A 144,179-nucleotide genomic window follows, 5' to 3' on the forward strand; every position below is an offset into this window, starting at 1 on the left:
GAATGTTAATTTTTACTTGGTGAAAAACAGTTTGGATTGATTTTTCTCCTTGGATATATTGTATTGAATCTACTGACTTGGCAGCATTATCCTGTGGTGAGCTAAATACACTACAAATCCTGAAGCTACAGTTCTGCACTTCTGTCTTTTAACAATTTAACCTAATTCTTTTAAAAGCAAGAAAATTTGACTAAGTAAAAATGCCAAGGAGTAGCACCAGCTTTTATGTCCTGGAGCACATTAAACAACACAATTTTATCTGAAACATACCTGATTTCCTAGTGACCAGTGTGCTGCTCAAAATCTTATAACCCTTGCAAGAACAAATGGCGCAACTGGCACAGATAATAGTTGTAAATGAAAAGGTTTAATCATATCTTTTAAGTTGGCAGGTTATAGAAATTGAAACCCATGGTTTTCTTAGCATCAGCTGGGATATTGAATTCATTCATAGTAAGTGGAGACATAACAATAGCAGCCACCTCATTCCTCTTCTGAAGCCTATACTGTTGCACTGTGTTATAGCTGGAAGTGATTCTCATGGCCTCTCAGCACTTACAGCTTGTTGAAGCTCAGAGTGTGTTATGGTTTCCTTTTCCAGAGCCACTCTTACATCACAAAAATGTTCTTTCATTTACATTCTCTGCTAATGCACTCCTGGGGTCATTCCAAAGAATTTAACACTGAATACAACACAACCTAAGTACCTTATGCTAAATTTATATTCCACCACATCAGCTGAATTCGAAGTATTTGAAGGTTGTCCTTCATCATGAGGATTCTGGGACAGAAATGTTGTTGTGATTAGTATGTTTTGATTCTTGGGATTTGGACAAGGAACTTTGGCCATTTTTCATCTTCAGACACTGTGTTATCTACTGAATTTGAAATCCAAGTGGCTTATCAGCCTGTGGCAAAGTGTACCCTTGAAGAGAAAAAGCTCCCATGGAAGAATCCAAAATCATACCTGGCACCAAGCATTCGGGGTCTTGGTCTCTGTGACATGATATTGTAGTGTAAGACATTACAAATTGATTACATGTTACTGAATCTACCTGATATAGCATTTGCAGGTAGTTACAGAAAGCATCTTCAGCATCAAACAAAATTTACATCAATATTTCCTGCAAGTGGAATTAAAATAGAGCAATTGTAGTTTTGAAAGTAACTTTAATTATTGAAGAGAAGATTAAAATAGCAAAAGTTAGCAAATATGTATCATACCTGACAATTGTTTATTATTAATGTATGAATGACCAGCTAGGAAAGTAAGTATTTTATAAAATGTTTAGCATTTTATAAAATGTTATATTCTGAGAAGTTAATTCAAATGCTGTTGAATTTAATCAAAAGAATGGAGTAATATGAGACTGTGTTAAAAACTATTAAGAAATTGAGAGTAACATGTGATCCTGAAGGCCTGAGGGACAAATTGACAATTGAAAACTGAAAAACAGTAATTAGGGTTTTATTATGGCAAACACTTTACATGACAGATTTTCAAGTCACCATCTGCTACTCCATGGCAAGGATAGATGTTTGAACATGATCATAACCAGGTGAGGGTTTGTTAAGAAAAGTAGGTAGGAATATTAAAGCATTTTTCTATCAGCTTTCCTTTCTGCCCTAAGTAAACAATTTGACTACGTGGTGGTTATACTGCACATCTTATTATTTCTTATAGCTCCAGCAGTGTCCTTGTGTGGCTTTTAACCCTGCTCCACTGTACTGTTAAGCCTTTTCATTTGTACAGAATGGAAGACGTGGAATCTTTTCATTTGTGCTCTTTTAGAAATGTTTCAAAGGCATTAAGTCTACACATCATGTAATTGATTTTAAAAATTGCACTGTGTGAAGAATACACTGTTGTATAGAACCTAAAGGAGAAAAATTAAGCCTATATATTGTAGGCTATCTCTGTTATTTTGTGGAAGTTTAGTTCCAAAGAAGTTTCCACTTCCATTTATTATTCAGATATGCCACATTGCCATGTAAAAATGTCTTGACTTTATCAATGTATGAGGAATGAAGTTGTAATAATACTTATCTTTATGAATTTTATATTTTTCTTGCATTTATTTATTTTCACAATATTGCTGCTCTGTCATTGTCATGTCATTTTGCAACATCAAAACACTTCAAAACAGTTCCTATTAACATAACATCATTCCTTACTGCACAGATCTAGAATCAGGAACTCTGCTGTATGACAGACAAACTCTGAAAAGCGGATTAATTTAAATTTTATTAAGTGATTACCCTCAAATATAGCAATTAAAAAAAAAAAGTTCATAATGTATAAAATTTCTTTTCATCTCAGGTGTAGGATGTAAGTATTACTAGGTGATTTTCCTAGGACATCACAATATCTTCAGTCCAGGGCAAACAGTTTACTTTCAGTATGCTCTATGTAAATAAGTTGCAGTCCGTTGAAGAGAGTCATCTGTTTGCTAGTGATTCAGCATCCTGTTTTTCAGCATAATTACATAGCATTATGGATCTAGGAATCTTTTATACCTGGAGAAATTACATGTCAGCCAAACTAGTTAATCTAAGCAGTAGGATTTTGTGCCTATGAGTATCTTACAAATATTCTTGAAAGATTGGAAGAATTGATGCTATTATTGACAGAAGTAAAAAAAATAAAAGAGATTTCCCTCACTATGCATTGCTCTTCTACACAATTAGCAAGACATATTCTACAGGAATGAGATGGCTGACTTCCCTGGCACTTCAGCTTTTAGGCTGCGTGGGGTGGATCTGAAATTATATGTATGGGATTATTAACTTTTCTCTATTTTTCTTAGGAGTCCAGTAAAACTTTTTAAACAAATGTTCTAAAGGAAGATGTCTTAAATTAGTCTGAAATATTTTTTGTCTTTGTGCTTTGTAGAACTAGTTTGTCATTTCTGGTGTTTCAGCTAATATTCATAATCAGCTTGATTAAATATCTAACAATATGTGTTGCCAGGAGTATGATTCTAATTTGAATTCTAAATAGAATTTTTTGACAAAGTCAGTTCTAACCAGGAAAAAAAGTGAATCAGGTTCACATGAACAGTCTCAATGGTTACAGTAAAACTACTCATCTGCTTGCAATTCAATATCTGCACAACTGTGGGTTAATTCTTTCTCAAGTGTAAAATTCCAGTAATAAATCATACACCTTTATAATGAAAATATAATGTGAAATTGCAGCGTGGGTATGGGATGACTGTAAAGGAGAGCAGACTTGGTCAGTCCATAGGAAGTGTTTCTAAAGGAGATGCTGAAAGAATCTCTAGCAGATTCTTTGTGGAACACAGATTCCCATCTGGTAGAAAAACAGTAGCCTGATACTGATGTTTTTGCTTTGTCGCTGGACATATTGGCAGAGGACATAGATTCCTAAAGCAGATGTATTTGAAAGCATTCAGTGATGGTTCTACTGAGGTAATAGAGGCAGAGCTGTTGTACCACATCAAGGATGTGTGTGTTCGTCTGCTTGGTCCATATAAATTGCATTCTAAATGTATGCTGTAAATAAAGTAATGCACTGGTGTGGATTTATTTTCATTGATGTAATAATGTACTTTGTCCAAAATATTCTTTTTATTTTATCAGGAATTTCCTATGAGAGCTTCATGGGAGGCCAAAAGCTAAAAATAGCAGCAAAGATGCCATACTGAGGCTTATTATTCTCCCCTCCAATATTTCTCAAAGAAAAATGTTCCTGACAATCTAGGAAAGTATATTGCAAAGAAATGTGTTTAAGAGATTGTGGCCAACCACAAAGGTTAATGTCCAAGTTAAATAGTTACAGAAAACAGAGAAGTAGAGCAGCTTATTGGATTGGAACTTGGTTGAAGGGGAAAAACAATTGAGTAATCTTAAATGCAGCCTTGGAGAGAATTTGGTATTATGTGTTTGGTGAAAGCTCTGTTTCAGTAAAGTATGTATGTGGCTGGAAAATTCAGTTTAGAATGTGTGAAGGTGTGCAAAAGATACTGGAAAATATTTCTGTGTTCAGGTGTATATTTTTATTCAAAGCAAAACCCCAGGTAAATATATTCAGAAGGGAGTTTTTCAGAGAAACCTCTTCGTGATTGCAAGTCTGGGTACTGGTGTGGTTCGTGCAATTCTTAGGGGAGGTGCGTAGACACATGCAGTTTCATAACATTTAAGCATGGAATTGATAAAGAAAAACCCTATTAATGTGCAAAGTCAGAGTAATCCTATTAATTATATAAGCACTAATCCAATTAGTTTGAAAGTCCTCCAGACATTCCACCATTTTCACCAACTTCCATAGCATTGCCATTAGAGACCACTGATGCTCCATTTTAGCTTCCCAAGAGTGAGACAATTAGTACAGTCATGATAGTCTTCTAAATCTTATACTCCATGAAACCTAAAATGCTTGTTTTAGTTTGCTGTCCATTACTATTAGTGTATTACCTATCCTGATGTGTTCCATTTCGTTAGTCTACATGCTACAGTGACAATAGGTTGACCATCTCTGTTTCTGCTTATATGTGCTGTAACAGCTGATACTGTTATTTATCTTACTTTCTCAGACGCTGCCCCCTGGGGGTGACTCTTCTATGAGTGACCTGTGATTGTGTCTGAGAATTATGTCATTTTTTGACAAGTTGAACATGTCCAGTGAAAGCAACCATTCCTGCCCATGCAAGTGGCTTCACTCTCCTGTTTCCACTACTTCGCATTGCACTCTCTGTGAGGTTATTATTTATGCTTTTAATAGTCATTGGTACCCCTGAGCCATGAGAGAAATGTTTTACCTTTTGTACCTTTAATCTCACTTGCTTTGATACTGATATCTTCTTGAGTGTCAGTGATTTAGAGGAGTTTGTAGCTGCCCAGTGTCAATTTTACAGGCTCCTTTCCCTTGTCTCTTTCTCCTTGGATGGGGGCATAATGTAAAGACAACTCATGGGGTAACAATTTTAGTTCTTGCCTTGATATATCAGTATAAAAGTGAAGTTGAGCAGATGTTTACATTAACATTTAATTGAATTTATGACAGGCTACCACATGTTACATACATTAGTAATAAGCATTAACCAAAATAAAAAATACCATTATGAATGTGTCCTAAGTAGCAGTAGGACATGAAGAAAAGATCTCTCAGCAGTTGAAATTGTAACTATCAGTGGGATAAGAGGTGCAAACCACCTGTAGCTCTTCAAGCTTTTTTTCTTACCATTCCAAATGGGAGAGGGATTTGGCCTGTTAATTTTGACTTAAAGGCTTGCTTGGGCTTCCTTGGACAGGAAATCTGAAGCTTTGGCAAAATGAAGAATAATCACAATGAATTTCGGTGTATTTTGGAATTCTCAATTCAGAATAAACCTTTCTACAGATAGGGCTAGATCTGAAGCTTGCTGAAGTTAACCTGAAATTTTCTACTGACATCATTAGGTTATGGATGGGGCCTCATTAGAGAAATATTTTCTGTCATTCAAGAGACACACAGACTACTATGGATGAGGAAGAGATCACAGTGGATTCCGTGCTGCTAACAGCCATGGGGAGAACTGATTTTAGTGTCCTCTTTTAGGCTACTGGGGATGGTTTCCAGGCCATGATTTTCCTTTTATCTGTGATTCCAATATGTCCCATCTGAGTTCCTGCCAGTATGAAGCAATTCCTCATCTACTGACTCTTTTTTATTTAGTACTATACTCATAAATTGCCAGCAGGTCTCTAAGAGGTGGAGTTAAGCTTTTCTTGCTTCCTCTGTCTATGTTGGAATGCTGTGTGTATACTCACTGGCTCTATTTTATTTTATTTTTTTGGCTTACCTCAGCTTTAGGCTTAGTATTTCACAGGCAAAGGCAGTTGGTATATCCAACATCCCAAGGTTTGCTCAAGATCAATTCAAATTGCACATCCCACATTTTCCATTTCTGTCTTGTAGATTATCCTGCTCTTTCTTGAAAATAGGGCTGTTTTCAAATAAGATCCTGAATGAGTGTAACCAAATCCTAACGTCAGCCCATGAAATGTGATTATAAATGAAAATGTCAGAACCCTCCAACTCCCTGTCTATACTTATTAATATTTTGGTTGCTCAGAGTGTTCTCAGAATGGTATCTGTCTTGTAGTTTAAAGTAACAAAATGTATTGTATCAATAACAGCGATGCTCTTATTTTAGCTAATATATTAATTTCCCGTTACTACAATGTTCATTTCTGTCAGTTGTCAATATAGGCTTTCCTCTTCTTTGTGACTTTCGAGGGCTGAAAATGAATGTCAGTAATCCAGCTCATGCAAACGCAAGGAGCAGCTGGTAATAAGAAAATTATTAGAATTATTGGGCTGTCCACAACACCCGTAAGACCCATGTACTAGAATTATAGCTGTCTATGAGGAAACGCCCAGTTATACTTCACCCTATTGTCAGCTGAGTATTATCTATCTACAGGAAGGCATAAATACCTATCATGTTGGTAGCAAACCTTAAGAAGAGATTATGTTAGAAATAAGTATGTGTAGGGGGGTGCTTTATAATGGAGGTAATTCTAGGAACTGTGAATTGCCCTTTTATCTCAGTGAATTGTTAAATCTCATATTTTGATATCTCATGCTGATCACCAAAGCTGTAACTCAAGTATGCTGGAAACTAACGAAAATTCATATTTATTTATTTACGTATTCTAGTTGCTTGGTTTTCTTTCTATGTTTTGTTTGAGCGATGTCAGAGCACCCAAATTCACAAATTTACTAAAGAAATCTTTGCCCAAATTATGACTTAACAAGCTACATTAATTACAACAAAAGTAATTAATTCACTATCAGCAAATTTAAAACACACAATCTTTAACATTAGATATGCTCAACAATATCTCATGGATACTGTGATTATTGATGTATATCAGCATAACTGTTCAGTTTCACAACATCTTTTTGGCTTGGAGAAACTTAAGTACTCAATCAGTATTTTACAGTCTGCTATACATTTTTGTTATTCTGAAAAATCACATAAAGTAGACATCAAAATCAAACACTTTGTCCATGTCTGATGTTTTATGATGTTAATTTTTTAAATATCCTCTTCTGTTTATTAATTACTATACTATTCCTTGTGCAGTTGCCCAGTACAAAGAATGCGATGTCTGTAGGAGACCCTTTTGGGGTCATAAAGATCCATAAAGATGTGCAAAATGCTCACAAAGAATTAGCCAATTATAAAGGAGAATGTCAGATGATTAATAATAGTTGAGGCTACTATTCATAATACTGGGAAATTGATATGCCTACATAAGAGCTACTTATATTTGTTTGCCATCCAGTCTTCTATTTGGAAACTGGTCATCTTGTACTGTGGTCTTATTGTGACAGAGATTATGTATTTCTAGGTTTTAATGTTTTTACTTGGTGGAATAAGATGTGATTTACTGAAACGAGGGATCTAGTATTTGTTCCAAAAAATGTATGCATTGCTCTGATTTGAAGTAATTCTATGACATTAGCTGAAAGAACCAAAATTATTCCCATTCAGCTTTGAGTAATTAAGCTTTATGGAATGATGTGTGCTCAAACCCGAATATGTTGTAGTGTATGGTTTGGTGCTGGAGGTCATGAGTTAGACACCAGGATGAAGCTCTGTCAATGTTATTTTTGGTTATCTTCCGTCCTGGAAAAAAAACTTTCCATGAAGAAATGGCTGAAAATAATGTGACATAGTTAGCGCTGCCTTGGGAAAAGCAAATTATTGGCTTGAAATGTCTTTGTAGAAGTGTTAATGTTTTGTTAAAAAAAAAAAAGGGCAGAAATTAATGTCTTCATTTTAGTTTGTCTATTTTGCTATAAAACAATTGTTGTTCTTAAAAAATTGAATATAGTATTTGTTCATTTTGTATGGATTTAATAAATATAAAATTCCCTGTAACTGGAGTGAAATGCAGCAAAGTATTTCCCTGTCATTGTTTACATTGTGAGCTGTGTAGAATATATTTTGTTTCCTTGGAGCCTATGTAATGGTTTTCTTTTATTTCCTAATACTTATCCATATATAATTTTTTCTGGAGTTCTTGCATAAAACTATGTCAGTCAGATCTCTTAGAAGCCTTGAAGTGCAGAAATCTTACTTCTGTGTGTTTTCCAAGTTTTAAAAAACACCAGAGCTACTGATTTACTTGCAATCCTCTCACATATTGCACAGAAAAAAGATTAAATGAAAATCTGCAAAGTCGTCATTCAACAAAGCACAAGTTTTAAAAGTAGAAGTGAAGGGAGTATATTAGTAAGTTTGACTATAAAATTGAAAAGGCAGTGAAGATGCAGCACAGCTAAACTTTTTTATTCAATTAACAATTTGTATATGAAACATGTCCTAAAACTTAGAAAATGGACAACAATTTATGGATTTTGAATAGGGCATCTGGAGAAATTATACTGTGTAATGAGATGCTTTGGGTAATTTCCTGGTTCTTGAACTTACAGCATACAACTAGTTGCTTAATAATCATACATACATACAATGTAATCACATTACTTATCTTTTACTAGAAATGAAGTAATTCAGCTGCATTTCTGCAGCTTCTCATTATACCACTGGAATTAGGATTTAGATATGAGAGCTGATGACTGGGAAGAATACTTGCGTATTCTAGCAGCAGTAGAAAAAAAAAGTAGGAAAAATTAAAGCACATTTTTTAGTACTGCACTACTATGGTTAGGCACTGTTTCCCAAGCTTCTTATTTTTAGTTAAAAAAAGATAAATCAGCATCATTATACTCCCTGATTTGTTTTTTCAGGCAAAACTAATAAAATAGTTGCTGCTGCTACTTATATGATTAATTGAAGACTGGAAATGACAAGCAGTTTCAGAAAATGAAACAAATCAGAGAGCATCGCAGAGAATGACAGGAGACAGGAAAAAGGTCGGATGTTTGTATCAAAAAGAAGAGTTCCAGGATGTAGAAAGGGAACAAAAAAGAAAGGCAGTCCCCCTTTGAAGCAATCTTCAGTGAATTCAGGAGAGTTTAGAAAATAGACACAACTGTTGAATCACTAAAAGCAATTTGTTACTGTTCATTTAATTTATTTGATCTGAAGCTTTTTCTTTCTGCTGATATTTTGGTTTGAGGTATTTCCTTATGCTCTATCAGGAAAGACAGTTTGAGGTTCTAGGAACTTCTTCCTTGTTTTGTTGATGTAGATGCCTTGACTAACCTTGACTAACCACCAGGTACACAGCAGCTGACAGCTCTTTCTTGTGATCTTGCCAAATGTAGATCCCTGAGTGAGGAAAAGGGGAACTTTCTTCCTAGAATTCTCAGTTTTTTCTTTCTATGCTATGAAAGAAGGCAAGAAACGTTGATGGATCTGAAATAACAGGCCTGAGCTGCATGCCCATGTGAAAAAAGAGCTGAGGAGCTTCATACAGTTTAGGATCTGGCTAAGTAGCAGGGCAAATTTACCTGTACTGGACTGCTTCAAATACCACTGAGAGCGAACATACTGTCTAAGAGGTATAAGGGAGATGGCTATTTTATGCGCATGTTATATTACATAAATGAATAAGAAAGTAAAACTTCATTTTGAAACGTAATAATAGGCTGATTCTAGGACATATAGCAGAAAGAAATCTAGGAGTGCACCCAGTGAAAAGAAAAGGAGAATCATATTATTGCAATGATTTAATTCATTTTCTGGTGAATAGAAATGTCAAAAAGCCTCAAGACAAAACAAAAACAACCACCAGGCTATAAGGGAGCAAATGATAAGGTCTCTCAAGACCTAGAAATTGGCATATCAGTCACTGATGTGAAAAGGGAGAGGTTTGCTTGTAGGATTGATGCCATATTCCTATTCCATCTGAGTTACTATTGCAAAAAGCAGCTGTGTTCCTTTGCTCAGGAGACTTCCCTAAATTGGTCTTTCCCCTGAAAAAAGCTGCCAAAGTCAATCATGTCAAGGAAATGACATACTTATTTTTAACATAATTCAGAAACAACTTTGCCCTACCTAATAGGCACATAATAATTCCTCCACCCACTTAGCAAGGCTAGTTTAACTGCTAGATGAAATAAATTTGAATTTTTCAAGTCTGACTGTTGGAGTTATGTTTGTCCAGATCAATTACCTGGGTTAAAATTACTCTGAAGTACTCATTTTCTGTCCGACATACTTCTGTCTGTTTCTTTCTAGACAAATTTAAACGCTTTCTGTTTAATATAAAATGCTGATCTTCTATTTCATTACAGATTCATTAACCCACTGTGTTTAATGATTTAGCAATAGAGAGGTACTCTATTGTTTTCACTCCTGAGCCAGTGTTTTTTGAAGTCTTGAAGCTTTTACTAAACGACCATTGAGTATATGTGTTGTCCACATCTGCATATGCTGTGCAGTTCCACAGTATACTAGATACATTCCTCAGGTATGTCAGCTGTCCATTCCACACAGTATCTGCATTGTGCCTGAAGGTTGAACTAGAGACCTGTGGAACTTATCACCATGTATCGAATTAATACATTTAAATAAAAGGGTTTAAAATTTCATTCTTGATCATAGAATTCAGTGGAGAAAGGAAAAGCAGATACTGAGGAAGCTCACGTAGTGTCTGAGTGGACAGGCAGAAGGGTCGGTGTAGTCATTGTTTTAAATTGGGCATGTTTAGGGCTTATCCTATGCATAGTGACATTTAAAGCATTGGATACCGATAACAGAGAATTCCCACAGTATTACGTGCAAATGTATTTTATAGATTTTTTTTGGCAATGCACTGTTCTGTTCAGTCAGTTGCACAAGTGTTGTATCCTAGGTTAGATATGTTGTGACTATAGAAAATAGCTCTTGTGTTGTTGAAATGCCACACATTTTAATTATCAGGGAAAGTCCAATAATTTTTCCTACATTGGTGAAATGTGTCTAGATGGAGTTTTACAGTGTGAATAGCTTCAGTAATCAAGAGAAGTTTTGAGTTATGGGTGCATTTGTGTCTCAGAAATTATTAATGTTCCAACACTGCTTTATTACACTCACATATTTAAAACACCTGTGGTTTAGTTTCTGTTTGTGTTATATACATATTTCTATTTGTGTGGTTCTCAGAATGGTGTGGACTTTTTTTCTGGAGTCTGAACATACAGCTTGTGGACAAGATAGATATTTTAATATCTGTTATCATAAAATGCATACTAAAGCTACTGTATTACTCAGTAAAATTAATTTCATATGTCTTTAAAATTGCACAGTAATGTTTCATTATGCACAGCACAAGAATTTCTTGATTCTAATCCATTTCTGATAGCTGGTTATCCACAATACTTATCTTTTCTTATAATCATATATTTAGAAATTTACTTCCTGTAGTTGGAGGGAAGAATTGTTAGGCTTTACTATGCAGTAGTCCAAGATTTTTTTTTTTTAATTAAAGTATTTTCTAGATGTGCCATTTATTTTCTGACTTGACAGTTATTAACCTCTGTGCAGATATACAGATGGTCCATAATAATAATTTTTTGCTTTAACAAAATAAATCTGTTCAGCTGAACAGTAGTTTTGACAGGTTTCTTTCCCATGTGTATAAACAAAGCCAAAGAAAGCCTGGGATGACGGATTAGGTTATAGTCTCCTTATCTGCAAAGGAAGGATTCCATAAATCCCTCACAGAGTACTATTTTATGAGATCTGTTTTCCCAGGTCCACTATTGGACTTTGGGGATCCAATGACAGCAATAAAATGGCATTCTGTGCCTGCAGATTACTAAACACAAAGCCCTATACAGTCAGAGAAACCAAGCTATAGAGAGCTCAAAGAGCTGCACCCATTGCTGTACATGGTTGTGGGTCTGATTGCACAAGGTCTGATCTTGCCGTTTTTCTCCCCTGCTTTGCAGCAGTGTGACATAGCGCTTCTTTGAAAGCTTGCAATACTGACTGTGGAAGAAGAATGCAACTTGTAGTATTGTGGTACCTGAAGAGAATAATCTCAAGTGTCACTAACACTGTTGCTAGGACATTCCCACTAAACATCCTAGGGACACTGAGAAGAAGTGCTGGGATATTTCATAAAAGGCCACATGCAGAAGGTGAGGTAGCCATGCCTGTCGCCAATGGAACTTTGGGAGATACAGAAAAAGGAGCCCAACAATGATGACATACTACTTTCATTGTGCCCCTCCTGTGGACAGAAGTGTAGGCAAGTTGTGACTAAGCCGGTTAAGCTGCATTTGCCTGAAGAATGTAATGCATGTAGGAGAGTCTTGTTATACCAACTCAGCTGTAAGATTCATCTTCCCATCTAGGTCAACTAGCTTCCAGAAACCCTACTCCTCATCTGAGAACTTTCTGGAGTTCATGGCCATATCAAGTACTATGTATACTTTAAACTTGCCAGCTTCCATTTCCTTCTTCTCTTCCCTCTTTGTAACCAAAACAACATTCTGTCCTGGCATCATGATCTCCCAAAAGCTGCTGAGAGTTTCACTCCACTGTTTCCACTTGGATTTGGTCACTTGTTTCACTCCACTGTTTTCACTTGGAGTTTCACTCCACTTGCAATTGGTCTGATTTTGGCTGAACATCACAGTTCAGTTCACTGCATTTATTGAGTAGTCTGATAACTGTTTTTCAAGGGTTTGTTTTCCTTCCAAAGAGAAGAGCTGTTCTCATTTGATCATGACACTCAAGCTTGTGAAAATTGCTGGATTCACTACTGTTTGTACCAGCTGAAGCTATGACTCAGTACTTGCACTTTTTAATGCTATTGAGATATACAGTTCATTTATAGCATGACACAGAATGTCCATAAAGGATAATTATCAAAATGTAGTATTCTTTTATTCTTCAGCTATATTACCGATATGAAATGTGTGGAAAATATTATCATTTTAAATCATATTTTACATTGAGAGTTATCTGATTACCACCAAAAGCCTTTGCAGCAGTTTTTAATTTAGCCTTATGCATTTTTAACATGACAGCTGGAGCACAGCATGCATATGGCATACTAATAGAGAAGGAGGCTAATAGTCAGTTCTGTCTATCTGTTCTTGCAAAGAAAAGAAAAAGCAAATAAGCAAAAATGTTTAAATTGCATGCTGCTGGATAAAAGCAACAACCATTGCATGGCAAACTGAAGTAGTGCTCAGAGATTACTTTATTATTCAATCTCCGATTTGTTTTTCAGAGACTAGCTAGCTTTTTTTGTTTGTTTTCAACTAAACTACTGTAGTGTACATTGAGAAATCTATCATTAATCTATAAAATACAAAGTTCTGCTGGAAATGCAGCTTCATGATAAACTCTATTTTCAGTTGCTCCTCACTTTGCAAACAAGAAGTCCTCCTGAGTTGAAATTTCATTTATTTGATCATGACATTTTGGTGCTTGTCTGTTTCTGCTAAGATGGGTCTTATTCAGCCTTTTTGAAGCTAGTGTTTAAAAACAAACATGTGCTAAGTGAATAAGAACATGAAAACAAATGTTTCATTTTGTTATTCACACATACTGGGAAAAAAAAAAGAAGCAATACAGAAAGCTCACTATTTTTATAGAAAATATGCTCACAAGCTATAAAATAATATGTATTCAGTTCCCCCACTCTCTCATGATATTCTCTGTGGGATTTTTCTGGTAAGTTTCTTTTTCCAAACTAAATTTTAAAATTTATGCGATTTATAGGTGACCTGCTACATGGTATAATTTTTTGCATCTCTTCTGATGAATAGAGGGGATTCAAAATCAACTCTCAAAACTTTGATCAAAGATTATTGAACATAAAAGAAATGTTAAAGACAATTCTATAACCAGTCAAAAACTATGAGAAAAAAATATCATTGATTCTCATTATTCTTCTCTCTTTAAAAGAAAAAGAAAACTCAACAAAAAATGCAAACAAAAACTAAAGAAATCTTGGTCAACAAAGAATTTCAATTTGCGGAATGCAGGGTTAAGTTTAATAAATACTAAGTTTCAATTATGGTCTAAATTTAACATTAATTTTCCTCTTAATTTTTGTTACACCAAGTAAGGAAAAGAGTGATTTGCAGACACTAATTTTTTATTCAAAATTTTACATAGCTATAGCTCCAAGAATCACAAATATTTCCTGGTCTTGCGATTTCTCTACAAATTCACTAGTTTTCTACCATGTTGCAATTATTCATTCATTCATCATTAGTTTGGCCTACATTAGTCTGCTCTCGGGCAGCTGAGCCTATTTGACCCCATGCACCAGACCTGCATTATATTCCTGGCTTCAGTACTAGCAAACTGGCCAGCTTCTGACAAGTTTCTTTTTTCTTACTAGAAATAATGATCCTGAACTATATTTGTAAAGTGTCTTTGAAATACACAGATGAAAAATCTTACATAGCATTAGATATGATTTATTTTGATTTTGAATAGAGTTCCTTCGCAACGCTGTGGAAAATCACAGGGAAGTCAGATTAAATAGATCTGTAGTGCAACATCCTCATTTGTTAAACAAGCCAGCCTCCTGAAACATAAATACATTAAATACCACTGTCATTAAATACACATCATGGAACTGTTAAGGGCAATTAAAGAAGAGCAATAGTCTTCATCTTACTGCTACTGAATAGCTGCTAATGATCAGTGTGACCTGGACTCAAAATTTTCACTGAAGAAGGCAAGTAAAGAGAAAATTTTCCCTTTATGGGCTCAAATTACCTACATTAATGACCTCTAAATCAACACTTGATGGTTTAGCACATGAGAAATTCAGGCAGAGATGGAATACTTTAAACACCTATTGAAATTCTGAAGCAGTTTGCTTTTTGACCTTTCATGGCAGAATGAGTTCAGCCAGCAAACAAGAGAATGTCAGAATCCACTGCAGAAACTGACTGCAATTATGAGACTAGAAAAGGAAACAAATGCCTTAGGCAATATTTTTAGGTTGCAGAATGGTGGGCAGATTATGGATATGGTACTTAATAGTGAGGTCACATGGAGGTACCCTTTTAAAAGGTCATGCCTGCCTGACTAGGGAGTGGTTTGGTTTGTAACAATGGCAGAGTCTATTATCTAAAGTGGTTTCCATATGTGATGGGAGGTGTTGTCTCTGTAATGTTCCTGGAACACAGAGATTAAAAAAAAAAAAAAAAAAATCTGGAAATTGGATTGTTGTTTGGCATACTTGAGGAGGTGTTAAATATGGTTCATAAAATGATGTTAATTCCCCATTTGATTTCTTAATTGACTCTGCTTCAGCTGGTGCCAGTTATTTGTTCAGGTAAACCTATTCAACCTGAATGATCACATTTATACCTTGCAACATGTAATTTTAAATAGACCAAAGAGTTTCATCAGAAAATGCAGATTTGCTGAAAAACATTGCACAAATATCCAGAATCTCCCTTTGCCTTCTCTTCTCCATACTCTTTGGGTCTTCTCTAAGCCCTAGAGAAACCCAGAGAATTTGTATCAGGCCTTTCATTGTCCTGTTTCAAAGAGAGTGATGCAGCCACTTTTCTTGGCAATTGCTGTTCTTGGGAAATAAAAAAAAAAGTGAATGTTATTTTCTAACTTCAGTGCCCCTTTTATTTGATTTGTGTTCTGAGAGAGAAAAACAAAAAGAAAAAAGAGGCCTTATAAGAACAGTAAGAAATTTATCAGATGAATGTTACATCCTTCACAACTTTTCAAGAGATTTTATCTTGTTGGTGATAGAAAATGATGGGGCTCCGACAGCAATTCTATAGGAATGTTTGTATCAGACAATGAGAAATGTGTCCTCTTTGATTTAATGGATACTTGTGCAGTAGATTTGGATCTGCCTACCACATGTTTGGGAGCTAACTTGTTTCTCTGCCAAGTTTTGGTATTGTAGGACAGCTGGGGTTACTCCTGATTGGGAGCCGCCCTGAAGGACAGTTGCATCATGTATGCAGCTGCAGTGCCACAGAAGTTCAGTTAAGCATAATTTTTCACTAAAATAACTTGGACATGCAGAAAAGATTTTGTACAAACCAGATTCATATATACAAAATGATCCCACATCTCCTTAACTTTCATCAAGGATGCTTTACATGGGATTCCTCAAGGATGTGAAAAACAGACCATGGCACAGTGTCTTCAGTTTCCAGACATAAGTGTCAACTTAAGCAGTCATTCCACTGTAGCAGCCTCAAACTTATTCACACAGGCAGCAGACACATGCAGGCTTTTGCAGTCTTTCGAATTTTTAAACAATATTGGTTTAATGTAATCAGCTAAAACAAATCCACAGTGCTACCCTAGTGATATGAATAATATCTGAAATGCAGAAACAGACTATGTTCAGAATAGCTGAAATATTTTACTTTCTGATTGGTTTTGAATGGTATATTTATAGAATTAATTTCCTTCCCCCCACCCCCTTAATAATTTCTGTTTCAGAATAATAAGAAATCTCTGCAGGCAAGGTACTTCTAGAGGATTATTGCACTGATCAGGTGGTTGTATGTACTTGACTTTCAGTGCCATGTGACAACATACCTGAAGAATAGACTTAATCCTCTAAAAAAGCACTATTTTTTTTGTGTCTGATGCTTTGAATATCACCTGCCTCCCACCTTTTCACATCGTAAGAAATTCATATACTTGCTAGGATGAATACATATAACTCTTCTTTTGCAGAATGACAATATAGTCACTGTACCTACTGCAGTTTTTTGATTCAGCATAGGTTAGTAATTTTATGGCAGATAGAATGAAGCTAGTATAAAGTGAGGAACAAAGTTCTCGAGGTCAAAGGGAGAATCTCCTCATCTACTGCTTTATGGTGCCGTGCTCCGCATGGGTAACTTCGTGCAGATCCTTTTGACTCCTGGGCAAGAGCTTGGAGTGCCAGTTCAGCTGCAATGGGAAATCATGCAGTAATATCTGGGTTGGAAGGCAAATGGCAGTGGAAATGTTCTAACTAGGAAGTTTGCATAGTAGATTCTTATTCACAAGGTCATTTTTTCTGCCTCTATGTGACTCAAGTGCTGTATCAAGCCAGCTCAGGGGAGAGTAGATGTCAGAGTTACAGCTGAATTTCAGAGCCTGGAACACTAAGGCAGTGTATAATATTTGCTGAGGGACACTGGTGCTTTGATTATATGTCACAGGAGGGTTATGCATACTGGCAGCCTGGAGGGTTGTGCCACACATCTTCCCCAAATGGGATCTGTGTGCAAAGACTCTGTAAAAGGAAGGATGGCTCCCCAGTTGCCTGTGGACATTAGTCGATAGTTTTAAAGCGTTCCTCCATATCCGGAGTGCAGCAGTGCAGAACAATGTATCAAATCCTCTAGCGCAGAAGGATCTCTCTCTTTGGAGGGAAGCAAGTACAGGAATGTGAAACCAAGTGAGCAGCACTATGAACAGCTGAACATTCCCTGCTATTTCTTAATATCAAAGCATGCAGCTTTTTTCCCCTGCGTGTTTCTCCTAAGAGAAGAGTGATGCAGAACAAGAATATTTGTTAAAAAAAAATCAAATGCAGAACACTACAGTGAACAGCCAACTCACACAACTTGCTAATGTCTGCAACAAGCACCAAAGAACTTTTAGGGCTATTCATGCTTGTATTGCTGTCATCAATACATTGGTGTTGTAATCAGCAGGCTTGCTGTGTCCCATTAGACTCTATAAGAGTAAACCAATTTCACTGAAATATGATATATGCCAAATGATAAAAGGCTAACAAAAGGTAGTGTGGTTTTAAGTTTTAAAGGATAGGTTTTCTCATGTACTGAATGGCTGCAATGTACAGCTTAGAAGCAAAGCGAAAGAAGGTTTTTCTGTCAGTTTGTGTTTGGGATGAAAGAGGAAGAACAGAAGATAACGTTTTACAGGTTGGTCCACTCACTGCTCACTGATCTGGGGAGCCTACATCTGCTCCTTTATTGCTGACCAGCTAAGAGGCCTCGGTGGAGACAACTGCAGTCCCCAGCAAAAGACCCAGGTTCACAAAGGTGTTTAGAAGCACAACTGCCTTTGAAACCAGTTTAGCTAAAAGGAGTTAAAAGTCGAGATGCTGCTGAAGATGTTGGCTGTTGTGTTAGACGGTTCTAACACTGTGGAATTGGTCTGTGGCGGCCCACTCCCAATACTCCACTAACTTCCTCTATTTGCTGAAGCGGTTACTGAGGTGATGATGAAGAAGGAAGGGGAGGAGGAAAATCTGCACAGATGGAGATGATTAGTTTGACTCGGAGATAGTTCACATACATACCATGCGGTGGTATGTGTTAGATAGGTCTAACGCTGTGGAATTGGTCCCTGGTGGACCACCCCTATCATCTAGAATGAGTGTGTACGGCAAAGAGCCAACAAGGCCACTCCGCCCGGCGCAGACTGGCCCCCTGCGTTAGAACGAGTGTGTGCGGGAAAAAGAGCCAGCAAGGCCACTCCTCCTGACACAGGCTGGCCCCCTGCGTCAGGATGAGTCTGCACGTTTGGCATATAAAAAGCCCGGGGTTTGAGAGAGATCGAGAAGGAGGTGGATCCAGCTATCTTTTATGGTTTACTTTACCTCCGCGGGGACACCCGCTAAAGTAGTGCCTGCCACCCCATCTCTTCACGATGCACCTCGGAGCTGGCGTCTTGGTCTTTGTGTAAGTGTGTGGGTCGGTAAGAATCTATGCCTAACCTGTTCTTTGGTAGCCTTTAGTTCTCTCTCTTTCTAGCTGGTAATATCTCTGGATTTTATATCTATTCTTGATCTTGTAATAAACTTCCTAGTAGTTTGGTGTGGGTGTGTATGCGTGGCTTACAACCTTCTCCACCCGGAATCCTTTGATCCCTGGAACAGCTGTACATCTTTACACTTAAATTATTGCACCACATCTGTTTCACTGTGGTCCAGGATTCTTTTATCAGTGGCAGTCTGTTCTCACCTTAGCCCACTAGTTAAATATCCTTGCTTACCTGTTGAACAGCAGCATACTAATTAAAAGTGGAGATAGAAGTCTGTGGAGGATTAAAAAAGGGAACTTTAAACTAGAATTCTAACTTTATAAAAGATTTTCCGCACATCAGAACTTCACAGATCATGGAGTTCAGATTCCTGCCCTCTGGTGTAGGAGAATCCTACAAGATGATGCGTTTGCTGCTAGTTGCTCTAAATTTTCCCAGATCTTATCTAGCATTATTCAGTTTCTTTACAATATGTGCTAAAAATATTTTATGCAATACACGATTTTATAAGAAATATCTAAAATAATAATAAGAGAGTGGTGAAGTGTTGAAGCATTCTTACACCTAGAACTGCTACTTTATTAATGAATTTAAAAGGACCAAGATTAAATATTTATAATGTTTACACTGACTTGGTGTGCTGATATTAATCACATTGTCATGTGATAAGGGTGGACCGGAAAACACACGTATCTATATAGATACACCACTCTTTAAAATTCTATTTTACTCTACCCAATTACCTAGTAAATATAATACAATACATATGAAAAGCTGAAGTAGGAAAACATGGTGACTGGGAAATAAAAACCCAGCACTTTCTCCAGTAAAGTTGTACCAGGACATTCTGCGGATAAGCAGCAGCATTGATGAGTTGTGGTGTCCTTAACCCTGGGAGATGATGCCGGAATACTTCACTTCTGCTGTTATGAAGGCTGTGACTCACATGTATAAGTTCTTGATATCACCTTTGTGTTTTTACTAAATGAGTCATTTTACATATGCCGGATACCGCTTATTTTTTCTCTTTGTTATGCCCTAAAACCAGTTCTAGACAACTCTCAAGGTTACTTTCCTTTAGTAGTTGACTATTTGTATTTAGATGCTGGAGGCCTTTGGCTCGTATTTTCAAGGACTCTAGTATTATCTTGTGCTTATACTCTCAGGATCCCTACTTTGAGTTGTGGAAAACATGTCATCAGTCTTATTGAAATGCCAGTGGCTCTCTACAAAGATTCAATGTGCTGATTTAGATGATATGCTAGACTGATGCTCAGCTGGTATACATCAGGGCAGCTGCACCGACTCTGTCAGGACTCTACTAACTTAAACTAGCTGAATGTGTGTTCCTCTTTTTAGATAATACTCTCACCCATCAGATGGGCAATTTCATTACGTTTTTCTCTAAGGGGTGGTATAATTTTGCACACTTGTAGTCACTGAATGTAGCACACTTGTTAGAAAGAACAACTTCAATCGATTCATAATCCAGTTTCAATATACAATTGTTACTGATTATGTCTTTCTGGGGCATAATCGTATTTCTTCTGAGTTCCTTGCTGCACTGCAAGTGTTAGATTCACAGTGTTGTATCTTGCCAGTGCCTTCATGATACTTCTACAGTAATTTACATTTTCTGCAAATTACTTTATATTCTGGTTTGGGGGTTGTGCATAGTGAGAACAATGATACGACATCTGTGAAGACATGCTTTGAAGAGCACTTCCTTGTTTGACAAATAGATGATGTCAGATTGTTTTATGTAAGAGGCCACAGAATACCTAGACAAAACTGCTGTTCTCATCCAAACTAGAAAGGTATGGTGCACATTAATGATAAGTTCTTATAATTCTGACTTTGAAAATGATGTTTTATGTTTTCCTCTGGTTGGGGACATTTAATTATAGTAGAGATCCAGTTCTACTATAGTTAGTTGAAAAACCCTTATGTTGAAATGTTGACTTTCCTAAACACTCTAAAATCTGCACATTAATTCTCAAATCACCCTGTAAATTACTGTGCCAGATGGAGAAACAGAGTTAAGGTTTGAATTTGCTGGAACAAGGGGCTTCTTAAAGACATTCCCTTCAAATCAGTATTTTTCAACATTCTTTAAAATTTATTTGTACACCTCTAGAGATAAATCATCTTGTCCTTCCTACCTTCCACCAAATTAGTTTCTCTTGCTTGATTTTAGTGCCAGCTTTCCTAGGATTCTGGGCAGTTACTGTATTCAGCTGATATCCTCTGGCTGAATCCAGGCAAGCTAGAATTTTTTTGTGTCTTGTGTTAGAAGTAGTAGTTAACCTCCATTAGCTTAATCAGTGCAAATATTTGTGCTTGAGAATCAGCTCTGGTGCAGCTGTCCCTATTGCCAGTTGGTAACTGCTAAATCAAAGCTATCCCTGACTCTGAACAGTGCCTAAGGGTTCCTACAAGTGAAATGCATATAGTGGCAGGCCACTGTACCCAATAAAGTAATCCTTTCCCATGAGCATTTGAACTGTAAATTATAGCCATCATTCATTTGGAAAGCAAGGCAAGTTTTAAAGTGTGTTTTTCATCTCAGTTGCTGTGTGGTTTTAAAACTAATCTGCCTCAAACTAATGCTGTTCCATAAGTAGAGTCTTTTGAGATTTTCTCCTTGGTTTATAACCTTCCCCCTTTGGTGCGCTTGTCAGAGATTTAGTATAGTTTATTGCACTTTTATAAAGGCCCTGCTCCAGGCTTTGCCTCAAGTCTACTGGATAGCCATCAGCAGGTCACTTTTACTCCAGAAACTGGGCTTTTCCTTCTGTTAATGAGCATACCAAAGCCGACACTGTTGTAAGATCTCCTGAAGAAAACTGAAGTTTTATTTAACAATGGAATGTTCCCTAATTTGGCTAGCTACACATCTCCTCAAATCCATCTGCATTATATCTTTCCTTCTACACCTTGAATTTGTCCTACTGTATGCACGACACTGAATCTGAGAGGATTGCAAGAAGCTACAAGATCTGGAGTCCTGGCATGACATGAAGTCAATGAACTTAAGTAGCCCTCTCCAAAGGAGAGGATGACATATCAAATGTGTATTCATTATTGCCCTGAAAGCTTCTAAATGAATGGTTTATCAAACCGACTCCTTGATATCACTTAATCTCCAAAAAAGAGTCTACAGCTTGTGTAATGCCTGGTTATGCCAAAACTCTTCAGCAGGATGACACTGAGAACTCATAAGCTCAGGGCTAAGGATGTGCTCAAATGCCATGTTGGCTTACTTCCTGGGTCTTGTTAGTCTTGGAATCAAGTGAAGGTCACTAGAAAGTATTAACATTCGTCCCCGCATCTTTTGTTTATCTGTATGGTTTTGTATTTCATTACAGTAAATATTCCTCATAACTCTCCCTTCTGATGAAATAATATTTGCTTTATGATTGTCTGAGAATACCTAAATGTGTTATGTATAATCACATTTGGGAGTGATTTGAGTTTAAAGGAGTTATTTTTTCCCACAGCAGATGTGTAATTCAATTAACGTTAATGTTAAATCTAACTATCACTTTACCTCTGCTGCACCGTGCAGGTAGTTACTTTCTGGTTAACTTAAATTCCTTTGTAGTTGCGATGATGAAGTTATTCTTAATGTGTCTGGAATACTAAGTCTTGTTTGTAGGACTAGTGAATCTTATGTCTGATTCTGTACATTCCAGCATTGGACTGCTTATGAAAATGATGTGATTCCCTTTACCGTAAGTACTCTGATTAAATACAGTGTTAAAATGAATGCATTAAAACATTCAGAGTTAAGGAATTCTGACCTGAGATTGGAATCTGTGAACATTTTTGCCTGTCCCTAAATAGGACATCTGTAACTCCAAACACAAGGAATCCCGCAGCAGTTTTGGGGAGTTGCTTACACTGAAGCTAAGAACACGTGTTAAGGGTCTCCATGACCTGGTTGATGTGCATGGTAATCACCAGACATCAATTAAAATCAAACATTTGATCTTTATGGTATTAGAGATTTTGAACTGGAATACAGCTGTGTATGCTTTTATGTTATAGTACTGGGTGTTGGAGGGGATAAAAGATTTCTGTGCATCAGTGACCATAGTAAGGTACCGTGGAGTGTCTTCTGCCTGCTCTGACAGAGAGGAAAGAGGGTTTGTACATGAACTGTCATCTCTTTGTGCACTGATTTAAACAAGATCTTCTTGGACCCCTTCTTTGCCAAGGCAACTTGCTAGTTGTATCTAATTCTGCTTGTTAGTTGAATCTAACTGTTCTCAAAAGTTAGTCTTTCAGCTGCCAAGCTTTGCTGTAATGATGTATTGACAAAAAAGCCATGGACTCTGCCTGAATTGTTGTTGTTGTTATTTCTATGTTAATTTCTGTTTTTTTTCTGGTATCCTCAGAAGTGCTTTCAGAATGGAGGGCTTCTTTTAAAACATCAATTGACATGTAAAACCACAAAATATACACTTAAAGGTCCAAGCCCAGTTTATTCTCTGATAAATGGTCCTTTTGGGAAAATCAATTACAATGTCAGGATATAGAGTTTAATCACGTCTTTGGAAACGTCAAATGAAAATGAAAGGTCATACTCAAATTTATCCCTTCTCAGAGAATAAATATTTTGAGTCTAGAACTATCTTGGCCCCATACCTCTCTCTCTCTATAATATACCTATACTTACATATTTATTTATGTTTATGTATGCATACACTACAAATGCCCTGTTGAATGCATTCTCTCATGGCAAGCTGATCTTCAGCTACTCAGATTTATAATTAGTGACATATTGAAGGATATATAAATGTGTTCCTTTGTGGGCATCATAGGATGACAGATCTAGCAGGCACTGCTATTTTTACCTTAAAAACCACCTAAAATTCTCTTTGAGGAAGAGAAGCAAGAACGAGGAGGGAAAGTAACCTTGGGGTGGCTTTTTCACTGCAATTACAAATAATGCAAGACAATAAGTCCATTAACTAAGCTTAAAAGACCTTATTTGCTATAACTCTGTATCGTACTTAGCTGTGGAATTAAATTCTGATATCTGTGTCCTTTACCACATAATGGAACATAAGGTGTTCTTAATTGTTTCTCTCAGAGTGGGTTTGCAGATTTTCCTTTCAAATTTAAAGTTTATCTGCTCCTGCATGAAAAAAAACCAAACCACATGCTGAAAACTGTGGATCCTTCACATTTCTTGGTATAAAAATCTCAATATGACAGCCTTGGTCTTAGTTTTTAAGGTCTCTAGCTTCAACTTTATATTGCAGAGAATTTTCTTTAGTATAGGAATGACTAGATGAAATTAAATGATTGAAGTAGGAAGTCAAATAGTAACCATAGTAGTCCCCTGTGGCCTTGAATTTATGAGTTCCTTATAATCGACAGCACTGTGTAGTCTTAGTTGAATGTTTACCATGCTCACTGCCTGTGCAAGTTAATCCATTGACAAATTTGTGCAGAATAGAGGGGAAAGTTACGTATCTGTTGGTTTTCGGGCTTTTGTAAATCTTCAGTCAAAACCCACTTTTTATTCTTTCTCCCCCCCCCCCCCCCCCCCCCCCCATGACTTTCAATTTCTTAATTTTAGGTAGCTTCAGAGAGTTTATACGTTTCATGCTTAAAATTCTGCGTACTTTATTAATATGACCTGTCACTTGTTCACTTGCTTATTTTTAGTAGTGGATATCTCGTTCATTACAGGTCCTAATTAAATTACAGGTGCTAATTAAATTTATGCCAACTTTGCCCTCAGTGCCAGTATGACTAATGCTGGATTGAAATCTAAACTGTGTGTGTATGTGGGTTTCTTTACAGAGTTACTGCTTGTACTTGAGAAGAGCATATGCATCATTTTGAAGACAGTGTGTGCTCCACAGGTGAGACACGCTACTTGTGAATGTTGGGGTTTATGAACTCATTTCTTACTGTGTACATCTTTATAGTTATTCATCTACACTGGTTCTTAGACAGAAATGCAGAATGATTTAGATCCTGTTTTCGGGTGGTTTTCTTCCCCTCATGTATCATTGTGCACTAAGATGGACTCATAGGGGTGCTTGTCAAATTGCATCATCCTGAGAAGAAGGTATGATGCTGTGGTACATTCAAGGAGGTGAAAGAGTTTCTCTTTAGTAAAATCTCTAAGTAGAATACTAAATTTCAGTTCAAATGTTTAAAAACTGTATTGGTTTGTAACAGCTTCAGTAGTAATTCCATGAGCCCTCTTCTCAAACTTTGGAACAGGAAGGCCCTTGAGCTCTTAGAAGAATCAGCAGACCCTTTCTTTCTTCCCTGACTCTGAACATGGGTAGAGCTTCACAGGAACAAAGCCAGTGTGGTAGGAAGTAGAGCATTTGAGGTGAACAGAAAGCTAATTTCTTTTATTGCTAGATTATTTTATTTAACATAAATATTCCCTGACTAATCCGGAGATGATTAAGGCATCCCAGATCACTGAAAAATTTTATTACCATTATAATTTGTAAAATCTAAAACTAGTTATAATTTTACAAAGAAATCTTTTTTCCTTCACTTAAAAAAGAAGCAATAAAGAACTCATCAACTAATCCAGCTAACACTTCATATTTCATTCCTAGACTGCTCTAGTAATCAGTTATCATGCCATGCTTCATCCTCATGGAACCTAACCCCAGGACAAAGAGAAATAATCCATTTCAATTTTAAAATCCTTCAGAAAGTAAGCGAACTTGATCCAAAGACTAGTGAAATAATTAAAAAGACTTCCTTTAGCCTTTATGTGGGTTTTGGATTAGACCCTTTTTTGAGAAATAAAGTATTTAATCTGTTGAATAGACTATCCCCTTTTTACAGCATACAGTGTAAGATAGAACTGAAATAAATTCTTAGCAATTCCTAAAGAATATCAGAGGTCAAGGTTTTCAGAGGTTTTGCTGGTCCAGATTTCCACTAGACAATTTTCAAAGCTCTGTTATCTTTAACATGTTTGCAAATATCTGTAAGTGGGCTATGCAATGTCAGTTTTCTTTTAATTCACCCAGGTAGAGTTGCTTACTACTTTTGCTCTCTTGCAGTAGCAATCAGAAATGCAAAGCAAAAGGTAAAGGTGGATATTAAAAAGCTGGCTGGTGGTCAAGTTGAAGTAGCATAGCACTTTGGGGAAATAGAACATGTTGGACACTTTAGATGTGCATAAACCACACAAGAGGAAACAGCTAGAGATGCTAAGAGGTTAATTACTATGAGTGAAACAAAACAGAAAAGATGTTGTAAAATTTGCCTACCTATGTCTTTTGAGCAACTGAAACACTGATACAGATTGTGGAAAATAATTAAGTTTATAATTATTCATGGTAAATAATAGGCTAATTATTTTAATTATTACATTTAACCCAATGGCATTAATTAGGTACTTTTAAAAATCCAGTTTTAGCACACATTATCATATCAAAAGTCACAGTTGTGTGAATTAAAATATTAGTTAAAATTTAAGTTCCACTTCAGTACTCTGGCCAAGACAGAAGTATGGCAACATGTATCTTATTTCGTGAAAGAGGGACTCAGAAACTAAGCCAGATCTACAGACACTTTGGCAGAATCAGTAGATTTAATTTCAAAGACATGATACTGTACACTACGGCATAACGGCCTAAAGAACCTTCTCATTAGGCTTTTAACATGTCTACAGTCATGCCAAGAACTACTTCGCATTCCTTGGGGATGATTAGGCAGAAACTCAGTCAGTGCCCTGCTTTAATCCCCATGGACGTTTCCTGGTGTTGGTTCTCAGAATACACCTAGTAAAGGATCACAGACTTGACCTCCAACTCCTCATTTTTAATTTGCATCCTAAAGAACTGCTTCATTCCTTCCATATTCTGGTGTAGTGGCTAGAGGATTTGTCCAGCAAATGGGAGATTTGAATTTATTTTCCTTGCCTGTCAAAGGAAAGGCAAAGAGGATTTAAAACCACAGCTTCTTAGGACGGAACTATATTTAGTAAGGTTTGCTTGAGGTTTTGAAAGAAATATGCATGCCTCTGCCCACAGGACAGGATAGGCAGAGCTTCCAGTGCTTTCTTGTAGCGCTCTTTCCTGTCTCTTCCCCTCTGTGGAATCACTTCTGTCCAGAGCCTTTCTTTATTTGCTAGATTTCAGCAGCTTCAAACTTTTGGATTTTGGATGTTGTTTGAGGAGTTTAACTCTCCACATAAAAGATATGTGGAGAATGCCTAACAGAACTTACTGCACCTTAGTCTAAGCACCTACAACAGACATAAAGCTGTGACTAGCTCAGGTGACTTGAATCCATTACTAGATCTGGCCTGCAGCAATTATTGAAGCAGGATTTTTCCCAGCAAGGACGTCAGATTGCTATGAACGTCATGCAGATCCTTATGATTACAAGGAGCTAAGATTTCCTGTGTGTGCTAGTGCCCTGTTTCTAGCCCCAGCTTCCTCCAGTTGATTTTGCAACATGTATACTGGAAATTATAGAACAAAGCCCTGCTCTTACTCTGTATCTATCCCTTCTATAAGCCATAAGAGTTAGCTGACTATTGCATCTATGGGTGGCAGGCATTCAGCTGTCTATCTCAGATGCACAGTTTGTTTTATGTGACATGGGTAAATACATGCCAAGAGAATCTTAATCTCCGAGGATGAGACTTTGCTAACTGTTGTCTCAACAAAAGCTTGCAAGGACTAGAGATTTACAATTGGACTGATTTGCTGACTTCACTAGAAAAGATGCATGAAACTCTTACAAGCTTAAATCTGTGTGCAGTAAAACCAAGGCACTAGGAGTTTTGCTATGTGGGAGAGCTTCAGGGTATTATGATCATGGAAGTCTATTTGATTAAAAGATTCAGGGTTCCGTAGATGTTTATGAAAAAAAGCAAATCAGGAAACTCCTTTTGAGAATTAAATAGCGAAAATGGGCAGGTAACAAAAAGTTAGATATTTCTTTGCCTAAACTGTAATTTCCCTGCTTGGACTTTTATATGCAGGTCCTTAAATTCAGGCCATTCCATTCTTGCTGAGATGCAGCACATAGTATCTTCATGTTGCGTTAATGGAATTATGGACTTTTTGAAACATGGATAGTGTTTGCTGTTATCTGCCTGAAGCATACTATGCAGACAGACTTTCCTTATGGCTTGCTGTCCTCCATTATATAAAAAGCATTTTGATATGTCTATATGGTGTTTTATAATTATTTCATCACTTTGTTGACTATAACTCTGGAGCACACCCCTCAAAGTTCTGTTTCCTGTCAGACAGTGAAATCACCTAATTATCTGATAATTTGAGATACTTCATCATGTATATTTCCCCCTCATCAGGGTTTAATTCTGTTAGGCTCCATTTACACATTTCTGACTAATTGGACAGGATGTCCTGATAGTCAAACTTCTTCAGAACTGAAGGTACAATTTAGGACTGGAAAAAGGCTGCTTTATGTCAATTTGTGATTCATTAAAACACAGGAATTTTAAAGAATTGCTTAATAACCCACTTCAATCCTTGCATCAGATACCACAAAATTAATTTTTGATATTGTTAAGAAGTCGATATAGAAAGATTCTGAGACACACTCGTGCAACTGTGTACTAAGTTAGTGTGATCCATTCCAGACTCCCACAACAGAAGAGATGATGAGAGACAATAATTACACTAGTTTATGTGAATGTTTCGGTTCGGTGTAGTGAGGCCTTATGGTCAGTGGAGCTTCAGCAGTAGCTGAGTAAAGGATATTTTCTGTATTACCTCTTTGCTGTCTTCAGTTCTTGCACCTTGCACATCCATTTGTGCTGCCAAGTGCCTGTGAAAGAAAATGCAACACAACTGAAAAACATTGTTAGGTCATGTTGCAGTAGTGTGATCCCAGGTGTGGGTGGAGGCAAGAGAAAGAAACTGAAACTTACTGTCATACTTTTGCCTGAACAGTTAAAACTAGCCTCTTTACTCAAAGCAAGGTACACTGCAAAAACTGATGAAACATTCACCTCAAATGAAGCATTCCAGAATGAGATCACCATTTTTTATGGAGGAAATTACAAAAAGTTTGGAAGCCATTTAGCCCAGACTTTCAAAGGTATGTAGATAGCTACTCGCGCTAACTCCAGGGGAAGTTATGCTCAGTGCCTTTTGTGTTTTGTCAATTGCGTATTGCTGAAAGAACTATTGGGATATCAAATTCTACAAGGTAGTCTAATAAGCCAGTATACATACGAGTTAACTCATATGTTTGTGATAATGTGAAAATGGGAGCTGGCAGAGTAAAAGGACCAAATAGGAAAGGTATTTCATTTGAGGAGCTGACAAGGATATAGCATTGCTGTGTTTTACTGCTCAGCATGCAAAACATCTGTTTAATTCCTTCATGTTTTGGTTGTCCTTGTGGTTAAAGATCTGACATTCACAAAATTTTATTAGGCAAGTCCATGCTAGTAAAATGTTCCTTTTTAGTACTGTATACTTTAATTCAGTGTTTCCATTTGTTTTAGCAGCTGGCATAATAGAATAATTTCTACTCTGCTGTCCTCCAGTTGTCCTCTGCTGAAATCTGAGCTATCATGCTGAGGGGCAGAATACAAAAGGTAATTTTCAGATAGATACAGCTCAGGAAACCTTAGATGAAACTGCTTTTGGTTCAGAATATATGCTTGCCAGAATTGTAACCTCAAAACAGTTGTATTTCACAATGAATGAATCAGTTATTTCTGTTTTTGATGTATTGCTGCACTTACATATGCGAAAAGTCATTTTTAGAATATTGATCTCTTTCTAGGTAAAATGGAGACATCACTTCAACCTTCAGTATGCTGCCTTTGTGTATCTGCCGTTGTGTGTGTGTTTGTATATACATAAGCTCCTTCTTCTTCCCCTCCACCTCCCCCATATACACAATGTGATTATTTAACCTGTAAGAAAAGAAAAGCAGACCTGCCATTTTGATGCATGTATTGATTTAATTTAGCTGTAACTGTCATTTGGTGGTCTGGGGTGATTTTGGAAATGAAAATGAAAAATTCTTGACATTTTGTAAAAGAATAAGGGATTTTTTAATTACTATTTTAGGAACAGGACAACATTGTGGCTAGTATTATTACAGAACGAAGGCCAAGGCATAAAAAGGTGTTGAACAGATAGCGTTGGAGAGAGAAAGCCTTTGCTTTTTTAGAGATGAGATTATACTTCCAACATAACAGCTGTTACACATTGCTGAAAATGGTTCCATCACCAGAAATCACATGAATAAACCAAGCCAGTTTAACAGGATTCCTGGAAGCAAGAAAACATAAATCATTCATCAAAGCTACATTTCTGCTTTCTAATTGATTACACAGAGGATCTGTGTTTGGGTTTTATTTTTTACATTTTTGAAAGATCCATGTTGAAAGAGACATTGTTTTTTTCAGTGAGCAGAATCTGAGCAGAGTAGATATCTTCATGACTTTTCTTTTAGAAAATGAAATAACTTTGAAATCTCAGACCTTAAATGACATTGTGAGACTGAGAGATCACATGTTGCACCAAAAGAAAAGACAGAGTCAGGACACTGTGGTGCAAAAGAAGGGTGTGTAAAACGTATCTCAAGTACCCAGCATCAGAGCCTGGCCTCTCTTCACCAAAGTCTCAGGCAAAAGTGTAGCTTATACCCTACTTTGAATATTCTCACAGCTTTCACAGCTATATGGTGAGTGCAAAAGAAGTGAGAAAGAAGTGCAAAAAATATCTTTTATTTGTTCCTGGTATAGGAACTACCTGCTTGGACTTTTCACCAGGATTAATGCAATTAAATGGAATCATTTTACCACCTGGTTCTCCACATGATTTTATGTATGAAGATTCAAAGCTATTTCCCCGATTTAAAAAAACAGCGTGTAGGATTTTTTTCTTACTGTTTTTTCTTTAACTTTGAGCTCTTACAATCAAAAGAGGAAAAGATAGATAAGTGCATTACACACAGGATCAGAAGTATTTGAAATTTGAAATAAACCTTTAGCCAAGAATTATTTCAAACAAATTGTATGTAGCAGGTATATCTGACTAAAAAGATGTTTCTTGTAAAGGGGAACATGTGTGACCCCATTTTGGGTCTGAACCTTCACAAAAACATGCTGGAAGAAATGCTACCAGCCAGCCACGGAAGTTGATACTCACATATTGTACAGAAGAACAAATGCCAAATATTTGGAGGGAAAATGTTTCCTAAACACAAACAGAAGCAGAAAATAGAAACTGAAAAAGGTGTATTGAATGAAGTATTTACTGTGGGATAATTGTCCAATGCTACTGTGACTGCTGGTTGCCTTTGTTGCTTCAGGCTATTTCTGCTAAGCATACAGATAGATATAGGCAGCATCTATAGGGTTGGTAAACTTGCTATCACATAGATTTTTCTCTAATGTAGTCTAAATGTCAACAAGATAAGCACATTGAGTTTATTTTCAGTTTTGAAGTTTGATAAAAACAACCAAATCAGGAAAACAACCAACAGAGAAGCAGACACGTAGTCAACAGTTTGTCTTAGCCCAAAAAAGTACGAAGTGCAAAATTCAAAAGGGGGAAAGATTCATGAACATTTAGGAAGTGGTGAGGTCATGCTTATACTTCCTTGTTTTCACAATATGCACTTTGAATGTCTCCATAAATTTGAGTCCGCCCTTACAGAACAGATGGCTAAGAGAGATTTGCACCAAAAGCTCTAGATTTATGCTTACCAATTGTTGAACCCAGAAGTACTGAAAGATTTGTCATTGTAGTTTGACTTGAATGGTTATGTCAGTTCCCATCAATACAACTAATGTTTTTGCAGTGTGAGCTTCGGCATGAACAAGAATAAAGAACATTGTGTATTGGGGCTATCTGAAAGCCATTATTGTGGAGCAGGAGAGAAAGAACAGCTGTTACCACTCATAGGGAACTTCTATTACTGTGCATCCATGTAATGGGACAAGGAATCCCCCTGAATTTGTTTTCCTGAGCAATAGTGGTGGCACAGAGGCATAGGGGATTAGTGAAAGAATGGGGAGATGAATGGGAGAGACCTCGGCTCTGTCTCTGCCAGACCAGTGACAACCACACATGAGTGAAATCACTACTTTCTCAGCTGCACTTTCAGTTCCATGTGGGGCACTTGATGGGTCTGCGTGAAAACAAAAAGGCAGAGGCATTCATCAGGGTGTATGTCAGCACCTTGCTATGGAAAGAGACACCTGTAAGTGCTATATGCTTATGGTATCTGCTGGTGCATACATCTGGATGTGATCCTTGTTCCCATTTCATTGCACACAAATCAGATTGAAGTTGAAAACTAACTATTGGAATGAGTACTAAATATCAGAGTTTTCACTCTGCTAATCTGAGTTTAGTCAACTGGTCTGTTGTGTTCCTCCAGCCTCTGGTAATTCTGATGGTTTATTTAACTTTTGGATATTCAGTGTCCTTAAAAGCCATGCAGTCATTTTCTCTAGTTATGTTATGAGCCATAAGACAGTGATGACAACAGTGATTCTAGCAAGCTGCCTTTGAACAGCAGCTGAAATAAGACTGATGCATGCCTGCTTCAGGTCGTCAGGGCCTATATCCTGTAAAAGGCTCAGCAATTGCATTGGGGACTGAGAGTATTTCAGAAGATGAAGACCTCTGCGAATATGAATAAAGATAGTTTTTACCACCTTACTGTTCCTTACAGAGTAAAATGAAAAGTCTAGTGACAAATTTTAACTGGTTTTAAAAAGGCATGGGTACAGTTTTCATCTGAATTACTTTTACTGACTCTCTACCAGAGTAGGCTTACTGATTCTTTACTGACATTCACTCAGGTAGTATGCAGAAATTATCATGAGAGAGATGCAAGAGATTGACTTTGCTGTTATTCACAGAGCAATCTCTACTGCATTTAAGCAATGTGACAAGAGATTCATGCAGAGCTGAACCAGTGTATCCCAATTGTAGAAATGTAAGTTAAAGGTAGCTACTTTGAGCTGTGTACAATACTTAGCTCTTGTGAAACACACTAAAAAGTGGTGAACATTGATAAATTTGTGGGAACTGATGCAATATTTTCTGTTAAAAATGTAGTGGACATTGGACAATGTAGCTTTGTGGAAAGAACACTGAATTGGATGATGACAGAAACTTGGATTCAGTTCAAAGTTCTGTCTCCAATATACATGGTGAACTTAGGCAAGAGATCATGTCCTCCATATGTGTTAAGTCTGTATATGCCAACTTCTCCTTTTGAAGAACTTAGAAAAGCACTTAACTATATAAGAGGTAGGTTATGTTGTATATTGGGAATATGGCAAACACATGACAATTTATGCAATTTGAGCTACAGACTAGGCTTTTTCTTAATTTCTAGGGGTTTTTTTGTTTGTTTTTGGTTTTGTTTGGGTTTTTTTATTCTGATGGCTAACATGTAAAAATGTAAATTTTTATTTTTAAACTTCAACTTAGTATCAACATTTTTTTCATTACGTATAGGTCACAGCTTAAAGATTTTTTGATTTTTCTGTCTATGAGGTGGAATGATCTGGTTTAATTAGAGATGAATCTTAGAGAGAAAGCCTTTCTTAAAGCTGAGTGATTAAGTGCTTTGAATTTCTCAGATGTGTGCTGCCCTTTTGAAGGAGTGCATGCTGTCTTAATAAAGACCAGGATGCCAGAACTTATGAAGACTTTTTCCTCACCACAGATGAAGTCATGCATGCAAAAGTCTGAAGCCAATATGCAGCCAGGAAGTAAGTTTTAGGTATAATTATTTCAAGCTTCACCCCTTTGTCAGAAAAAAATATGGCACTTGCCTTTAGTACATTTAGTACCTTAACACATTTACAACTGCTTAAGAACATTCAGTGTTCCACAGTGACACCAGTTTGATTCTACTGCTGCATCCCACCTGGGCAATAATAAATCAGTCATTTGAAATGTCACTAGTGGGTGGATTAGTCAGCGTTAAAGAAGAGTTCATGTGCTTGCAGGTGTGAGAGTTTATGAAGGAAATGTATATGCTTGCCCCGTTCATGTGCTCTTTCCTTTGCAATCTCAGCCACTGTTGGAGGCACTGTAATGAGCTAAATTAAACTGTGCTGTGACCTAGTGCTGCTACTCTCAGTTACATTGTTATGTTCCAGGTGTGACTACAGGGATGGTTATAGACAGACGTGTATTCATGCTGCTTGTTAGCATTGACTTGGGAGACCACCAGCCACTGTGCATAGTACAGTATAGTGCTGTGTCTGAATTAATAAGCCATGCTAAATTCAGTGGGCAGAGAGCCACATTGATGTGGCTGCACAGTTTCCAGACTAAAGCTGGGTCATGATCCACCAGATTGAGGACTGGCAGAGCTAACAGGTGATTGTCTGCATCCATTCATCTGCATTCTCTCTTGGCAAACTGAGGAAGACAGTACTGGATCAGCTGGGTTTGTATTTGGAAGGTTCTTTTCCTAAACATGATGCATTGGAAATGTTTATTTCCTCTGTCTCCCCCCTTCCAAAAGGAAAAAAAATAAAAAATGAATGAGGTTCTGCATAATCCTGAAAACCCATGTAACTTCATCAGGTAGTCTGCTGTTTATCCATAAGATGTCTGAGATACTAGATCTATATAAAGATGAATTATTATAACAGGAGAGTTGTTTATGATGATCTAAGGGTATAAACGGTGTGCAAATAAAAGTACCTATTAGCAAATAATGTATTTGAAAAAGGCTGACCATCTTTTGGCACGTAAACCTTTCATCAGTTTGGATAGCTGTTTCTATTTCAGACATGGCAATAATTCAAGTGCCCAAAAATGTGTCTATGTTTCTGTAAAAATACTAGCTGGCCCAATATGAAATCACAGTATCTTTTACTATTTTCAAAGTGTACCTGGGTCAGGGATGACTTTAAGAATAATCTCTGTCTTCTGTCTCACTATCCATATACCAACATGCAGCCCCTTTAAACGTGCTTCTGTCAGTATTCTAACTTCTACTGAGATAATTAACTATAAAAAATAGAGAAATTCTACACTTTTGCTATTTTTACTGTAATTTACAAATTATAAAATTTGTACTTACAAATTACAGCAGAAATTAATAGAACTTGAACTGTTTCATAAAACTTTTCAAAGTCACTATTTAATTTTTCAGGAGAAAGCAATGCTCATATTTTAAGAATATTCAAGACCTTTTAGGCAGAATGATCCTGTCTTCACATAGCATAAATGTCAGCTGGTTTCACCTAAAATACAACTGTCTGGGGTACTAGCCTTTCAGGGCAATTTGCATAAGCCAAACAAATATATTTTGAATACTGGCAATGGAATTTGCTAGGTCATGCTGCAGAATGAGTTAAGCATAACCAGCAGAAATTTTGCCTCCTTCTACCACTGCCTGGTGAAAGATAAACCAGTTTCATTCTGATCTGTAGGTAATGACTAGTTGTATAGATTTAGGTGAGTACTTCTGTCTAGAATCTGCTGGTATGCCAATTAATTTGCATCAGCTGGGTTCAGCTGTGTGCTTATGATCACTTTATGTTCAACACTTCACTGGATTCAGTCACAGAAATATTGGTATTTTATAAAAGCTTTCAAGAAATTAGGGTAGAAAAGGAGATTGATTTTTTTATCCATAAGAAATTACTATGGAGATTTTTTTCCCAAGGAAAATTCCCCTTTTTGCAGTAAGAATGGATTATTGTGGTCACACTGCCAGGAGTCTGCTTGTTACAGAGTTTTCATGTGGAATGTGAAACTGTCGAATGTAGAAGCAAAATGCCTATAATTCCAGTGTTACATGGAATAACTGATGACTTCTATGGTGAAGCAGAATGATTGACTTCATTGTATAACTGTAATGTAGAGAAGTCTTTTCTGAATAAAGGACACAGTGGCATTCACAAATTTATCAGTAGAGGCTACCATGCAACTCATGGAATAAACACATCAAGAAAAAAAATAACAAACTATCTCACAGAAAAGAGCATGTGGTGGAATTACCCCAAGGGACCTAAATACAGTGTTCTACCAGATGGACTACAGGAGAAACACCATCTGATTAGAACAATGTAGGCTATTCTATACCACTGTTCCTTTTCATGAACTTGTCTATGATGGAATTTTTTTACATATTTCCCACTAGTGTGTTTAGGAAAATCTTGCTTTATGCATTGCCGTTTCCCCTCTTTCTTTCAAAGCTTAAGGAGAACTTCATTAAATTTAATAGAGCAGTTGCAACAGTGGCGAAAAGAGAAATTAACTGAAGTATGATGGCTTGTTTTGTTTTGGTTTGTTTTTTCTTTGTGGTTAGTGTCACTGTCAATAAAAATTTAATTTCCCAGATATAAATATTGACATCCTTCAGGCTTTCTCTTCCAAAGCCCAATAGACAAACAATAGAGACTGATTATGGTCTTCTTCAAGGCAGATAGAGAGCTTTCTTCATAAAAGTTCAAATCTCTGTCCAGAAGCACACTGCATAGACTACCTACAGTTCTTTTTGTGGTGGCATTATAAAAAATATGTTTTAATTGAGGTGTTTAAATTTGCAACCTGCTAATCTTTAAATATATTCAACACTACACAAGTGTAGAAAATTGCATACCTATTTTTATCATTAAATTTGACTCTGCCTAAGTTACTGGACTAAATGAGCTGGATTTAATCTAATCTTTTCAAGTTTCTGGAACTTCTTCTCAAACATGAGAGTGGTTATCATGCGTAATTGTTTCTCCTTTGTAGTGCTCTTCATTACCTCTGTTTGCATTCTGCTTTTTATATGGCCTAAATTCCTCTTTAATTATCAAAATTAATTTCAACAGGGCAGGAAAGCAGCAGTAAGAAATATGTGCTTGATTTGTGATACCTGCTTGGACAGGTCTTAATTCTTTATAAAAATCTCTCAGTGAAATCAATAGAAGCCCTTGGTGTGCAGAAAATGACACCCCAAACCCTTGTGGTTTTTTGAAACCTTTTGTGTTTGAAGGACTGAAGTTTTGTTGCCTCTGGTTGGATGTTTGTGGACATTGAGAGCTCTCCTATATTGCCTGGTCCAGCAACCATCCACCTCTGAATCTCCAGTTAATGGCATATGGCTTCAATCAAGTGCTCCCCATGAAGCATGAAATTTGCTGGTGCTTGCACTTGGACAGCCCAGCCAGGTACTGGCTAGTGCATAGCTCATAGCTGCAGGTACTGCAAACCACTGCTGCAGGAGATTTGGAGGCACCATGGGTTACAGCCCCCTGCCAACCTGCTAGCGGTGATGAGTGCTCTGGTTTAATGCCTTGGGCTTAGTATGTTTTCAAATGCTTGCATGTTACATGCTTTGTTTTAATTAAAACACTTGCACAGTGAGGAAAATTCACCCTATGGCACTAGATTACTCTCAGAGATACTATAAAAGTAAATATGCATTAATCTTCAGTAGTGAGGGGAGTTGTACAATTAGCATCCTAAGAGCCAGAGCTGCAGACCAGGAGTCAATGGCAGGAGTTCTGCACTGGTAGAGTTCGATATGTATAACTGTTCTGCAGGAAGATTTTCTTTAACTGTGAGAACTGGAGACGTTTTTGCTCAGCAGCAGGTTGTGGTGTTGGAATATTGGTCCTGGGAAGCAGAGGAAATACTGCAAACACTCCCTTTTGCAGAGGAAAATGAGAACAGTCCTAAGCATACACACCTGCCTCCAAGTTTGCGGCTGGGCCAATGTTGCACTAGTTGTCATAGCCACACTGTAGTACTGTAGCTGAAATTTACGACAGGCTTTGTTAGATTTGTAGTTGAGAAATGTATGTGTTTTGCATATGGAAGTGCAAGACTTTAAGTCTTTTAATCCTATATGTACTCATCCCTAAATTGAAAGGGGTGGTAAGTGGTTGTCAACTCTCAGAAGCGGGGGAGACTGCAGGTGTTAGGTCCTTGGGGTAAACTTCTACAATTCCACTGAAGAGAAACATTCAAATCTAAGCCAGTAGAAAATATATGGTATTTCAGAGATGACCATACTTATATATAAAGTTAGAATAATTTATTTTTGTCTTTTAAATGTATAACATCTTTAGCGAGCTAAAAATAACACTTCTTTTTGCTACCAATAAACATACTTTGTTGTTCTTTCTTTTTATGTATTTTTTCTAAGTCTTCTTAGTCCTCCTTTCTAAAAAGCAATATCATGACAAACATGCTGAGAGTGTTTTGGTGGTGCCTGGTTATAAGACACAAATTCACAAAGTGAATGCTTTGAATGTATAATTCACCAGGGTTTTCTGATCTAGAGACATTAACAGCTTACTACGAACTGCTATCAACTACCTTCTATGAAATGAGAATCAGTTTCTTGGGATAATTCTGTTTATATTTTCCATTTCTTACATTGCTTCACAAAACTATAGATAGTAAAAAAAAAAAAAAAAAAAAAAAATCACTGGACAAAGTATGTTTGCCAAAACTTTCCTTAGATGTATCCTAACTAGCCACATGTCTACCACATGTGTCTAGAACAAGAGGAGGCCCTGAACTTCATTTAACCAACTATGCTATCCAACAGTGATTTACTTAGTCTGGCTCATGAGATTATTGATCCAAATTAGAAATATTCTTGTTGATTTTTAATTCCTCTCGACCTATGTAAAACCCCAATAAGTCACCTAGAGGTGAAAGATTCCTTACCTAGTTCGAGCTGCACATTGATATCAACTAATCAGGATGAGGACCTTTAACCGGGTCACTGTGAAAGTTAATATAACGAATATTCATGAATACCTGTAACCCTGCAAAACATGAATGGGAAGACGCTTAAAGAAGTTGCAATCATCTGTATCATCCGTCATTTTTTAAATCAACATTACGTGGGTCACAGTTTAATCCATTGCTATTCTCTGCCCTATCTCTCAAAGTCTCCAGTTACAGATACCTACAGATTGGATGACTCCTGTGATTATTAGTTTTTCTTTTAAGGACCACATATTACCCTTCAAGTTTAAATTGTGTGAGGATGACTGCAACCCCTCTAATGATTGCTACCAAGCTCCTCACAGTTGTAGTGGGTTAATAAAGAGCAGCATCAGCAGATATAAACCATGGTTATAGACAGTGAGTCTATTAGAAGCTCACCTTCAAGATCAACAGGGTAAAAATATTCACTGGAAAAAATACTCACTGGAGCTCATCTAGGGAGCCTTCCCTTAAATTTTCAGTCGTAGCTATTCTGTAGTTTATGGCATTTGACTAACAAACAGCAGTATGAAAGAGAAGAGGAAGTGTCTGCCACAATTCCCTTGTGAAGTTCTTCTCGGATCAGTTTGTCAGAATGATAAATTTCAGGCAGACTATAGGCTCTTCTGCAAATGGGGAGATAAACTAAGCATCTGTAGGATTTCCTCTGAAATAGATGTCACAAGTTGCCTGATGAAATTTAATCTGCTTGATAATCAGTAATTGTAACTGTGAGGCAATTTATAAGCTCCTGTGGCTGCTGATAAGAAACAGTTAATGGAATGACCACTTTTTCCCTCCATCTTCATTGCTTTCCTCACTGTGATTACACAGCTAATTGTGGCAGCTCTCCTAAAAGACAGCAGCCCAGCCACAAAGGGACAGCCTGGCGTTCGGCCAGAGAAACATTTCAGGCAGGAGAAGATTAGAGACACATATTGTCATATTTTCTGTGAGAGATGATGGGAGACAGAGAAATGAAAAGCAGCATGTGGCTGTCCCAGACCCCTTAGACTTGCCTCTGCAGAAAAGCCCAGGTTTCTCTCTTTCTCCCCCAGGGGTGGAGGTAACAATCCCAACACAAACAAAGTAAATATCACATGAGAGAAATCTGAAAACTGTGCATGGATTTAGAGGCTTTTGTGATTTATTTATTATTTTTTTAAAACCCAGAAGCAGGGAGATCCAGGAAAAACTGCGAAGATGGTAATTTTTTTAATTTTCAGATGCTGCTATGGGAGCTGTGGACACCAGGGGGTGCAATGACCACCGGCTGATCCGCTGAGGACTCCAAGATGCAATTACATCCTTGCTATGTAGGTTAAACAGAGGAGAGATTGTTCTGTGAGATGTGTTGTAACGAAACACTCTCTGTAATTGTGTTGCCAACAATACACTCAGAAAACTTAATTTTTTATTATACAATTTCAGGCATACTCTTCTGAGTATCTGGCAACATGAGTGGGACTGAAAACCCAGGAGAGCTGAGAGATGTTCTGAAACATCAGTCGATTCCTACATCTAAATTGTTTGCAGCATTGCCTCTATAATTGCTCATGGCAGAACTAAGCTATGCAGTGGAACTGCTGAAAACGTGCATGATGATTGATAGAATAAAATTAACTGTTAAAGGTTCTTAAATACATGTTAATATCAAATATTATAGGATTATTCTCCAGTCTTGTGCTCATTTGGCTGAAGTGAGGAATCCTTTCACATTATTGTCAGGATGCAGCTTTCCATGCAAAATCAATTCCGGTGATAACATTAGCACTTAGCTGGTCTCAGAAGGCTGTTCCATTGTGTTTGTGAAGTCAATCCCTAATTACTTGTCTATAGAAATTCATATACGATGTGTTGAAAAGCTTGCAGATAAATAGCTCAGTGTACATCATTGCATCTCTTATTATGGAAATTGCTGTGATCATTTAGATGTGATAAATTTGGGACTTTTTAGTTAGCAACAGAGTTTCTGGAGAATAAATGAAAGAAAAATATTGATAGGTAAACTTGGTTCAGCAAAATGAGAAGAATAGTGTAAAACATAATAAAGCAAGGCTCTTCAATTAAAAAGCTAATAGGAAAGGACGTATCTGTTTGTGGAAAAGCCCACAAAACAAACTGAAGAGAATTTCAGCTGTAAATGCTGACAGACAAATTAAGTAATAAATGGGTTGAAAGGATCTGTGTTACTTATCTTGATCTAAAGAAGCAAGTACATAATTGTAATTGACCACACTTTAACCCATTTGCAGTTCACTGTTCAGTGAACATTTTTAAGATACGTAATTTCAGTTGTAAAAGCAAAATGAGATGAATGTGATACGGTTTGCCTAAGTGATATCTGAAGCATAAAATATCTGTCTTCAACCTATAACCTCTTAAAAAAGAGCTAATGCAAGTGAACATGGTGCCATTCATTAGCATGTCAATGGTGATTCTCTACCACGGTACCATTAAATTACTCTGGTGATAATTGAGACATTAAAAAAAGACAGATGCTTGGTCTGTTTCTAGGTTCTTCTAACCCTTTAGCAGTTAAATTTCAGTGAGTTAACGTAACACAGCAATAGCAAAAATTAACATTTGGGAATATTTTTCTGTAAGATTGCCTTTCTCTAGCCAAATTAATATTTTTAAAGGGCCAGATTTTCAGTGCAGACTCTGCTTGGTTGGTGTTATTTCAGTATTGTTAAATGGGCCAAAGGCTGACCTGAGGGGGCTGATCAGGATTCTCATAACAGGGACGAGGGGAACATGGGTGGGGGAAGTTGTTAGATGCTGTAGATTCAGTGTATTCTCTGTCTGAAAAGCATGAAAAGTGGGACAATATGCCAGGGCTAAACCTTCAGTTAGAAGATTCAGCTGAAAGCAAATAGGAACAGAGTGAAAGATAAGAGACAGAGGCATGGGAGAGGGAACAGGGTTTTTCAGTTTGTGTCACTGTAGAGCAAAAGTGATGAAGAGGTGGTGTGGTCCCTGCTCCTGTCAATTGTGCTCTGGCGGTAATGACAATCTGGCCACCCTGGCTGTACATCAATGGCTGCCAAACCAGAACTGGCTCAAGGGGTCCTGGCTTGGGAAAAACTGTTTCTTCACGTTCTGCGTGTGTGTGAGTGGGGCAGGACTGATGAACAAAAATCCCACAGCAAAAGCAAAACGAGCAGATGTGAATCCCATTGACCCTCCAGAACCTGAATGTTTTCTTTGAGTAACTTCATAAATTCTTATTTTCATCACGTATTTAGAGGATTATTTTTCTTTTCCGCTTCTGACCTTCCATTATGCAATAGTCAAAATTTTCCATATTTAGCAACATTAAGGACAGAGGCAACCAAGTACCAATTGAAATACCTTGTTTTCTTAGCTAGATCCGTATCTCCCCCTTGCCTTGTAAGGAGCCAGTTTGATGCATTGATGAAGAGCCATTGAATGCTGTAGTGCAAATATGGTACAGTTAGAAGCACTGGCTGCTAGCTAAAACCACCTGCTGTCAGTGCTGCTGGCCTCAGGCATCAATACTGGCTTCCAAATTCTTTCCCAAATGGCGCTGGGAATCTAAATGCTGATTATGATGTTCAGGGAACTGAAAACCACGCAATACAGTGTGCAGTGCTATACATCATTGTGTTCCTAAGACAGCTTCTCATGTAAATCTCATGCAACTGTCAAACCTTGTAGCATATACTTCACTTTATAGACAAACTTGTCTGTGTCTGAATGGCGAAGAAAATTATAGAGAATGTCCTATTTCTTTGTCAGTCATTTTTGATTGTGGAGCAACAGCTATACTTGCTAAGGTCTAAACCCAACATGGATAAACTCTTGCTTCCTTATGATCTTGCAGAATCTTGGGGCTGGTACATTCTGGGAACTTTCTAGGGAAATGGACAGGGCAGGACTGGAGGAAGAGGCAGCGGTATCTCTTCCCTTATCCCCTTTCCTCCCATGTAATCTACTAAATGTTGGAAGTGCTTATTAAGGGCTACTAACGACATCATATGTGAGGGCTAGTCACAATCAACCCATTGGGAAAAGCTAGGATTTTCTTCCCTTCACTGGAATGTTTGCTGAATAAAGCTGATATTTCCCAGATCACCCAGAAGTGGCAGTGGTGTATCAGATAGCTGTGCAATGCTTTGTGATGTCTTCCAGTGTATCCAGTGTTAGAAATTGCTCATAGCAGATTTTATAGAGTTGTCTAATAACCGGGGACTCCCTCTCATGGTTAAATGAAACCTCAGGAGATAAGAGCAGCCACTTCCACAGGTTAATAATTTTCTATTCATCAGGAATAAATTGCAGTGTAAAAGATCTACTTGCAGTCCATGGGTCATATTAATGCAAATCATCTTATTCTGTTGGTTTCCTTTGAGGTATGCCTATTTATACCAGTCTGAATAGTGGGCCTTATCTATAACCAGTGATAGCATATAGCTTTTAAAAACTTCATGCAGCTGTACTTTAAATCAGAGTGATCATTAACATCTCAAAAAGCATCATAGCATGGATTGAATTATCTGTAATAGCTTCAATATGGCAACACCTGGCTCAACAGGTGCCTGAAGTCACAGCAGGCCATCTGTTAGCGGTCCAGTTGGATGCTTTCTAAACGCATCTAGTGAGAAAGCAAGGACACTGGAGAATTGGAGAAGTTGGAGAGAGGCAATCCCGCAACCTGTACTCAGAATGCCTGGTACAGAAGCAGAGGAGGAATGTGTATTGTAAGTAAGGGTTTTCATTCCATGTTTCAGTCTGCAGGGAAGATTGGAGGCACTGTGAAATTTTTAAATAAAAGCTAGATATAAACTTGGAGACAATCACCAGCTGTTCACTTCTCTTCTGCAGCATGTGGAGGAACAAAGGCACATTAAAGACCAACAAAAGGATTGAAACAGCAAGGAGCAGCATCTGTGTGGCATGATTCCCACTACCACAGAGGCCTCTGTCTTTACAGATGAATTTCACAACCATAGTAAGAGACAACTGGGTAATGTTATTGCCTAGTGTTAATGATCTGTCTGGTATATAAATCCTTGTGTATGTCTGTACTACGTCATATGCTGTTCTGATCATATGTGACTCTGGTATAGGATGGCTTGCTCTTTGCTGCAATATGACTATGCCACAGGTCTATGAGAAATGAGCCTTCACTCAGGCAACACTGGTTGTAAATCATTTAATGAATAAAAGTTGCTGCTTGTAGTGTTAAAGCTTAACTCTGTTGTCTTTGCCACGTTCTTGTGGATTAGCAGCATGGCCCCTGGCAAGCAGTAGTGTGCCAATTAAATTTACTGTGCTGGCAAGAGAAGAGCCCAGACAGAGTACAGAGCACCAAAAATCTCGAGGTCCTGAGTGGCCATTAGTATTGATATAAGCAGATCTGGCAGACACCATCCATTCTGTTTGTTTCTAGTGCTAGAGGTTTTTGTATTTGATCATTTGTTTGTTGGTTTAGTTTTTAAGGCAGAAGACAACAGAGGGTGGATTGTCTGTGTGCCTCACCTGGGTTTATCCAGCACTCTGGTGCAGGCAGTGTCTCCAAGATGATGTTTTCCCCAAATATGAATCCCAGATGGGAAATATTCTGGTGCATAAGCACAGCTTGTGTGCGACTGATTGACTCAGCATTGGACCCTGTAGCAGAAGGGCAAACTAGGATGCTGTTGAGGAGAGCCAGAATCAGACATGCTGCCAGCCCCCTGAGGGCGGGAAGGAAAGAGACTTTTTGTAGAGATCCTGTGATATCACACTAGGCTGTTGTCTCCAGAGATGGTACTGAAAGCTGCTTGATCTAAGAGCAGGCCTGGAGAAGGTTTGCCCAGTGAGGATGTGAGCAGAGTGACTGGTTTTACCCTTTTCTCTCTGAGCTGTCAGGTCAGAGCTTTTGCCAAATTAGAAGTTTGTTTAGTTTACGTTCTAATATTAGAGCAGAGATTCAGAGCTTTCTTCAGATGAGCTTCTGCACCACCTGGCATCAGCAAGCGATTCAGCTCCTGTATGTCATTTAATGAGTAGTCTTCCCTTTTCTAGCAAGTTCAGCTCTGGAGAGCATTAATTTGGTTTCACAGAGACCAGAACAAAAGTGCTGTCTCCCTGCCTGTAGGAGAGCTGGGCTTGGAGGGATGAGACTGCTACCCTTTCTGTCCTTGCAGGGTTCCTGCTGGTTTCAGTTCCTCAAGCAATGGTACTGTGGCATGTTGGCTGGAAAGTGATTTACTCATTGTTACTTTTGACTCCACCGTGGTTTAAGTGAATCATTCACAGTCGGTAAGTTTTAAGAACCTGTTCTCTGTCATGTAATGCCATAGCAAGTGGATATTCTTATTCAGAAAACAGTTTTTTATCCATGTTATCAAATGCTCTTAATATTATAGGCACAGGAAAGTCATCTTGAACATGCTGATTTCATATATGTTCTCTTCATATAAACAGAATGCAGTAACACCAATTTTATTATCATTAGGAAAGGCTAAATTTTAGGACTCTTTACCCATTAATGTCTGTGGTCTGTAAGTAAAAAAGTCCTCCCTACTAGTGTTTGAAAAGAGTTTCAGTCCTGCTTTTCCTTGTGTGAACATGCATGCCCAATTTTGCCATATGTCCATTGTCCAGGGTAAGCACAGTGAAACTGGAACATAAATGTTCTTTACCACACGAGTCCAGTTCACTTTGCGCAGCTATTATTTGGATGGAAAACAATAGAAGTACTGTCTAGTGCGTTAAATAACGGAAAGTACATTCTTACATATGAATTTGCCAACTGCTTTGTTGGGCAGCATGTAGCCTCATATCAGCACAGCGTGCACTGCATGTTCTGCTAAGGCTTTTCTGCCAAATGTCCAAGTAGCCTCAATGGGTGGAATGAATGAGAGCCTTTACACTGACAAATTTCCTCAGTGCGTAAGTGTTGGATAATGATGGTTAGCTTAGTGGTTAGTTGAGACAGTAAGAGTATAAAAGGTGAAAGCTGAACATGTTCCTTATAATCAAAGGAGAAAACAAATGGGCTTTATTTGCTTACTTTTTTATTTTTTTGTTTTTATTTTATTTTATTTTGCATCCAGGCTAGTGTGATCCAAGCTTCTGAGCTTTACATTGGCATTTATTAAAAGCTTTCAAGCCACATCCTCTAGCCTGAAATGCTACAATGAGATCTGTTCTGATGACATCCCCTCCTCTGGAACATGGGAAGGACTGGATGGCAGCTGTCTCTGCAGACAGAGCTCATCTTTGCGCTGTAGGTGCCAAACACTGATTAAAGAGGTCCTGGATTTGGCAGCCCCCTTTCCTGCCTTAAGTATCTCTGAACATAGGATGTGTTCATGGGTAGAGACCTGTCATTCATTTCAGTATTTTCCCTTCTTTGCTGCAGAGATCCTAATATTCACATATGTTTACCAAATGTATAAAAATAAGACTGTTACGATGGTGCATTGGAAACCATTTCCTTCTGTGAGGAAATGAGAACTACATATGAAAAAAATGTCAGCTTAGCATTTATCTATCCTATAGTAACGGGTTGATAAGGATTTTCATTTTTGTTCTGAGATATTGCAGATGCTGGTCTTATGTCAGTCTTGCGGTTTGAATGCTCATCTGGCTACAAGATGATGCATACTGTTATGTTGCCTTGTTGTGGGGTATAGCAGGCACATGCCTATATTATTTTTAATGAATATGAAATATGCCAGGACATCAAAGCTTTAGCCTTCATAATCTTTGTTACATGGTCTCCATGCAACTTGCAGATCTTTTTTGTGGTCTTTTGATGTCTCGTATGAGAATTTCCTGACTTTCAGAATCTAATATTTAGGTAGTAGCTGGTAGATTAATGCTTTTTTTCATAGTAAAGATAAACCTGTGGATTCAGTTTTGATCAAGAGTTTGCAAGAAATATTTCCATGCAGGCAAGGGTTGATCTGCATGTCTCCACAAAACCCATGGCAGCCAGTTTTGATTTGAATGTGCTCGGGGCTTTACATCAAGCATGTTTCAGGCCTGAAAGTACTTTTCTTACTTATTGTGTAAGAAAGCACAGAATTTGATGATAGGTTAAAGCTGTCCATCTACCGGAGATCTATGTAGTCTATCCTACTCAGCTATGTTAGCCTTTATACTCAAAGCAGCCACCTTGCCATGAAAAATTATAAATGCTTAGTGGACTATGAATAAATGGCACACAAGCCTCTCCAGTCTGACAAATGCAAAGGAGAACAGTTTCATGGGGTAGGTCTCCTGGGCTGGTACAGCCCAACCATATCTTTACTCAAGTTTCATTTTTATGGAAGGTCATCTTTTGTGAAACACTGCTACTTTGTCAAAGATTTGTTACAGGAGAAAATGACAAATATTGGTAAGATGTCAAGCACGTGTATAGTCATCCTGTCAGCTTCTGCGTGTGAAAAATCATAAGGAAGCAAAACTGTTATTCACATGTGTCTTGCTCCATTTGACTTGCCTCCAGATGGTCTGACGAAAGAAATCTTCTACATTTAAGGCTATAGCTTGTTTTCATAAGAAAACATGAGTTTTCTCTTCTTGGTATTTATGCTTTGAAAATAAAATACATATTTTAGATTAGGTTTAAGGCTGATTATAATTTAAACCTGTGTTTTGTATTGTCCTGCACTTCATATTTTCATTTATGCTTTCCTGAACACGAGCATGCTGTTATCATTTCAGTCGAAGAACAGTTCCAGTTCCTTAATGAAGCATTAATGTGGGAGGCAGTAAAAAATGCCTCTGATACTTGCTTAATTAGCTTTTTCTCTACCACCACTTCCCTGCTACTTAAAGCATCTGTAACTTAGAAAATAGATTTATTGACATTTTCATTACAATATTGGCTGATAACTTGAGAAGAGCATTACAGTTCACTACCCAGATGCACACGTACTCCATGGTGTGGGAGTGATTGTCTCTGCACTCTCAGCACAGACAGTAACTGTGGTAACTTCATTTAATTCCCCAGGAGTACCAAGGTCATTGATTTGGAAGCTGAGGTTAATGCAATGAATGCCTAAGTGGGAATGAAGTTGGATATCCAAGCTTGTCCCCTCCAACTTCAGTAATTCAGGTAAAAATGAACCCATATCCAAAGCACCTTGTTTTCTGGGGGAGGAGGGGCTAAAATCTAGCAGCCAACTGACATGGTTTTGCACTGACTACAGATTTACTTATTTCATAGTGGAGAAGTCATGCAGCTGGAGGCAGAAAAGAGCATGAGTAGCAGGTTAATCTGTTGTGCTGAGAAACACTGCTGCTGGCTTTACCAGGGTCAAGAGAGCAGCATCGAGGATGTTCTGCCCCCAAAATTGCTTGAGTGACAGAAGTCGTGAGTTTTATAGTGCAACTGCTTGAATGACAGCTGGAGATAGAGGATTTGAACTTTGGGTGAGAGGAAGAGTGTTTTCCTGATAAAGCAAGCATAACATGGCTTTGGTTCTGGTGAGAGAAGTTTTAAAACACTGAAATGCAAGGAGTTTTATGATTTGGAATCGGATTAAACATGCATTCACGTAAAAGCCAAAGCAATATAGAGGAAAGGAACCTTTGAACATTTGGGGTTCGGTGATGTTTGATGAGTGTTCATATTGGGGGTAGCTTGTGGGTGCTTGCTTGTTCAAATGAATAGAAAAAACGCTAGTGGAAAAAGCTGAGCAAAAGAAAAAAAAAGGGGGGGGGAAAAAAACCTCAGTCACAAAGTCATGATATTTGAGTTCTTCCTACAAAGATAGTGAGTAATTTTTTCTCTTATTCTGGCTTGAGTTTAAATATACGTGTCAAATCTCAAATGTGAAAGATGCAGGCTGGAAGGAAAACTGAGGTGTGGAATACAAAAAAAGACATGTCAAAGTCCTCTAATTTTTGTAGGTATTGTAATAGTACAGCTTCTTTGCACCTCTTTGTTGGTAATACTGAAGGAGTCCGTTATAAGCCTTCTGGGATATATGCACTCTATAGTTTTTTTTCCTGGAGAATGTTTTTTCAAATAGAAGTGCAGGAGGAGGAGAAGAGTAATAACTTTTTTTTGCTGTATCTTCCCCTCTAATCTGTTAAAAACTGTTGTGTTCTGTGCAAAGAGAAATGCACTGAATTGTATTCCAATTGGGAAGAACTCTGACATAAATGTGTGCTGTAATTAATAGCTGTTCATTCAGTATCTGCTGGGCAGTGCAAACACCAGGGCCTCAGATCCACCATTGTCGACTCTGAATGGGCATCTGGTTTTGTGTCAACCTTGGCACAGATTATACATAGTTGGGGGCTTCTTAATCAGTGTTAGTAGCTTACAATATCCTAAGAGACAAATGATAGCTGAAGATTTCTAGAATATTGTGCTGCCTTACAATGACAGGCAAGAGACCCCCACATGGGAAGTATGATTTTTGGCTCCATCTGCTTTGGGTAAGGTTGAAATTGGAATGTAACTTCACTGTTTGTTTCATGAGTTTTTTTGGCTCTTGGTCCCTGTACCATTGCTAAGATATAAGGAAAGATTCTTTTGATGGGTGCTCAGTCTAAAATAACAACGTAGGTACAGGTTTTTTTCTAAGAAATAGGGGATTTATGTATATCCATGGGTGTGTTACACACCTTGAAGGTTTAGTATTAAATATTTTATGGTTTATATTCTTGTTTCTAGTGTAGTCAAAGGGTATAGTAGAGGCATAGTAGTTATAGAGAAGAGAACAAAGAACATATGCCAACAAAGACGAGAACTTCAGTAGGCTTTTGTAGTTGGTCTGTACCAACATAAAGGATAATTCTTAAATAATCTGCAGAACAAAGCCAAGACATTACCAATATTTTGTATACAGGACTACTAATGGCTACAGTGATAATCATAGAATATTTGTTATTACAGAATTTTAGCAAGGCTGTCCATATACTGGGCACTGTTCAGTTTAAACCTTCTTAAACTTTTAAGTAAGTCTGCATTTTTTAATTCAACCGTAACATTTTTAGTGAGATATCCCACCACAATAACACAGTATCACTCATGATGAAAGACAGTTGTAAATTAAAATATAATTTGATAAATGCGCGTTGCGACTGTCTTTATGCATAATCTAACACTGTCAAGGAATCAGGATTTTTCCCTTCTCCCTCTACTAATTAAAAGCAAATGAGGATACTGTGTCTAAACATGATGCAGCTCTGTGCTAGTGTCTATGTAAAGTGTTACCATCATTGTTTCACTTGCATCTTTTAAGTATGAGATTTGTGGAACATGGGTATTTACTAACCTTGTTGGTGAAAGGACACTCTTTTTAAAATTCTTAAAATGCAAGGAATAATAATCTCCACTCTGAGTGGGTGATGGCAGTGTTCTCATCAGCATGTTTATTTTTTATAAGTCTAATACTGAAACAAGGTGAAATCTTCAGGAATCCTAAACTACTGGATAATCCACTACACTCTCAACAGGAAACCAGGCTGAAGGCAACACTAAAGCCTATTGAAGCTGGTAGGAGACTTTCTACTTGTTTCAGTGGGTTTTGGATTAGAGCCAAGTGGCTTTTGAAACTAATAAATACTGTATGTTTTCTAGAAAATCAAACCAATATGCAGACAGTGTCGTTAATTCTGCTGCTTTACATTCACAAACACATTAAAAGCCTACATCTCATTGACAGGGATGTCACCTAAATGCTTTGTGATTCTGGGTCTTACATGTCAAGGACTTTATCTTGCCTTTCTTGCCTTAGTAAAACACTACAACAGAACAGATTAAACCATGATTACCAACGTGCATTGGGACTGCAAGATTCATTCTACCCATGCATTTTTGCCATAATGCAAAAAATACTTCAGGGTCTAAATGCTCACATCACCTAATTTGATACTACTGCAGTTTGACACTGATAGGGTGCTCTTACAAAGAACATGTGAAACACAACTTGAAAAAACCAGTTTGTTAAGGATTGCAACATATAAATGAATGAATAGCCTGGGTGAAATTTAGGTTCCGCTCTTTTCCCTTGACTTCAAGAAAGCCATTATTCCACCTGCCTTTTTTTCATATTTTCCCATGAAGCTTATGAAAGGCGAGAAATTAGCAAACGAAACAAAGTAGTCTTCCTGTTACTCAATGTGGCGTTCTTACATACTCACTGAAAAGTAGCTCCAGGGGATATAGATATACATAGAATATAGGCACTGGACCTGTATATTGGTATAAATTCAAAATAAAATCATACCATTTGAAATCCTAATTATTTTTACAATGCATCTGGAAGAACTGAAGTGTAGTAGTAATATAATTTTCATTGTTGAGGATTCTTCCAGTGCTTATTCAAACTATTTCACAAAAAAATCATTTTTCCTCCCTCAGCAGCTCCCCAGATTTCCAGATTTTCCTTATTTTTCCTCAGGGGAAAAAATAAAACAAATGACAACAAAAGAACAGACACTTTCTCCTCTACCATTAATACCCGACAAACCTAGAATGATTGATACAGTGAGAATTACAGGTTTTGCCCTTTAAGTTTTTTTTTTTTCTGTTTTCTAGATCTAGATGTCGGGTTTTACTTCTACAAAATATACTTTTCTTCTGCATCTGCATTAAAGCACTGTTTTTAATATGGAGTAGGGCTCAGATGCAGTACGTAAATACCTTTCTGCTAAAAAGTCAGTAATATTGATGTTTTGTATTTCCACTTTTTTTTTTTTTTTTTTTTTTTTTTTACTTTACAGATGTCTACAGGCAAACAGTAAATGTAAATATCTTAATATGCAGAACAGCTCTGTCTCAAATATTGCACATATTTGTCATTATTCTAAAATAAAGAACGTATAGGTATTTATTACATAAACCTGCCCAGCAGTACTTTCTGTTTCATAAATTATGCATAATACATTTTTTCACTCTTAAAGAAGTAATTACACCTTATTTTCAAAGAGAAAAATAACTAATGTAGATATATTTATAATTCAGTTTCCTTACTTGCTCTGTTAATCTGATAGAAATGGAGCTGTTGCATATTTCTTTGTGGGTGTTTTCCCCAGACTTCCAAACTTTACATAAAATGTATATCTCTCTGGATAAATACCTTATTTCATCTATGTAAGGGATACCACACCTGCATGTAATGAGCAATAATACTACAATTTCTTAAAACCAGTTCCTCCTCTGATTAATTTGAATGATCTGCTTTTGGTTTGTGGTAGCATCTTTCTGTGATGCTGAGAACTCTGCTGTAAAGTCCAGGACCAACTTTTCCATCTTTTTACCCTTTCTTTTTTTAATCGCTCTCTCTTGCCAAAGCAGCTATTACGGAACTTATTTTTTCACTGCTCCATATTTTTTTCTCTGCACTTTATCTTGGGTAGTGTGAAATATCTGTTCATGTAATTCCCTCCCTCTCTACCACTTTTGTTAACTTACTTTGCCTTTCGTATTGATGCCTTTTATTTTTCCTTCAAAGTACCAAGTCTCCAAACTTAGGAATAAGCCTCCAGAATGTGACCTTTCAGCCTTTTTCAACCACAAGTAACATTAAGAAAAAAAAAAAAAAAGAGTCCAAATTTTATGAATGGTCTTACCCAATGCTTTTATTTACCAGGGGACTTGAATTAGTGGCAAAATTGGTAGCTCCCCCAATCCCCATCTCAAACCTTCAGACTGAAAATTAGCATTTCTTTTCTTGCTTTTTAATAACCTCGCTTGTCTGAACGCAAATCTTCTGCATCTGTATGTGTCCTCCTATCTTTGTGTCAAATAATTTATTGCCACTAGAATAAATTATTGACTGAGCTAGACACCAGCAAAGAATACCCTTTTGTGTCAGTGTTTTACTGCAAGAGATTTCTAGACCCAAATGTGCCTCTTGTGCAAATATGTCTTGTACAATGGTGAGTTAAAGTTGACACAGTTAATTTTGTGTTGAAGCTGACCTAATCCACAATGAGGTTAGTGAGAGGAAAAGTGATCGAAAGGAAAGCAGTGAAAATAATGGTTCTGAACCATGAGAGGAGACTTCAGGTTTTATTGATTTCATCTTTCCTCTGCTAAAACCAGCATACCAAGATAGGATCTTGCTTAATGTTAGCCTTCAGTAACTTTTTCAGTAACTAGACAATATCTGTCTAGTCAAAGCTGGCCACCCAAGCTGCCTCTTGTGGAATGGGGTGGAGATAAAGAGGGCCACAGGTTTGCAAGAGGTGTCCATACTCCAGGCGGCTTAGGAGAAATGACATTAATTTCCCCTTGTGAAATGGTGGCGAGTAATGTCCCAGAGCTCTGGTGGGTAAGCTCACATTTTGGCACTGTTTGCAGAGTTACCATCTATTGGGAATTACTATCCTTAGAGGGGAATGGTAGGATGGATGCTGTTTCTCTTTTCAGCTGCCACTGTTTATATTACAGTCCAGGATGTAATATAAACAACTTCCAGCCTTAGTTTAAATATTTTGGTAATGCACCATTGACAAACAATGCATTTTTCTAGGGTAGCAACTTTCCTTCGTAGACTAGGGTAGACATCTGGGATAGTATCACTCAGACTTTGCCTAATATTAGTGTGCAGTTATCTGCAGAAGTCCTTGTACTTTGTGTAACCCCATTGAAAATACTGAGGCTAATAGCAGATTAAAGCACTGCTCAGTAGGAAATGATATGAGAGAACTGGGACACTTTCAGAATTCATCCGTATTAAAAAAAGCTTATTGAAAAGAAAAATAATTCAACTGAGACCAGTGATGGGCATTTTCCCTTCCTCACTAACCCATGTACTATAAAAAATTAGCATTTTTCACTCAGCTGGAGCTAGTTCTTATGGCAACTGTGTTTCATCACTGTTGCTTGTGTAGTGGATGTGTGCTGAATTACCCTTAGCTCCATGACAGCAGTGTGAGAAATACTAAAGGTGGATATTTTTTATTTCTTTTTAAGCTAAATAAACAGTACTTAAACCAGTATGGACCGGGATTAATTTTTGGACCTACATTTGTTTTGGAAGAACGGAAAGGGAGAGGAGAGGAATACTTGTGCATGAGAGAGATTGGAGAGGGTCTCTTCATCAGGGACTGTAGCGACAGGACAAGGGATAATGCATTTAAACTGAAACAGGGGAAGTTTAGGTTAGATGTAAGGAAGAAGTTCTTTACTTGAGGGTGGTGAGGCACTGGTGCAGGTTTCCCAAAAAATTGGTGAATGCTTCAATCCCTGGCAGTGTTCAAGGCCAGGTTGGGCAGAGCCTTGAGTGATGTGGTCTAGTGTGGTGTGTCCCTGCCCATGGCAGGGGAGTTGGAACTAGATGGTCTTAAGGTCCCTTCCAACCCAAACCATTCTGTGATTCTATATCTGATAATCTTGCTTATTTAAACCAATGCTGGGAGGTGAGTGCTTTGTAACCATTTGTTCATGATATCTTTCAGGTGTGTCATTGGTGTGGTGCAATGAGATCTGAGGAAAAGTAGATGGCACCGGCTTTCTATGGCTCAGAGTTGTATGCAGAAAGAATAGTGTCTTGTATAGCAGAAGAACAGACTGCATTTCGTAATCTGACTTTTTGGGCATTACTTAAAGCCTGCAACAGTCATTGGAAATACTCACATAGCCTTCTATGAGCTGCAGGCTGGAACAGATCTCAGCTAGCAAGGAGGTACTCAGAGCAGTGGAGGAGTCTTCGTCTCCATAGCTCTCAGTCTGTATCTGTGTTTGTCTGTACAGTAAAGAAAAGGAAAAGAAAGACCGATAGAGTCACAGGAGCCTGCTTGAGAAGCCAGTGCCTGGCTAGTTTCGTGCAAGCATTTGCTTTTTAAGGGTTTGCACTACAGAAGTTGGGGAAAGGGACTGGGAATAGTGAGAGGAGATTGATTTGTTTGACAAGCATTTCCAGTGTGTCCATCTTTATAATTCAACCTGATGTCTCAATCTGAACACGTTTTATTGTTGGTGTTTGGGAGTAAGCTGTCACCCAAAGTGCCTGATAGGAATTTCCTAATTGACATGCTAATCAAGATTCACCTCAAGGTGTTTAGAGTCATTAGTAATACAAAGAATTAACTAACAGACATGTGTGTCAAGACTTGGGGAAACTAATATATCCAGAGAATACAGTCTGCTTGTACCAAAACCATAAAGAACAGGAAAATAACAAATTAATTAAAGTGGGTTATAGTGAGTCACAAGGGCACATGAAGTGTCTGGTCTTAATCAGTTAGTATTGGATTGTGCTTTGAGGAGAGAGAGTGGTGAGGTGCTTCCCTGGGAGAGTGCCTTAGGTAGGGGAGAAGTTTTGGAAACTTAATCTTGTGACAAAGGAAAACTCCCTTGAATAGCAGGACTCTGCAAGTTACTGATTTGTCCTGTCTTCAGAGAGAGCAGGCTCCCAAAGTGTTTCAGTTGTGCAATTCTCTGCTGTCACATATAATTTAAGGTTTATATCCTCATCTAATAGCATAATGCCACCAGCTATCAGGTTCCTCTAAGCAATGATATGGACTAGGGCCTTTCACACTGGGTGTAAGTTCTGTGTTTAAACAGTGCTGGTAAATTAGTGTGGAGGAAAGACAAGTTCCTCTGGAGGAGGCCATGAGACCTGTAGCTGAAGTAGTGTTTTGCAAAATTCAGGATCTCCTACTATGTCACAAGATATTACCTAAACAGCAGAGCTCTGAAGTGAGCCAGCTCAACCTGGCTGGCTGCGAGTACACAGATGGGAAAAGGGTGACAACCAGAAGCACTGGCACTTCCCTCCATGGAAGTGCAAAATGTTTGTTATGTCTTCCACACGTTAGCATAAGAGGCACCTTAGAAACATGAGTGATAAATGACAGCAGCACAAATTATTTCCATTATAGGGAAAAGCCTTTGTTGGCAATGATGCTGGCACCTGTATCTATTAGCAACGGATTAGTGGGAAGCTTGAAAAATAAGACAGGGTGGCATAATAAGGTTAACGATTTTACCATGCATGTAAATACACTCATCTTAGTGGAATTTCTATTGCTAAATGAGTTGGTAAGAAATCCTCCAGGCAGCCACTGCGGACTCAAGGGGAGTATAGCTTTCTGTTTTGTTACCTGGAAAAGAATCAAGGATTAATCTTGAGTTTAGCCTGTATTTGAGTTATGAAAACAAAAGACTGAAGGCCATAGGGAATCTCTTAGGGAAGGCAGTCAGCAGCCATTTAACTTTTACGGCGGAGTTTACTATCTGTTGTACATATTGCAATCGAGTAATCTGACAACACTGTAAAAAATGGAAGTCTTCCTAGTGGCAATAGACTACATTACAAGCGTTTTTTAGAAGTGTTAGCCTGTGATTCAGAAATGGTTTGGAATTAAAACTTTTATAAAAATATGAAAATCAAGCTGTTAGGCCTTTACTGTTTAAGTTAGAAAATCTGACTTGATAGTCAACCATCATGAGTATGTAATTTCCCAAGATTTTGAAGGACATTAAATTACCAGTAAGATGTGTGGACATAAATAGATGTACATGTGTTCTCATCATCATGGTCCATTCCAGTTTAATAGAATATCATAATCTATTAGATAAAAACCTGTGTATTATTGTGGGTTTGCATGATTTTCTTTGCTGTGCAGAGTCTCTTCATCATATCAACAGGAGATGACAGGCTGCAGCAATCAGTGCGCTCAAGGGGACTGTGCACAGCCTTGAAAGCACAATTGCTTTGTTCTTGGCCTATACTTAACTGTTCTTCAGTGTAGCAGCAGGGTTTTATATTTTGCTGGTTTGCCTAAGAAATGTTAAAAGGAAGTTACAGACTCAATGCCTGTGTAACTGTGTGGCCATTAAAGGTTTTGGGCAAATTATAACTATTTGGAAAGAAATAGTACTGGCATGAACACATCTTGCTAGCCTGTGTTTGTGTAACAGTGAGTCACCAAGGTCATGAGCATTTTGCCTTTATCAGATCATTTTTGAGGGAAATAAACAGTAAGGGCTGTAAATTGCATGTGTGTAGATGGGGGGGGAGGAAGAGGTGGGCAGCTATGGAAGAAATTACATTTGTATCCTGTGGCCTGTCTTTGCTCCTTTAAATAGGTACATGATGATAGATAATCAGCATACATTTACCTTGATACGTCAATATAAGTGGGATGAGATTACACCTAAAACTAAAAGGTGCAAAACTGGGGCCACATCTTTGGATGAGAGGATTTCATAAATCTACATCTATAACCTAAACTTGATGGACTAGAATGTGGCTGGATTTATGGATTTACAATTTCTTTTGCTTGCCTTGCTGTGCAGAGCAAGATGTAATCTTGATACTTTTACTTGGGAGCTTACTGTCCATATGAGTCTAGAAATGACACCAGATTGGCCAACACAGCCCATGAGAGTGTTATGCTAGAAAGTAAAAATTAAAATTGCAGGTTAAAACCTACAGGGAAGCAGCAGACTTCATTGAGTATGTTAGGCATGGTAACGTTGTGTTTACAGGAAATCTCTAGTTGTACCTGTCTTTTCTCAGTATTCTGGAATACTATGGAGTGGCAAGTAAGGTCCTGTTGTATGGCCAGGAGAGCAAATTGCTTCCGTATCTCTGAGCCTTTGATCACAGTCTTACAGATTATCAGCTCCTTCTTTGACCAGGACCTATCATCACACAAGAGAGACATCAGTCATTTGCTTAAAGTAGTACCAAAAGGAACAGTAGTAGCTTTTCCCATATAATCTGGCTGAGCTTTAGATGCATGAAGATTTGGTGTTGAACAGCATTGCTTCCACTGTCCTCACACAATTTTGTCTTCTGCAACAGAACATTGGTGCACCTAGCTTTCTTACTCCAACTGAAGGTAAAAATGAGTCTCAACAATTTGTTCATTCACTCAATCAGAGAAGCTATTCCTTTCTTAGTCAAATCTATTGTGGGAAAAACAAAGCAAGCTGAAACAGAATGTGCTTTAATATTGAGCCTGAAATGTAGTAAAAGAGGTCTGTGGGATCAGGTGGTCAGGCTTTCTTCCATGTCAATTTTTTTTTTTTTCTTTCTAAGTAGCATGTTGAAAGATTTCTTCCTAGTTCTTCTTAATTAGTTGGCAGTTTTAGACTCTATATCTTAAATTCTTAGAATTGGTGTTACAGGGCAGCTTCACTACAGACCATAGCTAAAAAGTTTTCATTTCATCACATTTGAAAGAAAGAAAGAGATTTATACTCATAGCTTCTGAACTGATTGAATCTCTGCCTTGTTTTCTAGTGCAGCTTTTTGATATTCCATTTATACTTGCTCATGTTTTTTCAGCAGGTTTTTTTTTCATTAAGTACTTTTCCTCCAACTTTCTCTTTGAAAATAAAATGAAATAGTTCACATGATGGCTACACCCTTGGCGTCTCCTACTTGAGGCACTCATGCCATTATGTGACAGTACTTCTGAAGAAGTATTTTCAGGTTCACTTTTAACCCCTTTGTCCCATTTTCCTGACTCTTCTTGTTCTTTATTTCAAGTGCTGCCTGGGTTAAGCTATTTCTTAAATGACTGGGTTAAAATAGTCACCTTCCCAGTCAGATATTGCAGATAGTATAATACAGTCTATGAAGGCCATTTTCTACAAGGTATTGAAAAATCTATATTTTATTCACGTATTCTAGCAATCAACTCTCAGCATTGGCAAGTCTTTAATCAAAGTTTCATCATTCATAGAAGATCAACAGCTTTAGTAGTCTCTTGCTGTTTATGTAGAAAGGAATATGGCTCCACAACATCAGGACTATTGCAGGAATCTTCGTACTAAGCAGAGAAAGAGAAGTATGGACTATTCGTAAGAAGTGTATTATTTAATCTCTAGTGCATCTAACAGAACACTAATCTTCCCTAAATTACAGCCAAACAGCTTTGTCATCATTGGGTGAAGGTATTGATGTCTACAAAGGTCATTACCTGTTCCTTTTTATCTTAGCATTGTGAACACTGTTACCTGGTTTCCTTATTTACTGAGTTCACCCTATATTAAAAGGTACATGCTTGCTATAACTGGATACATTTATATGTGGGGTTTTTTATGATCCAGGTGACTAGGACTGCTAAAGCATTATTTCTTCAGTAAAATCTTCAAAACCCAAACTGAGGAGAATGTACTACTACTCTTCAATATGCTAGCATTGTTGGGCTTACCTTGTTGACTGAAACTGCCCAGATCTGCATTATTTTGCATCTCTATTCTAACATCACTTGTATTAACAGACGATTGGCAGATCACTAGCAGTCTTGGATCTTTATGAATTTGTAGTTCTAGCAAGTGCCAAGTAATGGTATTGCATTGCAGTTAATATGATTAATTACTGAACTGCCAAGAGTGGTCTTGGAATCTCTTTGAATGAGCTACAACATTTGATGACCCTGTTCTGTTTTAAGTAATTTCAGGAAAATAGTCTGCTAGTCTCTTCAATTGTTTTCAAAGTCAAAAGCAACAGGGTCTAATTTCAGCTATATCTTAAATTATCAAAAAAACCAAACCAAACCGAAACAAAAACCTCTTGATACAAGTATTTTCAGTCTTAACATTTCCCTACAAACTCAAAGTTTAATTTAAATAAACAATGCAGCCTTAAAACATAGTTTGTATCTTAATCACCTGCTGACTGACTTCGTTTGGGAAATTTATTATGTTTTAGGGTGACCGTCGAAAGAGTTATGTTGCACAGTGCCTCTCTTTCCCCCCTACAGGGCCATTGGCTGATAGAGCTTTTTTTGTTGTTGTTCTCTGTTCATCTTGAGAAGTACTCTGTTGAAGCTGCTGCATTGTTAATGAAAACATGCTGTGTAGTGCCCAAGATACTCTCTTTTGAAAAAGGAAATTAAATTTTAAAAGCTTAATTAAGATAATGCTGAAGATCCAGTTTACTTACAAACAAATTGTATCAGGGTTAAGGGAGTGAATGCTATTATGACAAAAAGATTCCAAAACAGACATCTTTAAGATGATCTTATACTGTTTTATTTGTAACCAATTGTGTAGCTTTCTTATTTATTGCTCATCACTAGTAAGGTGGCACATAATTTCTGATAGCACTGACAGGCTTCCTCATTGCCATCAAGTTAATTTGTGCTGTTAAATGTGTCTGTTACCTTCCCACTCATATTATATGTGTCCTATTGCAGAGCAGCACATTCCATGAACACTCGCTAATTAGAAAACTGCAGTGCAGCCTGTGATTAAAGCATTTAAATTTCAGAATGTTCTGAGGACCTGGTATGAATTAAGAAAATGCTGAGTGAGCTTCATTTGCGAGAATTTTGATTAGTATCCATAGTTCCACTGAGGACTCCTGTTGGGATTTGGTCTGGCATGTACATACTGATACGATATTGGTGGTTTGTTTATGAAGTGAATGATGCCTAGTGTCATAGTAGACGTTTCATTTTAAACTCATAAAAAGAAATTCAGGCCTTGCTCCAGGCTTTCATCTTTAACTTCCTTACAGATAAGTATCTTAGTCCAAGATGTCCATTAAGCTTCATGACAGTTCCACTGCTTCATCACCTGTTGACCACAGAATTAGGGTTGTCTGACAGCTACCTGATAAAACTCCTGTATTCTGAAGGACCTAGGAACCCAAACTTCTTCTACTGATTAAAATAACATGAGAAATATATAGATTATTTCTTTTTGAGATTATGTTCGAATACAAGCTATGTTTTTTATCTATCTTTAAAGTATTTTGACTTGTAATAACAATATTGCTTACTCTGTTCTCACAGCACATCAAAGTGCATGTAAGTAATGTTAAAGGGTGGGACAGAGGAAATGTTGGGTTTTTGATACCATTTACCAAGATCCAAAAATAAAAGTAGGATGCAGATTTTATGTGAATGGATGTTCAAGATATATAAACTGCCAGGCTGTAACAGGATTCATAATTATCACCCACTTTTGCATCTAGAAGAAAAACTTCACTAGAATGAAGATTGTCAGATGTCATTTTATAGAACAGAAACAAACACAAGTGGATTGAGCAAGAAGAATGACAGCAAGGAGAAGAGGGAATGATGGGCACTTTCTGCGTTTCAACCCTGCATTCTATGCTGAATTGAAGCACAGGAATGTTATGGGCTCCATTCGCTGCTTGCCAGGGCTTGTGGTCTTTCTGTTTAAGTCTCTTACTATCTGATCTCTATTACAACATACTCTTTAAGAGGAGTTAGTCATAAAAAGGCTTCCTGAAATAGAAGTAGCAGTGGGTGGGGATAGTTGAGCCTGCCACAGCAAGCAAGGAAAAGCTTACATTAAAAATATGACAGATGCAAGCCATTTATGTGACACTATTGAGGTCTATCAAAAGTGTTGTCTCTGTGGAAGCTGATGCAGAACTGGGAAACTGAGTGGGAAAGACTTAAGACTTCTGAGCACCTTATTACAAATCTCACCTGTGCCTGTGTCAGTTAGATAGTGATGCTTCTTCAGGGAATATGTCAGAGTGAAACTCAGTGACAACACCTGAAAATATGCCACATTATTAATGGTAGGCAATTCTCACAGGCTGCCTTCTTTCCTTGCCTGCTCTCAGCCAAACTATACAAGAATCCTCTCTGACAGTGGTCACAAATAGGAATCTAAATCATTTTACATTGAAAAATGTTCCATGTCAATGTGTCTTAGCCAGATAAACAGTATCAAACAGAATTAACTTTAACATGAAGGAATGCTGTAGACTCTTGTAGGGAGTCAATGCCGGCTCTTCTACCCCATGTTCACTAAGCACAACTCTGCTCTGTTGGACATATTCTTTTCTGTGGGGCAAGCCAAGGTTGAGACCCTATTAAGTATTAAGCCTCTAGTGAACTGAGATTCCCTCCCAAAAGAAACATTCTCCTTTGCTTGCGTTTTTCTTCAAGCTACACATAAAGTTACAATTCATTTCTCTGTCTCTCAACCACTGTTCTGCGGTCAAAACAGTCTCTTGGTTATGAACACTTGGTTTTAACAGATTATAGCAGATGTGTTTCCTTATTAAAATATTTCAAAATTTAGCCGTTTAGGAGCACACATAAAAATCCAATGCTAGTGCTCAAGGGAAAAAAAAAATAGATATGAGTCACAGTTCATGACTGTCTGAGCCTGTATAAAGATAGCACTCAGTAGGTATATGAAGAAAGCAATTTGCATGTACCAAGAATGAACCAAGCAGGAAGCTTGATTTACTTATGCACGTGTGTGCACACAGTTTCCTGCAGTTTCACTATAGCAACTTGGCTTCCAGATGTTCTGAATTTCCAACACAGCCTATAATTCAAGGGTGCCCAAGATCAGAACTCTTTTTTGGGCCCTTGGAGCCCTCTGCTCTGTGCTCCTCTAGACTCCTTCCAGTAGCTGCTCTGAAGATGTGCACCCTGTTCCTGGATAGCAGAGCGTGATGGGTCCCACAGAGACACTTTCAGAAACCACTCTTGCTCTTCCTTTGCTGTAGCTTTGGCCTGGAGATGCTTTCAGTAATACTCACCTTCTTTTTTGTACTTACACATGGGATTTAAGTATAAAGTCAGATTTTTGCTTGCCTAAGCTTTGTGAGTGATGAATCTTGATGTATGCCCTCTGCAGGGAAATCTCTTATGGTAAACAGTAATCGTTTTTTTATAGTCATGAAACAGCATACTCTCTTGAACTTGTACTTATGAAATGCTATTGGTATTTTGCTTTGTTTGCAAGTTTTGGAGGCTAGGGAAGAATTTCTCATGCAAGTTGGACTGACAAGAGGCACTGTGGACCCTTTCACTTTAGGCTAATTAGTTGGGGACTATGGGCAGGGTTAAAGCACAGTATGCCTGTCAGTGATTTATTTCTAGCTTTTGGTTAGTATGCAATCAAACTAAGGGTCAGAAAATGACCACTTCCCACAAGTAAGTGTACGTCCTTTGTCCTATTTAATATCCTGGAGGATCCTGAGATTCTCACACACACAGCCTTCAGGACACACATATGCCCCTTTGCAATAAAGTGAAAGAATGGTTTCAGTGGTATAGGGCTGATGGTGGCTAGTTCATTGGTAGTTTTGAAATATAATGCAAAATAAAGTAAGCAGGGTTTTAGCCATCTCACTCAAAAACGTCATCGTGCTTTCATTTTGAAATGTATCCATTTGTATAATTCTTCTCAGTCCTCTGTTCTCCCGTTCATACATTAGTCAATTATTTGTAGGCATTCCAATTCATCCGTTAAAGTCAGTAATTCTCAGTCATTCACAAGTGCTCAGTTATCACTATTGATTTCAAGAAGGCATGTGGCAACTTTCCTGTCCTCGCTTCAAATTACTTACAACTAAAAGCAATGTGAACTACATATCTGAGTGTACCATTCCTCATTTGCAATTTGAGCATACCATCTTAAATCTTTGCAAAGACTTGTGCTAGGAAAGCTTTTTCACTGGAGTATTTGGGAAATGCAAACAAGAAGGAATATGAACAAAGCAAATTTATATTCACATAACTTTTTAATGTGTTCTGCAGGGTGTCTGCAGAGTTTCATTTCTTTCTGTTTCATCAATCTTATTTATATAATAAGCAACTAAAGTAATGTCTGACACCAGATCAGATTTTTTTTTTTGCCTAGCTACTTTTGCAGGTCTTGTAGGTGGATTTTTCCACTTTAGCTAGTTCCAACTAAGGTTTCTTTTAAATTGGAGAAATCCCAGGTGACCCGAAGCAGAAGAGATTGTTCTTTATATCTTTTCTCCTGGAATACTCTTTTTCTCCTAGTACAAGTAACGCCAAAGGAGATGGCAGCTGATAAAATTTAGAGTACCCTAATGCACTTCCAGCTTGGCCAGGGGACTTTTCATTCAAGTTTCTGACAGGCTGGTTCAGCTATGGACATCGTAATAGTATGGAGACTTCATTTGTTTTTTAGTGTACTTCAAAACATCTTCAAAATTACATTCTCGAAACAACATAGTACTGTTTGGATATCTATGTACATTCTGGGAAGAATACTGAAAGGAAATAAGTAAAAAGGCACAGATTTTTTTCCTTGCAGGCAGAAAATATATAGTTTCTAAATATTTTATGTAGAGATTAATAAACCTGTGATAGTATGTTAAATCACAAGAACACAGAACAGATTTGCCTTCTTTAACCATGAAGAAAACTTGGATTTGTGTGGGAAAGTTAACCAAACCTTATAGGTAAGAACATTTGATTCACATGTCAGGTAAAAAACATTAAATAGTAGAAAATTTGAGTGTAAGCTTTCTATTCCTTTCTACAGGCAGCCTATAGGATTCTCCATGTGACCAGTCACAGAGAATAAGGAGCAAACCTCAACAAGTTAGATGGTAAGTTGCAGTGGAAATTATGCTTGCAGCTACATTAGTTGCTGATGACATGAGAAACTTTGTCGCAAAGAGGACAGTGAAAATTGGTTATGAAATCCCCATTCTTTGAGATTTTTGTGACCAGACTGGATAAAGCTCTAGATAACCTGATCTGACTTTGCAGCTCACCTTGCTTGAGCATGAGTTTGGTTTAGAGACCAGATGAGGGTCCATACAACCTGAATTATCTTATGATCATATGCTGTAATGCAATATCTTATGAAGCCAGAGGGAGGGAGCAACAAAGAGGGTGTCATACCAACAGAGCAGTTCACCTAAGATGGAAAAGATGTTGCCTAGCACTCTGTGGAAATCTGAACCGCTTTGTAGCAATTCTTAAGTGGACCTCACTGAAGTACGAGCATAGAGATTGTAGTTTTTGGAAGCTGACTAAATATGGGCAGAATGGAACCAATAATATGAAGTACTTTTCTCTTTCCTTTGTTGAGCTGTAGGAGATCCAGGTTTAAATTAAATTTGACTCATTTGCATCTTGGTCCTGCCTTGTACTTAAGAACTCTGAGATGAATGTTGAGGGAAAGAGGAAGGAGACATGGCTCAGCAGATGATTGATGTATATATAGACACAGTAGTGGACCATTATGACAGAACTGAACTATTTAGTACCTCTCTTCTGTTTCATACTGACTGCAGCCTGGAGGTCTGATAACAGAAGTCTTACAGGTGGAAATTAACTCCCTTGAAGCAGAAGGATATAGGAACATTTTTGACTTGGGGGATTATCAGTTATACAGCTATCACTCTTTGTACAAACAGAAATGTTGTACAGGATTATGTTGCCCATGTATGTTTATAGTTGGCCAGTAGAAAAAACATGTATTCTTACTGATCATTTGATTAATATCAGCTGCAATGTCTGGAAATGGGTTTAGTTTCCTCAGCCTTTATCCCTTTCCTAAGTTTAAGACCAAATATGAAATATTTGTTGGTGCTTGCCTGTTTGAGCAATGCCCAATTGCTCTCTGAGCTTGACTTTCTGTGTCTATAGCTCTGGAAGTGTCCCCTTCAATCACGCAGAAACATCAGTGTGGGGGAATCCAAGATACTGCTGATGACAGCAACACTGATGTACTTTTAGTTCCTGCTGTCAAGTGAAAACAAATTACCTTGATTGGTATTTTTTTTATGGCAATTCCACTTACCCAGAGGTGGGAGAGAGGAGAAATGACATGTTATTTTCACTTGCGTGTTGTTGTTTGTCATTTTAAAATCCACAGTCATATGATAGCTGAGACCCCATGAGCCAGGAGCTTAAACTGCTTTTATAGTGTTTTTCCACTGCTTTCTTCTTGTAGCTTTTTAATAAAAGATAAATTTAAGGTAAAAAAGAAAAAGACACATATAACCTTTAATGCTCTTACTTTGAAAAAAAATCTTTCTGTAGAGCCTTAGTGTTAAACCCAGGCTTAACATCAAACTCTGAAAGAAGCTGTCTAGCCCTGCCTATGAAAAGAAAGTAAAACAAGGTATAAACACATCGGTGACGATGACAAAGACTATTATTATTATTATTATTATTATACTTAGTATTACTCTGATAAATAATATAGCAAGCTTTGGCTGGGTAGCTTGAGAAGTCTTGGCAGAACTATCTGACTGACACCACTCAAGAAAAGCACATATTTAACTCGAGGTCTGTTGCCAAGAGTTTCACTGATAGCTTATAAAGCACAACTAAAATAATGTTCATGCCATTTTATGACCATCACAATCCTGAGGAGTACACAATCCAAGCCCTGCTGGGAGTGTGCAAAGTAGATTCATAATGGGATTTTTACTTTTCAACAGCCAATTTTTAGGACTCTGCTGGAGTTAATGGCAGAGTTCAGACCCTGTGCAGGGAGAGTTAAGGCCTATGAACAGAAGTAGGTACGGTGCTACTTAGACAGTGGGATGTGGAAAGAAAATGAAGAAAGAGCAGGATCACTCAGAGGACTTCAGGAATACCTTGTCAATTCCCATTCCTGGAGCCAAGCCATTCTTGTTAAGACAAAAAAGTTAGCAAGCAGGAGAACCTGATAAGGTGTTAGGAGATCCCATCTTTTGTCAGGAGCTTCATTCTGGATAATCTTAAACTGGACCAGCTCTACCCTGTACCCAGAATGTTCAGAGAAAAGACAGTATGAATGCTTACCATTCCCACACATCAGTGTGGAGTCTAATTCACAGAGGTTTAAACCAAGCAGGGATTTAGCTACAGGATTTTCTAGTTGCAATGTGGTCTGTGCCAGCTAGCAGCGACATGAAAATTTGGATTCTCTTGCAGGTGTTCTTAAACAAAGCTCTGCTGCAAAGTAGGGAGAGACAGAACAGCCTCAGAAGCTGTATTATTCTCATATTGCTCCTCATACTATGCTAGAACAAAATTACACTTTCCCTGCTTCTTGTATGACAATTAAGAAAAACTAGTCTACTCTGTTACACTCAACTATTGCCTGGAAAACTCAGCTAGCTACAGGAGTGCAGCATTATTTATGTAGAAGTGGACTGCCAGTGTTGAAGGATTTTGAAGACCCTAATTCTAGGAATTAAAATGACAGCTGATGACCCACAGTGAAAAGAATGTGGCATTATCCCCCGAGACATAAGCTATATTTATGCATTAGTTTATTATCTGTGATGAATCTGTCATGTGCATTTGAGAAAGTACACATCAGGATCTATAGTAATCTTAACAGAATATTTTGTAACCTGTGGCTACTAAACTCATAGTCTTGAGTTCTCTACTGACTCAGCATTGCTTGTGTTCCCCATCCCATCCTCTTACCCACCAATTCTTGTTTGGAAATACGATGTTTGTCTCTTAAAATTACCTCTGTTGAAAGACAGTGTACTCTCTGATTCACCTAATCAAAGCAAGGCACTTTTTTTCCCCTCCTTTGCCTCATATAGGCATTCCTTGTCAAACACCAAATCCAAGCCTAAGTGAATGCTGGCTTGGGAGCTCTGTTTCTTTTATGCACTCTGCCAAATTTTGGCATGCAGCCCAGAAGGAGCTTAAGCAAACTTATTTCATTTCCACTGAGGTCTAGTAGGTGTGGGAACTCCTCCGAGGTAGTACAGAAGGAATTTTCTCATCAGCTGTCAATGGTCCCAATCCACATGGCACAGATAATTTAAGCATCTCAAAAGGGTAGCTTTAATTTAACAGTAGCTCAGACAGGGTCCATGACCTTGAACAAGAACATATGTTTTCTCTCTATTTTGTAGAAATCTGCTGTATTTTACTGACCTGCTGTTTATCTTTTATTGTCTAATGAAAGTGGTCACTTTCATAGGAGATACCTATGAAGTATTCGAGTTCTTGCAATAACATTACTGCTGGAGGCCAGTTTTAGATGTGTAAAACAACTCTTGTCATTGCAGTGTTTGGCTGAGGGGAGGACATCCCACAGCAACTTGTGTCATCACCTAATAGAACAAAAAAAATAATTTTTGTATTTTTGTCTTCAGCTTTGCCTGTCAAATGACAAATCCAGCCATTAGAGACTGCTGAGTGAAGAGCTTTTACAGAAAATGATGTGTGTCATATGTTTATAGGTGACATCCCTGGGATAATATGTAGAACCATGTGATAAATGTGCACTGTACTTTGCCTCTGGCCAGGGTTAGTTGCAATATTCAGTTTAGTAACTGAACAAAGGAACAGAGAAAGGAAAACAAAAATACCCAGCTTGGCTGACCCTGAATTGTTCTTCATATGTTGGTTTTTTGCTTTCCTTGGGGAAGTGCTTGCTATCCTTACCCCCTTGGGAAGGAGGAGGGGAGAAAGATATGGTCTTAAAATTACTTTTTGCTTGAGACATTTTAAACTATACTGTAAGTGAAGCATAAGAAGCAAAAGAATTTGAATGGGGATTTAAAGCATTATTCACAAAGCAGTGAAAGCAAGAATATGATTTGATAATTTGGGATGGGGAGAATAATGCTAAGCTTCAGTGAAGATTACAACAAAAGAGTAATGGGAGAGCACTAAGCAAAATGCATCTGTTGAGAATTGGAAGAGCACCACATTCTTACTGAACCAATTCTAGTGTAAGGTCAGACAGGACTAGATGTGTGGAGGCAATTATTTATAGTTGGATCAAGTCCTCTCTTATTTTAAGCAATGGAATATTGGGTAAGTGGCACTTTAACAGAAAACACCGAGACAGCAGCACAATGTTTTTATTTAACGTCTTCTTATTCTATGGCCTAAATGTATTCCTCATCATATTCTTTTCCTTCTGTGTTTGACTCGTTATAGCTAGTGGTTTTTTGCTTTAGAAGAGAAAGGCAAAAAATAATAGATCTTTTAAAAACACTCTAAAATGTTATTTTCTACAAGACAAAGTGTATACAGAACACACAGCAATGTGGAAAGGTATAAAGGATTTTGTTGGAATTTAGTTCTTCTTTCCTAAGTAATACAACAATCTCAGACTTGTAAAAGCCTTCCTGCCTCACAGAACTGCCATTTATCTTCCCTCTGTGGGATCATAAATGTTGAGTTTCATACATTTATATTCTGGCAAATGTGTATTATTAAACTCAGGTGGTTTTTTGGTTTTGCTCTAATTTTTGTATTTCAAGATTCACAGGCAAATAGATCCAAGTAGAAGTACTTGGCTGTCTTGGGGCCCTGAAGGAGGAAAGAAGAAATAAACTGGTTTTAAGACAGAGATTGTTTGGTGTCTAGTAGGTGTCACTAGAGTTACCTGTGAGAGAAGGAGAATAAACACCCAAAGTCTGTTCTGGTAGAGTGGCTGCAGTACCTGGACTTGATTTGCAGCAGCATGGACTCACTTGAGAAAAGTCCATTTTTTCTGGAAAATGTAAGCATCCTTGCTTCAGTGCAAGCTAGGAGTTCAGGCCCACTAAATCCCAAATGTTTCTGATGTTCAGGATGTTATCTTTCTGATAGGCATATTCAGATTAAATAAAAAAGACTTATTAAAAGATCTAAGAAATAAAATTTGGTTTTCCTTACCTAATTCCTACCCAAATTCTGTGCATTGAAATAATTAATACAAATTTGCTATTTTTAATTTTTGGAGTCAGTGTTACCAAAGTAGGATTTAGCACTTTTGGGCCTTTTTTTACTTTTTAGACTTGGCGTGATTACCGACATTTCTTCATAAAAAAATTAGTCCTAGCAGAAGTGAACAACTCACTTTCTATACACATACTCGCTTTCCAAGGAAGAAAAACAACTACCTAGAAACAGAATTTTACACTCATTTCAGAAGTTTTTTTAATGTTTTCTCAAAATTTTAAATTATGCTGCTTTTGATTTGGAAACAGTTAAATCTGGACAGACTGCACATTGCACAGTCTTGTTCCTCTTTTGCCAGGTGAACCATAGGACTATTATTGTACAAATAATGATATTGAGAGGTTTTACTTATTGCCAGAGGTAGGAAATTGGTGTATTGTCTCAGATCTGAGTGTTATGACCCTCATTTGCGTTAATGCAGCTGAACTCATTTGCGTTAATGCAGCTGAACTCAAATATGAGTAAGAGAGGGAACAGGGACATAAACTGAACCAGGTAGGACATTTAAAGGGACGTTTCCAATACTGGCTGCTATGGTCTGGATTGATTAAAGGCTAGTACAAGGAAGTCAGCCCACAACTTTATTTAGAGTGATTATATGACAGAATAATTCACTTAGATGTTTTAAGGCAATTTATTTATGCAATATTTGCATGTTAAAGGCAATTGTTCTTTAAACTAAGTTTGCATTAAGCTTTTAACTAAGTTTCAGGAATGATTTATTGAGTGAGCTAAGCTTCCTAAGTTCCAGTATTCTGCTTCATGAATAAAACTGTCAGAGTAAAGCAACCAATAACTCTCTGTCTTGACATTATGTTCAGTATAACAAATAAATCTTTAGAATCTCAACAGACCTGGCAACTTCATTAACAGTTATGCCTGCAGCAGAGAATGAAAGAAAATCAATTCATGTAGTCTGATATTTTAGGGTTTACAGCAGAGAGGGGTTAGTGAATTGCTGATGAACCTGCTGTATTTTAGTTCAATCTTCACTTACAGAAGCAAACAAAAATTGTAAGAGAAGAATACTTCTGTCCAAGAAAGGAACAGAATATGAAACAAGCAGAAGGGTGTAAATTTTATGGAAATTGAAGTCAAAACAGAATATCTGGGCTCTCAGGCCTGTGAATACTAATTCCCTCTTATAAGAAATATGTATTTCCTATAAAGTTTCTCTAGTGCAGATATGGCATTTAGGAATTCACTGCTCCAGAAGACAACAATTAGGTGATTAATTTAATTTCAGATTAAAATCAATTAAGAAGTAGTGAACATGCTGTATCTCACTTGGGTCTCACTGCAGTCAGTAGCTCTTAAATATTTGATATTTAGTTGGTTCAATCCTTCGTCTAATGAAGGCAATGAGAAAATCTCCCTGACTTCCAAGCAGCAGGGATTCTCTCTTCCATGGGAGAGTAGCCACTGAAAATCTTGAGCATACGCCATGCTGAAAAAGTTGAGTTGTTCCCCCTGCCATCGTAATTCTTCCTTATCATACAGACATATCAAACTTTTGACAAACTTTTAAAGCTCTAGTTTTACAGAAGCAGTAAATTATATATGGATAATTTATGTCACAATTTCATCACTTTGAAAGAATTAAGTCCTAAACCATTGGATATAGCCATGTAAGGTTCTGGTGTCTGCTATTATGCCATGGTTTTAGCTGCCCATAGCCCATTTTTTCTCATTAGTCAAAATAAATGCTATCTTTATAGTAGAGAATAATGATTTTGTTTGCCATGTTGTTAAACTGTAAGCTGGTGCAACCATGCTTCACAGCTAACTATAAAGTTTGGGATTTACCCTTTTTTAGAGAACCTATAGTCTGATAATAAAAGGCTAAATATCAGTGGACAAGCTGCACTACAAAGTAATGAATTGACTTATTCTTTTTTATCATTATTATTTTCATTATTTTTATCATTATTATTTTATCATGCAGTTAAGTAATCATATTTCATACTTTAAAATATCTGTAGAATGGATCAGTTTTTGCCTTGTCAGCTTCAATATCAGTGAAGGTCTTTGGAAGCACATGTTATAAAGAAAAAAAGGAAAATAAATAAGAGGAATACATTTTTAAATATAAATACATTGTATAATCTTATATCCAGCAAATGGGTAATATTTCAGGCCTTAGATTTGTCAGAAGCAACTGAGTATAGTTTTTGCCTTGTTGTTTCTTTCACGAATAGAAAAATGTCTTAATTCTGCTTCCACCAAACATGTTACAGTTGATTTCAGATGAAACGTGCCTGTATTAAGCATATAATATTCTGATTTGATTCATTGAAAAGTCAATGAATCTGTCTGGCCTAACAGCAAATATCTTCAGTGAAACAGTCACTAAGAAAGAATTTTGTAAATTCTAAATTTACCTCTACTTAGAGAGTCCAATATGTACACCTGAGGCTATAAAATCAGAAATAATCTTTGGGGATGCAGGCTAATCTGAAGAATCAGAATTATGTAAAAGATTCATCTGTTGGCTATCTACTTAACTGAAAATTATGCATGTAAAGGAATAATTCCATTATTTTAATTCCTCTAAATCATAAGGAATGGTTGATTTATGTCATCAGCATTATCAAAACAGTAAATTGGATATAAATTAATTGACTTAAATGTCACTCAGTTTCCTGCTCTGTAGTATGCAATTTGCATAGTAAAGGAGATCTTTTTAGCCTTCTGAATATCGAGGCAGATTAAGGATGAAGGAATACTGCAAAATCTTCAATTTCTGCAGAATTTCTCAGCACTTTCTCTCTTACACACAGGCTTTATTTTGACTTTATTACAAAAATTTATTTTGGGGAAGTTCTTGCAGGACTACAAGATCATGCTACATTCTCACGCATCATACATACTTAAAGATACTTCCAGTATTAACAGTTTTAAGCTTGTTGAAAGTTAATTAATTGCAACAAGATGCAGGAAGGCAGGCTTTAGGCACAAACTAAATGGTCAGCCACCCAGGACAAGCCACCAGGAGCTGTGTCTGAGTCAAAAAATCTGGCAGCATGGTTACAGCTGCTGAGGTCCCAGTGGACTGTAAGCTGTGATGGCTACTTCTGCAAAGGTGGCTGCCTCTAGAGCAGTGGTACTACCGTGTCCACGGTCCCACACTCACAGCAAGAGAACAGGGACAGCAAGCTGGGGTCCTTAGACTTAGCTCCAGCTACTGCACCTCCCCATCTTTTTTTCCTTTCTTCCCTTCCCATGACTGGAATGACTGTCCCTTCACACTTGGAGCATCTAACTCATGTTTTTGTCTATCTTACTGAAGAGATTTGGGCCAGGTCTGATGCACAGAGAAAAGGCAATGCAATATTTTCCTATGAAGAGTTACTCACTGCTCTTTAAACACTTCTGCTCTCTCCCTATGTTAACTGCTGCAATCCTTTTAGTTTAACATATCCTTCCCTCTATACATGGCATTTAGAAAATGAATTCTTTCTTGCCCACCTATAAACCACGCTCAGATTTCTTTGCTTTGTTGCCACATAAATGAGAACAAGTTGTGTGTATGCCAGGAAATAACAAATACCAATCTATTGTCACTTGCTTTTTATATGGCTACTTTCATCTGAGGACATTGAATCATTTTAGAACTATCAATTAGCTGAGAACAGGTTTTACTGCATCTCTGAAGTTAAAAAGTAGTGAAATAAGAAGGCACATCAAATTTTTATCCATGTTTTGTTGCCTTTTTGGGGGGGGATGGGGGAGGTTGTTTCTTTCTTTGTCTGTTTTTTTCCATTGGAGTTGCAGAGCTCAGTGAACTCTCCCAGACTTAGCATTTTAGAGCTATGTGTCATCTGATCATCATAGATAGAGGGGAGCACTTCAAGCCAGGATTGTGTCTACCCTCCCATGCAACTGGTAGTCTGCAGCTTTGCAATGGAATTGCCAAGTGGGCCACATTGGCATATGTCTTTCTACTTATAATAAGAGCATGTTCCTGTGAATAAGATATTTGCATGAAACTACAGCATAATTCCTTTTCTGTATTCCAGAGAACTCAAAAGGGTTTCATGTTTTTTATACATGTATTCAACTCTTCACACTTCCAGAAATGCAGCCTTTCCCAAGATTTGTGGTGGGAGGGGAAAAGGGATTAAGGTCACTTATTTTAAATCCTGTTGTTGCCGTTTAGATAAACTAGAGCAAACCAGTATTTTAGGCTTGAATGAAAAGTTCTTTGACAAGCCCGTGATACTTTGGTTATGTCTTATATATTCCAGGCACTCTGCTGTCAGACAGAAAAGTTAGATAGAAATTATATTAATATTTGCAGTTCATCTTTAGTAGAATCTGCACAGGTACAATTGTCCATTGTCTAACAAATCAAACAGTACCTTTTCATCTTTAAGAATGTGCTTAAAATCATTGTTCCATGTATTTTCTGTGTTCTGTGGGATTAAGACAAAGTACTCAGTGCTGCTAAGTGCTCAGTGCTGCTCTAGGGAATTTCTTCATGAAGGATGTCAAATAGTTGTATGTCATGAACTTGCTGAAAAATCGTCATCATCACGTTGTGGATGCCTTCCTTATGGGTAGGTTTATCTCAATGAATGTCTCTACTGTTATTTTGATACCTTTCTCATTACCATCACTCACTTGTTCAATGCAAAAAACCCTGATTTCTTTTTCTGCTGTCTGAGCGACAGGGTTATCTAAATTGTTCTCCTCCTTACTTTAGCACTGCAATTCATAATGGTATGAGGAAAACAATTTTTTTCCCATTTCACCATAAATTAATGCTCTATGTTTGTTTCTAGAGGATTTATTTGAAACAGTCAAAAACTTTTAATGGGACTTGGGCACTTATTTGCCTTTCCGTGTCCTTGAAAATCTTTCTCTTATGTCATTTGCCTTTGTAATGCCCTCAGAATAATATGGAAAAGATTTTCAGCAGCAGTGGAATGACTTTCAACTTCCATTAATTTTTATTTTTTCCTTAATGGCTTTTTAAAAATATGTTTTATGTTCCTGGGTTTTTTTAGAGCAATATTGATCAACCACCCCACAGTATTAGGGATTTCCTTGCCTTCCCCAGATATCTTCAGCTGTAACAATTTTACCTTGAGTTAATTAAGCTCTTCGTAAATGCAATTTACCAATGGAAATAATGGCATTCATGAATGCAAGCTCATTATCACAGGAATCCCTTTGTAGCATCTTAAACTAAAATGAGTTTCATAGTTATCACTAGTATAGAAAAACATGAATATTCAGCAATAATTTTTCTATTTCTAAAATGTCACCTAATTTTTTAATTTGCATTTCATTAGCTGTGAATTGTGAACTAAGTTAAATTTTTATCTTAAATTCTTATTATATTTTTGATCAGTTGCAGAAAAGTAATCATGCACACTGTCATAAACTTACATTTAAATAGTTTGCTTTAAGAATAAACCATTCTGCATAGACAGCTTGTAGGAAGATGAAATAAAGAATTATTCTAGGGTCAAAGACAGGATAAAATTCACATCAGCATTAACACAGAAGATATATTTGAGTGTGTTATTTAGTAACTAAATATTTACAGTGTTCAGTAATTCCATGCTATAATAAAAGGAATGATTTATCAAAATCTACTGCATGATCAATTTATAACAACAAAATAGATTATTTGCCTGGCTTCAGTGCTGTTGAATTATCTATGTGTAATTATCTATAGTGTAACTATGTAAACTGCTTCGTAGGAGGCATTGCCTAAAAATCATTAGTATTACTAGCCACTCTCCCTGGTTCTACATAGAAGTGTCAGTTCAAGAAAGTATATGAATTTCAATGGGAAATTATAAATTCATAAATTATTTGGGGACTAACTGAGGGCCTTGAGGTCACTTTAGTTTTACTCTTGAAATATTTTCAAAACTTCAGTCATAAGAGGTGAGATTTCCAAAAATGTTTAAGCGATACATGACAAAAGTATATAAAGTGCTGATTCTCCCGCTCACAGCCTGGAAGTCTGGAAATGTACAGCTAGTTGCAGGAGGTGGAGGGGATGTCCCAGAGAAAGTTCCTTGCACTTCTGCTGTGTTTTGTGGCCTCTGAAGCATGTCCCACTGGTCCCTGCCAGAGATGAAAAAGCTGCGTTTCTCCTGCTCTTTTCTAACAAATTTTGTATTTCTCTTAAAATGGAAAAGTAGAAACTGCATAAAATATGTAAGTAAATGACAAAAAGAAATATTGCAAAAATATTTTATTCTTAAGTTATAAACTGTATATTATAATTGTATTACAGGAACTTAAAACAGCACATGAATGGTGCATTTTGACTTTACTGATCTGTTGTGACAGAAGTTTACTCTTTCTGACAGGTTAGAGGATGTGGATACAAAACTGCTCTGTCAAAACATTTTCTATCTGATTGACTTAGGATCACATGCAATTAAGTGAGATACACATTTGTTGGTAATGTACGGCTGGATTTGCAGCTATCTGAGGAGCTGAGTGAAGGTCATGGAAGCTGGATGTCTGACCAGGGGCCAGGTTTGTAAATGCTAATAAATGCTTAGCTGTGTTGTTAGTACTTAAGATTTATATGTCACAGGAGCAAAGGTGCTCAAGTAGTCTTAGAATTAGCTCAGGCCAAGACCGGCAATGGTTCTGCCACATTAGGTGGGTTGTGAAGTAAAAACAGCTTCAAGTTCGATTTGGTATTAGCTTGGCTGTCTGCATGGTGCTCTATCATCTAGATGCACCTAACTTTAAGAAAGTAATTCTGAGAATACCAGTGGATTAGTAACTTTTTTCCCCCCGCTGTTACCAAAATAAATATATGAAATAAACATTAGAGTGGCAGGGAAAGAAGAGCATAAAATCAGAAGCTGGGTATTTTTTCTGGCAGTGTTTCCTGACTTCAGCTCGGAACTCTAACACTGTATATGTAAGATCTCTTTTACTGATTAAAGTTCAGTTAAAACTGAAGAAAACGGATACAGAAGCACACGCTCCTGGATCTGTATTCTGGGAATGGGTTTTACAGTGTATGCTTGTGAAATTCTATCTACTTCCTGCCCTAAAGTCAGGAAGTTATTGTAATTCATCATTTACAGATCATGCAAGGAGTGATTAAGCATGTGCATTTTCTGATAGATGTAAATTAAGAAGAATGTCAAATACCCAGAAAGCACCTCCCTGAGTGTTTTGTAAATATGTGATTGTCTTTTCATCTAAAGAAAAAATTTAGATATCCAGGAGAAAAGAGTGTTGTGCTTTGTATATAGTTATAGCTTCTCATACCAGACTGTCTGAACACCTGAAGACAGATAAATACTAATAACCAATGTTAACAACATTGGTGTGAATCCCCTGAAATCTGTTTCATTCAACACTCACGACATACCTTGCACTCACGACATACCTTGTTTGCCAAGCATGAATACTCACACGACGCACTATTTTTGGAGAATATCTGAGTGCCATTTGAATACCTGAATTTGAACAAAGGTAATCATGCTCTAATACTCCTATCTGTTGTTCGCTATGTTTTATTTACTATTCTTTACTTTCCTAAAGGATACTTCAGGCATCTGTTTGGACAGCAGAAAAAAAGAAGTGTTTTGTCTTAGATCACAAATCACATGCAATGAATAACAGCTAGCAGTCAGTTAAAGGGAACAGTCCGGAACTCTTGAGAAGGGCTGAAATGTGTTCACCAAAACTTTGCCTTTATCACTGAATATATCAGAAATCTCTGTTTACCAGTGTTTTACAAATAAAAGGGTTATGTTCCCTTATTGAGCCATTATCAACCCTAACCTGCACAAATACAATCTATTCCCTGGAACAGTGGTTTTGGATTAATGTGAAGCAAGACTTTAGGAATGAGGTCTAGGGCCCTGAGGTGTGGTGAAGGGATTAACGAGATGTAGTAGTTGCAACACCCTGATGGGCTGTTGATGGGGTTGTTAGGTGATCAGGCTGAGGCCTGATGGCCCTTAATGCTGCCTCACCTGGCTGGAAGGGGGAGTGATGGTAACGTTTCATGGTTCTGCTCTGCCCTTGCACAAGACCCACAGCCCTAGAGCAGCCTGACCAAAGGTAACTGAAACTCTTGTTATCCTTCATTTTATATAAAAAACACACCAAAGTGAGAAAGTGGCTGTCCCCCATCATCTCTGATGGCAGCAGCAGCAGGTAATTTGACTGCAGACTCATCTCTGCTTCTTTCAAAAGTACAAATTTTGCATTCGAACTACTCCATGGCAGAGATTAGAACACAACTGCACTTGGTAGGCAAGTCTCCTGCAAAGTTCTTGCTTCTCTCTCCTCCCCAAAACATGGACACTTTTTTGGTAAGAGGTAAGATTTACCTCCCAGATTTCTTGAAATTTATTTATATATCTATGTATTTTCAGGCAGGTCTATAAATTGAAATGATTTGTTTATCTTAAAACAGAAAATCAGGGACAGAAACAGAATCTGAGACATTTGATTCTGCCTTTCCAGATTTAAGCAGTAGGTTTTGGTGTCTATTTTATAATCTGCTAAAAAAAAAAAAAAAAAGTGAGATTACATTAAAGGGAACATTAAGCACAAAGTACTGCAAGATTTTAATGATATTATAGTCTGTTTTAGTACAGAAATATAATTTTAAAAAGAGAGTTTTCAAAAAGCAGTAGTATGCAAATGTTTTTCCTATGTTGATTTACCTTTTCCCTTTGTAGCCCTTTGTACCTCTTGAAAGTGTAACATAGTTTTTTGGTAAGAGATAGTGGCCCTGTACTGCCTGGAACATCTTTCATGGTCTAATTTGTTTGAATAGAAAAGAGAGAATAGTAGTAACTAGTAGAGATAGTAGTAACTAATCGTGCTTCCTTAGATATTGAAAAAGTACAGAGTTTAGTCTTTATGAATAGAGTACAATGTAATATTTCCTCTTGGTAGAGCTTAATATCTTGTCAGTATTTAACTGTTTTCCAGGTAATAAAATTACAGGCTCTCAGAGTTAAATATTCATGTCTTCATCTGCTGAAAAAAGCACACAATCATAAAAAAGATGTATAAATCCTAAACTGCTAGGGCAAGGTTATGTCAGTAGTAAAAATGTGCCACCATACAGCTTTTCAGGCAAAGCCTGAATCATCTAAAAATACCCCAATCTAATTACAACCTTCCTTTAGCTGTTATTTATGTGTACAATGATATAAAATGTTATAAAGCCTCCCCAAATTCTTTCTGATTACTGGCTGTTTCTTTCCAACCTTCCCCTTTATCTACTGTGAAATCAGATATCCTGATATCTTTTCCGCCTGTGACTGCCCTCCAAGCAGGCCTTTGTTAAATGGTTAACTCCCCAAAAAGAGGAGCTGGATGTGATGGCCCAAGAAATCTCACCTAGTCTCCTTGACCTATGAAATGTTTTGGCTAAATTACAAGGAATATGTCAGAATAATTGCTGAAGGATATAAAAAGGCAAATTACTTACTTTCAGTCATAGAATTGCCATAAATCCTTTTTAAAATAAGGTCGAATTGACTAAAGCATTATTTATTTTCAGGTCTTGTAATTGTTGCATTGTCAAGGAAGCTTATCAGAAGTACCAAACCTAAGTATTTGTATAAAATGAACATGGCTTATGTTAAATCTCCAATGACTCTGTGACAGATACCGCTACTAGCTAAATGGTGATCCAAAACACCTAACTCTTGTAAAATAGAAACAAAACAACAAATAGGGCTTGTTTAGTTTTCAGCACAGACCTCAGCTTATACATATATGGGCAAGAATTTCTTCCTGTTTAAGTGATTATTTAAATGAGCTGGGATTTTCTTCATCTCTTATTTTAACTTAACTTTATATCATCAAAGTCAACAAGACTAACTGGAGTAGCAAGCTGAGAGAGGCTGAATCTCTCAGAAAAATCCATCTCATTCTGTAGAGTAAGGAAAAGATATTGCTTTTTTTCTTATATGAGTTCTGTGGAACATGTGTCCAATGTAAGATCCTACAGTTCCTTATAAGAAATTTCTAGAAGTGGTTCAGTGCTTTTGGTTTTGGTATGCCCAGTTGTAGTTTTAAATGAATTTAAAAATCCAGTCCACAAAATGTTCCTAGAAGGTTGTGCTAGTGATGAACTAAGAATGCTTGAAAAACGCTAGAAAAAATAGAATTAGGCCAAAAATGTTAAATGACAAGAAAAAGGGAAAGCATTTGTATCATTTGAACACATTTTGATTTAAGTTTCGAGAGGCTACGGACACGATGGAGACATATTGGCTGTACAGCTGTTGTTTTTTCGAACAGCCCATCCCCTGCACTTCCTCTGCCAGCCCCTTTCGTTGAAGATTTTGTACTTGGACGTTTTTAATGCTACTATAATGTAATGCTTTGTCCTCTTTTGACTACATTTGCCAATTGCAGCAAGCTGTTTGATGCTTTGAACATGTGAAATAAACATGCCTAGGGATAAGGTTGATGGTATCAGATTCTTTTAGATGGTAAATTGAGCCAAAATCTAACCATTGTCTAAAAAGCCGAAACGAGGACTATGCTGTTTGAGGACGATGCAGTTGTAGCAGTATATAAATGCCCGGTTGTTTTTCTTGTAGATGGGAGATTATTTTTATGGCTGTTTGTAAATTTGGTAATGAGAGCAAAAGTTCTCTAATGAAAATATATTTTAATACTAGTGTCCTCCCCCACCATCCTGTGTTTTTAATTCTGTTGACGCTATAAAACAGCTCTGTAGGAAGGAGCACTGGTGTTTCTCTGCCTTTTGATCTCTGCACAAATAGCTGTGTTCACCTCCTCTGATCCACGGGGGACATTTGGACAAGATGGAATTTTGAGGAAGGGGAGAAAGTCATATTTTTCATAATGTACGTACAAAATGAAATCAAAGATGAGACTGTGACACAATATATCAGGTAGCCTGGAGGCAGTGTCAGTCCATGAAAACATCTTTAATCACATTAGTCTTTAATTATGGGTGGTGGTTGTGCGTTAACAAATTTTACCAAAAAAAAAAAAAAGCTCTGAATTAAATTTGTATCTTTAGTTTCATTTTACTATCCATTTTAGGATTAACCTAATGGTATGTCAGGCCAACTACTTGTCTGTTTCTACAAATGAAAACACGTCAAACCATGTCCAAACACCTACGTGTGTATGACAGACCCAACTGTGCTCAGTTTTCCCTGGAACATGAGTGAGAGCCCACAGCTATGAAGAAGGGGCAGCACATGTACTCAATAGCACAGAAGCTGGCAAGAGTTACGCTGGCTTCATTCAAACAGCTTGGAATCAGGCATAACATCAGCAATAATCCCTTCCTCTAGACACTGCTTGAGGAATCCTAGAGGTTACAAAACCACCGGCATTTAACCCTGCTCCAAAATTCTCTGCAATTTAATTTGAAAGACCATTGCTCTGCCTGGGTCATCTTATTCTTACTGAGAGCTGCAGTCATCTCAGAGATGTACATCGTCTTGTGCAGAAGAGCACCAAGGTCCTTCACAAGCAAATCTTTCTTACTAGCTGCTTTACTGAACGCCCAGATTTATTAATTGTCCTTCTGAAGGAACTTCCAAGGGTGATAACATTGCTAGAGGCAGGCTAATTATGGAAGGTGTGACCATTTCTGTTCTGCTTGGCATAGCTGTTTGGCAGTATTTCTTCTTTACCTCTAAGATTCAACATGTATAAACAACATTCAACAACTGTATAAACTCACTCATGAAAATAAAGTTGGGGTTTGTTGTCACTTTAAACAGGAGTGTTTTGTAGTGACAGGCAACTAAAAAGATGGCACTTTCTGAACATGACATATCACCTAATAATGTCATTGCACATAATGGAAGCACTGCTCTGTGAGACGTGTGATGCCTTGTGATATGTCATGAAGCGATTTAGTTAGAAATTAACCTGTGTCTAATCTGATCAGCAGGCTGTTTCAGGTGATTCAGACAGTGCAAAACTGTGGATAGAGGGATGCCTTTTTTTTCAGGCAGGTGGGGGAAGGTGACTAATTTGCATTTTTAAACTAGAGATACCAAGATTATAGTCTGTCTCTTGAAAATGTCTTCCAGTAGGAGGTCTAATTGTTGAACTTTTCCTTGAAGGGAAGAAAAATACAACAGAAATAAATACTTGAAAAGTTGCATACATCCAATTATCATATAGTGGATATTAAGGCCATACCTTAAATAACATAAATCAGCACAGCTGTAATATTTTAGTGTACTGTCATTGCTCTGAGTTTTTAAATTCCATGTTCTTATATATATAATTAATTCATAATCACTTTGACTATAATGTTTCAATCTTTGAATTTATTCACTAGACAATTCAATCAGGTGAAACAGCTAAATACAGCCAGGGATTTTTTTTTTTGTTGCTGCTGTTGGGTTTTTTGTTTGGTTTTTTTTTTTTGTGTTATGTGTGTTGTTGGGTTTTTTTTTGTTTGTTTGTTTGTTTTTTAAATGTATTGCCCTTTCAAATTTGTTATTTAAAATCTGCTCAAATGGACCTAGAAATGTTTTTGTGGAAATAATAATTTTGTTTTGGTCTGTAGGTACAGATTTTGTAAAAATAATGTTTTAATGAACCATTAAGTCAGCTGGTTCTGTGGCTTTCTACAATTCTAAAGAAAGGAATTGGTGCTTTGGAATTTAACATGCTATATTGTTCCTTGTAACCTGGACGTTGCAACATTTCATGGTGACTGATGCATGTAACTGCTTATGTATTTGAATTTCTGGGTATGATGAAAGCAACTGAGTTTTTTTTTCCATTGCCAAATGAGAAGTGGAGGACAAAAAATAACCTAAATGAGGAGATATCTAGAAAACAGAAAATGAGAATAGAATCAGATTTCTAAAATGCAGCAATTTCAAGTTTTAATATGTAAAATAACCAGGCATATAAGAATTTGTTTTTTATGTGTGTAACAGTTTTAATTTGGCAGTATTCCTAGCATTGACTAGAGAGCATTTAACAGAAAAATATGATGGTCTTGACCCTTCAGATCAAGCGCATGTTCTGTAGGACTACTGATGAAATAATTTAGTATCTAAGACTCTAAACTAATATTTGTATTGAATATTATCTTGCTCCACAAGTGTCCTTACATAATTCAATGGGACCTTTACTGGAGCAAGATGTTCCCACAGCTGAAGGGCAATCACACAATTATCAGTTCCTTCCTCTAAAATTAAGTTCTAATTATGTGTTTCCTTTACTTGAACAGTCCTGTTTACAGAGTTAAGTTCTTGATTTTTAACATGTAAAAGGGAAAGGGGTTGGAATTTTGTATTGGATGGAAGATGTTTCTTTTAGTAACAAAATTATATTTTTCAGAGGCTAGATATTAATGTATATTGAGAAACTTCACTGCTTTTGCATGTGTAAATTATCATTGAGTGTATATGGCTCTATCAGAATGTGTGCCATATGATATGTCAGTGAATGATAGTGCCAGTTACTGTTAATTCCTGCAGTGGAAAAATGGCCATTTTCCCTGTGCCAAGGAGAAGAGAAAGACTACCCTGCTTCTATTTAATACTGAAAGTTATTAGTGGCTGATGGTTTTCAATACCCACCACAGTTGTTAACTGTGTCAAATAACTCCGCTGCAGGAGACAAGCTGCAAACAAATGATTCTGACTTTTGGAGAAAGGAATGCAGTGTGTTGGATGAGTCTCAGAACCACTGAGGTTTTCCTGACATCTCAAACCATAGCGAATTTGCAAACCTTGCTTGCTCCTTTTTGAAGCCTAATATTTTCTCATTGTGCCCTTCTGAAAGAAATGTTACCTTCATTAATAGCAGACGCTAATAAATAGAGAAGGTTTGGACTTTTCTCCATACCATCTTGTTTGCAGGAATCCTGTAGGATTCTGATTTTTAGAAGCAGTTATGTCTATTTTCTGTTACTAGCCTGTTAAGATTTTGTCCTACGAAAGGAAGCATCATGGACAGTGCTTGTTGATGTATCTTTAAAGTGCCATGAACTTTCTAGAACTATAATAATATATATTTTTAATTGATTAAACCTGTTGGCAGAGAAAGAAATGCTAGAGATATAGAGAGGGAAGGAATTAGGAAAAATGGGAAACAATTACCGGAACAGAATGCAAACCCCAAAAGCCTTTTAGTTAGGACATGAGCCGACTTTGCAAACAGTTGGTATTTAAAAATGTATTGGGTCATGCATTTCAACAGACTTGTTTTTAAGCATCATTATAGGATTATTCAACACCTTTTAAAATGTAGGATCTGCTGTACTGAAACAATTTAAAGGTATGAAGTTCTAAATACATCCAGTGACTAAAATAATATTAAAAATTCTGCTGGTTTGATTCTAAATACAATGTAGTGCAGTTTCACCAGTCTTTTGCAGACACCTCAAGATACTGGGTGACCTCTGAGCCAACTAGGACTCATATTGTCATGGTTAACAAGGCACTCAGCCCAAGCTATTAAGCTTAGTGGGAAGCAGGACACCTTAACTGAGTTTGAGAGTCCTGGTACAAGCATGTTGTCTCTGATCAGCTTAAAGGAGGGGCAGAGCACATCTGCTTAGTGTACATGGAGAATATGTTCAGGGTTATGTGAAAAGATCATATACTTTAATCTCGTTGGGGAAACTTGTAGACATGGTAGTAAAGACTCAAATTCTTGGTTTTCTAAATACTTTGAAATATGCAAAACATTCATCTGTCACATAGCAGTGAAGTCTGTTAATGCCTGTCATAGAGGAAGAACTGTTTGTTATCTCAGCATTCTTCACGTTTTGCAAAGGATTTTGGTTGCACACCGATCAAAAGCCATGTGTTGTAACTGTTAGGCATGACATCTCCCCATCAGTCATAGATGCTGAGGGAATAGTGAACCATGTTCTGTTTGGTTGTTTTGCCTTTAGGGTGGAGAAATTCTTACTAGCGTTAGTCAAGTTACTTTTGATGCACATGTGGGTGAATACAGGCAAAGCTGAAGATAATCAACTTGTTCCATTTAAGTGAATTGCCAAATCACATCTTTACTTCCAAGACTTGCTTCTGCCTTTTTTTTTTTTTTGTATCCATACACTTTGGGAAAAAAAAATAAAAAACCAAACAAGCACAAAAATAACACAGTGGCACCAGAATTAAATTTGTAAGCTTAACCATTGTGTTTCTTGCAATACTGTAGTACCTATAATCTTTGCTGTGACTGACAACTGTAATAAATCTCTCTGATCAGTAAGTGTGAGTGCTATATTATGTAAATTGCTTTGAGAACAAAAAGGGAGGAAAACACTTTTAAAAACTGATTGAAAGGCCACAGTTCTTTTCATCAGACTACTCAGTCCACAGAGTGGAAATTAAAACCCTTCTGGGACATGCAACTGTGAAGAAAAATTTGCTTAAGAAGTACTAGTTAAAAAAGGCAAAATTCAAACAGTCATCAATAATTATTCTTTTAGATGAGTAAAGGGGGATAACCCTATTAAAGATCCTTCTGTCATGGACATCCTAGTTTAGAATCTCAGAACTATAGACTCGCAGAATCATTTAGGTTGGAAAAGATCTTTCAGATCATTGAGTCTAAGCATAAATCTCGCACTGCTTCAGCACCTCAATGTCTTTCTTTCAGTGAGGGGCCCAAAACCGAACACAGTATTCAAGGTGCAGACTCACCAGTGCCCAGTACAGGGGGATGATCACTGCCCTGACCCTGCTGCCACACTATTGCTCATACAAGCCAGGATGCTGTTGGCAGCCTTAACCACCTGAGCACAAGCTGGCTCATGCTCAGCTGGTGGTTGATCAACACCTCTGGGTCTTTCCAAGCAGCTTTCTAGTGACACTCCTCCAAACCTGTAGTGTTGCATGAGGTGGTTGTGATCCAGGTGAAGAACCCAGCACTGAGCCTTGTTGAATCTCATACATTTGGCCTTGGCTCATCGATCCAGCCTGCCCAGATCCCTCCGTAGAATTTTTCTATCCTCAAGCAGGTGAACCCTCCTGCCCAACTTGGTGTCATCTGCAAACTTACTGAGGGTGCACTCAATTCCCTCATCCAGATCATTGACCTTAAAGAGAACTGGTATCAACCCTGCGCCCTGGGGAACACCACTTGTGACTGGCTGCCAATTAGGTTTAATTTCATTCACCACAACTCTTTGGGTCTGGCCATCCAGAAACAGTGTTGTCAAACATCAAACACCTGTGAGAGCTCAGTGTGGCCTCTTTGCTGCTTCGCAAGTGTTCAGGCAATTAGTAAACTTTTATCATCTCGCTGGACGTGTCTCTCAACTGTACAAGACTGTACGTTGTTGCTAGATGGTAAACACAAGGCCCTCTGTCAGTCATTTATCTTTCATAATTTGCCTGCTTGCTTCTATTCACAGCTCTCAGCACCCATGCTCTTCAGAGATTACTTACTGTACTTTGTCTCTCCCAGAGGTAATTCATGTGGTGCTGATTGGTCTTCATCATCCAGCTTGTTTCTGCCCGCTTTTGTCCACATGATCATGTTTGGGGAGATTTTTCTCCCCTGTTGTTTTTTTTATTTCATTCCTGAGATTAATTTCACTTAAATTTTACATCTGTTTCTTTTTCTTGCTCTGTTGCAAAATAAAGCTGTATTTCTCCATTCTGTAAATTATGTGCAATAGCTCTGCTGAGTTTGATTTTATTGGTGAGACGAAATAACTTACACGTGTGTATTTCTTACATTCTTTGTGCCAGTTACAGACCAGTACAAATTAACACTTGATTCCATATGAGCTAAGAATCTAGTCAATAACATCATATTCTGCTTTGCAAATCAGTAAATCCCTGTTCCTTAAGATGTATTTTGGCTTGCAAATGCACCCATGTTTTATCATTTGATTATATCTGGACTAAGTAGTGATGTCCTTCTGCTGCTTGTCAAGGTGCACATATTCCAGGTTGTATTTAATAATGCAGCTTCCTAAGGTGAACCTCTTTTCTGCATGAATGTTAGCTCTGACCTTCATTTTGTTGAGCTCAGATCATTACATATTCTCTCTAACTTGCTTCTACACTCTCTAGGGAATACTCTTATTTCCACACACACGGGGTTTCACTGCTAATGAAAATCCCTAAGTATTACAATTAAAATTTACTCTGCTGTGCTCAGTCTAAGAAAAAGAACAATGTATATTGCAGTTAATAATCTAGATCTCATTAAAACCAACTTGAATTATTTTTTTCCATGTCAAGTCAGTCATTTACACGTATATATTAAACTTATATCTAAACATTTAAACAAAATAAGCCATATTCTGGCAGTAGTCTCACTGGAACATGGATAATTTTTTCCAATATAACTTAGTAAAGATGTTGCTCCAAAAAAGGCTACTCCAGTATTTCTTTCTTCAGATAGAACAAGCTAGTGTCACCATTACAGAAAAGGAAGACTTACTCCATTGTCATGTATCATGGTTTTCTTATGTTGTTTGACCACTTCCTGTGCTAAGGGTACTGTCTGACATGAACAATCTAGAAATGTTTTAGAGTAAAAGCTTTTCCTCAGAAAGTAATATCTATTTCTTGTGTTGCTCTGACTAGAAATGAATGAGTTTCTAAAACAAGTTTAATTAGAATGAGTAAATAAATGCTGGATGGAGAGAAATGGTGCAGAGGGATTATCTCTGTCCATTTGAGTAAATCTGAATAACAATTTGTGATAAGGTTTGTCTCTGTAATTACTTCTATATTTCATATCTCTGTGCATATCTCTGTCTATTGTTCTTCTCTTTTGAAAACAGTTTTTGAATTAATGACCGTTTAGTAATGGTGGAGATCCAATACATCTCAATTTATATCTTGCCAAGCTGTACCTAAAGTAGCTGTCCCAGCCTTCTGAATCATTTATATGGAGCACCTATACAAGGCCTCTGATGGAGGGGAAGTCAAAACATGCATTTAAGTGAATACTCTCCCATTTCTTTCCTCTCCCAAGAAAAAAGCCTGACCTTCCTCCCACTCACAGAACCTCAAGCAAAGATCTATCCCACTGGCATTTCCTGAGGCAACCCAGCAGGCATTGCTACAGCAAACAGCTGTGACGTTCAATTTAGTATTTATTCTTCGTTAGGAATGTATCCATGAGTCAAATCTCCATCTCTGCCAAACACTAATTCTTGGCATTGGTGCTGATGCCTTGTCCATTTGGCTTTGAGCCCCTGTATGGGCAGCAGTCACAATACCAGTGGCATTTATCAGCTGTGTTTCACCATCATCTCTGTAATTTTAAATGACCGAAAAATTAACTCAATTCAATATGTTTAAAGGGAAGATCCTTACTTGAGCACAATGTATGAAGGTTTTCTGCATATTTTTTGTTTAACATAAGTAAAAAAAAAATTTAGAATTGAAATGGTAATTGAATTAATAAAATTGAGTCTTAAATAAAATTAATAGTCATGGTAAACTATAATGAAAGTGAGATTTATGTCTCTTTATTCAGCACAGTATTAATTAATTTTATTTTTTCTCTATATTATAAATTTAGTTCTTCATTATAACTTTATATTTAAATGGTATTTTCTCTTACAAACATCCAAAAGAAGTCACATTATGTTTGTGAGATATACACAAAAAGCATGCTTAATTTCTTAGCATTTCATACCCTTTGACTGAATAAAAAAGTATCTTCCCTTTAGAGGTCTTTCAGAGGTCTTAGAGTCAGACTTTAAGCCAGGATTCTGAAAGAATAGACAGAGTTAGACAGACAGAGTCTGTCAGAGACTAACTCTGACAGAACAGACAAAGTTAGGCTCAAGTCCTGGCAGAAGTACCAGGAAGAACAACATTAGACTTCTGAAGTTCCATTTAGTTTTCCTTCAGAAAGAATGGAAGTAATAGAAGCCTTCAAGGTAAATATATCCAGTGGAGAAATTTCAATCTGAGACCTTGACAAGAAAGTGTTTCTTGAAATTGTTAACAAAACATTATGAGCCAGAAAATCAAAACTCTATTTTCTTAAAGTCATATGAGAATACACTGGGGGTTGTCACTGGAATAGTTCATATGCAGGTAATTTATTTGCTAATTTATTAATAGAATTCGAAGTTTAAAAAATCTTTTCATTTAAGATTAATCATCAGCAACTCGTATTTTTTTGATTTGAGAGCTTTTCCGTCCACGTTAAAGTACAGTAGGATGTAAATCACAGTGTTGCAAATTTTTAAAACTACTGAAAGACTAATGCTTGAAATTTTTAAGAGGCTTAGTTTATTACTGTTATTGTAGTAAGGAATTTTGTATTACTGTTGATGTTTCCCTATTCTTAAGTTCCTAGGAAAATCTGAAACCGGTATAGTAGCATTGCATTATCTCCAGTGGTTTCCTGCAAAAGAGCCATCGTGTGACTAAAATAAGACATTTTTGGCATATAATGCATATGTATGGCAGTATCTCACAAGGCAGAGAAGTTTTGCCTGTACAGGAGTAAGAGATGAACTCTTATTTGTGAAATAAGTGGTGTGCTGCAGCTGAATCATATATGGGCAAATAAATAGAGATTAAATAGGGCATTTTGCCTACTTTTAGGAAGTATTCTGCATGTACAAGCTAAAACAAGCAATTTGTTGGTTAAATAATGACCATAGGCTTGGGTGTGTGAATGCAACAGAATGCAGCATTTATATCTGAATAATTAACAATTTTCTGAAAGATTTGCTTTGGGTTTAGGCACACGTTTTTAGGCCTATTTCTGAGAATGGACATCTGCCTTCAAAAACTGGTGTTTTAGCATGAAATGGTGAAGTGGTGGCCTCAAAGGCATTAACAGCATGGTGCATGTTCCTAGCATACTTAGTAGCTTTGTCATGGAAAGCAGCAAACAATTCAGATTTAAATTAAAAAGTAGGATGTTTATGGTAATTTTTTCAGAAATAAGGGAGACAGGAATTTTCTACATTTACATGCAAAAGGCAGATCTTCTGACAGGAATTCACAACTGCGTCTCTTCTGGTCAGCTTTTCTCATTGTGCTCACCAGTGAAAAGGATCCAAGGCACGCTGAGTTTAGGCAGAATCTTTTATGTGTGCATTTGTAATTTATAATAAACTTAGGCTTCTGGGGAGGTGTTAGAGCAATGGAAAATTTTAAAGAAGATAAAATCTAAAAGCTTTTAAAGAAATTTTATTTTTCAAATATCATCATAGGATAAATGACTAAAAGAATGTGATGCTCAATTACTAATTTCCTATTCCTGTGCACTGTAAGATCTAGATAAAATGCATCACATTAGTGAAAAACCCAAACACCTATTTCATTAACAGATACTGCATCATCAAAGGCAGGAAACAGCCTCCTGAAAGTGCTCTGCAATGCACACAAAACACGTTTACTTATTTCAGTTTGAAACTCAAGCATTGTAAAGTCACCAAGGTACATTTTCCTTATTGGCATAATGTATGAAGTAGAATTTCTGGAACTGCAGTTGTCTGCAACAGCACCTGAACAAGAGTTACTACTACGTGGGTCAGAGGAAGAGGAAGAAGAAGAAGAGGTCACTTCTCGACCCCGGACCTCAACCGAACTACGGAATATGCGAAAAGATTTCACCCGTCTTCCAGGGGAGCACATTGTCACCTGGTTGCTCCGGTGCTGGGACAATGGGGCCGACGGTCATGAACTAGAAGGTAGGGAAGCCAAGCAGCTGGGATCACTTGCTAAGGAAGGAGGAATTGACAAAGCGATTGCAAGAGAGAAGCGAGCCCTCAGTCTTTGGAGGCGGCTCCTGGCAGCTGTGAAGGAAAGGTTTCCCTACAAAGACGATATTACGAGTCGCTAGGCCAACTGGACCACGATAGAGAAAGGCATCCAGTCCCTGAGGGAATCAGCCATTATAGAGATGATCTATCGTAGGCCGGATTCCAGGAACACATCCGTAGACCCAGATGAAGTCGAATGTACACGACCCATGTGGCAGAAACTTACACGGAGTGCGCCATCATCATATGCCCACACATTGGCATCAATGACCTGGAATGACGGAGTATCACCAACAGTGGATTTCCTGATTCGTCAACTCCGAGAGTTCGAAGACAATCTCACCCCTTCCATCATTTCAGCTGTGGAAAAACTGTCCCAGGAGTTCAAACAATTGAGAGACGATTTATCCGATCTATCCAGCTCTCCACGCGTACCAACCCATGTCTCAGCTATCAACAGAAGGCGCCCTACTGCTCGAGAAAGAAAATATACGAGGTACACGCCACGGACCACCCTATGGTTTTACCTGCGGGATCATGGAGAAGACATGAGAAAGTGGGATGGAAAACCTACTTCAGCTCTGGAGCAACGGGTGCGTGAACTGAAGAGGAGAACAATGGTCAAGGATGATCCTCCCAGGAAAGCTGCTGCTCCAGTCTCTGGCGAGCAGTTTCCCAGATGGAGCGAAAGAGCTGATTTTACCCCAGCTCCTGTGATAAGGAATACTAATCCCTTTCTACAAGACAGAAGTGGAGAATTTTGTGATCACTATTAGAGGGGCCCTGCCTCCAGCCAGGTGGAGGAGAGGGATAATCGGGTTTACTGGACTGTGTGGATCAGATGGCCTGGCACATCAGTCCCACAGAAGTATAAGGCTCTAGTAGATACCGGTGCACAGTGTACTCTGATGCCATCAAGGTATCAAGGGGTGAAACCCATTTCTATTTCTGGAGTGACAGGAGGATCCCAAGCGTTAACTATGCTGGAAGCTGAAATCAGCCTGACTGGGAGGAAGTGGCAAAAGCACCCCATTGTAACTGGTCCAGGGGCTCCATGCATCCTTGGCATAGACTATCTCAGGAGAGGGTATTTCAAAGACCCAAAAGGGTATAGATGGGCTTTTGGTATCGCTGCCTTGGAGACAGAGGAAATTAAGCAGCTGTCCACCTTACCCGGTCTCTCAGAGGATCCTTCTGTTGTGGGGTTGCTGAAGGTCGAAGAACAACAAGTGCCAATTGCGACCACAACAGTGCACCGGCGGCAATATCGCACCAACCGAGACTCCTTGATTCCCATCCATAAGCTGATCCGCAGACTGGAGAGCCAAGGAGTGATCAGCAGGACCCGCTCACCCTTTAATAGCCCCATATGGCCAGTGCAAAAGTCTAATGGAGAGTGGAGATTAACAGTAGACTATCGTGGCCTGAACGAAGTCACACCACCATTGAGTGCTGCCGTACCGGACATGTTAGAACTTCAGTATGAACTGGAGTCAAAGGCAGGCAAGTGGTATGCCACAATTGACATTGCCAATGCATTTTTCTCAATCCCTTTGGCAGCAGAATGCAGGCCACAGTTTGCTTTCACTTGGAGGGGCGTCCAGTACACTTGGAACCGACTGCCCCAGGGGTGGAAACACAGCCCTACCATCTGCCATGGATTGATCCAGACTGCACTGGAACAGGGGCAAGCTCCAGAACACCTGCAATACATTGATGACATCATCGTGTGGGGTGATACAGCGGAAGAAGTTTTTGAGAAAGGGAGGAAAATAATCCAAATCCTGCTGAAGGCCGGTTTTGCCATAAAACGGAATAAGGTTAAGGGACCTGCACAGGAGATTCAATTTTTGGGAATAAAATGGCAAGATGGACGCCGCCAGATCCCCACAGACGTGATCAACAAGATAACAGCAATGTCTCCACCAACTAACAAGAAAGAAACACAAGCTTTCTTAGGTGTCGTGGGGTTCTGGAGAATGCACATCCCAAATTACAGTCTGATTGTAAGCCCTCTCTACCACGTGACCCGGAAGAAGAATGATTTCAAATGGGGCCCTGAGCAACAACAAGCCTTTGAACAAATTAAACGAGAAATAGTTCATGCAGTAGCCCTTGGACCAGTCCGGGCCGGGCCAGATGTGAAAAATGTGCTCTATACCGCAGCTGGGGAGAATGGTCCTACCTGGAGCCTCTGGCAGAAAGCTCCAGGGGAGACTCGAGGTCGACCCCTTGGCTTTTGGAGTCGGGGATATAAAGGATCCGAGGCCAGCTACACTCCCACTGAAAAAGAGATACTGGCAGCCTATGAAGGGGTTCGAGCTGCCTCAGAAGTGATTGGAACTGAAGCGCAGCTCCTCCTGGCACCGCGGTTGCCTGTGCTGGGCTGGATGTTCAAAGGCAGGGTCTCCTCTACACGTCATGCAACTGATGCTACATGGAGTAAGTGGGCCGCACTAATTACACAACGAGCTCGAATAGGAAATCCCAGTCGTCCAGGAATTCTAGAAGTCATCATGGACTGGCCAGAGGGCAAAGATTTTGGGATGTCACCAGAAGAGGAGGTGACGCGTGCTGAAGAGGCCCCACCATATAATGAACTGTCAGAGAGTGAAAAGCAATATGCCTTGTTTACTGATGGGTCCTGCCGTATTGTGGGAAAGCATCGGAGATGGAAGGCAGCTGTGTGGAGTCCCCTGCGACAAGTTGCAGAAACTGCTGAGGGAGAGGGTGAATCGAGTCAATTTGCAGAGGTGAAAGCCATCCAGCTGGCCTTGGACATTGCTGAACGAGAAAAATGGCCAGTACTTTATCTCTATACTGACTCATGGATGGTGGCAAATGCCCTGTGGGGGTGGTTGCAGCAATGGAAGCAGAGCAACTGGCAACGCAGAAGTAAACCCATCTGGGCTGCTGCATTGTGGCAAGATATCGCTGCTCGGGTGCAGAACCTGGTGGTGAAGGTACGCCACGTAGATGCTCATGTATCCAAGAGTCGGGCCACTGAGGAACACCAGAATAACCAGCAAGTGGATAAAGCTGCTAAGATTAAAGTGGCTCAGATGGACTTGGATTGGCAACATAAGGGTGAATTATTTTTAGCCCGGTGGGCCCATGACACCTCAGGCCATCAAGGCAGAGATGCAACATATAGATGGGCTCGTGATCGAGGGGTGGACTTAACGATGGACACTATTGCCCAGGTTATTCACGAATGTGAAACATGTGCTGCAATTAAGCAAGCCAAGCGGTTAAAGCCTCTCTGGTATGGAGGACGATGGCTGAAGTACAAATATGGGGAGGCCTGGCAGATTGACTATATCACACTCCCACCAACCCGCCAGGGCAAGCGCTATGTGCTTACCATGGTGGAAGCAACCACCGGCTGGCTGGAAACATACGCTGTGTCCCATGCCACTGCCCGGAACACTATCCTGGGCCTTGAGAAACAAGTCTTGTGGCGACACGGCACCCCAGAGAGAATTGAGTCAGACAATGGGACTCATTTCCGGAACAACCTCATAGACACTTGGGCCAAAGAGCATGGCATTGAGTGGGTATACCACATCCCCTACCACGCACCAGCCTCTGGGAAAATCGAACGGTACAATGGGCTGTTAAAAACTACACTGAGAGCAATGGGTGGTGGGACTTTCAAACACTGGGATACACATTTACCAAAAGCCACCTGGTTGGTCAACAGTAGGGGATCTGCCAACAGGGCTGGCCCAGCCCAATCAGAACTTTTACGTACTGTAGAGGGGGATAAAGTTCCTGTGGTGCACATAAAGAATTTGTTGGGGAAGACAGTCTGGGTTATTCCTGCTTCAGGTAAAGGCAAACCCACTCGTGGGGTTGCTTTTGCTCAGGGACCTGGATATACTTGGTGGGTAATGCGGGAAGATGGGGAAGTCCGATGTGTACCTCAAGGGGATTTGATTTTGGGGGAAAACAGCCAATGAACTCAATTGTACGCTGTTGCCTGCTCTATAACACTTTTATAGCCCACCAGCTAGATATCTTCAGGTCACCAGCCATTGACCCTGACTTCCCTCCGATCATCACCTCAACAAAGAATGAATTTTGAGGAAACCAGACGAGCTTAGCAGTGACCAGATGAGTTTGGCGGTATCATCAGCAGGCAACAACCCAACACTATGTACCGTCCCTCCTGCCCTGAAAGACTATTACAAGAGATGGAACCTGACATCATGGACTGGATGAGTTCAGCAATTTTACAGGGATTGGTCCATGGACTAGGGAACGATATCTTTCTCTGTGTGTGGGTGTATATATATGTGTATATATGGGACAGGGGTGATGGTGTGCTGAGAGATGTGGGATCTGAGCATGACGTGAATGGTATGGAATAAGGGGTGGATACTGTCCTGGGTTCAGTTATAGCAGTCATTTTTCTCCTGCTTAGTAGCTGGTGCAGTGCTGTGTTTTTTAACTTTCAGCCTGGGAACAACGCTGATAACACCGATGTTTTTAGTTGTTGCTAAGTAATGTTTATTCCAACCAAGGACTTTCTCAGTCTCATGCTTTGCCAGGGAGGAGGGGAAGCCGGGAAGAAGCAGAGACAGGACACCTGACCCAAACTAGCCAAAGGGGTATTCCATACCACAGCACGTCATGCCCAGTATATAAACCGGGGGGAGTTACCCGGAAGGCCGAGATCACTGCTCGGGTCGGGCTGGGTATCGGTCGGCGGGTGGTGAGCAATTGTATCCTCTCCCCTTGTTATTTCACTAATCGTTATTATCATTGGTGGTAGCAGTAGTGGTTTTGTGTTATACCTTAGTTGCGGGACTGCTCTTATCTCAACCCGTGGGAGTTGCATTCTTCCCATTCTCCTCCCCATCCCTCCGGGAGCGGGGGGAGGAAGAAGGGGGGGGGGGGGGAGTGAGCGAGCGGCTGTGTGGTTCTGAGTTACCGGCTGGGCTCAAACCATGACAGCTTTGTTTCCATTTTCTTCCCTATTCTTAGTAAAATTATCATGTTCATCACTCACTAGCGGTAGGAAAAGGAAGCAGCACTCTTCTCTCCCACAGCAGCTTACAAAGTGTATTCAACTTTCCTACACATGAATACCTCTTAGTTACTCCAAACACTTTTCGTTTGTGTATAAAAGTGCTCATACTGAAATTTTCTTACTTTTGAGTAATCGAGTGCAATATCTTCTAATGCTATTAGAAACACAATGCAATAAAGTACAATAAGATGTTGTCATTAGTTGATTCAGTTACATTTTTCATAAAATTTTAACCCCAGACACTGTGAAATGTGTAATACTGTGGGCTCCAGTTCTTATAAATTGGCCAGCATGATTCAGACCTAGCAGGAGCTTCATAGCCATCTGGCTGTAGCTTGGGATCTCTCTTCAGAGAGCAAATCAAGTGTCAGAGTGCATCTTTATGTTAGAGTGAAGCAACTATAACTTACTATACCAAAACCAAAATGTTTTGAAATAACCATAGTGAACCCACATATAACTACATAACTTGAAACTTAGAATTACACTGACTGTAACCACACTGACATTGATAGGATCTATAGGCAGAATTAAGCCCTTAACTCTGGGATGTGTAACTATCATCAGCTATAATTTTGCAGAGCATCATTTGAGTACATTGTGAAAGTGTGTGGAATGGTAAGAGACAGCCATCACTGAACTGGAGTCACTGTCACAGTCAGTAGCATCAACTTAGTTTGTGGTAACCTTTACTTACAGAAAGCCTCTTTTCGATGACTGGAAGATCTTTTGTCAGTGAGAAGCTGGGTGCTGGATACTGAATCTTTCTTGGCTGCAGAGATAATGGAAATACCTTTGAGGATAGGCCTAAAAGATGCAGAGCTGCAGAAGAGTGTAATTAATAGAGCAGATTTCATTCTTTGTAGCACAAAGATTGTCATCTTAGAAAAGGATATTACACACCTTGCTTGCTCTGGTATTCCCAAAATAGCCTGAGCTCCTATGGTAAAATTCCTATTGTGGATAAAGCAACATGAGCTTAGATACGTGCTTTGCTGTTTCTTTGAAAACCCATTATCTAACCACTAAGGCAACAGCCAGACTAGTATGACACAGAAGAATGTCACTGATGTATAACAGCAGAGGATTGATATACAAGTCCTATATAATCTCCACAATCTAGTTCTTAGTCTAAGAAATGAAGGCTGCTGAAGCCCTTTGCAGCTGAACAGTGGGGTGGTCTCTTAAGTCAGATATGTTAGTGTCTGGCAGAAGGGTCTTTCCCCATTGTGCCTTTGGGGTGGTGTAAAGGCTGGCAGAGGCTTGTACCTTACTTTTAGAAATGTTAGCAAAGTAATTAAGTGTGAATGATTGTGCTTGTCTCTCCATTCTTACCAGGTATAGTTTTTAAGGGATGTCTTAGAGGACTCCCAATAAACCATGGTGTGAATTCCTTCCCATTGTCATGTACAGCCTGGTGCTGCATTGCTACGCCAGTGAATAATGCTTCACTTAATGGGACTGGCATTTAATTTCTGTGAAGAAAGGGTGAAATACTGAGCACACAGATTGCACAAAAGAGGTGAATTCTTCTGTCATTTCTTTTAGCCTTCAAAGTAAATTAAAATGCACAAACATCTGGTGCACACCTTCTCCTGCATTCAGGTCCTACTTACCTCATCTTCAGCTCAGGAGACTGAGTTTTCTACATTTGTTAAATGTTACTTTTCAGATTTTTTCTAGCTCAACTTTGCTTTCATGCTTTTGGTGTTATACTTGGAAAACATAAGCTTTTTAAAAATGGTTTGCTTACCAGAAAAAATAAAAATAAAAAATGAGGCTGCAGAGGAAAAAGACAAGAAATTTAAAATATTCTGTATGCCTTATTTATACAAATTGGAAGTGTATGGATCTAGAGCTGCTGAGAAAGGGAAATTTCTGTCCTAAGGGGAATTTCAATATTTTGATGTTGGTTTTGTCATTGAGTAAAATCATAATGAAAATATTGTTATGCTTTTCAGAACAAAACCTTTATCTCCCCCCCCCCCCCCCCCCCCCCCCAGTAAGGAACATTTATATGAAAATATTTGGTAAAAATTGTATGGAGTATCAGCATACTCTTTTTATACAAAATATTTTAAAATTACACATGAGAAGTTAACTGAATTAACTGGAGTGGGTATCATTCAAAGATTCTTTTTATTATTACCTTCCAGATCAACTTCATATTTCATTACTATTCTTTAAATAAAAGATAAATTATGAAGATCTGGAGATTTTGTGCTCTCCTAGAAGAAATCTGAGACTTAATATATAAAAGAAGTTACCGTAGTTGTTGTGGATTCCTCTATAAACCTCTATGTGGTTTTCATATAGTTTTTATAAAATCATTTAATGACTTGAAATAGCACAAAACCTTCCGGTCTCTAAATACAAGCTCCCCACTGTCTCTGCTTTTCATGGATTTGGATTCTTTTGCTTTCTGCTTGTAGTCCAGAAAGTGGGTCCCAGGTTTTCCCAATTAATTTAGATCCTGTCCAAGAGCAAAACACCTATCTAAAGCATTATGCTTACAATCCATCTTTGACTACAATCTTATTGCAGAAAACCTTATTGCAATAAACTGCTTAAAAATGCATGCTGTCATTTGCTTACTATGTTCTAAACAGCAAACTGGACATTGAAATTCAACAGCCATTCAGTTATTTCAAATGAACTTTGGCCTTGTAAGACCATGATTGTGAAATGACTGATAAGATGGTTATTCTGTGATACATGGACAGTAAAAATGGTTCATACATTCTTTGTTATTTACAGTAGAATATAAATGAACAACCTAAAAGGGGAAGGCACAAGAAGAAAAGCTTGTAAGTGTACATGATGAGATTGAAATAAAGTAATACATCACTCAAGGTCTTCATTACATTGCAAATCTGAACAAAAAGATCAGTGGCAATCTGAAAAATGAAATGTTGGCATTTAGTACAGCATCCAGAGAGACTCTGCCACAAGCAACCAGTAATTAGTTCTAAAAGACCCTTATGAACAGGTTTTCATTTTAAAGATGAGAAATGAGAACACACAGCTTAATACGCGCAAGGTACCGCTATAGGCATATTTAACTTGTTTGCACAATATAAGCTCTTACGACAAATAAATAAAATAGAGAATACTTACAACAGGGAGAAGTTAAAGCACAAATGCCAATATTTGTGTACTTGTCTGTTCAGACTGAGACTCATTCATCTACAGTCTGGCATGTTCCATGATTGATTTTCAGATGTTAAAAGCTGCTGTTCTCCTTGAGCAGAGGCAAAGATCAGCATTCTTCTTCTGGAGATCAGATTACATGCTCAGACCTTGAAACTATTAAAGCCCATACTTTAAATTTTATCTGTCCAATAGCGTATGTAAATATATACTTAATATTGACTCCTTAATTACTCATATCCCAAGATATTCTTGCCTAGATGTGGTCTTTAAGTTTTGCATAAGGTTTATTCTTAATTAACTTAAGTTGTCTTAAACAACCTAAACATAAACATGAGTGGGTTTAGCTATTATGTGTGAAGACAGCAAAATGATGAAAAAAGCCCAGAATAAGGTAAACTAGGATTATACATCTGCCTTTCACATCAGAAGGAAAATTTTCACTAGGGTTTTTTTGTTTATTGTTGGTATTTTTTGTTTGTTTGTTCAATTTTTCACTGAGTTGTCTCCAGCTGCAACATTTCTTTCGTGATGATTTTATTCCAAAGAACTACCATGAATTAGTACCAGGCACCTCAGAATTCACAGGGAGGTGTGTTTACAAACTACCTTCTTTTTTCTGTAGAAAACCTCAAAGTTTATTGATAAGTTTGGGTCAGGTGTTTTAAAGTTTGACAGCTTTTCTGAATTAGAATCAGGAATATTTTCTGTCTGCAAAACCAACAATAGAATACTACTAGTGCAGGTGTCAAGATGCATTTTCAATCTTTTTTGGAGCTGTGTTTGCCCTGCATGTTCTATGACTAAGTTCAGAATCTCTGTATATTGTGTGAATCTAGTAAGTAAGAGTTAAGAGTTTAGTCAGCTTGTATGTCATTGCTTTCTCCCTCACTGGGAAGCCAACCTCTAAGGCTCTGAACATCTGCTGCCATGTGGCAGAATGGCAGTGTTGGTGTCAGAGTGTAACACTGGTGCTTGGAATTAGGGACAACTCTTTTCTCATATAGCATATGGCAACATGTGTTCTCATCAGTCATTTATCTGCTAATATGTGCATACATCTGAATCTTAATGGGGAGAGAGAGCGATGAGTGAAAGCCTGCCCTTGGGTACATAGAGTTCACTAGAATCATCACATCCAAGGTTAAACAAAGATCACTTAAAATGAGATCCTCCCAAAAGTCCACATTGCATACTTGCACTAACTGCTGCAAGTAATTGGAAAACTTCTAGCATTTCTGACTGTCAGTTTCTATGGTCATGTTCTACAGGTTCTGCAAACAGAAAGGGGATATTCAAGTTACTGGTAGTAATCAGGATTATGTCCCTAAAACATTGACTAGAAGTTCTCTCAATTGAATAAACCGTGTATTGGAAAAAAACCCACTAGATTTTACTTCAATAATGGAAATGGAATAGTGTTCTTTTTCTGCTATCTATATAAATCTGCATAGAAGCTGATAAAAGGATTCACTTTACTGATAATTGTTCCACATTTATGAGAGAAAAGATGATGAAAAAACCCAGAACATCAGCTTCAAATAGTTTGGATATTAGACAGATAGTCCTAAATTTAAATTGATTCAAGGTTGTAAAACAATAACACTTAAGGCTCTTCACTTTGCTTTGTTTTTTCCTTTTAAGACTGAACAGCATGTACAGTTTGTATATTTCTATAAACCTATGTGGTTGTAGATGTTATGTAAAGATTTGCTATAATTTAATTCATTGCATTTCAGTGGAGCTTGTGTTGGGTACTCTGCATGCTAGATGTTAAATTGGAAGGAATGTGGAACTGATCCAAAATTTGAAAAGAGCTGTAATCTCTACTTGATTACAATTATTTTTTTATAATCAGAATGTAAGTTTGAATATGTCAATAGACCTGTTACAAGATCTACCACAGGTGTGGCAAGATCCAGCTCTAAAAGAGCAGTCCAGCTCCTGTTAGAATGCAGAGCAAGGTTTCCGTCATCATTAATTATTTCTGGATTGGAGTCCAGAGAGCCTGTGTCTGATTTTGCTGTGCTTTGTTGGTAAATGGTAAGTTGAAGCTGCACAGGAGGAAACAGATTCTGGAAACTGTCTTTAACATAGGAGAGCATTTAAAGTTAGACAAGTCTTTCAGTGCTGCCAGAGGAGGAATTCTTATCCCCACTTGGTCATTCCAGCCTCTACCTTTTGTTTACACAAGTGCCACCCATGTAATAATGCAAAAATAACCAAGTCTGGGAACTGATGTTTATTTTGACCAGTGTGTTGTATTTGGGATCAGTTCCCTGACCAGCCATATGAACACTTCTGGCTGAAGTGAAAGGATGGTTTTGCTGGTATATGGAGGGCTTTCAGCAGCAACATTGGCTGCTTACAACAGCTTTTAGTGCTCAAGGAACCATGAGTGTAATTCTCAAGGAAAGACTGGCAGCTTGCTTTAGAACCGGGGGCAAATGGAGAAATGGCTACCTTAACCCTGATGTTGTTCTCACTATATCTCTTGCATTTGTAAATCAATACTACATAGTGCATGCATTGCTAAGCCCACAAAGAAGATATAGGAGTGTATTCTCTCTGCAAAGCACTGAGCTTTGTGCAACTTCCATTAACAGTGAGTTAAAAATATAACCCAAAGCATGAATCCAGGATAAATACCAGATGTAGAGAATAAAAGATATGCTTTAGTCTATCCTTTTTCTGGACACCCGGAGTTTCGTGACTCTTTCCCAGCTTATTTGTGTTAACCTGACTTTATATCACACTCAGTTTCTTTTCTTGCTTATCCATTGATGCTCTCTCTGGGGCAGGTTGTTCCTGGCTGTGTTGTGAGAGCATACAGTCTGTGCAACATCAGATATGGCTGCAGTTACTACATTTCCCTGTGACTACAGTTTTGTGTTCACTCCTTGAAATTAAGGATACGTTAAAGGAATGGGAACTATATGAGGTCATGTCTTCATTTCATAGCCTTGTATCAGGTAAAATGAAGACAGTGAAGACAAATCAGATTGCCTAGTTTCCTGGTCTTCACATTTACTACTTAGTCACTTGCAGTTAAAGAATGCTAATCTGATGGGGCAAGTGATCAGTTCCAATGTTACGTTTCCAGCTTCTCACCTCATTATATTCCTGCATAGGGAAACCAGTCAAATTCTTTTTCTACTATTATTTTATTTCAAAGAATAACATTCTCGCCTGGGCTGAGACTTTATGTGACAAGTTTCAGTGCCATGCAAGTTCTTTATGCTTGGGTTATAAACCAAGGCAGGGAAGAAAGGATTTTCATAATAGAAATGCTCACACACCACATTAATTGTATCAGCATGAACTGTGGCATGACAATAAAGGTTGCTTTAATTTGACTAAAAATGAATAGATTGCTGTGAATCAATTGCAATCTAATAAGGGTCTTATTGTAAAACCTACTGATAAGCTGGAGTGGCATTGTTCTGAGCTGTGCTTCCTGGGAATGAGATTTCAAAAGAACTTAATACTGACTTCTATAAATCTTTGATCAGTGATATTAATGGAAATATAGAAACGCCTATCTCCCAATGTTTGCACTTTTCAATAAGCTGTTGCCAGATTATTATTAAAAGCGAATTTTGTTCCCTAAAGCTTTAGTCTGAGAGGGACTGAGCTGCTTCTGGGTAGAGTTGTATGCTCTTAACTTCTATTGTCTGTACAGGAAGCTTAGGGTACTTAGCAGTCCACAGAATTTGGCTCATAAGCACAGAAAAAGTTGCAAGTAGATTGTCTACAGTGTCTAAAATAGATGTCTAAGGTGGGTGTCTAAGACAGGAGTGATTCATCCCAGTCTTAAATAGTTGTTTTCAGGTGGACTCTAAAATCAGCCCATCTCTCTGCATTGTCTAAACTGTAGCTTAAATAACTGTTTTGTTATTTAGTAAATAACAAATCTGTTTTGTAAATAAATTTGTAAGTAAATGCTTGATATTTTTTTTCCCCATGGTTAAAATTAGGAGAGAATAAGAATCACAGTATATCTTCGTGGAAATACTTTTACTCACGGTAAAGGCTAAGCAATACATAATCAAAGCTTGTCTGTGTGTTAATTCTTCTCTCAGAAAAAAATTCTCTATCAACTCAAACCTGCTCATAAGAAATGTAAAACATGTAAAACAATTTTGTGTCTCCTTAAAAAAGGAAAACCAAAACAGAAAATACCTCCTCAATTTCTGAGGGATCCTTCTGTATCCCTGAGGCTTTTTTATCAATACTGTTTCTGCTAGTTAGGAGTCCAAAAGTTCTTTTTCATAACTAGAAATATCAAGTCTATTTTCCTAGTACTTTTAGACATACATGTAGTCATTTTGACAGCTTTTCTATGTTGCTGAATGTATTGATACTGAAAGTTTTGTAAATGGCTGTTTGACTAAGCATTTGTGCCGCAAAATCTGTAATTGTCATTTGCTGTTTTGAAAGAAAAAAATTTAAATTGAAAACAAATTGACATGTATAAAAGTATCAGGAATATCTACAGACAGAATTAATGATGACAGCATTAGAAAGCATTTTGACTTCTACTTGAACATGTTAACCAATCTCTAACTAACTGGCAGAGTTCAGATAAAGAACTATGTGAATTATCTGATTATTTTCCCTCTGCTGTTACAGATTTCTTCTGCCTTCTTTTGAAGGATCTAGTACTGTCAACTGTCAGGTGCAAAGTACTGGGCTATATTCAAGATATTTTATTCCAGAATGGCAGATTCTATGATCCTACAGGCTTTTTCTCATTTGCAATTCTCCTTTTTTTTCTTTTCTTTTTTTTTTTTTTTTTTTTTTTTTTTTTTTTTTTTTTTTTTTCCACCAAGCCTCAGTCACACTGTCAAGGAGAAGAAATAAGTCTCTGTGATTTAGCTCACCAAATATGTCAGAAATCATGAAAAATTACTAGTCCTATAGTAAATGGTCAGAAAAGGAAAGAGTAGAAGGAAAATTATATACCCAGACTATCTGGCAAGCACTTATTGATAGCAAATGCATTTGTGGAATTTAGGAACAGCTTATGAATGATTCATAAACAGAATGGTGATAGATTTTGCAGCAAATAGAATCAGCAAATACTTTGAAAAACTTTGAAAATACAATGTGTGCTATTGTCAGATTAATCACTTGACTGAGGCTCTATGGTTTAAGTTAGTAATGACTACATTCAGGCAATCATATTTATCTGAATTGCTTTGACCTAATTGTAGATTTATTATCTTCACAGTGAGGCAGGATGCTAAGGAATGTGAGTTTCTTCTCTCCCCTTTCACTTTAGAAATATTCTGTTATGTTTTGCTCAGATACTTTGTCATTTTTCATCCTGATCAGATCCAGAAGAATAAAAGGGGTATGAAAATGCAATCAAATTTAAATTCAATTATAACTTAGCTGACTAAAGATAGGATTATGTTTTCTTTTAAGTTAACGTTTGCTTACAGCCTATTTATAACCTTCTTCGATGACAGATTAAAAGACTTACCATTATCTTAAAACTTTATATAGACAACCACTAAAAAAACACATACAGGTTTTAGCCTTCTTGGGGAGAAATATCCACTCACACTACCACATGCTCTTTCATACATTGAAGTATGTTAAAAATTTCTTCCTCTTATATTTCTTTATCAATGATCACTGAAGCAAAGGGACATGAGGTTAGATCAACATCACTAGTTGCCTTTGGTATATGTACCAGGAGAAATTTATCCTGTCTTTCATTTTAAAGTAAATTTCATGGGCAACTTAAAGCACATTGAGAAGACTGGAAGATGTGATCTTCTACTCATTTAGGGAAGGCCCACAACACAGCTGTGTTCATAGAGGAGCTTTCTAGGCTGTGCAACCTCTGGAAATGCTGAATCAACAATAAGTGGAGTAACTTGGTATGTTTCCGTTAATTCTCTAGTCGTGTTTAGAAGAAAACAAATCCATTTGGAGTTGATTTTCTCCAGTTATGTCCAAGAATTTAGGGGATGAATTAACTCACCTGAGATGTGGAAGACATTGATTAGATGGATATTGTCCATCTGACAAAGAGTAAAATTTGAAGTCCAGGATTCCCTGATTTAAGGAGAATGTCTGAACAATTCATTGTGGGATTTTAAGGAATGGAGTTACCTCAGCCTTTGCTGTAAAAGCTGCTGTTCTGCTTTGAATACAATGCATAAAAATTTATTGGGTAAGAACAAGTAAGAATAATTCTTCAGCCTGGTGGTTTGGTAGGTTAAAATTATAATTCCTAATGCAAAAAAATTACTATTTTTACACCAAAACCCAACTTCAACAGCACAGTTATCAAGAAATATCCATTCCAAGAAATTTAGTGGCAAAAAGTTTAGAGTATTAACTTAATAGCTTAAAGGAACGATAAAGACACAGCATTACCCTCACCCAAACTAGGCACAGAGGTACTCAGGCTACTGGACTGGTTGCTTATAGGGAAAACACATCTGTCTCCTCCTTGTTTGCATCTGTAGTTAAGAGCCATATAACATGTCCAGAGGCTCAGGCCCTGCAGAGAGCACTGGAGGAGGCAGCAGATTTTTTGCGACTTCCATTGGTGCTCCCAAGTAAGATAGAATGAGAACTTTTCAGTATCATTATGGCTTAAGAAATTCCAGGCTTTCTCAAACACTGAAATGTAGACCCTATGGGATTTTACAAACTGAGCCACAGGTACCAAGAGATTTACTGCACTAAGCAATAGCTGAACAGGGATAATTAATACATATTCCAGTTGAGATGGTTTCAGGTGCTCAAAGGGTAGTTGGATGGTTGATTTACTACATGAAACAAACGTTAAGTCTTGAAAGCCTTCTAAAAATCAGAATATTACTGCCTAGTTCTACTCTTTGCTCTCTAATTCAGAACTATATACTGTAGACCAATTTAATATGACAGGATTAATTCACACGATACTTTATGTGGCACTGCTGTCTTTCCGCTCTTTCTCTTGCATAAAACTTATATTATTTTTTTTTTAATCTATAATTTTTCATCTCTATGGCATTTTTGAGAAATTCAACCCAGAAGATTAAGATCAAAGATCTTACAGACAAAACAAATAGAGTTGTGTTTTGGACTAGTTGTTGCTTTGGACATCTCTCTTCCTCAGCACCTTTTTATAAATTAAAGGAATGTCCTGCTGTGATACTGGTCTCTACACTGGGAAAGAGGACCCGAGAGAAAATGGCAATCCATAGTATATGTATTGACATGGAGATGTCACTGAGATGATTGTACCATTGTATATTTGGTATTACCACCTAAAGGGTTTTATTTGATAGATAGCATGTTTGTTTACTGTTGCACCTGTCGTATCTTCATCAAGAATGAAGAGCCTTGCTTTGAATTTAAGAACAATCAGGTAAACAAGTGGGAGCTAAAAACTATTTCTGTGTCAATGTGATTATCTCTAAACAGCAAAGGTGTGTCTTTAAGAAAAGCATAAGCAGATCTTGCAAGTAAGTGGAGAAGGCTTATTTTGCGCATCTAGAGGGCTCTCTAAAAGAACATATGGAGGTGAGGTTAGGAATATGGACAAATGGGCAGGTGTGGCTAGAAATAACAGCAAACCAAAAAGATGATGGGAGAGTAATGGGATATTTACCCAAAAAGGATGAAGATAAGGTCATTAATGATCAGTCTGCTTTCAGCCCACATATGGTGCCAAGACTGTATTAAATCTTTATCAGTGGCTTTCAAGGGTTGATGTTGTATGCTACCATTAAAGAATTTTCCAAATGGTCACCCAAGGTTAGCAAATGCACAAGTCTCTAGTCTACAAGCCAGAAATTACTTGAACCTTTGTGTTTCTATTTATGCTCCTTGACACTGTTTTTTCAGTAGGGCATTCAAGCACATACTTATTGCTGATCAAAATAATGCCTTTCTTTTTTCAACAACTCCCCAAACACAATCATTGCCCTCTTTATAATGGAAATAAAAAAATGAAAAAAAAAAGAAAAGAAAAGATTGCTAGGATTTTAATTTGGTATCATTCATCATTTGCAACAAGTGTTGTTCCTGTTTTAGCTCTGAGACTTAACCCTTCTTCCAGCTAAGCATACTTATTAGTGGGCTGGAGTCCCACTAATTATTAGAGCTGGAGTCAGTGACATTCCTCCCAGCAGCTCTGGATGTATTTCACATATTTTCTAGCTACCCTTGAAGTACTGCATATAATGCTCCCAGCCTTCCTTGCTCTGGGAAAATACTTGGCATTCCAGATCTCTGCTGGCTATTGCAGAGAGTTGTTTAAGAAGATAGTCATGAAGTAATAGCTCTTTCTTCACAATTAACTTATTTATTCTCTGTCCATAATAGCAGGTCATTTCAAACATTCCTGATTCATTGAGAAAGCTACAGCACTCACAGATATTGTACAGATTTTCAATTTTCTCCTCTGTTATATGATAACTGTCAATTATCACTTTGGGCTAAGGATTTAGGAATTATATCATCCACATTAAAGTAGGACAGAGTAATTTCAAAGTAAACTATGAATATTATGTGCTGAGAAACTGAAAAAAGATATGATAATTTAAAATTGCTATTTTCATACTGATAGAATCAGCCAGGTTTTCTTTCCTTGAAGAACCACGTAATACGTTTCCATTCAAATTTTGTTTGGACGTAACCACTGTGTTTGAGAGTAAAAGCCAGCACTTTGCAACTGTTAAGGTGATGTAATGGTAACAGCGTTTCATATCGGAACCTGACCTTGACACTTAGATCTAGCTTTTCGTTCTAGCTCCCAAGTAATCCTGCATTTGAGGGCATGTACAGGTTGGTCTCTTTAGGGGCCTTTTTCATATTCACGGTAAGAATTTAAACAAATGAGTTACTGAGCATATGTGAAAGGCCATAGATCAAAAAAAGGTTTTGTTTTAAATGTGAATACTGTTAAAGTTAAGCACATATTAATGTTCTGCTGAATGAAGATGGATTTAACTGTTGCTTAAATATTTCCCTGAGTCAGTGATTTGGTTTGGTCCATTACAGTGTAAGGCCATCTGTGAGTTTTAGATATAAATCTGAAGTCTGGGAATCTTTGGAACAGAAGAGATGTGTTGTGGTTTTTACGATTCAACGTGAAAACTTCAGAATAATGTTGTTAACACTGTTTGCAAAATAACTGCAGTAGCTATATATTCTATCTTGTCCAGATGGATAGAATCTCCAAGGGACATTTGTTTTTATGGCCTCTAGCTTGTTTTTTAACACCTAACTTTTATGAGGCAAACTCATTATTTTTAGCAGTTTTTTACTGTCTCTTAAAAGCAGTGAAAGACAAAAGAAGACCACAAATCTGTTATACTTAAAGCTACTGAACTAAGTTTCAACAATTGCCATAGACCTTGTGTATTTCTTAAGCAAAAATAAGGGTAACTTTTGCTTCACCAAAATTAAAATCCAGACATTATATTCAAGGATTTGTCTGTCTTGCTGATTCAGCGGTGTTTGGTGATAATTTTCCACCAGGCTGTGTTAAAATCAGTGTAATTTGGCTCAGAGTTCAGCTCAATACATGCAATGTAGTGGTTTAGAGTTGTTAAAAAAATCTAAAGGACACAGAACCATAAGAATAGGCAAGACGTGACCCCCGGATGTCACTGATTTCCTTTACTAATCCCAGACAGATTCAGCTTTATCTAAATAATGTTTGACAGCCATTTGTGTAACCTGTTTCTAAAACAGCCCAATGATGCAGAATTCCCAGCTTCTCTCGACAGTTGTGTTTCAGCACTTAACTCTCTTGCCATTCAGCATGTTCTTAATGTGTAGGTTAAATCTCCCTTGTGGCAATTTAAATCCATTACTTATTGTCCTGGAGAATACGTTAGTGCTTTGCTCTCTTTGCCAACCTTTTGATGGCATCAGCTGTCATCTGAAGTCCGTACTCATTTCTCCCCTTGATCTTGTCTCAGCAAAATAAAGCTAGTACTTTCCAGCTTTGTTCAGTGTTTGTCACACTTTTCTGGACTTTCTTTAGTTGATCCAGATAAAATGTTGTGCCCAAATCTGACATAATACTCCAGCTGAGCCACACCAATGTTACAGAGAGTTAGGGTATCTTATGTACAGCATGCCTACACGTACCTCCTGGTACATTGTGGCTCTGTAGGCATGTCTTCCATTTTTGGTCCAATAATCCTCAGATCATCTTCTGCAGAACCCCTTCTATTATTCTGTCTTTCTCTGTCTGGTAGCTATGTGTCACTTTGTATTTAATGCCACTGACTTACTACTTTGCTGATTTCTTAACATCACTTCAAATTTCATTCCTGTCCTCTAAAGTGCTTGCCATCCCTCCCAGCTTGTATCATCTTCAAATTAAATGTGCTTTCTATTCTGTCATCTAAATCATCAATAATAAATCTAATGGCTACAGTTAGATGGATTTAGGATGGCAGATTTGTTAATGGCAAACTTGAACAAGTTCTTCATGGGATCCAGTTTACTTCTAAAATGATTCACCTGTTCCACTTTTACCTTTATTATTTGTTTGTGGAGTAGCAGTGTTGAGTGTTCTGAGAACTGGCATGTCCTGAGAAGTCTTGTATCACACTGCAGACGAGAAAGAAGGCTGTGAGGATTGCTATTACTTTACAATGGATGTGGAACAGACCTCAGAGGTTTGGCAGGGTCAATATTGAGTGAAGAAACAGGTGGTACTGAACATGTGTGATTTGGTTTCTCAGATCTATTAATATTGGAAACTGTTGTGATTCATTTGTGAGCCAGTTGTGTGGTGGTTTGACCAATCCACAGTTTCACTGCCTAATTACACGTTTTACTTAGACATGTCTTCTCAATACTTCTAAATGTATTTGTAATTCTTTCACATTCTGATACTGCAATCTTAAGCACAGCTGTAGCCCTACAGGATTTCTTGGATAACTGAAAGCTTTTTTTTTTCTTGTGTTTAATAAATAATGTACATAATTTCACTAAAATGCAGTTTAAAACCAGCTCATAGCACTTTGTGCTGAATAATATGAAGGTTTAGGATTTTTTATGGATGTGCATGGAATCTTAAGTATTTCGTCTCATGTTGACCACAACTTTGTCCCAAAAAAGAATTTCATTTTCAGTTTGCCAAAAATTTAAAAATATGTTTTGGAAGATTTGAATCTTTCTGGCCAAATTTCTCATCTTTTCCTCCTATAAAAATGTTCCCATGAGTGTAGAAAAAAAATGAAAACCAACAAAGTTTAATAGATTTTATTTGCTCTAGGGAAAGATAATATTCAGATTGTTTTTTTACTTCTTTATTAGGCTTTGTACCAAAATATTGAAAGACTACAAATATTTGATTTTGTTGTTTGGTTTTTTTTACATCCTTCTAAATAATCTAGACCATCTTAATACCAATGAAGAACATTGAAAATATTAATGAATGTATGTTTCTGGAAAGTTGTACAACCATAATAGTTCAGGTGAAGTATTGGTCAAACTGAAAAAAAGCCATTTAAGCATTTCCCCACAAATATTCAGTACTGACGGTGCATAAGCAATCTGTTGCGAAACAGCATTAACTGTGAAAGCAAACCAATATGAACCTAAGAAATCCACTTAGGGAAATTTCTGTTTGGGTGGCAAAAATGATTTTGATAAATTTACTTTATCATTCCAAATAAATTACTTAGTTTTACACCATTTGCAGTCCAATATAATTAAATCTTGAGTGACGTGTAACTGATTCTGTTTGAAGAGCAAACAAAACCCAGCTGTGACTCTGTAGATCAGAATATTGATGATTTCAGGTGGAAAAATAGATTAGAGACACAGATGGCTTAAGAGATCATGCTGACACTACACCCTTGTGAAACTCGGTGGCATGCTAGGAGTATAACCCTGTGCGTTTGCAACTACTGAAAGGTGACCAGTATGTGACACTAGGTTTCTGTTGATTATGGGAAGGTACAAAGTCATCTATAAACTAGAGAGCCTGTAGCTTATGTAGATACTAGAAAAAGTCAGAGCAAAAGGGTCAGCTTTTTTCTGTTCCTTGACATCAGCACTATGCTCACTCTTTGCTGATGACAGCACTGTGCAAAATGCTACTATTTATTTCATAGCAGCTCTGAGCCATTCAATCCTTAATCTCTGGGTTGAGGATTTTTCTCATAAACTCTCAAAACCTAGAATAAATGTCAGAGTATTTTTATATTTGCATTCTCGTGAAAATGTTTTCTCTGCATACTCAGATTTTGACATTAAATGTGCCTTGAGCATTCAGAGACACATACAGACTGAATTCACTTGACAGCTGGATCATAAACAAAAGAGAATCTTGATGTTTTGCTACACAAACACGTTGATGGACTTTTGCTGATCACTATCAGTTTAATTCAGTGTACTAACCCACCTTCTGTACTATGGTCTGCAAGTCCTTTATAAGAAAATGTGACAGGGAAAAGGAAGGATAGTTCTAGACAGCATTTACAGATTCATGTTTAAATATTACTGAATGAAGTGCAACCAATCAATAACATGAATATATTAAAGAACATCTGCTATCATATTTGCTTAAGTACGTATCACTGGTATGATGCATTGTGAATTCGTAAGGTTGTTATGGGACAAGTTAAAGACGCGATGGATTTTTATCTCAGGAAGAGATCAAGGAAAAAAATACAGTGGAAGCTTAATTAGGTGAATGGATGCATTTTGAAAGTGGTTTTGAAAAAGTGCAGAGGAATGGGAAATGAACTGACTTATGTAAGCACAAAATTGATGGACCTACTCTGAGATTATATTAAGAAAGTGTCCTTTGGAGGCAAGTTTAGTTCTTTAGGGAATGAAAGAGACAATTAGAAAATATTTGAAGGCGTGGAGTGGGGTAGCCTGGTGATCATTTGGACTCATTGAGAAATCTCAAGAATGAGCTTTGTGTACAGTATAAAAGATTAGTCATCATAAATAGTTATTAAACCGTAAGATTGGGAGGCTTTAGAAGAGACAAAATGCTTCAAAGAACTTAGTGAAATGTGAGTTGGTTTGCTATAGGCAGCTTTTTAGTAAATATTTTATGAATCCATCATATTAAATGATTAATATTCTCACAAACAGATGATACTTTATGTGATGAAAACATAGAGGAATCTAATGTCTAGGACTTGAAGCTAGCAAAATTGAAATAAATCCAAATAAAGAGAAGAAAAGTAACTGGATATCATTAATTACTGGAATTATTTACATTTGCATTATTAGCTGACTCTATCACACACTGCTTTTCATCAACTCTACCTGCCATTCTAGAGGAAGGCTACCATTGCTAAGCTAATCTGAGAGTCCAAAGCTCCTTTATCCAAGAATTAAAAAATGGAGATGTCCTGGTGTTTATTCTTGGACCTCCTGTCTTAGAAAGCTAGGACTTACACCATGTATGCCAAAAGATCTTCTGCGCTTGCACAATAAATGTGACACAATAAACACCTTGAATTGCAGACATTTCTCTTGACTGTTCAAATATCTGGAATTGGATGTTCAGAGCTGTCAGATTCTGGAAATTCTGAACACAAATGAAAAAAAGTCTTACCAGTCAAAATAACTTTAGTTTTAAGTAAGCTTCTTTAAAGCATTTTCTAGAAAAAGAATGTCTTTTTTTTAATTTCTTCTTCTTGGTTTTTTTTTTTTTTTTTTTTACTTGCTTCCCTATCCCACTGCAGGAGAGTGAGTGAGCTGCTTTATGGTGCTTAGTTGGTGGCTAGGGTTAACCCACAATAAAATGTCCTTAGGGACTCTCTAAAAAAAACAGTTATTTTCTTTATCTGTTTCTGTTAAAAAGAATGAAGACAGCCAGTAATCTAACCATTTATCTTTGTTTTCTGTAGAGTTAGAACACTGTAGATGGTATAATTCAGTGTCAAAAAAAAAAAAAATCTATAAGTATTTGACCTTACATTATACCACATTAAAAAAAAAAAAAAAAAGAAATGTGCTTAATTGAATAGTATTTCATTCTCTTGCCTTTCCAACCAATACTCATTAAAAAGCTGGCTCATGCATATACATTCTTAAAGGTGCATTTCTAGTCTTCTGGGTATTTTAGAATGACACTCTACTTCCTGCTGGACCAAAATTCTTCACTGGTGTTGCTCCAGAGATGAATCTTTCCCACTTGCCAGCAACTGTAGAAATCATATTCAACGTGAAAGTTGAATTTATTTTTCATTTATTGTTCATTTTGAAGTTGACCAAAGTGTCAGACCCACATTCAGAAAAAAATCTTGATACAAGCCTAGGACAAAAATTCTTACTCGCAAACCTTCTCTTTGAAGACATGATTTAGATACAAAGGCTTATCTGCAGGTCAAGTCCAAAGAGCACACAATTTCACTTGAAAATATGGATACAAATATGCTGCTCAGCCTCACTGTAAGTACTTGCATGCAAATATGTTACAGCAGTCTGTGAGATGATCAAATTACTTTCATCTGTTGTTTTCTTGCGAAAGGGAGTGAAGAAAAGCATCCCTTTTTCACAGTGGTGGGTGATACAAGGGACAATATGCAAATATACCTCACCTAAGTCTTATTTAAAGAGGTTTTAGGTTCTTTTCATACCAGCAGAATGGGGTCATGTACACTAATCTTGCTGTGAAGTGGTGAGGGGCAAGGGCAAAACATGTTAAGATTCTTGGGAATAAAACTAGATGCAATATGAATTCAAATGAAGGGAATTATAATACTTGATCTAATTTGCCTGGTGGCCTTTCATTTTTGAATATGCTATGAGACTATGGAATAAGCCCAGCTATTGATCTGTTCATTAGCTGGCTTTAAGCAAGTTGTACGCACATTATTTATTAATTTCCACCTTCTTTTATGTTTCTAGGAATATGGATCTTTGAAAGAAAAACTTGCTCTCCATATTCATAGCAAAGTGGTAAGTAATCATCAGTATTTTGGGAAACGGAATTATTGTGGGGCAGCTTAAACAAATTGTATCCTGAAATCTTTAGTTTCTTTCTTCCCAGGTGGAAGAACGCTGCTGAAATAAACGGGTACAGGGGTTGTCCAATAAAAGTGAGAAAGAGTGCAAAATGTAACGACCCAGATGAACTGTGCCCTGTTGCGCCGTAAACCATGGGAGAAACACAAAGAATACAGGGGGAAGAAAAAAAAAATCTGTCTTATTTAGGCACAGTTTTTCTGTGAATACTTCAAGGACTGCAAAAGATTTTAATGAGTAGTGAAAGACAAAATATCACCTTGAAATCCTAAGAAGAAACAATACCTTTGGTTTTATATAAAACCAACTGAAATCCTATTTGGTTATGCTTCTTTGACAGTGAGAAAATGGCAACGGATGCTAATGCTGGGATGAAGAGGAGAAGAGGCAGTAGATGTTGTATCAGAAATATCTCAGCCAGAAAAAAGCAACCCTTCCTACTGCTGTTTTGGAATGGACCACCACATCAGCTGCTCAAAAGGTCCAGACCATCTCTGAAGGTCCTTCTTGCAGCTCTTCCTGCTCTGCATTTTTCTAGTTTCTGGGATGAAGTCTGCTGTACTGAGGCAGGTATTGCTTGGCAAGCTCAAGGCTTCCAGCAAGGCTTTGCTTGTTATTCTTCATGTTCCCAAATACTCACACGACAGGTGAAGAGAGGAAAGCTGCAGATGACACTGCTTTGCAGACAAATCTTTGCAATTAGTAACATGACTTGGTTTGCAAAGCTGCAGAAGCAACATGTCAGAGATGCCCAGACGGACTGCTGCATACGTCCAATTACCTGAATCAGAGCACTGAAAGATGTTTTATTCAAAATGATCTATTAGAAACATGGAGCCAGCTATATGGTAAGAACTGTGGCTACAGTTATTAAATGTAAGTTTACAGGCCAGTCTCTTCAAAGGGTTTAATTTTAAAATACATGGTTTTGCTTACACACATCTTTTATTATTTAGGCTAGTCCATTTCCAAAGTAAGATAAAGTCAATCCTAAACTGCAGGAAAACTATTTGCATGGAGAGGTATTTCCTGGTGCAGGAAACCTCTGTGAACCATGATTTTGGTAATGTTCATATAGAAAAATCTTTCTCACCTGCTTTTGATCAGTGCTGCAATTTCTTGGAGCTTTTTCAACTGTGGATGTTGCACTGTATTTCTAAAATTAAGACATCCTCAGAGTAAACTGTTAGAAGCCAGTTCAAACAGTAGCACATAGGGTTACATTGCCTGTGTTACACCTCATTTAATGCATGCCTGCAAATGCAGTCAGAAGGACCTTTTAAATTAAATTTTCTAATTGGGCTTAGAACCTGAAATCAGCTTACCTCCACAGAAGTCAACAATTCTATAACAACTGTAGTACAGATCCTGGGAGTGGGTGAAGACGTGTAGGTGGAAACAGAACATAATTTTATTCTGCTTTCGTGGTGCTGGTAATGTCATAAACATCCTGCCATCCTGATATTATTGTGTTAATGTTAAAATATTTGGTTGATGCAAATAGGAGTTGAGATGTAATATTCTTTATATGGCATTGCCCAGAGCAAAGTAAGAACACCATGACAACAAGTAGCCTGCAAGCTGTCATGTTATTTGTGTTCAACTTGCAGAACAGCTTATAAAAAGCTATCAGCTGACAGGCATCCTGAACATCAATAGTAATTGAGACAGAAAGAAGAATAGCAAATGGTGAACATGAAAAAAAAATAAAGTACAATAATACACCCTAGGAACAATGCTTTTCTATACACTTTGAGTTCTCTTAAATGGCAGTCATCTATTAAAAAATACAACTTCTCAAGTAAACCCCTTGAATGCAACCACATTAGCCTTCAGACATCACCATGCACCTTATAAAGAACTTAATTAATCAAAAGTGACAGTACACAAGAAACCCTTCTAACATTCCACTGAACAAAACTATCATCAAGCAATTATAAAAGTGACAAAGATGACTACAGGGATATGAAGAAATTTCTTTTAAATGTACATATATTACATAGAAAAAAATATCTAAAGAACAACAAACGATGTGAACAGTATCACAGCATTTAAGAATATTGGCCATGCTGCTGTCAGTATCTTTATAGATATACCTCTTAAGCTTAAGCATCACAGCAGTTACTAACGTGTTTTTTTTAGTTTTATTCTAAACTCATTTTTTGAGTTTATGGTTTTAGACTAGCTTATTATTGTTTTGCCATTTACAGAAGTACTAAATGACAATGAAGCAAATCACGTTTTTGTATTGGCGAACATGATCACACAGGTCACTGCCCTGGGGAAATTCAGTTCTGGGAAACAAACAATAAGCAAGAGACCACATATTACACAGCTGGCTTAGTTTTAATGGGACTATTTGTGAGAGTAAAGTGAGTGGGATTTGATCCTTTAATTATTGTTTCATTTGGAATTTAAAGGATGTGAAATTGTAAACAGGTGTTTTAAAACCTGAATTTTTACACACAGCACTCCACCAGCTCACTACAATTTTATGTTGTCCCCCAATGAATAGACTTTTCTAGATGTAGCAAAAAATATAAAAGGTGATACAATGCTAAAACAACTTACTGATTGGCATTTCTAGCTATCCTGGGTTTTTCTGTGTCCCTGGACACCTTACACTGGCATATGTCAGGAAACACAGAGTTACACTACCACTGCTGGAGATGCAAAGCAGTATTTTAGCACTTACCTGTGGAAAAATAAAAGTTGTTAGAAAGAATGCAGGACACCATTAACTGGAGACTGCAGATTTTTTCCATGTCACAGATTTAGTATAACTGGTTTCTTTGAATGACACATGGGATCTAATAAACTACTTTTACAGTGTACTGCACCACTTTTTTAATACCAGGGAGCTGAAAATGTAAACTTGTATTTAGTTTCATTAATGATGTACCCTACTAAAAGTATGAACAATTCTGCTGACAGGCCATCTGTTTGCTGTCAGCTACGAATCAATAACGTGGCCCTCAACTGCATCAGCTGCATAGGAACTTCTTGAAGAACTCAGTGAACAGTCCCTAGAAAGTAAACTGCTTAATTGTGCTTGTCTTAGCTGCCACTGTAAGAAATTAACATCTCAATTTTTCTCTAGGTGTGAAGAGAACAAAAGAAAAAAACCCACCACCAACAAAAAAACCCAAAACAAACCCTAAACAACTCAACAAAAAAACATTGATACATTATTCATGTCAGGGAAAGAGAGAGGCAGTGATGGAGGAAGTGAATAAACAGATCATCAAGAATAAGTTTCCTGGTTTTGTACCTAAATACATACACTTCTGAAGTTCTAGTAGTTCTTCAAAATACAAATTGCAGATCATCTTGGGAAACACTGCTTTGAATGCCAGGGTAACTGTAATTATGATTCACTGAGGAAAAGCAAAATTTTATTACTTCAGTACGTATTTTTTGTCTTGAGTTAGATGATTGTTAACAGAAGTTAATGACCCAATTTGTTTTGATATCAAGAGATTTTAAAAAAATGAAGGCTGAGTATGTTCAAGCAGCGGAAGAAACTGAATCCACATTGCATGGTTTTGGATAAGTGCTCTAAACTTAAGGTTACCACATAAAAGGATTGGCCTCTTGCCATGAAGTTTGTGCCTCATTTTAGAAGGCAAGGCTCTCCTTCCAGGAGGATGTTGCTGCTGTGGGACCCTGTAGGTGATGAATTCCTGAGACTCTGATTAACTTCTCACACTGGAGAAGAGTAGCAACGTTTCATTTTTATCTAGGTAAGCCAGCCTACTGCTTTTAAATGGCTTTGGGGGAACTACTTCTTCATTGTACAAGTACTTGCTGTACCTAATATTGGGAATTAGATTCCACTCGAAGACCCAGATAGCTTAAGTCAAGTGTGAGAGCATCCATGCCTCTGTTTGAATTCAGCGCTGATGAGCTGCACAGTGCCTGTAAGAGAACAGGGGCCAGACATGGGGTTCTCAGCACCCTGGGAGAGGATGTTATGCCCTGAGTCATTACACTGCAGTGCTGAACTTCTTGTCCATGCCACAGCCATGAGCTGAAACTGCCACTGTCTGTCTGGCTAATTCACAACACAACAGACGAGAAGTCATTTGGGCCAGCAACACTGGAACCTCTTTAACATCTGCAAGAGACAGGCTGGTCTTTCTTTCTGCCGTCTCCCAAAAATCTTACTGGAAATAAAAAACTGTTTCACAGAATTTTATCTGCCACAGAACTATAAACAGCTGAGTCAGACCTGCTGGCATTTGCCATATGATTGTTGATCCAATTATTGAAATTGTCAGCTGCTAGCACCTTGCTGTAATAATAAAATAATGATTTACCCAGGGCTTTTGGGGGAGCATCTTTCATTCCAGACCATTCTCAAGTGAGCTATGAACCTATACACAAGCTATATATAGGAAGTGCTTCACCCACTCATGACAGGCAGCCACCTACGGGATGAATCACTGAGCCTCCTCACAGCTCCCCTCATCAGGATCAGAACTTGGAGCAAACAAGGATGGTACAATGCTGATCTTCAGCTCCCTCATGCTTGTTTTTGTGCACACTTATTCAGGCTGTGCACCAAAGGAAAGCACTTGGTAATTTCTATTTCTCATTATCTGACTTCCAGGCTTATATCTATTAATTTATTATAAACACCTGTGTTCTTGCAAAAGAACCCCAGCAAACCACAGAATGTCTCCTGATCACATCTGGTCAGGTTATAAAGCTTCATCAACACAGCTCTGAGATTACATACATGACCTCATTGGTAATACGTCTCATCACTATTAATGATTTTTTATATTAATTTGATAGAAAACATTCCTTATCACAGACAGAAAAAAAAAAAAAAAAGGCAAGCCACATCTCTGTCACTAGTACCATCTCTGGAACTGTTCCTTCATCTTCTCCCATCTCACTCCATTTAGCCTGTGAAATGTTAACACTGTCATGCTGTGGGATTTGTCAGCTCAGAGAAGGTACTTTTCCATTGCGATTACACTTGTGCCTCAAAGAAATAATGAAAATCATGTAAACATCCAAGCCATCATCAGCTGTAAGAGTGAAGAAAAGCCCTGGTTGCGCTGTGCTGACACTGTCTGGGTACTGGAGTGATGTTATTGAGTCTGCTGAGCACCACCATATCCCAAATACCTCCTGAATGTCTTCATACAGCAGGGGCCAGAGACACACAATTTGCCATCCTGCAATAACCATGAAGGAGTCCTGCTGAAAGACGGAGGTATCACTGTCAAAGGATTTATATTTTTTTTAAATCTGAGACAAGATTATATTCCATGCGGGAGCTGCAGAAAGCCTTGTGGAAGCAGCATAGCCTTAACTTTCAAAATCAAATGCTTTATTAAAGAGATATTTTTAAACTTGCAGAATAAGATTTTTACAAGCTACTGCTTTTTTTTTTTTCAGCTTTTTAGCACAGAGAAAGAGTCTCTTACATTTTTAATAGAAAAGGAAAATGAGAACAGGTTGAAAGTATATGCTGAGCTCTGGAAACAGCTGCAATTCAACTGTTCTTTTGGTGCATGCTAATGCAAAGCTCATAATTTTCAAGGTGTTTCTCAGAGGAAACTTGCCGTTTGATTCAAAACACAGTGTTATGCAAAACTGACTTGTTTGGGGATCAGCTGTTCTTTTGGTGTATGCTAATGCAAAGCTCATAATTTTCAAGGTGTTTTCTCAGAGGAAACTTGCTGTTTGATTCAAACACAGTGTTATGCAAAACTGACTTGTTTGGGGATCTTCCCCTCATTCTGAAATTCAGCCTAATTCTCTGTCACTGAAAATGTTACATTTGGAAGAAAAGCTGCAGCTCAGCTGTTGAACACTTTCTACTCCTTTCATCTAGCACTGTCTCATCTTGCAAACTATTCTTATGTCATTATTTGAATACAGTTAGTAGTTGGAGTGAGTCAAAGCAGCACACTGAGTGCAGCGTCTGCTGGATTAGCAATATTCATGTATAGAGCTGGTTTAGAGTTTTAGACAGGTTTTACATGGACACCTCTCCCAGTTCACATCATTACTGAATTTCTTACCTCAAAACTCTGTCACATTGCTGAACCTCCAGTAAAAGCTTTCATGAATAGAGAAATTCTCACATAGAGAATCTGACAGATATTTTGATCGCAAGGATGTAGCTATTTCCTGTCCATCACCTTAAATATAGGAACAGAACATTTCCATCCATGCCTCCATAATGCACTTTAGTCATGAATCTACTTTAACTGGTGCTCTTCCTATTTGAATTGTTATTTTGAAGAAATGGCACAAATTATTTCTAATAGAGATTCATGAACTTGCGGAAATGTGTACTGATAGACTATTTCCCTACATGAGTCCCATGCCAAACCTTGCTCCCAGTAGCATTGAGATAGCTGAGGCACTCAAAAAAAAATGACAACCAATGTTATGAAGGATGCCCCAGTTGGAAACCATGTCAAATTTGCAGATTTAACATCATAAGGTGTAAAATTACAGGCCATGGTTTATGTCTTACTCTGCTCCAAGCTTCTTTTTTGTTCTAATTTAATTTCTTCCATGGCTTGCAGTAAAATACTGTAGTTTATTTTAGGTACAATCATTCCTAAGTTGGCAATCACTGCTGCAATCACATAAGACAGCATAAATTCTTATAACAATAGCCATAATAGTATGGAAAAAGGTAGAGGTTTTTCACATTTCATGATTACCTAAACATTTTTATGATGCTGTATAGTAATTTCCTTTTTATTTCTATTCTGTTTTGGCAAAATTAAAGTATATGTATTTTCAAGGTACTATTAATACACAGTGGAATATGAGATTCATTTTGAGTTTAATATTTTTATCAATACCCATATTAGGATTTAGTCAAGATTTGTGAGTTGTTACTGCCTATATTTTAATAGCTCCTTTGAGGTCTAGCTAGACAAATAGAGAAACCAATGTGTATTCCATATTATAGCTTTTTAATAGAACACAAATTATTCATAGAGTTATATACTATTAGAATAAGTCATAATGATTTCCTTAGAAAAAGATATTTCACGCTAAACCACACCTTTAAATTTTACAGATCTCAACTATACATTTGTTATTATTGTCATGGCAATTATTATTTAATTATAGAGCTTTGCAAATGTATGTTGCAGTTTCATATTCTAAACCAAAGAAAACTAGCAGAGAGGACACCTTTTGGCAATAAGCAGTAACTATTCATCGTTAACAGCACAAGAATTTTTTCGAAGAGAGTTAAGCTGCTGGCGCAAGTGCAGATTTCCTTTTGAGCCTTTGGACAGATAAATACATGGTCTTGGACCCACGAAGGACCTTAGAGTAGCTAATACTAAAATACTGACCTTCAAACTTGCCACTTGTCATCTCACTCTGGAGCAATGTAATTTCTCCAGGCACAAGAGACTCCCAAAGGTGCATCTAACTCAGTTGCAAAGTCATTCTCTCTCTCAGGCCCTCTGATCAAATAATTATTTTGGGATAGAGAGTGGAACAGTTTTGGAAGTGAGTAAGGTGAAGCTTTTTGAAAACACCTTCTGCCTTGATGTACTGGCACACTCAGAACTACATTCCTGAATTTTCTGTTGGAAGACACGAAGTTAACAGAGTTTCCTGATCTGACAAGAAAAACTTTACTGTGATTCCTGACTGGATGGATGCACCATCCTCAAGTCCAAATTACCTGCTCTTCCAACATATTTCTTCTTGAGTTGATTGGCTTTAATTCCTGGTTGCTTTCAGCCCCTCACTTTCCAAGGTTAAGTTATGCAAAGATGAGCTTACAACTTGGCAATAGCTTCCCTCTCTTTGTCCCCATTTTCAAAATGCGAAGACTATTTCCTTGGTTTATAGGGCATATTGAATGCCAAATAAACATGGTACTGTGAGGGGATGCTCAGACATAGGCTCAGGGGAATCAGGACACCCAGGCTCTTCCTCATGAGGAAATGCTCCATGAAAGCTTTGGCAAACCTGACTATGACCGAGTCTTCCACAGCTCAACTCGCTATTCCTAATTCATGGGAATGTCTTTGGTTGTTCTGACTCTCTGAAAGCTCTGGAAAACTGGTACTTAAGTATTATTTATCAATTTCCATTTTAAAAAAAGCTAATCAAATTCTGTACTCTTTTGCAAAAATTATTACGATCAAAGTGATATATATATATTAAATTATTTGCTTCTATGAGAAAATTTAGAAAACTCTCATCTCCATACTAAAATAAAATATCAAAATATCTTGAATTCTATTGAAAAAAAATTTGGATTTCATCCAGCTTTGATCTAAATGGTAAAGCCTTTTCCAGCATCAGAGTCTAATTTAATCTTTTAAGGAGTTATTAAAATACTGAAGCCTTGTTGTGATAAATCTCAGCCTGTAAAGGGAATTTTAGTGGTATAATATTAATCTCTCTCATGAAAATTCTGTGAAGGTCATAATAATATTACTATAAATAGAAACATGCACAGGTTACCTCAGTTTTTATTTAATCTCAAGGTCCTTATGCGTTCTTATGCTAAACGGCCTCATAACAACTCAAGACTTGATTTTGTGGAATTCCTTTAAAATCAAGACACAATTAACTAACCTCAAACAGCCATGAATGTATATCTCCACATTCTGAAGCTATCTTCTTCCTAGTTACAGTTAATTTCATTTTTAATAAAAAAAAAAAAAAAAAAAAAGTCACCAAACAAACCTCTGAAGGTGAATTAATAAAAATACATATGTCTGTTTACATCCTTGATCAAGGTTGACTTTGCCACTCCATACCCTTTTACTCCCTACTTAGCCATTTGATCCCATTAGAGTTACTCTGATCATCAATTTAGGATAAAATCCAGGATAGCATTTAGGCACCTAGACTGTGATATATGCAGGTAGCATGTGTTAAATGACTCAAAATATTCCTCTGAGACTGAAAAGGTGAAAACTTCCATAAATTCTCAGTATTATGTTGCTCTGTATGTCCAAAAGTGCTACTTTAGTACTCATCTTCCCTTTAATTTTAGTAGATTTTTACTTGAAAAGTATAGAGGTAAGCACAGACCCTTCATGGTGCAGATAATTGTAGAAATCATTGTGATAGTGAGAGCTGTAAACTTCTAAGGCTCTGGATGAACAAGGCTATTCTTAAACAGTGGGTGCTTTGTCAAACCCTTATTTGTAAACAAATGTTTGTGTAAAAAAATGCATATGTATTTTGGCAGTATAAGCATAGCACTGAACTGATATCTTTGGGAAGAGGTATATTTACATGGACATATTACAGAGAACCTCAGTGAGATATTCTTCCTTTCCTATTTGGAGAGTGGATGGATTTTGAAACTTAAAAGGTCATTGCATAAACTTATCTGGTTCTAGCTATTGCTAATATTTAAAATAATACCTTGAAGAATGAGCAGAAAAGGACTTCTGTTTTGTGTGCACAACTGTATATTTGTACATACACATTGTTTTGAGTCCTAGGATGTATTGCAGACTTCATGCATACTTAGATTTTCAGTATGTAATAATTACCCTACGTAGACTTCTGTGCCAGTTGTCACTGTTCCTTAGTGGCATAAATGCATATATACCAGCATATTTAACTTCTGAAATTTATTCCATCAGTTTATTTTTATTTATTTACATTTGATCTGAATGTGTATATAAATAATTATCCTTTTAATTATGGCAGCTTTGTAAGGCACCACATATTAAACAGTTGTTCACTCAAAAGGCAAGGGAGAGAGTCTGGGTTTACATTGTATGTCGAGCCTTCTGGCCCCAAGTATTAAATTCCAGTATAATGAGGACCTTGTGCTAGTTGTATACTAGACAGGGATTCAGCTTATACTGCCAAAGATCTGGCAGCGATGAAAGACTGAGCAGCAACTGCCAAAAATTACTTGATATTGTGTAAGCCCTTGTGCTGTACATTTTGATAGTTAAAAAGGTTTATGTGCATGAGCAGAATCTGCAAATGAAATGTATACAGTAAAGCAACATTTGTAATAACCATCTGCTATGTATCCCCTCCTTTCCCTTTATAAATGTACATACATTCGCACAAATTGCATAGCTATGAAACACTATGAGTCCATATTAGCACTTTGGGATTAATGGTATGGTGAAAAACATTTTATATTCACTATATGATGTTTTTGTCTGTGGAGAGAAAGAAAAGCAAGAAGCAGAAAGAAAGAAAAAAAAGAAGCAAGGAAGCAGAAGCTGAGATTAGGCCCTGCAAAAGTCGGATATTTCCAGCGAACCTCCTTAATTTGTTTCTTAAAGTATTGAGAGTTAAAGTAGGCTTAGGGAAGTTGGGGGGAAGGAGTGGTTTAAATTTTAGATCAGATTTCAGTTTCATTTCTAGAATAACAGTAATGAAAGAACTTTGTAAAATTACATGAAGATAATCCAAATATTTTTGAACTGGATAAAAAGTCCTATTTATTTTTAAGCCTTTTCCTATGTAACTCCTGTTATCTTTGAATAGAAGTGGTTCTAATTAGCTGCTCTTAGAGAAGTACTTAACAAAATGAATGCTTATGTACCCTGCTCACTTATCCAACCTTTCTCCAGAAATCAAGGCATAGGTCATTTTAACATAGTTTTATAATATTATGGTTTTAACATCTTTGCAGTGTATGCTATGAGTTCCTGTAATTTTGTAAACATGAAAGCACAAGCTTGATTAATTCTGTATTTACTCCTCAAGATGGTTAGCCTGGTTACAAGACAGTAAGAAACCAAGATGGTATTTTAAAATTAAATTTAAATAATTGTTTGCCCTGACAATTCTTTTCCTTTGGAGCATCTCAAAGAGGGTAAGATGGAGGGTGACAGTACTGAAGGAAATTAAACAGATGAAGACTATTTGTAGACAAATTGCAGACATACTAATCTTGTTAATTTACATCAAATCCTAACACTTATCCAGACCTCTGTCATTTCAAAAAGCAACAAAAGAGAGACACTGCTAATTTCTCAAGTGCACTTCAGATTAAATTATGTTCTGCTACATCTACTGAGGAATCCTATTAATGTATATTTGCAATTGCAATCCTTGGGTCAAATTCAGCTCTGTTTTTTCTTTCTGGTGATATTAAATCATTGCTTTAGTTTATTTGCTTGTACTCCCCATCCTCTGCCAATTGCTTTCTTTGTCCCAGATGTTACCAGTATAGTAATCATCATCATTTAACAAATTATGTAGGACTCTGTGCTTGTATAGTCTTATTCTTACTGTATTCTGCTGAATTAGAATGAAATAATATAGTCAAAACAATTTTGCTCATTGTTTTCTGACAAGCACCCATAATCTAAACTAGTCCTTGTGAGCCATGCTGGTAACAAGAGCTTGTATGTAATTTGTATAGAATATACCTCACCAAACTTTAGCCATTCAGAATTAAATATCTTGTTGCAGTTAATCATCTGGACTCCCTTTAAAGTCGACAGTCAGTCTAGCACCTCCAGAGTGTGATTCTTGTCAGTGATTATAGACATCTGTCTTAGACTGTCATGTACGAGCCATGTCATTTCAAGGTTAGGCATCTAGTCAAAGACAGGAAAGATGAAACCTTGCCCTTAGGATTACAAGGTTGATGACAGTGGTGCAAAAGACTCTGTGCCTGATATCTTTCCTACTTGGAGCCACAGTGGAGCATAGTTCTGTGCCATTTTAAAGGTCTAATGCAAGCTCTTGCTATTACATATGAATAAATGAATCAGCATTTCTCAGAGGCCACAGAAAACCGTTTGGGGTCTGCCAACCTACTCACCAACAGGGATTCATTCTGTTAGGATCCTAACATAGCAGCTGGGTGAGCTTTTGGAGATCCAGGACTTCCTGGATGCTCAGCAAGACTGTAACATATACCACTCTTATTTTAAAAGTATCACTGCAAACTGACAGCATAGGTTAGTACAAAGTTACATGTCCCGACTGAGTGACTACATGTGTTTCATGGGATTCCATTTACTAAGGATATCAAAGGGACATTTTAAGCCTTTAAGTAAAGGCAGGAAAATAATATACTGTCTGGCTGATCCATTAACAGAGTTTCTCCAATACAAAAGTCACACTAAGATAAATGTTTCCCACTTGTTTAAGTAGTTAGTACACAGCTGCAGTAAAGTCTTTTTACACTGGTAATTTCCAGACACTTATCATATACTGTCTGAGGAAAAAATATTTGTCATTTTCTTTTGATGAGCACTCAGAATTTTTGCTAGCTGCCAATAGAATTATTTTAACGGGCTGTTGGAACAGAGGTTAAAAATGGACTGCATTTGTGTAGGAAGTCATTAATTGTTCAGACCACATCTTTCTGTGGATTTGCATATGTAACATGAAACTATTTTTGAGCAGTGGCTTAGAATAATTACCACTATGAAGAAAAGAACTATTTTACACAATTTATGACTTCATCTCAAGCACGAATTAAGTATTATAGAAGAATGACAAATGAATAAACATGTATTTGAAGTACTATGAATTGGTGAAGTGGATTAGCTTTAAATAAATTTGAAATAAAGACTAACGAATACAAACCTCCTTTGAGTCAGAACAGAAATGTAATGTAGCCATTCTCAAATAAGGCTGAGGATTAAATGATGAAATATTTGACAGAAGCTAATGATCCATCATCATAAGCAATAAGGTGTTAAAATGGAAAAAGGGAATTGCTATGAAACACATTGTTTCTGATTAATTTTTAGATTTTTTTCTGAGTACATTTTTTCCCACATGCATATGAATTCTGAACTGCTACTTTCTTGCCAATTTGGAGCCGAAACTAATGGCTTGTGACCATATAATGAGTTATAATATTTAACTTGGATTCTGTGATCCCAAATGTACTTGAAAGTTTTGATATTTTTGTTCTACATGTGGCAGTGCAGGGAAAATGTCCTCCTAGTCATATGGAGTTACAAAAATATTCATTATTGTGAGATACAAAATTTATACTTCAACCTTTCTCTTGTCCTACTCTGCAGAGAGGAAAACAGAGGGTGCATTCACAGAGTTCTCATAAGCACTGTGCCTTCAGTTCTCAGCAGGTGCATGAAGCATCTTAAAAATTTCCTACAAAAGCAGAGCTTTGTGGTGTTTGGAAGAGCGACCCAAGTGACCTGCCTGTTTCTGCTAACGTCCTTCTACGTCAAGTTGGTTGAAGTCACTTAGGAAAAGCTTTTTCAAAGGCCATTGTCATTGATTTCTCTCTCCTGCTGCTGAGGTCAATGAGAGAGTTAGTGTCATGGTGATTCTTGCCCATAAATATCGATGTGAAAACTCTCATTGACTTCAGCTCAAGTGAGGACAGGGCAATACTAGATGCTCCTGGAAGTCTCATCTGCTGCATTGTAGTTTACTGCTCCATAAAAACAGGCAATGACTGTAGCATATGATGTATTATGAAGTTTGGACCACTAGTACTTGAAAGAGCATTAATTTGTTCAGATAGGTCATAGGTGCTAAGTACCAATTGTTATTATAAATTTATCCCTTAGAAATACTGATGCCGATTTTTCCCCTACTGACAGCTGGAAAGCATGCTTGCAGTGACCTTGTTTGGATTTTTTTATTTTATTTCAAGTCATAATACAAAGAGTAATGAATTCCTTTGATACTTTGAACCATATACTCCCTTCTATTTAAGCAATCAATGACCTCCCATATTGTGAAAGGAATTTCTATTAACAAGCCATACCATCTAAAAATAATTATCATCAGAAAGTCAGCTTTCAGATTGCTACAGTGTAAAAGCTTAAACTTTCTACCACATGGGTTTTTAATCCTATGGTTGGAAGCTTTTTTCAGTAGTGTCCATTATTCAGGACACAACTAGGAGGAATCATTTTTGTTATTGCAGTGGGAAAAGCCAGACTATTTCTTTGTCTGATTTGTTCTCAGTTCAAGGTGATAGTTTTTCTTGACTTTGTTAACTCCTAAAGCCTGCTAGTGTCACCCTTATAACCTGCATTCTCTAAAGAAGTAATTCTCCTCCCAGGCCAAGTGATCTTGCTCCTCTTGCTTCCACCACCATGTCATCATAGTTCCACCAAAATCTCTCTGAACCTGTAATGCTTAAAAATCTGAGATTTGCCTTTCCACACCTAGTAGTAGTTCATTCTCTCTAGGCCTAGGACAGGTTAGGGTACTAGATATTTAATTTTAATGCTTTGCACTCCTAAAAAATTTAGTTTGTCTGTAGCCTAAAACCTGAAAATGCTCAGATGCTGGATATGGTTTTATGGCCTCAGTGTAAAATTCCTGCTCATGGAATAGTTGGTTGTGTTTACAGCATCAACAGACACATCAGTGCTTGGATGACTATAAAGCCTAAAATGTTCCCTTTAAGATGTAGTCCAAAACCAGTGCTAGACTGCACTGTGATATAATCTGGGAAAGTTTCAACTACCGCTGTTTTTCTTGTACTACATGCAGTTGAACAGAAGGTATCTACCCATGCCTGTCGATCCAGCAAAACTGAGAACTACATTCATTTTTAAAAGATGGCAACAATCAATGACAAATTAAAGAACATAGCTATAAATTATTCATGACCCAATAATTGAAGTATGTCACATGATGCAGAACATTAAAAATTTGCATTGCTTGCCATAACCAGATCAATATTAAAGAGATTGTTAAAATGAGATTGCGGAAAACAGCAAACATGGAAAAAAGCAAAAGAGAATCTCAACCTAAAATCCATAAATCACTCAGTCATAAATAATTAAGGTGAACAATCCTTCTTTTTGTAGAATATACAATACATTTAGGGATCAGCACTTGTTTTGAAAACATTTCAAAACTTACTCTATGCAACTCCCTAGGTTTGAAGTTCTATTTACTAGCAGCATTAGTTGTTCAGTTCATTGCAATTTAGATGAAAACTCAGAACCACACTTTTAGCTAATGCAAACCTATTTAACTCCACTAAAGCTGCTGGACTTCTTAACCAGCAGGTGATGTAGTATCTTATATCATCACCCTAAAATTTAGTACATTTGAGCAGAATTTAAAAAGTAAGCAAACACTTGAACAATACTCTGGCCTGCACCCAGTCTGCTAAAAATGAAAAGGCTCTCACTGGATTTAGACCAGGCCTGCTGTTGTGATTTTGTTCTCACATCTAGAAATCTAGTGATCATAACTCTACAAGTACAGAGAGCAATTTGTCATGAACCACCTACCCTGAAAACATTTAACGCAATAGGCCAGACAAATTATCATTGGACTTCTTTCACTGGTGGGGAGTTTATGTGGTTCTACATCCCAAAATAATGGCACCCAATTCCTCGTGAATGTTAACTTCATATCTGCAAGCACTGATATTCTGGATTGCTGGTGGCAGTAGCAGGTTTAGATTCTTCCAGAAAGGCATGAAAAAGGCATCCATAGTTATGGTACATGTAGATCTTCCATGTCAAAGCCTCTCACATTGCATCCTGATGATGCAAGTGGCAGGTTGAATCACATCACCAGGCAGAGGCTATGGTGGTATTCTGTGGCTGACAAATGCATCAGGTGGTACCAAAGGTCTCATGCACCTCTCTAGATGATCCCAAATGGGCAAAGAGCCAAGACACTACATAATATCACCCTGGGAGAAATCTGTTGAAGTGTCAGCACACTAAATATGTTAAGCATCATTAGCAAGATACATAATTACCTATTTTGAATTAAGTATTGGCACATGCTATTTACTGCTACATTGAATTAAAAAGTGATAATTTATTTGCAGACAAAAACTTCTGCCTATGAAATTACTCCAGCACTGGAGCCAAGTTAAAAGTATATTTGTAAAAATATTATATACATTGAATTCAAATTACGTAATCGACAACATTTCCTAACATGGCAAGTAATGAGAATTCACATTGAATTTTCTGCAACAACCGTTTGAACCGAAGGAGACACTCAATTCCTTCTGAAATGAGTGGGAATGCAGTCTTGCAGTGCCCAGAGGCAGATTTTGAGGAACTTACCCTTGATCTTTTTTGATTCAGTGGGTTCTGTTCTAGTAAAGAGCACTAACAGCTGAATGAAAAGTTGTTGTTTCCCTTGCTTTCTGACAACTATGCTTAAACTGTTCCTGTCAATGCAGAATGACCAAATGCACACATTTTTTCCATTACTTACAGTTCGCTTTTTCCACTTTTGTCCAACCAGGTCTATTTTCCCCTTAAATACAGAGATTAATAACAGACTGCATTATATGTAAAAACCTCATTCATGCAAGTAACATGCCAGTACTGTTTCTTAGTGTGGTGCAAACCTCAGATGTATCATAGCAACCATCTCTGTCCTACTGAATGTACAAAACTATTTCTTAATTTCAGCTTCAGAAGAGAAGTAGTGAATTTTTCAGCAGTGTACTGTAAAGATACAGTAGCTTCAAAGGAAAGTTTGGTCCTTGTTATAAATAACAAAGAAATAACATAACAAATATGTTGTAAATAAATACTTTGGATGCACATGAGACCCTATTTGCATTTTTTTATGATATTTTTTATTTGAGGTTTCTGTTCAGAGAGATCTTTCCTATTTGTTTTATTTTGTCTGTTCTGTACGTGCTGAATTGGAGAGACCATAAAAATTGAAAGCAGACTGTGATCAAGCTGATGGCTTAAGTCTTACTCTCTAAAGCGACAATTTGCAGCTTCATTCTTGTAAACATCAAATATATTGCTTTAAACAAAACTATATCATCATCATATTAGTGTGTCTTTACACTACCACCCAATGTGATCAATATAACACCCAGTGTCATCATCAGAGGCTTGTCTATTTATGGCAAGTAGAAGCCAGATACCTCTCAAATTGTTCTTTCTATTCAAATTCTCACAGCATGTCCATTTCTATTAGGATGGAATAAGTATTCTCACAGCAATGGCAATAAAGGTATCAACTTAGGGCCAAATGTCCTCTCGTCCATAAAGAACTACAGGAGTATTTCAGAGGGAATGCGGCTGGAAAGTTATAATCTAAATATGAAACAGAGGGAGGACTAGCCTCTCGTGTAATCAGTTGCTGAACATGGCAAGTGGAAAAATATAAAAATAAAGAACAATGGATAGCAGAAGATGTGCTCTTACCATGAGATTTAAAGAGTGTGGGGGAGAGGGCTACATTACTGACAAACCTTAGAAGCTACTTCTATTGTATGTGTTTAGTTGAGTGAGGTTTCAAAGCACTCAAGAAGTGCTCAGAACCAGAATGAGTATTATCATCAAGGATCTGCAGAAAACAGACTGCAGGCTGGAGCTGCAAGAAAGATTAATAAGTCAAGGTCTGCGGAAAAATATGGTGTTCAAGGACATTTGCAAATGTTAGTTTGAAATACTAGAGCAGGTTGTACTATGCTGTGCTTGGGAAACTTCCCTTGAGAAAGGGGAGAATACTGAACAGGGTGGTGGCGTTTCCATAAGCATCATCATCACTGCATCTGCAAAGCAGAGGGGGTTTTGCCAGCAGCATCTCCCTCTATTCTTCCAGTTGGCAGGGCCATAGCATTAGAATTGTTGTATAATCTTAGCCAAATGACTTCAGATAGGGGATTTCAGACAGTGATAGTGACACACACCTCCTCTTGAGGTCAGGATTCATCAGCAAATGGAAATGTATCTCTTGAAAGTGGATGGCTAATGGCAACCAGCAGTAACAGAAATACAGAGGAAAAAAAAATAATTTCTCAGACTTTCTGATGAATATGAAAGACATTCCATTTGTGAATAATACAAGGGGAGCAATGTGTTCTCCCTGCCAAGCAATGTGTTTTGCCAGCAGGTGCTGGATTGCCAAATACTTGAGCCACTTCAGCTGGCAGAATGCCCTGATGAAATCATCTTATTGGCAGCTCCGGATTCCTAATGAACCATTTTCCTAATTCCATAGCAAGAATGATCAGTGTGCCATGGGAATTTTGCAGGAAGGATGGTGTCAAAACCACACCTAAACCATGAGACAAAAATCATAGCTCCACTTTACAGGATCCTGGATATCATTGTCCTAAGAGATGGCCTTAAGAAGGGTAAGTTAGGAGAAGCTGATAAACTTAATCACCCCCTCTGTTATTTTAGACTCTGGCAGACTTGTTAGCATTGCCATTCAGCAATGAGACAAAGATGCTTTGGGTTTTGGCCCTTATGTTTCCTTTCTTCCTCATATAGAAAGTAAAATGGCAAGTGATGGTGGAGACTGCTGAAGATTTACAGCATAGTGTGTGGCTTGAGCTCACCTAGATCAATCAAAGGCAAGGAGAGTTGGGTCTGGTGGCTACAATTGTAGAAACAGTCAGGTTTGAGCATTTATTCACTTATATGGAGGTAGGGGCCACTTGCCTGTGGCAGTGTCTCTCTGCTGTGCTGTGATTTATTATGACAGAAGCCAGGGTTAGTGTTATCTCACCCTGCTGCTGAGACAATGATTATGTGCTTTACCTTGACATACTTGATGCAGTGCTCGCTCTCTGTACAGAAACTCTGTTAACAGGATTTCTGTAGAAATTTCGCAAGCAGGTAAGGCAGGTAAGCCCTGCAATATGCACCTCTGCATTAAGAGTAATGACAACCAGAGAACCACCTCAGGGCAACAGAAAGATCAGAAGTCCTCCTTTTCCTGGTAAAAATACCATGTCTGCTCCTATAAATCTGGAGAGGAACTTTTTACTAGGAGATGCAGTGACAGGACATGGGGTAATGGCTTCAAGCTGAAAAATTTAGATTAGATATTAGGAAGAAGTTCTTCCCTGTGAGGGTGGTGAGACGCTCAAACAGGTTTCCCAGAGAAGCTGTGGCTGCCCCATCCCTGGAAGTGTTCAAGGCCAGGTAGGACAGGACTTTGAGCAACCTGGTCTAGTGGAAGGTATACCTGCCTGTTGGGACTGGATGATCTTTAAGGTCCTTTCCAATACAAACCACTCTGTGATTCTATGAAATAGTTCAAAAAAAAAAAAAAAAAAAACCAAAAAACCAAACCAACCAACCAACAAAAAAAAAAAAAAACCAACCAACCAAAAACCACCTAAACAAAACCAAGCAAACCTCCAAAAACAAACAGAAAAAAAGACCACAACCAAAACTCCTGCAAACTAACCTAGCAGGTTTCAAGTCTTTGAACTACCCTTTCCCTTGCTTCTGTCTTGTTGGATAGTATTAAAGTTTGAGGAAGTCATAATTCTGCCCCCACTTGTCCAGGTGAGTGATGCCAGCCCTGGGAGAAAGGCACAGACTGAAGGCACACAGAATGCTAGTGAGTATCCTACGCTCCTGGACCTCGTGTAGCTCATCTCATGGTGGTGTATATGTTCTTCCTGCCTCTTATTCACTCAAGCAGTCTTGGCAATCACAGCCTTACTATCAGTTGTGATCTTGGCTAGATCTATGAATCCTGGATGGAAGGGGAAGGGTGAGGAGGGGACATGGGCTTTTTTGTCTCTTTGTGGGTGTGGGGTTTTTGTTTTGGTTTTAAATGTAGATGTTTTAGATATTTATTATTTTAGTAAAATTGACCTTATCATGGTCCTTTTACAAACATGGTCCTTTTCAAACAGAATTCATTACACCGCTATTAGTATTTCACTGTTTCCGGGGATTAACTGAGAAGTTGAAACACAAAGCAGGAATGGACCACTGTCCCAATGATGTGACAGTAACAATAAGGAAACTGAGAGAATGTTTCGAAAATCAGGATTTTCGAAAAGTCTAGAGACACAGTGCAGGGAATTTTAACAGCGAATACCTTCTAAGACTGTTTTTTTTATTACTGACAAACTGCCTGACAGGATTTCCTAAAAATTCTATTTTAAGATGTTCTGCTTTGTTTGAAAAAATCTTTAATGTCATAAAGGCATGCAAATTCACATACTGAAAGTAAGATGTATAAGGGTTACATAATGGAGGAAAGGAATGAACATATATGGCATCATGATGCTTTTTACACATAAACAATTGTTTGAGGATTTGTTGCTTACAGACACCTGCTTAGCAATGATGCCAAAGCCCACCTGCTTCCTTAGCTTTGACAGATGACCAATACCAGCTTACAGCCTTGATTCTGGCAGACAGCTGATTTATTTAGCCATAGAAAATCTCCCAACTAGTTCATAAAACCAGATATATATATAAATATAATAAAAAATTGAAATAGGCTTTTGAATACTGAAAATTTAATCCATCCCATTGTTGAATTTAGCATGGAACAATGATCAAAATTTTGGATTTGCAGAAAAATAGAGCCTTGACTTTCCTGTTCTTTGGACACTATCAGACAATCTTTTACATATATCATTAGAATGAGTGAAGTAATTACTATCTAGGTATTTGTTATGACCTCAGTGCTGAAATAAAAGCTCTGTTTATTTACGAGTTCTGTCTGATTACCTTGGGGGTGGGTAATTGTTGTCTAATTCAGCTGATTCAGCATAGAAAGCAATGAGCACCACAGATACAATCCTGTCAGGTGTTTCAAGTGTGGGACCATAATCACTGGCTGAAGTAAGAATAGGTGGAGGAGAATGTCTGACTGTGCCCATAAACACATTATGGTAGTATTTGAAAAGAATCCAAATATGTACACATTTTGCGCATAACCTGTTTGGAGTTGCTTGATTTTGTAAGTCAATTTTTTAGTTTCAATCTTGTAAATATGAAGCAGATTCTCAAGAAATAACTATGTTTGTTTTTTCTTCACATTAAAAGATCATATTTAAAATATATTATTGAAAAGCATTTATAAATGTTTCTGCTACCTGTGATTTATATGCAATTCCTCAAAAAAAAAAACTATAGTGGACCTATGAATTACAATTAGTTGTGGTTGCATGTGGTTAGCTTTGTTTCTCAGAAATACCTTTCAAAAATACTTCTGCAGTAGCCTCCATGATTTATTCAGTTGTGAATTCTGTCTTGCTGAGGCATTTCCATATTTTGCTCCATGTTTAATGATTTAGTATCGGCTTTTTCCACTTTAAATGAATAACTGAAGCTTGTTTAATGTTTACATTTCACCATTGTAGATCTCTAATAATTCTACTGGTATTCAATTTAAGGTTGTAATGTTACAATTCCTCACTTTCATTAATATTAATGCAAAATGCATCAGATGATTTAAAAAATAAAATATTTTTTGGGAAAAAACCCCACATCCTTATGAAGATTGCACTTGTCTTGGAATGCTTACTTTTGGGAAGTAATTGGTATTACAAAAATAGATGTCAAGTTTGAAACTACGCTTTAAATGATACCCATCAATTAAAGTCTACATCAGGTTCTAAATGCTAATTTTTAATATTGCTTCTTTATATTCAATTTGTAGTGTCTGTTTCACTGCTGCCAAAGCCTAACCATGCAAGCCACAACCTCGGCTAGGGTACATCAGCACATGTTCACTTGAATCTGTAAATCTAGCAGTTTTTGTCAGCTAATGCCCAACACCAGTTTTGCAGAGGTGGTGGTGGCATATCAACATTTACTTAATCTACACAGCCCTGAGCATCATCTTCTCACAGAAACACAAGAAATCTATGACTTCTATTTACAACTGAAAATTTCTGATGAATCTGTTACGGGCACCAAATGTTCCTGCCAAGGAAATGAACTCCACCAGCATTGCTGAAGAAGAGTGAGAACACTGGCAGAAGTAGACTTTTCCACCTCCCGGGTTTTGTTTTGAAGCTGGCCTAAGATGGACCAAAAATTGTGGTCATCTGGAAGTAGCTTCATCTGAAAAGAGCTGTTGGCTGCAAGTCAGGCATTATTGTAGCTTCTCGCCATCTCACATGCCTTTCACGTAAGCTATCTTCGTAATCATTATCTAAAAAAATCCCCACCACATTCTGCAGTTGTGTTCACAGTTTTGAGCTGAGCACTGAAAGGTTAGAGGATGGACAGGCATAGAGGACAAGCAGTCTTCCCATTCCCAAAACAAACTTTCTACAAACCAAGGGTACAGCAAACCTCATTAGATACATGAACAGAATCAGCTCCCTTGGTTTCAGTGGATCTAGACTCGTGTAACAGTAGGCGAACGCTCCAGGTTTTGCCACAGTAGGAACCCAATGGGGATAGAGTGCTTCTGACACAGCAATACCAGCACAGCTGCTAATGTAGCACTTTTCTAGTGGATAAATCAAAAATTCTCCTCTTAGGGAAGGTTAATCTAGCACCTTTCATGGCATAGTGCTCACTAATATATATCTTGCCTTTCTAAAACCCTGGCTTCAGCTCAGAAAACCCCCTCTTATGCATAGTTATTCATATTGCCTTCTCATAACTTCCTGGGGTCTTAACCATGAAGAAAATTACTGCATTGCATTAGTACATCCAGAAATGGCAATAAGCCTTTTTAAATGTAACCACCACTGTGGATTTGCATGCCTTTTACGAGCAAATTTGATGGGAGAACTTTGAAACCCAGCATACTCTTCATTATTTGTATAAACATATAATTTAGTTTTAATACTCTGTTCTTGTCATTATGGTAATTAGGATCCCAGTCCAACCAGTTACTTGAAGCTGAGGCCCAACTTTAAACCTGCATCCAATCCTGGTGCCTTCACTGGGACTTAGGAAGAACCCAGGCAGTGCACAGAATGGGACTTCATGGGATGAGGGAGGTTTAGGAACTGCATAAAAAGAGTTTGTGGTGGTACCCGACTTAAGCACTCTACCTGAAGGTCAGCATAAATCAGCTTGTTACAGAAACTGATTTTAGACAAAAGAAAATGAAATTGCACTGAGTGCAGTGGATATTTTAAAGCAGTCTCTTAGGAGAGGTTTGCCTGTTGGGGTTGGTGGGGCTATTGTGGATTTTGCAGCTGAAACTTACTTTCAGAATACGAAGGTTTTGGCACTAGTATGACCATTCTTGATCCCAGGTAGAGGAGCAAGAAAGGGAGGGAAACATCCCACGGTCTTGTTTTTTACCATTCCCGACAAGTGCGCTAAAGATGCTGGAAAAGCACCATACTGCTAATGCTGCCATCTGAGCAAAAAGACATGCCAAATTCTAAAAAACACCTCCCTCGGGAGCAACTGAAAGCTGTTTACAGTAGACCAGAAACTCCTGTCTGAAATTTATCAGTGACTGTCACAGGTGAGAAGTGTTTACTAACAAAGCCAGACCAAGTGACAGAGAAGGTGATGACTCCTTCAGGATACTCAGCCTTTGGAATAATTCATCTTTCAGCAAGCAGCCCCAGCAAGTCCCAGACCAGAGCTTTCAGCAGGTCAGCTTGTGCACAGAAAAAGCACTCCCTTCCATGGGCAGATCTAATCTAGCCCGATTGTATCTGCAGCTATCCTGAGGCTGTAGGGGAAATGGAAAATGAATCAAAGTGGATCTGATTCTGACTTCCACAAGGGCACCGCAGAGTTTCATTTCCCTGTATTTGCTTTGCTTGAAATCTTGGCTGACGGTCAAACTTTCAGACAGATAATCATCTTAGCAACTGAATACTTATCGTGGTTTGAGCCCAGCCGGTAACTCGGAACCACGCAGCCGCTCACACACTCCCCCCCTTCTTCCTCCCCCCGCTCCTGGAGGGATGGGGAGGAGAATCGGCAGAATGTAACTCCCACGGGTTGAGATAAGAGCAGTCCCGTAACTAAGGTATAATACAAAACCACTACTGCTACCACCAATAATAATAATGATAAGGGAAATAACAAGGGGAGAGGATACAATTGCTCACCACCCGCCGACTGACACCCAGCCCGACCCGAGCAGCGGTCTAGCCCTTCCGGGTAACTCCCCCCAGTTTATATACTGGGCATGACATGCTGTGGTATGGAATACCCCTTTGGCTAGTTTGGGTCAGGTGTCCTGTCTCTGTTTCCTGCCGGCTTCCCCTCCTCCCTGGCAAAGCATGAGACTGAGAAAGTCCTTGGTCAGAGTAAACATTAGTTAGCAACAACTAAAAATATCGGTGTTATATCAGCGTTGTTCCCAGGCTGAAAGTTAAAAAACACAGCACTACACCAGCTACTAAGAAGGAGAAAAATGACTGCTATAGCTGAACCCAGGACATTACTATACATACATCCTTTTTTCTCCCACAGACTCTTACATTTTCTATAGCAATATGAAATACATGAATCTGGAGGGAAAGAGGCTGGGCTCAGTAGTTTCAAAAGTTACTGACCTAAGCTCTAACGCACACGAGCCCCTCGGGGTCCTGTGTATTCTTGGACAATGCAGCAAGGACTCGCTTACAGGTGATATGCTTCATCAGCATGGTGATCAGCCAGCAAAGATTCCCCCTTGACAGAGTATTGTTAGGTGGGGATGGGGAAAGGAGAGTGAAGCAAGCATCCAGTAATTTACCCCATCCATGAGAAGTAGCTCTTAGACTAGCAGACCATTAGGAAACTCTCAGAAACCATTTTCTTTAATTGTGTGAGGAAGACAGAAGCTTAGCCTACCTGAGCTCGCAGTGTGTCAGTTGTATCATAGAACCAACAGAAATATTATTGCCCTATTCTGCTCTCAGAATTCACAAATTGAACTCTAGGAATTAAGTGGAATCATAGAATCATAGACTCATAGAATGGTTAGGGTTAGAAACAGCTTTAAGATCATTCAGTTCCAACCCCCCTGCCGTGGGCGGGGACACCTCACCCTAGACCATTTCACCCAAGGCTCTGTCCAACCTGGCCTTGAACTAGGGATAGAGCATTTACCACTTCTTTGGGAAGCTGCAATTGGCAACTAAAGAAGGACATTAAGAAATTTCTGAAAGAAAACAGAAATTTCTTATTAGATATCTCATCATATTATGTTTTGACTGCTCAACCAGTTGCTCTTTTTTTTTTTTTTTTAATAAAGCCTTCATTCCAGGTTTTCTACAATTTTTTTTGAGATTCCAGACAGTGTTTCTTTCAACTTTCAGGCCCTGACAAGTATCTTCCAGGAAAATTGACTCCAAGTGCACTTGTCTTATTAAATAAAACACCCACTGGCATTTACAAGCAGATTTATTTAGAGGCAAGTATCAAATGAGTGTGAATTGCCATGTAGACATGAGTCCCTCCCTTCTTGAGGACTCAAGCAGCCAGTAACATGTCATACAATCATAGAATGGTTTGGGTTGGAAGGAATCTTAAGGATCATCTAGTTTTCAACCCGCCTGCCATGGGCAGGGACACCTTCGACTAGACCAGGTTGCTCAAAGCCTTATTCTTAAAGGGCCTATCACATGTTTGCTCAATCTCAATACAATACACAATACAATCTTGCTTCCTCACCGCACCAACACATACTGCTCATTACAACTATGAACAGGAGGGAAAGAGCATTATCAGGTTTTGATGAATGTGTAGCATTTCTGTTCTGCTTCTCTTGGTAGCTGATACTCTTTGCCAGGACCTTTTCTGTTCTGTGGCCCCATATTAAGTTTTCCTACTGAAAGTCTGTTGTAACAGAAATATTAACCAAAAGTAAGCTAAAGGAAGATAGCATAAGGAAGATAGTATGTGTCTAATACAGAAGAAACTATGTTTTTCATATATCTTTTCAAATCTTGAGATTATCATTAAACTTCTGCTTCCAGTGGGGCTTTTCTTGTGGTCTTAGCAAATGCAGATAATAACCCTTCCTTTCTCACATACTCACTCCCCTGTTTTGACTGCAGGCTCTTTGGGAAATAGATGACCTTTACTGCATAGCTTTAGAAAGTACAAAAATTGCACTCTAATCTCAGTTGCTGTTTCTGTGATTTAGCTTAAGTAGTGTTAGATAAAAAAAATTACCTATGTTTTTACATCCACATCTTTACAGTAGAGTCATTAGAAGTTTTCCAGCCACACGTACATTTCAAGGCTCAAAACAAAGTTCCACTGAAACTCCTCTAGGTACCTTGAGGTTACAATACACTGTGATAACCAGCAGTTTGCAAATGGTAGCCTGCAGCCATAACAAAAAGCTTGCTTGATTTCTCTATTCAAGAAGTGGAAGAGTAAAGCAATAAATATGCATTGTGCTTTTCTCTGTGGAAGAAAAAAAAAAGCAAACCACAAACAGGAAGAGACAACATTTGGAGAAAACACTACTAAAATAGAAACAGGGTGCAGCCTGAGGGTACTAACCTGCCTTCCCTTAAACTTCTACTCTATAGAATCATTGCCTACAAGACCCCAATTTTGCTGAACTACTTAGCATCCAATGATCATTAGATGGACCACATCAAACCACATGATGACCAAATGAACTTCTATTGTTTCTTCCATCTTCTCTCTCCCTACACCATAAATGAAACCAACTTCCATCATCCCTCCTCAATAAACTAATCACTTGCCCCTCCATGCTGTTTATGTTGATCTATTGATTCTAGGATTTTCTTCTATTTTTAAAGTTTTGGAGAGCTTTACAAAAGGGAGTTAAAAAAAAAATAATAAAGGCAGGCATCTGAGTTAGCAATAATAAAACTGGATGGCAGCAGGGAAAAAATAATCACATGAATTAGGCAAGATTCATTGCTAGTGAAAGAGAATATGACTCCACTGACACCAACAACCTAAGAAATGTGTACAGATATATGCGTTTCTCTTCTATTGACATGAAGCCAACACTGTTAAAGAAATTCCCTGACTTTCCACTAACACAGTTCAATCCTATTTCTTTCATACTACCAAATCATTTATATCTAAATTACAGAATGTATTACTTTATATTTCACTTCCTGACATATATTCGTGGCTGATTCCCAGAGTTACTTCCTCTCTCAGCAAAAAACATACTAATTCCCCTGCAAGTGAATATCTAGAGAATTTATTATAAGAGGAAATGGTTAGACAAATACAAATCTCAGAGCAATTTAATCTATGTATCAAAATTCTTGCCATTCCAAATAAATTGAAAATGGAAAGCATGATATGGATCTGGATCTGGGGTAGAACCAAAGAAAGTCACTCAAGTAGTTTTGCTCTCCTAAATTGTAGTACTTAAGAAATCTTAATTCAGAGCAATAAAAAAAATTCCTTCCTGTAGGCACTGCAGAGAAGTAAATTTTTTAAATTACAGTGAATAGCCTGGACTTCTATCAAATCGGATTTGGTTTTGGTCTTTTTGTTGTTAGGGGTTTTTCTTCCCCTCCTCCAATCAAATTAGAAATGCAACTCATTACAGGGAAGACAATATGCTGCAGCTTCAGTGAAGCAGCAGATAGACTCAAAAATATTACTTCAGAAATGGAATGGAATATTGATATCAGCAACCTTGAAGCAATATATCATATACTGCTTTTAGAAATGCTTATAAGTTCCAGTCTACCACAGAAACTAAAGTGTAATCTTCTAGGCTTGAGTTTAATATATAAATGAGGAAAAATACAAGATTTGAAACCTTAAACATTTGTAGCTGAAATAGTTTTACCTTTATCGAACAGCCCCTAAGCACAAAGCAGGTGGATGCCTGTACATTGCGACTTTGAGACACTTCCTCCACTCCAATAAGTGCAGCTTAAATTTCCCCTTCCCCCTGCCCCAATGAGTCAGAAATTGTCCTTTCTGTAGCCTGAGGCAGCTTTTTCTGCTCTTTTGGGTGTAACAGCATTGTTATCAGTCTAGATATTACAGTGCCCAAATGCCATGTCATCTATAGTAAAAGAGATGTCAGGGCTGTGAAGACTGGGGTTATTTTTACAGTAACAAATTAGTCTGTTTCACATGTACACAAATCCCAAAGCAGAGGGTCTCACAGCACGCAGGTAATTCAGTCTCACTGAAGTCCCAGGTCAGCACAAAAGTCTGGTATCAGTGAAGCCAGTCCTGCCCCACACCTATGCTTTCATTTTTAACTCAGAGAGAAGGTGACTTCTCCTGCTGTTTGCACAGCTTCATGCCCACTGCTGTGCCTCAGAACCTGAACCATTAAAAGACCTCAATCACAGATGCGGCTGCAGCTCCCAGGTGTGGAGTCCTGGTGCTGGGTGGCCCAGCTGCCCCATGGTGGCTACAAACACAAGGCAGGATGCAGTGTTGGGTGATGTTACGTGGGCACTGCAGATCTACAAGATCTTACTATGCAGACCTGTTCATTTAAGAGAAAACTGATATCCATGTGTCTTCTGATGGTTATAAACTAATATATTAACATTAACTGCAATAATGAGATAATATAGCCCTATTTTCAAACGTATGCTGGCCACTATCTTTAAAGATAGGTGCTTGGTATTTCCAAGTACTCAAAGCACTTTGAAGATTTAAGTCTTGCTGCGGATCCACACAGCTCTCTTGGAAAGTGGTCAAACTGGTGCTGAGCAATCTGGATTGCCAGTGAGACTCAAGTTCTTTTAAAGATTGGATCCCAGATGAAAAAATGTTTTTGTTTTTTTTTTTTTTCCTGTAAGAAACCTCTACTGACAAGCAAAACTAAAAAAATGCATGAAGTACACTCATAGTACAAACACATCCTCTGTCCATCTTCCCAGTTACTTGAAGAAAGCCTGAACAATTGGGAACAATCTGATTTCTCTGAGGCTGCACATATTAATCCAGGAGTGTGAATACAACAGTATAAGTAATGGGTGTAATCCAGATATACATGCTGGACCTATCCCAGTTCAGTACTTTGTGGTTTTTAGCTAGCGAAGAAACTATTCAACCATAAACTCAAAGCAGCAGTTGATTTTGTGTTTTCAGAATACAACATATTTGTATAGTATCTTGAATTCTCCAGGGGTTTGTCATAAAATTTTTCCCTTTTCACTAAAACACCTTATTGTTTGATTTGAGTTGTTGCTTTTTATTTCTTTTTAAATGTCAGAAGCAAAAAAAATCTTGATGGCTACAATCTGTATTCTTTTACTCTTACATTGATTCTTTAGCTTTTACATCCTTGCATAGCTGACACCATACAACTAGATTTGCCAATGACAATATACCATGTTCGAGTTGTATTGAAGCATTTTTATGATGAATAGTCTCCCATTCAAGTAACACCACAGATTTCATAGTACTGCTGCACCTGTGTAAAGTTGACATTGCCTCTGCTCAGGGTGAGTTGGGAAAGGCTGTTGCTGTGGGTGTAGCAGTTTATGGTAAAAGCTAAACACTGGCTAATTTATACTGCTACTTAAATGCAAGATGCTAGTGAGCTCTCATTCTCGTGAAATTGTATGGTAGCCCCAGAATTTGAACCAGTCTCAGGCACTGTTTCCAACCTCCAGCTGTTTTATTCTCTAGTATTTTTAATGTTTCCACATCTGCACATGCTTATGTGTCAAGCACATACCTTATTCTTATTAAAAAGGTTCTACATAAGTCAGTTTCACTATTGCTACTGTTAAAAAACATGAGTTGTAGTTTCTTTCCTGAGGGGAACTTAATGCACAGGAAAAGTACCACACACTGTTGTGTGTGGCTTGAAAATTTATAAGGACTGACAAGCTTTTGTCTGTGTATCCTTACATTTACAACAATGTGATCCATTGCTCAGTACGATTAGCACGTATCGGATCTACAGCCCTGACAGGGCTTCTTTGTTCATTTCTTAGAGGACACAAACCATCACTAACATGTGACTTATCATTCTTTATCCGAGTCCCTTTCTGTGAAGTCAAATAGCCACCCAGTATAAAATGCACCTAGCTACACAGATACAGGGGCTTTTAGAGTCCCCTATGATCCTACATCTGGCAGTCTAGAGGATGAGGGCGGAAAACAAAAAAAACCCAACCCTAAAACAAAATACAAAACATTGGTCTGTTTCTGCTTTTAGATTTATACAACTCAGGGTGGATATGTACGTGTGTGTGTATTTCCTGGTGTATATGGATATTTAAACCAAAATAATTACCTTTGTATAGAGAGGAGTTAGTACCCTGAATTCAAATGAGAAAGAAAAATCCACTCCTATTTCATTTACTAGGTGATGAAATAATATTGAATTATGTCAGATCCTCTTCTCCCTCTTAATTTCAAATAACATGTTCTGTTTTAACAGGGTCACAGATGGTCAAACAGCCACAAATGGTATCCACTGCTAGGCAAAAGGAGAGCAACAATGTGAGTGAGCTTGAGAGGCTGGTTAACTCTCTGGGGTAGAGGTTTCAGTATTTGTTCTACTTCTTAGCAATCACATAAATGGGATTTTGACTACACTTGCACTGGAAGACAGTTCTTCATTGTGCAAATATAAACTTGCCAAAGAAAATACAAACATGGAAATAGGAATGCAGATATCCCAGTTATGCATGGAACAAAATTACTTTTTTTTTTGCACACCCAAGAAGCGTGCCATCCTAGCAACTGTCTTATAAAAAATGCTCCTATTTATCTAGTTTAGGTGCACTGATTACAAAGCACAGTGGATTAATACTGGCAATCAGCTGGAAGGGTAGAATTCATTCTCACGCTTTCTCAGTTAACAACAGTGAATAAGAAATATGTCTGCAGAAAATCAAAGCATTGACAGGGTTCAGAAAAAGAGCTAATTTTATTAGAACAAATAGTTATAAATATTTTTTTTCAGCAATCTACAAAAGCAGCATTGTTTTTAAACTATATTATCCAACATATCTCTTAATCCTTTCAATAAAAATCTCACCTTAACCTGTAAGAATCTTTTGCTCACTGGCTGCACCTTTAAATGACCAGCAATCAAGAAGGCTGGGTTACATTACAAATCTAGCCTTCTGGTTATGGATTTTTAATTACTCTCAATTACCCTCTCTCTTTTGTGATCTCTTATCACTTGTTTTTGCCAAACAGGATCCCAATCCAACAGCCATTCAACTCAGCAGGAGGCATTCCATTAATGAACTTCTGATCTGTAACAGCTTCTTTCATTTGCTCTACAGACTATCAGGATCAAATCATAACCGAATGATGTGGTAAAACAAATTGTCTCATGAACAGCAGGAATTATAAAGTCTGGCTTTCAGATAATTTGTGTCCTATTACCACCCCCACCCCATCTCCCCCCATAACTCCCGTTTCCCCACAGATCTATCAATCACAGCCACTCTACCCTGCACATTCTCAGTCCCCCCAGTATTATTCTCCTCTCTGACAAAAGCTCCCTCATCTCTCCAGGCCCTTCCCCTGCTATGTTCTACATCAAACCAGTCATCCTGCCATGCTGATAGCTCTGCCTTATTCTATGCAAATGAGGAGTTGCCTGAAGGGTTACTAGTTATATGGCTGCTATAAACTCATCCGAGAGCAATGGAGTACTCCCTGTTTTTCTCTCACTAAAGGCTCTTTCCCAATTACCCAGCTTCCAATTTTAACAAAATTTGTAGGAATTTAACATCTTCCAGATCTCTCTGTGCTATCAAATTAGTTGATATTTACAAATTTGGTTGGAGTTTGCCATAAAAATCAAAAGGTGCTAGCAAGTAACATACAGTGAGATGGACGCCACCATGAGTTGTGTTCCCTTAAAAAGCTAGACTAAATGTTTCCAGAAGAAGGTTACAGTCTTATAAAACCACCGACCAGGTATGAATTATAGTGCACTGGCAGCCAAATCATTCATTTTCAAGAATGGGGTCACAAAAGAAGAGTTCATTTGCTCACGAGAAGTAATTCTGGTGTACATTTGTAGGAGAGTGCGTAAAGCTCCCAAGGTTACTGAATCGGCATTGGGGAAGAACTGTTTCCAGTTCCTGGACTGCAGGTCATTGCAATCCCAAGCAAGTG

This window comes from Strigops habroptila, chromosome 9 (genome assembly GCF_004027225.2).
Source record: "Strigops habroptila isolate Jane chromosome 9, bStrHab1.2.pri, whole genome shotgun sequence".
Taxonomy (NCBI): Eukaryota; Metazoa; Chordata; class Aves; order Psittaciformes; family Psittacidae; genus Strigops; species Strigops habroptila.